The sequence below is a fragment of the Euleptes europaea genome, chromosome 19, assembly GCF_029931775.1.
Source record: "Euleptes europaea isolate rEulEur1 chromosome 19, rEulEur1.hap1, whole genome shotgun sequence".
Classification (NCBI taxonomy): Eukaryota; Metazoa; Chordata; class Lepidosauria; order Squamata; family Sphaerodactylidae; genus Euleptes; species Euleptes europaea.
The window spans coordinates 598862-735284 of record NC_079330.1 but is presented as its reverse complement, the minus strand read 5'-3'; the positions used below and the strand labels follow the sequence as shown (position 1 = coordinate 735284).

At 54.2% G+C, this 136423-nt stretch overlaps 6 protein-coding genes across 6 annotated transcripts in view; 2 read left to right on the top strand and 4 right to left on the bottom strand.

The window, feature by feature from the left end:
• The window catches only part of LOC130491809 (proproteinase E-like), a 6046-nt gene extending 507 nt beyond the window's left edge, over positions 1-5539 (bottom strand). The window contains exons 1-7 of the mRNA XM_056865603.1: positions 5500-5539; positions 4493-4578; positions 2975-3072; positions 2426-2560; positions 1873-2009; positions 995-1140; positions 661-813 (exon numbers count right to left, since the gene is read on the bottom strand). Coding sequence (XP_056721581.1) covers positions 661-813; positions 995-1140; positions 1873-2009; positions 2426-2560; positions 2975-3072; positions 4493-4578; positions 5500-5539 — 795 coding nt within the window. The remainder of the gene's footprint in view (positions 1-660; positions 814-994; positions 1141-1872; positions 2010-2425; positions 2561-2974; positions 3073-4492; positions 4579-5499) is intronic.
• Positions 5540-9934: 4395 nt separating this feature from the next.
• Positions 9935-15342, bottom strand: CELA3B (chymotrypsin like elastase 3B). Its single transcript, XM_056865604.1, has 8 exons — positions 15303-15342; positions 14415-14500; positions 13812-13909; positions 12830-12964; positions 11879-12015; positions 11074-11216; positions 10467-10619; positions 9935-9952 (listed from the first exon to the last, which is right to left on the bottom strand). The coding sequence occupies exons 1-8, from the start codon at positions 15340-15342 to the stop codon at positions 9935-9937; spliced, it is 810 nt and encodes a 269-aa protein (XP_056721582.1).
• An 11207-nt stretch (positions 15343-26549) lies between these two features.
• On the bottom strand, positions 26550-28428 carry LOC130491683 (translation initiation factor IF-2-like). Its single transcript, XM_056865469.1, has 3 exons — positions 28268-28428; positions 27302-28182; positions 26550-26707 (listed from the first exon to the last, which is right to left on the bottom strand). Exons 1-3 carry the CDS (start codon positions 28426-28428, stop codon positions 26550-26552), a joined length of 1200 nt encoding a protein of 399 aa, XP_056721447.1.
• Positions 28429-47611: 19183 nt separating this feature from the next.
• Positions 47612-116103, top strand: HSPG2 (heparan sulfate proteoglycan 2). Its single transcript, XM_056865468.1, has 93 exons — positions 47612-47737; positions 50475-50626; positions 56704-56845; positions 57126-57184; positions 57638-57798; positions 59412-59537; positions 60320-60556; positions 60904-61023; positions 61713-61844; positions 62444-62588; positions 62666-62817; positions 63375-63521; positions 63759-63922; positions 64065-64244; positions 64851-65047; positions 67598-67745; positions 68192-68319; positions 68627-68713; positions 68864-68922; positions 69311-69378; positions 70006-70146; positions 70330-70512; positions 70632-70811; positions 71044-71162; positions 71383-71494; positions 71640-71753; positions 72355-72482; positions 72579-72665; positions 72995-73044; positions 73434-73513; positions 73829-73969; positions 74061-74252; positions 79482-79574; positions 80015-80095; positions 80514-80744; positions 80920-81033; positions 81156-81283; positions 81361-81447; positions 81822-81880; positions 82189-82362; positions 82817-82927; positions 83238-83338; positions 83927-84107; positions 84835-84894; positions 85299-85421; positions 85888-86040; positions 86568-86710; positions 88673-88808; positions 88992-89143; positions 89471-89609; positions 89760-89902; positions 90003-90135; positions 90540-90691; positions 91079-91208; positions 91306-91457; positions 91898-92036; positions 92512-92663; positions 93037-93175; positions 93865-94016; positions 94358-94496; positions 95183-95334; positions 95623-95761; positions 95877-96022; positions 96218-96356; positions 96434-96574; positions 96941-97075; positions 97943-98124; positions 98890-99082; positions 99266-99445; positions 99943-100203; positions 101162-101336; positions 101637-101734; positions 102436-102702; positions 102789-102901; positions 103147-103294; positions 103619-103735; positions 104671-104755; positions 108988-109132; positions 109691-109790; positions 110472-110581; positions 110723-110831; positions 111475-111573; positions 111659-111880; positions 112095-112339; positions 112551-112722; positions 112944-113066; positions 113231-113287; positions 113586-113661; positions 113898-113976; positions 114906-114973; positions 115074-115157; positions 115402-115505; positions 115906-116103. Exons 1-93 carry the CDS (start codon positions 47612-47614, stop codon positions 116076-116078), a joined length of 12591 nt encoding a protein of 4196 aa, XP_056721446.1. The 3' UTR covers positions 116079-116103.
• A 2470-nt stretch (positions 116104-118573) lies between these two features.
• LDLRAD2 (low density lipoprotein receptor class A domain containing 2) lies at positions 118574-120227 on the bottom strand. Its single transcript, XM_056865602.1, has 4 exons — positions 119669-120227; positions 119440-119589; positions 118894-119010; positions 118574-118797 (listed from the first exon to the last, which is right to left on the bottom strand). The coding sequence occupies exons 1-4, from the start codon at positions 120225-120227 to the stop codon at positions 118574-118576; spliced, it is 1050 nt and encodes a 349-aa protein (XP_056721580.1).
• A 6101-nt stretch (positions 120228-126328) lies between these two features.
• USP48 (ubiquitin specific peptidase 48) overlaps positions 126329-136423 on the top strand; it is a 20782-nt gene continuing 10687 nt past the window's right edge. The window contains exons 1-14 of the mRNA XM_056865607.1: positions 126329-126470; positions 126843-126963; positions 127673-127829; positions 128314-128441; positions 128797-128921; positions 129033-129141; positions 129767-129900; positions 130286-130368; positions 130683-130862; positions 133472-133594; positions 134062-134211; positions 134963-135163; positions 136017-136131; positions 136238-136368. Of these exons, the coding sequence (XP_056721585.1) occupies positions 126337-126470; positions 126843-126963; positions 127673-127829; positions 128314-128441; positions 128797-128921; positions 129033-129141; positions 129767-129900; positions 130286-130368; positions 130683-130862; positions 133472-133594; positions 134062-134211; positions 134963-135163; positions 136017-136131; positions 136238-136368 (1891 nt within the window). The 5' untranslated portion in view covers positions 126329-126336. The remainder of the gene's footprint in view (positions 126471-126842; positions 126964-127672; positions 127830-128313; positions 128442-128796; positions 128922-129032; positions 129142-129766; positions 129901-130285; positions 130369-130682; positions 130863-133471; positions 133595-134061; positions 134212-134962; positions 135164-136016; positions 136132-136237; positions 136369-136423) is intronic.

Below are 136423 nucleotides of genomic sequence, written 5' to 3'. Positions count from 1 at the left end.
CATAATAAATATATAACCAGGGGATCATCTTCTCAACCACCATATATATGATCAAAGCTTGCATATGCATCTAACCAAGCGACCTCTGGCTCACAAAATTTGTTAGCCGTTAAGATGCCACAAGATGCTTTCGTTCTTTTGGCTGCAGTGGATGAGTATGTCTATTCTGGGGGCTTCCTTCTGGATCTCCACTGGGTCAAGGGCTGCAGCCTGAACAAATTCTAACCTGAGCTACACTCCCTATTTCCTTTCCTTTCCATTAAATGCATTTTTTTGGTCTTCCAAACCAGCCACTTCAGGCTTTTATAGCGTCTTACAACTTTTTAAAAAACCCACAAATTGTCACAGTAAAATATTAAACTTTTCTCACAAACTGTTAGTCAAGAGGAGAAAGATTTCTGTGGCCTGAAATCAGACTGGACCAAGGACCAGAACTGACTCTAAGCTCAGGCTGAAATCTACCAAGCCTCACCTGGCAACGCAGCCCACCAGGGTCGGATGTCTCAGCACAGGGCAGGTACACAGCTCCGCTTCATTCAGAGTGGGGTTCTGATTACTATTCAGGTGTTGCCATTCCACTAAGCTGCCTTCTGCTCTACCTCACCCCCCCATTACTTTCTCATGAGTCACTCCACTGACTGGGTACCAAAGACAACTCACTTCCTGGATCCAGCCATCGAATGCCGAGACTCGGGTGAAGACGGTGGGTTTCTTCAAGGCATTGCATCCCAATCCAGAGACAAAGCTGGCGATGCCGTGGACCTGCCATCTTCCATCTGCAGCCTGGCAATTGAGGGGGCCGCCCGAGTCACCCTGCAGATGAGACAACCCCCACCCCCAGAGGTCAGACGTCTGATGGGCAGGCCTTCGCTCCCTGGCCTGCACGCCAAGGTTTCCCTCCCAGGGCACCATTCAGGGTCTTCAGAGCAGAAGGTGCGGCTGAGACGGTGGCCTCCAGAGCCCAGAGCCCCACCCTCGCCAGTCCCCCACTCACGTTGCAGCCTGCCCGGATGTCTCCGCCGGCGCACACCATGGTTTCCCGGATCGCCAGGGCTCCCCACCAGTCAGGCTGGGTGCAGTGCACGTGGTCCACCACCGGAAGCACCGCCTGCTGCAGTCTGGAGGGGAGGGGGCCGCCGGCTGCAAAGAAAGGTCACGCTGGTGGAGTGGGGGGCATTCAAGGGCCAGGGCAAGGCGGGAGTCCCTTGCCAGGGCAGGCACCAAGGGGCTCCCTCCTGCAAGGACCCCACTGAAACCAGTGGGAAGGGCTGAGCTGGTTCAGAGACCAGGGCTTGGAGAACAAAGGTGCAAAAATCAGGTGGCTGATGGTGGGGGAGGGGGAGATGAGGTATCTATGAGCCACCTCTTAGAGAGCAAGAGCCAAGCAGCTGCCTGCCTGTCCACCACCAGACTGAGTCCAGCCAGCATCAGGGAGGAGGTGTCCAGAGGGGAAACTGGACCAAAGCTGGATACAATTTTTGCATTCGATGGCTCCGTGGGTCCTCTGAGGATGAGGGTGAATCTCCCCAGAGACAAAGCCCATCTCCAGGGCATTTGGGCTGCTAAGGAAATCCACATTCACACAATGGGCGCAGACACCTGTGGCCCTTACGGGTGTCTGAATGAATGTCTGAGGCTTGTCATTCTCTTAGATCGTTTTGAGTTGAAAGGAGGCATCACTCCACACCTCCTGCTTGAGGTACATGCAGGTGTAATTTGCACTAAGGAGAGGGATGCCCCATGCCTACCTAAGGACTTGGGGGTTCGTGTGTGCACAGGGGTACGCATACTGAGACACGCTCTCTCCCACGGACGGCAGTGTCTCCCTCCCTCCCCCGTCAGCAGAATAGTCACAAGGATGAAGTCACGCACTGTAGAGGCGTCCCCAGCCGCTGATGTAGCAGGGGTATTTGTTGGGCAGGACCTCCCCTGCGGGCGGGAGGCAGGCCAGCTTCACCTTGTCATTCAGCTCGGCACTGCGGGACAACTTCAGCAAGGCGATGTCGTTGCTGGGGTTGAAAGAGATCTCCATGAGTCTGGCTGCCTTGCCTGGGGTGTCCTCAGCAAGTGACTCTTACCCTGGATTCTGTCACTGCCTTGCTAATCTTCCCACCCCCGGGAAGGGTCAAGTTCTCAAGCACGAGGTGCCTCAATACACATGCACGCCCTGCCATGGAAACACCTCTTCTCCCCTGTCCTAGTGAGGGCTAGTTAGGGTTACTCAAGGGAGAGGGAAAACACTCTGTGCCTGCTCAGAGGTGCTGTGGTCTTTTATTACAACTTCAGATTTCAATGCTGCAGCACTGAGAGTAAGTTCTGGGGCTAAACTCAAGGGGATCTCTGCTCTGGAAACAGGACCCTGCTCTGTCTTGGAAGCCTCCCCTGCCCAGGGGCACCCAGGGGACACATGCCACACATTGCTTACCCACAGGCCGCGCAGAAGGATATCCATTTTGGGTGCACAAAAATGTCATCAGCGTTCACAGGGATGTGCTGCTCCGAACCCTCCTCCTGCTCCATGTCATATTCTCCCAGCACCACCTCATAGCGCCGGGACTTGCTGTAAGGAGAACCCATCAAAGCGGTCATGTTGAGGAGGCAGAGCTCACGGTGGAAAGACCACCAACTCATGGAGTCATCCAGTGACTCGTCAGCTGGGGGAAGGAACCCCCTTGCTTCCCTCCCTGGGAAGCTGGAGCAATGTCACCCCGCTTACCTAACAGGAGCCAGGGTGGCCAGCAGCCTTGGTAGGGTAGAGCTGCTAGACAAGCAGGGAGCCAAAGGCCAAATAACATCCCCACCCTCTGCTGTGAAGAGTGCCAGCTCCCCTGCAAAAGGGGCTTGTGGGCTACTTTGGACACCACCAGGGAGAAATCCTCACTGGCAACATGCTCCTACCCTCAAGCAAGCAGCTGCTTCTGCTGATACCACCCCCAAAAGATGCCCACCCCATGCTGCAAGAGAGGGAACTTACGAGATGCAGTGTGCGGCTGTCATGACCCAGTTGGGGGCAATAAGACTCCCCCCGCAGGTGTGACGGAATACCCCATCCTTCTCATACTGCAGGGAGATCTGCGGGGGCGCAATAGAGAGGGGTAGTTCTTAGACCCTCCCTTGGGCAGCAGCCCCCCTCCCTGAGGTGAGGTTCCACATTAAGACAGGAGAGTCTCTGGCTGCAGGTACGGCTGCCTTGATCTCTCAGACATTGTTTGCTCACCAAATGCCCTGCCAGTAGAGGGGCTGATGCTCAAAGGAGTGAAGGTCGACAGAGCCCCCATTAAAAATGGACATTCACAGCCCCCATCTGAGGCGTGCTGGAGATTTGGGAAGGAGCCCCATTGGCCATGGAATTTTAGCCTTGGAGGGACACCCCAGGGGGGGCCTCTTTGGGTGTTCCCATCAGGCAGAAGAACCTAAAGGAGGACAGATCTTCTGCTCTGCAGGTCATCAGGGCCACCATAAGAGATGGAAAATGGTGGAAGATTAGGGTTGCTCACCTCCAGGTGGAGGCTGGAGATCTCCCAGCGTTACAACAGATCTCCAGGCAACAGAGATCCGTTCCCCTGGAAGAAGTGGATGACTTGGAGAGTAGACTGTATGGCATTATACCCTGCTGAGGTCCCCTTCACAAAACCCACCCTCCCCAGGCTCTATCCCCAAATTTCCAGGAATTTCCCAGCCCTGGAGGAGATAAGTGACTGCCTCACTCGCTTCTTCTCAGAGGCCCAACATCAACACCCACCCATTGGCACTGGAGCTTCTGTGACTGCCAGGACCCCTCCAGGGCTGGACCCTGGAACAAGCTCCTTCTTTGAGGCAGAACTGGAGACCCCTAACGCAGCCAGAGAGATTCTCCTGATGCCTCAGCAGTTCCTGCCTCAGAAGCTCCCCCAGCCCAGTTCTCAAGATGCTTTTCCAGCCCAAGGCCAGCTGTTCCCCAGCCCCCCAGGGTCAGGTCTTGAACCAGCCACCCCCTGGGTCTTAGGCGATGAGAAGCTGTGATTGTCTGGCATGCTACACTGCTTTCCTCACATTTACATCTCCTTGCAGGAGCATGGCCCCAGTAAGTCCTTGCAAGATGAGGTCCCAGCAACATCACTAAGGCCAGGCAGGGCCACTTTCCCTGGGGCGGGGACACTTAAGCCTCCATCCTCACTGGTTCAACTGCTTGCCAATGTTATGGAGCCAGTACACCACACAGGGTTGCCAGCTTTGGGCCAGGAGGGCAGTGATGAGGGAGGAGGGAGGTCTGCAAGTATGTGATGCCATAGATTGCACTCTCCAAAACTGCCATTTTCCCCCCAAGGCAACCGCTCTCTGTAGTCGGGAGATCTGTTGTGATTCTAGGAGGACTCCAGGCCCCACCTGGAGCTTGGCAACCCCAGTGCCCCCCTGGCAGGGAGGAAATGGTGAAGGGCTTTTATTGCGGCCAGGTTTTCTTGCCGCTATGGCACAGACCTTGTGGAGCCAGAAGGACAGTTCTGTGGCTCACCTGCCAGGGCCAGCTGAAGGGGTTGGCATCCTCACCGTTGACCACTCTTGCGTTGGGAGCGTAGACGGGCTCTCCACACCCGGAGGCTGCGGGGGAGAGCAAAGAGCAGTTTCTGTGTCCAGCAGAGAGGAAGGCGAGGGAGAGAGGTTTGAAGAGAAGGGCATCCATCCCCATTCCCCTTAGAGCTGCTGTGGCTCAGGGGAAGACGGCCTGTTTCTCAAGCAGAAAATTCTGAGTTCAATCCCTGGCCTTTCCAGTTGCAGGAGCTGGGTTACTGAGGGAGGCTTTCTCTGCCCCAGACTCTGGAGAGCCTGCTGCCAGTCAGAGCGGGCAATACTGAGCTAGAAGGTCCAAGGGCCAGAGTTGGTAGAAAACAACTTCATAAGTTCAGCTCTGCCTGGGTGCCTGGAAGGCCAGCTGTGACCAAGGGAGGCATCTGGGTGCTGATGACCTTTCCCCCTTCCCCTAACCTGGCCCAGACGCTCCTCTCCTGCATACCTGGCTATCTGTCTTCTGAAGGAGTGCAATTCAGTATAGCTGAAGCAGGGGAAAGGGCCCTTCATTCTCCCAGGATGGAGGCAGAAGATTGCAGAGCGGACCTTGTTCTAGCCCTAGCTGAGCAGGAGCAGAGAGACCCAGAGGCTGCATTCAGACATTGAGACCAAGTGGGGCTTGTTTAAGCCCTGGTTTATACAGTAGTCTGGCAAGTCTGTTGGGTACAGGTAACAACGCCCAGTTTCCCTTTCTTGCTGCCTCTCTGCCTCCCAGGAGGGAGACCCCCCCTTCCTGTCTTGCTGTGCTGGTAGCCAAGCAAGCCACACTGGGCACGTATGGATACTCCCTAAAGTGTGGTCTGTGAAGTCAGGAGTCAGGGCAAACCACAATCAGCACAAAATGTGCTCGACCGACCAGCTTCTACCCCTAGTTTGGAATCCTGCTTTGCTGAACCTTCTGCATTCAGAAGGTCTGAATGCAGCCTTGAGAGGGAGATGCTGATTATTTCTTACCACCCGCCACCAGCCAAAGGGGAATCAGCAGCACCAGCATCTTGTCAAGGCTGACTCGTTGGGATACGGAGCCTTTCATACTCCTCTTTATCAAGCGGTGTGGGTGGGACTCAGTGGTCCTGGCACTTGTGGACATGGGTGGCGTGTTATCCTATTGTGCAGCAGCCAAGGCCACTCTGGGGCCGTTTCCTGATTAGACTTGGGCTAGTGCCAGGCAGCGGAAGTGCCAAAGGCATCAGCCAGGGGTGGATGCAGGTGCCCAGATAAGTTGCGCAGCCTTGGGAAGGAAGGAAAGAGGGGCAGCTGTTATTTTCCTGGTGCCTGAAGGGAAGGCCTGGAGGCGCCAGGCAGAGTTTGGCCCAAGGAGAGTGGCTCGGCCCGATGTCTGCAATAGGGGAGCTGGCCATGCTTCCAATCAGTGACTGAAATGCTCTGTGGCTTTGGAGTGCTTCATCAGCTCTCGGGCTGAATCCTGGCACCAGAAGTTCCAGGGATAAGACGAATCCCTGCATCTTAAATCTAGGGTGCAGGAAGCAGGTGGTTACTTTCCCAGGTTCTCAGAGTTGGGAGATTGCAGGGCCTGGTGCTGACTGGCATCTCCCCTGGGAATTGGAGCAGGTGGAGGGGGGGGGAGCTGTTAACAATTAACAAGTAATCTTGCTCGAAAGGGGGCTAATTTTGGACAAGGATATACTACCCCACCCCCCAATCACATACAGAGAGATGATTGCTTGAGGTGAAGGACAGTAAGACCAGCTAGCTTTATCCTGAGTGGGGAAATGCACATTTGACCTACAGAGCTATGGAAACGCCTTCCTTACCATGTTGGAAAACAGATGTGCATCTCGAAGGCTTGGCGTTCCAGAATTCTTCAGAGCAGGGTGCCATCTAGTGGAGCCATTGAAAGCATTCCCCCCCCCACAATTTGTTATGGCACAAAGAAGGAAGAGAAGTAGTTCACTGGCGTGATGCATACATGGGCATGCATAATGTTGAGGTCAAATGTTGCTTTTTGCCAGGGGGTACGTGTCCCTGATAAATCATAGTACCTGTTTTGCCTTTTCAGGGAGATTATATTTATTAAGAATATGAAGAACACCTTTTTAAAAAAACTCTTAATGTGGTGCATGCATCGTGCTGGAGCTTTTGAGGCTTTTACCCTCTCTCAGATCTTCTCTTGAATTACTGAATTGGTGGGGGAAGGATGCCTCTAAACTCAAGTGTAAATGAGTCACATGCAAGCACAGAGTTTCCATTCTATTCCCTTTCTCACCCAGGTAGTAAATCCTGCTAAGGGTCCCTGTTTTCATCCATGAAAAGCTTAAGATATGCTGTATAATCTCTCTCCCGACATAATGAAGTATATCTGATCCCTCTCTCTTTCTCTCTCTCCCCCCTCTCTCTATAAGTACCTGAAATGAAAATGACCCTGATTGTGACCAAAATATTATTTAAATGATTTATTTCCCATGTTGTAAATAACATTTTCAAGTGTTTTCGGTGTGAAGTGGTAGAGGTATCATTCTTCAGGATTTAGCTCCCTCCTGTCCCAGGGTCTTTAGCAGTTAAATCTGAGCAGGTAGTGCTGAGCGAGCCCCGCCTGTAGGGTGCATGCATGCTTATGTCTGCACAACCATGTTCAAGGCAACACGCAGCACACCACTGTCATTCTAACACTGCAGATGGTGTGGGGTTTGGTTCATGATGATGATCTAACAGCTGTGCAGGATGCGGCCACATTGCTAAGGCTATGCCTGGTCAGTATCTGCAGGGGAATCTGATGATATCCCTAAAAAAAGACCACAAGAGCCCTGCTGGATCAAACCAGTGAGGGTCCATCTAGTCCAGCATCCTGTCTCACACGGTGGCCAACCAGTTCCTCAGGGGGCCAACAACAGGGCACAGAGGCTGAGGCCTTCCCCTGAGGTTGCTTCCTGGCACTGGGATTCCAAGGTGGATTGCCTCTGAATGTGGAGGTTCTTTTTAGTCACCATGACTAGTAGCCAATGATAGACCTCTTCTCCATGAATCTAACCCCCTTGTAAAGCTGTCTATCCCTATGGCCTTTACTACATCATCCGGCAGCAAATTCCACATTTTAATTACTCCTTGACTAAAAATGTATTTCCTTTCATCCATCCTGAATTGACTGCTGCGGCGCAGGTACATCACCCACACCTTTCAGACTAGAGTGAACATTTTTGGGGGGCGGATAGTCACAGCCAACTCATGGCCACCAGACAGGGTTTTCAGGGCAAGAGATGCACAGAGGTTTTGCCATTGCCGGCCTCTGCAGAGCAACCCTGGACTTCCTCGGTGGCCTCCCATTCTGAGACTAACCAGGGCCCACCGTTAGCTTCACTGCCATCTCCCCGCCTTCCTTTAGCAAGACTTTTATTCCTCTATTAAGCTTTTTATTCATTACCAATGCTGATTTCTCCATGCCTACTACCCCTCTGCATGTGTGTGTGTGTTAAGTGCCATGGTGACCCTATGAGTCAAACTCCTCCAAAATGTCCTATCTTTGACAGCCTTGCTCAGATCTTGCAAACGGAGGGCTGTGGCTTCCTTGATTGAGTCCATCCATCTCTTGTTGGGTCTTCCTCTTTTCCTGCTGCCCTCAACTTTTCCTAGCATGACCGTCTTTTCCAGTGACTCTTGTCTTCTCAGAACGTGACCAAAGTACGATAGCCTCAGTTTAGTCATTTTAGCTTCTAGGTTTAGGCTTGATTTGATCTATAACCCACTGATTTGTTGTTGTTTTTTGGCAGTCCAGGGTATCCATACCCCTCTCCTCCAACACATTTAAAAGGAGTCTACTTTCTTCCTATCCACTTTCTTCAATGTCCAGCTTTCACACCCGAATCCAATCATGCCTGCTAATGTCATTTTACTTGCTTTTGACATTTATATTGCCATTGTGTGTCTAATTCACTCGTCTCTACTTAAGGATAGGTGGAATCACATTCTGGCAGTGGCTCACGGAAGCTGACACCCTGCCAGAAATTTGGTTAGTCTTTAAGGTGCTACCGGACTCTGGCTATTTTCTACTTTTATTCCTTGGTCATCCAAAGGCCCAATCCCTTCTCTGGCTGGTTTCCTGCTCTGGATATACATATATATTTTTAAAAGCACCCCTCACGCACACACCCTCCCCCCTGCTCCTCAACCTCCTTCGCCTGAGACTAAACGCTTCCCAGACTGCGCGTGCGCCCTACGCCAGCCGACAAGGGTGGGGGCGAGTCAGAGCCTGGGCGCTTGCTGCGCGTGCGTCACTAGCCGGCGGCGGAGAGCCGGCTAGGGCCACGTGACGGTGAGGGGGGCGGGGCGCAGCGAGGGCGCGAAATTCGTTTCTGAGGGGTGGGCGAGGGGAGCCCTGAGGGGATAATGGCGGGGCAGAAGAGAGGCAAGGGGGGCGGGACGCCGCCAAATGGATTAGGAAGAGGGAGGAGGGGGGGTCAAGTGGCTGGAGAAGGAAAGGCTGAGGGAAATTTCTCTGAGGGGAGAAGGCTGAGGGGAAAGAGCACGAAGCTGAGGGGGGAATAAGGCTGAAGGAAACAACTGAAGTCGGGATGGGGGAGAACAGGCTGAGGAGGAAAAACACGGTCCTGGCTGCAGCAGAAAAGACGCTGAGGCGGAGGAGGGCAGGCTGAGGCGGGGAATAAAAGGCGCCAAAACGACAAGCAGGGAAATGACTGGCGGGTGGAGGGACAGCGATGGCAGAAGAAGTCGGGCTGAGGGGCGAAAAGAAAGGAAAGCTGAGGTGAAAAATACGATAAAAGGAACCTGACAGTGGGAGGGTTGAGCAGAGAAGTGAAGGAGAAACTACAGGTGAAAAGTTGAAGGGGGAGAATGGGACTGTGTGTGGAAGACAAAAAGAAGGGAAAATGAGAGGAAGGACCATAGAGATGGTGAAGAACAAGAAGTGACAGGGGGAAAGCCTGAAGGGGAAAAAATAAAAGGCAGAAAGTGAAAGAAAAAGAAGAGGCCTCTGAGGGGAAAGTAGTCAGTGAATAAGCTGGAGAACAAATGTAGAAACAGAAGGAAGCTGAAGAGAGGATTTTATACACAGCTCTAGAAATTAAGAGGCTCGTTCAGTCCCTGAATTGTTCTTCCATGTACAATATAAGTCCTGATGCTATTGGGGGAAATGTCCATTTATTCAGACTTTTCTTCCTCACAGTTGGGTTTCATTTCACCCCCTTTCCCAAAGAGCAAGCACTGGGGAAAGTGACAGGGATGGCAGCGTTTGGGGGTATTTTGGGCTGGATGAAGGAAGACCAAATGCTTTTGGTATATTCACTGTTTGGCAACCTCAGAAAAATAAGAGGGACGCAAGAAAAGGAACTAGTGCAAGACACAAACATATTAGTCAAGAAGTATTTTATTCTTAACAGGCAGAATCCAATGTGGGACGGGGTGCTGCTGCTTGCAATCAATTGTTGGCAATCGTCTGCAAAGCAAAACCAGAGCTGCATTATGAGTAAAAGTACACGGACAGTAGTAACATGCAATCTGAATTTTGCCCCGTGCTCCAACCCTAAGTGCAGAAATCTGACCCTGAGAGTCTGCTGTGGGCCTTGCTAGCAGTTGTGGCCTTTTTCATGCAAGTGGGACAGAACCCAGTTGGGCCACTTCAGGACGAGCTAAAATGCCCAATAAACTAGATGGTTCTCCAGACAAAGTGCTGCATTTTATCCATGAGTTCCAAGGCAACCCCTGCCTCCTTCAGTCAACCTTTCACGTTACTTCTTTGCCTCCTGGAAACTGAGTGGGATATTCTGTATGTGAGAATGGGCTGGGGAACGCTGTCCTTCCTACTAGGTAACTCCATGCCATCCCGTATTGACAGGGGAGATCCCATCAGCAAGAGGGACTATGCAGCACCCAGCTATGGAGGAAAGAGTCCCATAGGCATCTGGCCAGCATGCTCTTTCCCCATCCCCCAATATAGGCAAGGACAATACCTCTTCAAGCCAGGAGTTGAAAGCGGAGACCCGGGTGAAGACAGTGGGTTTCCTCAAGGTGTTGCACCCCCAGGCAGACACAAAGCTAGTAACACCATGGACATACCATCTCCCATCAGCAGCCTGGCAGTTGAGGGGGCCACCAGAGTCACCCTGAAAATGAATAAACTTTGAAAGCTTTGTGTTGTACAATGAAGAAAACTTTATTCTACGCGAGCATCTGATGAGTAGGCTTCAGTTAACAAAAGCTTCTGCTGTAAAACTTACTTAAACCACAAGGCTCTGTGGTATCTTTTAGTGCTACTCAGGCCACATACGTATCTGCTGATATAATTCCCATGTGATTAAATACAGTCCAATGCCTGAGGCACAAGAGGTCAGCCTCCAAAGCCTCAGCAGCACTTATTTTCATTTTGTTGTTGCTGTCACATCAGTTAAGTTGAAGTTTGTTAACTGGCTGGATTGGGAAGTGCACTGCCTGCTTTCTATTGTCCCACTCAAGAAATAGTCCCCTAGGATCTAAAGATACAAACACCTCCATGGCAACATCATTACAATCCCACCCCACCTCACAGTTGAAGTCTCCTGTTTGCCATTCATTACTCACATTGCAGCCAGCACGTATGTCCCCTCCGGCACAAACCATGGTCTTCTTGACAGTGGTTCCCCACCAAGTAGGCTGCGAGCAGTGCGCATGGTCCACTGCTGGGAGCAATGCCTGCTGCAGTTTGGAGGGGAGAGGTCCACCAGCTGTAGGAGGAGAGTCCAAAGAGGGATCAGGATGCTGTGATGGCCACCGTCATTCTGACGGGACTTTGTTGGCTGCTATCATTCAATGGCTGTGTGTTTATTCATGATTAAACTCTTGAGCACAATGCTTGAAAGAGTTTATTTCCCACATTTGTGTTAAATAGATTATTGGCATATTCCTTTAAATACATATACACCTGAAATTGCTCATTGGCTAACACTGAGATTGACTTCACAGCATCTCTACAGCAAAGAACAGTGTGGCCAGGGCATGGCTGCCTTAGAGGGGAATGTTTGTGTTGCCAGCAGTTTCCCTCCATGGGGAGTGAAATGGGGCATTTTGTTTTGTTTTTAAAGTTGGTCACTATGCCACATACATTTGGACTTGTGGGTCACTATAGCAAAAAGGTTGGGAACCACTGCTGTAAGCAGTGGGGACCGTATTCTGTTGCCTGCAATGGTGCTGAATGGTGGGAGGGGGGAGCATGGTCCTTTTGAGTATGGTAGATTTCCATCAATGGCCTCTGAACGTCCATGAGGCTGAGCATACAGATAGGAACTGGCAGCCATTCCCACTGCCTTCGAGCTGAACATTTGTAACCTCCCCACTCTTCCTGAGCTCTCCATCCCCACCTCTCCATTGGCAGGATAGAATCACGTACTGTAGAGGCGACCCCAGCCACTGATGAAGCAAGGGTAGTCATTGGGAAGCAGGTCTCCCGGGGGTGGGAGGCATCCTAGCTGCACTTTATCATTGAGTACTGCATCACGCGACAGCTTGAGCAGGGCAACATCATCCCTGAAAGAGTAGGAAAGGGGTTACTCATAGAAGTAAGCAGAAGTTGATGGGAACATCCTGAAATCTTTTATCTGGCAATCAATTTTGTTGGCTCTGTGCCAAAGGATTAATTAATCATGTATTGAGGGTCTTTGCTGCTCCAAAGGTGGATAATTTGCTCTTAAGGCAACGTTCCAAATAGGAGGGGAGATAAACTCAATCCCATATCAAACCATGTCCTCTAATCCCAGTTGTGTGGGAGTTAGCTGTGGGCGCTCTGCACATTCAACTGCTTCCTCCAGGCTTCGCAAATACATTCTGGAGCTAAATCCTGGCTCAAATTAAGTCCTTGAATCTTTGTAGTTCTGTGAATCTCATTCCATTCTCCAGAAAGTAGACCCAGGAATATCAGACATCTTTCTAAGTGCTAGAGAGCTCGTCTCAATCAAAACTTCTCAATCTAAAGTTTAGAATCAAGATAAAGAACATTACTGACCAGCCACAATCAGCCCTTAATTTGATGTGAATCCTCTACAAGCCGTCTGCCTGCAAATAATTTAGTCGCTGCTGGCACAAAAGAAGGGAATAAGCAGCCCCAGAAAATGTGGAGAGTCAGGTCCCACAGCACTGGTTTTAGTCCTCCCTTTACTCTTCCTTCTGGCCCAAACAAAACCATCTACAGTTGCCTGTCCAGCTTGTGTGGAATCTAGATCTCCTTCTTGGTTTGGGTGCATCACAGTTTTTACATGAACTTTCTCTTCGACCTCTCTAACAGAGGTGCCGGATAGCATCGTCCCTCAGATGGCACACCCTTTCCCACAGATGTTATACTTACCCACAAGATACACAGTTGTTGTTCCAGCCAGGATGTACAAAGATGTCCTCTGAGTTTACAAGGATGTGCTGCTCAGAGCCCTCTTCATTGCTCCTGTCGTACTCACCCAGCACAACTTTGTACCGGAGGGATGAGCTGAAAGGGAAGGACAAGGGTCATGCAGAGAAAGAGAATGCGGGCAGGACTCAGTGCTGGGTGACGATTTCCTGAGAGGTGCTGGGGCTCGTCCTCTCTCATCTTGAACCACTGCTCCTTCATTCTGAATGAGGACTACTTGTGGTTGCTCGGGCATTAGGGCAAGACACTCTGTATATGTACAAAGGCAGTATTGTCTGTATTATTAAGTCATATATTGTAGGACAGAGTATTGGCAGCGGAAGCTAGTTCCAGTGCTCAAACCCAAGGAACCCTGGCACAAACAAAACCCATCCTGACTATCAAGAAATAGGTGGGCAATCTATAGGAAACAAAGGGAAGCCAGCTTGATTTGGAAACAGATGGTAGAAAATATGCAGGCAACCTTCCCTCGCCCTTTGTTCCTTGTCTCAGTGCTCATGAAGTTGATAACCTCATGTAAGACTTTGCAAGCAGAAGGATCTGGGTTCAGTCCCTAGCACCTTCAGTTTAAAGGATCTCAGATGAGGCAAATCTCCTCTGACTGAGTATCTGAAGAGCTACTGCCTGTCAGAATAGACTGTGCTGGGCTACCTGGAGCAGGGGAACTGATTCACTATAAGGCGGCTATGTTTATATTCCCTTCTGACATCTATCCCCAAATGCTCCATAGTCTCATTGTTGAAATGTGTGATACCCAAAGGAATCTAGAGGGCCAGCCTGCCCCAGAAGTCTCCCAGTGTCTTCCTATTACCAGACAGAGACCAGCTATTCAGGCTCAAGCAAGTCATCCTCACACCTCAGGAACTCTTGTTCCCTCAGACCCCAACCAGGGCTTAAACCCAGCCTGTGCAGTGATAGAACTTACGAGATGCAGTGTCCAGCAGTCATGACCCAGTTGGGGGCAATAAGGCTTCCTCCACAAGTGTGGTAGAACTCTCCGTTGCTCTCATACTGCAGGGAGATCTGTGGAAAGCATGGGGGGGGGCAATTACGTACCCATAAAGCTCTCCCTCCTCCCTCACTCCATGTCCACCGCTAGCTTGTTACCATTCAGTTCCACGGCGTCAAGTGCATGAATCGGGGACTCCCTAAACACCAGAAAGCTGAAGGTGGTTCCTGGCACCCAGCTCCTTATTCATCAAGGAGATCTGTTGTGGACAATGGTGTATTTTAGGGCACAAAACCCCAATATCACCAAATGTTGGCCTGGGGGAATCGGGGTGCAAAAATGAAGCTTTGGGCAGGATACAGTGCTGGGGTACCTTAAAGGGAATGGAATTCCAGTAATAGGAGGATATTATTTGGGGCACCCCAAAGCTTATTTCAGGGTGCAGAACTTCAGTTCTTTCTTCAGCCTACAGCTCTGCATGGAACAAGGAAGCAGCAACTTATTTCCACCTTGCCTACATAACTGGTCCACTCACTGGGGCCCCCATATTTTTACAAAGTCTAAAGTAGCCAAACTCACCTGCCAGGGCCAACTATAAGGCACAGCATCCTGACCATTCACTACTCTTCCCAGGGGGGCATAGGTGGGCTCTCCACAACCATGAGCTAAGGAGAGAATAGATTCAGTGAGACAATGATTATGCACATGCCAATGCCCCCATGATTCCTTCTCTTAGGGAAGGGTCTGTGGAATGCAGATAGCATTCATTTCACAGCATCCTACAGGAGAGAGACTGAGGCATTGGTCATGCCCACTCTCTCCAGGATTGCCCACCAGATGGTCTCTATAGAAAAAGCTAGAGAATAAATCAAGCCAATAAATAGTGCACTCAGCAGTACCCGGGGCGGCTTTCTCTTCGGCTATCTGCCAGGTCTCACAACCTACCTTCCAGCTTCCTTCACAAAGGAGAACCATCTTCCCTCAACACTCACTATTGACTCAAACCTCCCAGGTTTCAACTGAAGTTTAGGTAAGCTGCATGGCCTAAACATGAGTTTATACATTTATAGCTTTGTCTTCTACTAAGAATAATTCTTGCAAAATCCCATCACCACTCAGCATCCAGAGTCCTAAAAGACCTGTTGAAATTAGAGTATCTCATGGAAGGCTGGCATGGTCTGACTTTGTAGGTGTCAGGGAATTGTCATTGGAAGGGGCACAGTCCTTCCCCATGGTCCTTCCCCAAAGTCCTTTCCCAAGGCCAGCCAGGAAACATTCAAGGCAGCCAAGATACAGGAAAATCAACATTTGGGGCAGGGAAGCAACTCCTTCTGTTCTTACAGCCACAACCCACTGAGACAGAAGAAAAGGACCTTGTAAGGAAGATCACTTGGGCTGTGGTGGGTTCAGAAGCGCTGCGGTAGACTAGTGGTGCAGAAGAGCGTGCGCCTGGAATCTGCGCTTTACCTCCAACTGCCAGCAGGAGTGTGATGAAGAACCTCCACATAGTGGTGTGAATGATCGTCTGTGAGAGTGAGAATGAGCAGCAGGGCGTTTTTAATATCCTCCACCCCACCCCCAGTAGGCGGATTCACAGCTGCAGGTACGGCCAGCCCTATCTCTGCATGACCCAAGGCCACACCTGAGATATGCACAGTCCACTATGAGTATTTCTTGTCTCAAGAGTCACATTTGCCCTGCTGGACGGAAGTGTGAAACCTGAGCTAAACCTGTTTACGGAGTACTTTTCTTGCAGAAACCATCGATCCTAAGATCCTTTAAAGCCTCATTTGAACCAGGGCTGACCTGAATTCATCCCTAGCAGATGTGAACTGATGGTATCTCTGAGCATCCGTTGCCACCACAGCAAGACACTGGATTAGCCAGAGGGTGCTTCTTGGTAGGCTTATTCACCGCCACCTCTCATTTTAGAAACAAAGCACTGGTGGACCATCTCCCTTTTATAATATTCATGGCCATTCATGGTAATGTGTGATGCTGAAATTCTCCTGCCATGCAAAGCTGGTCTACTGAGCAATAGTTACTAACTTTTGTGCAGATCCCTGGTGAGATAAACAACCATGAACTAAAGTGGCATATATGAACATCGGGGGGCCTTGGAAAAAATCTTGCTGTGCCTCAGATGTGTGTTCTTCTCTTTTGTCCAGGCTCTAGGGGAGGGGTGGCCACTCAGAGTGTATCAGCTGATTGTGATCAGATGCACTCTCCACAGCTTCTCAGTGAGTTTTCGGTTTCCCCTGAATGCAACAGGGGGTGAGATCACTGGATCACGGCACTGCCCTTGAGCTCCATAGGAACTGACCTTGTCCCTTCTAGATCTTCTCCTAGTCCCACTTCCATATAGCCAGCCTGTGTCTTTTCCCTGGGACCCACAACAGGTGTCTGGGAACAGAGTGACAAATAATTAACCTGCAGTTAAGCTGGGAAGGTTACACTGTAGGCACCTGGAGAACTAAGAAGAGGTGGAGGGGCCTAGGGGAGGGGGGATGCCAAGACATCCAGGACCTGGAGGTGGCAGCAGGGGACGTGTCATGTTTCAGGGGTGAGAAGGAAGGGGGCAAAGCAGTGGTGGCTTCTGAAAAGAGCCAGAATAGGCAGGATGTCACCCCAACCCGGTACAGCAGGAGCCCCTCAGTGGCAGATGTGTTGTGTGCTGTCAAGCCACTCCTTACTTACGGTGACCCTATGAATGAATGACCTCCCAAACACCCTGTCCTTAACAGTCTTCCTCAGGTCTTGCAAACTGAAGGCCATGGCTTCCTTGATGGAGTCAATCCATCTCATGCTGGGTCTTCCTCTTTTCCTGCTGCCTTCAACGTTTCCTAGCATTGTTGTCTTTTCCAGTGTCTTTTTATAATGTGACCAAGGTACAATAGCCTCAGTTTAGTCATTCTAGCTTCTAGGGAGAATTCAGGCTTGATTTCATCTAGAACCCACTTATTTGTCTTTTCCATGGTCTATGGTATTTGTAAAACTCTCCTCCAATACCACATTTCAAATTAATCTACTTGCTTCCTGTAAGCTTTCTTCATTGTCCAACATTCACACTCATGCATAATAATGGGGAACACTATGGCATGGATTATCTTGATCTTGGTGGCCAGCAACACATCCTTACACTTAAGTATCATTTCTAGCTCCCAGTCTCAAATCTCCATCTGATTTCTTGCTTGCAGTCTTCTTTTTGGTTGATGATGGAGCCAAGGAATAGAAAATTTTGAACAATTTCAGTTTCTTCATTGTAAACCATAATGTTGTGTAATTCCCCAGTAGTCATTACTTGATGTTCGGCTATAATCCTGCTGTGGGATGTGTAAGATTTTAATTAATTTAATTCTAGCATATTAGAAAAATGTTATTTTTCTATTATATTTGTAAGCTGTGGTTATTTATATAAGTCAGTAGAAAATAGTCCTGTCTAACTTAAACTGAACAAAGCAGGTAATCTTTCGTATCTGGTACAGGATATCACCAAATAACAGATGAGATCATATCCATGTGACCACAAAATGAGATCAGAGTTAGGGTGGATTTGAGAGGAGGAGATATTCAAATCCTCTTAGAACAAAGAACTCTGGAAAAGTATAAATATGAGAACTAGGCGGAGTCTGTTAGGAGACTTTCACTTTTGAACCCGAAAAGGGCTGAAATGTCTTCCTCTTTTGCCTGGCAAAATAAAAAAAGCTTTTTTCTCCCTTTGCTTCTTAAACCTGGCGTCGTCTCTACTTTGTGATAATAAATCTGGTCACAGAGGAGAGTGTATATTTACATCCAACAGATTTATGGCACCCCAGGGGACATCTGGTTGTCAATTGCTCACAGATGACGGGTGTCGAAGTTTTGTAGGACAGGTGCACCCGGCGATTTCGCTGGTCCTCAAGCTTGGCAGACACAGCATCTGGGGGTGAGTGCAATTGCAGAGTCCCACTTTTAAACCGACCCAGGAGAAGCAACGGGCTGGAGGTAAGGAACCGCGGAAAGGAATTACGGGACCTTAATGGTGGGGCAGATCTTAGAGGTAAGCCCTTCTAAGAGGAGAAGGCAGAAGCAACGCCACCATGGATAAGGGGCTCAGTGGGACGCCACTGAGTTGGAATGGTAACGGGGGCTGTAACAGAGGGTTCAGCCAATGGTATTTTATTGTCAGTGTGAAAAGCAAGAGCAGGGATTGTGGAATCCTGTGCTGATCCGAAATTTTTCCAGTTGCCTCCAGGGCACTGGAGGAGGTGAATGCCTGGAAGAGGGAACGTAGTGTCTTGTCTTGTCCAGCGTGATTTATGTTCCCTCTTTCTGTGAAGTATTTTATAAAGGGTTATGTGATTATTTGACAAATGTTAACGTGTTTATTTTTTATGGGGCCAGCCTGAGATACTGGACGGCGTCAGCCAAAAAAAATTTCCCTCCTCCCTTCAAACTGTGTTGCCGAAAAAAAATCAAATTGTTTGAGTAGTCTGGTTTTGTTGTGTGTGTTGTTGTTGTTTTCTGTTGAAAATCTGTTCTTTGCTGGGAGAAAAGTAATCTGGTTGTCTTCTTTCTGAGGAAGAGACTGGAAGAAAAAAAAAAATCCCCCATGCCCCTCCTTTCTCCGCTTTAAAGTGTTTCTTTAAACCTTCTTGCTTCTCTGTTCTTTTTTTCTCTAGGTTTTTTTAACAGACTGGTCGTAAATCAAGGCAGCAATGCTGTTTTGTTAACAGAAGATCCTTTCTTTCTCTGAAGTTTAAAATGTGAAACAAAATTTAAAAAAAATGGAATTTTAAGTTAACTCTGACTGAACCAGCCCTCTTGCTGAACGCAGGAGGAGGGTCAAGTCAAAAGTGTTTGGAATTTGGAAAGCAGAGTCTTGTGAACTGTATAAAACTTTATAAGAAAAGAAACAGACTGGAAATGCTTACAAGGTGGAAAGGCAATGTGTATTAATATAAGGGAATAAGTAAGTTATGAGAAAGTTAGAGCATGTTTTGAGTGTGTTGTGAAGGGGCAAGTGTTGTGGCTTAAGAGGGCTGAAGAAAGGTGTTATGTATGGTTGGGAAAGACTTTACGAGAGGAAAGCAGAAGGGTTTATAAAGAGAGAGGATAGTTATGGTTATTCAATGAGATGGATATTGGTGATGCTAGGTGCCTGTTTTCTCCAGGGACGGAGAAATCATGTTAATATATTAAGTGTTTTAAAACACAGTCAAATTAAAGCCAGGGTATTATTAAAGGCTTTCACGGTCAAAGTTAATTGGTTCTCATAGGTTATCTGGGCGGTGTAACCGTGGTCTTGGAATTTTCTTTCCTGATGTTTCGCCAGCGGCTGTGGCGGGCATCTTTAAAGAAGTAACACTGAAGGACAGTGTCTTTTTATTTTATGTTTTTCTGTTTTTATGTTGTTATAACATAAAGGTGGCATCATTAAAAAAAAAAATTATATATTATTTGTAAACGAATGCTGTAAGTGCAAGATGACAATGCAGGCCAGTTGAACATTTCACCCATACAGGTAACCTTTGACTGGGAGCGTAAATGCCAGTTAAAATTACCAGTAGTACAGCAGTTGCTGACAAATGGGAGACAACCACCCTATTCTGGCCTTGCCAAAGCCAGGTAGAAAAGGAAAGAGAAGAGGATGGAGATTAGTTGAGGATTTAAAGGAAATTAATGAGATTGTTCAACATGGGCATCCAATGGTGTCAGATCCTCACACTTTCCTGTACATCCCATCAGGACACCATGTATGGTTTAGTGTGACAAATTTGAAAAATGCCTTTTTAGCATTCCACTGGATGCCAACTCTAAGGACCTGTTTCTCCTGAGGTGAAAGAATCCAGATAATCTCTGCAAAAACAGGGAAGCTGGTGTTAAAGGGAAAGATCTCATTGCTGAATTTCTTAAGACAGAAAGAATATAGGGTCTCAAAAGAAAAACTCCAAGTAGCCCAAAGGGAAGTAATTTATTTGGGACACAAAATAACACAGGGAAGACTATTTATCGCATGCCACTCCCTCAAACTAAGAAACAGCTAAGGTCCTTCTTGGAAATATTGAAATTTTGTCGTGAGTGGATAAAAGAGTATAGTAAACTAACCAGAGACTTTATAAAAATATGCCATGATGAGGAACCAAAAGTATTGTAGTGGGAACCTGAAAATGCACATAAGTAAAAAGAGCTGAAGCAAGCTTTGATGACAGCACCAGCTCTGGGTATCCCTGACCTGCAAAAAAGAGGGTTGCATGGCGGGGGTCCTTACACAAACTTGTGGGCTAACTGAAAGACCTGTAGCTTATTTATCAAAACAGCTGGATCCAGTGGCACAAGAGTGGCCTCCATGCTTGAGGGCAGTAGCTGCAACTGCCCTTGCTGTGAAGGAAGCAAAGGAATTGACTATTGAACATCCAATCAGAGTGTTTTGCCCTCATGCAGTGACTATTTTGTTACAACGGAAAGGAGCCAAATAACTTACAAAAATCCTGCTAGTCTGCTGCCTGTAACAACTGACTGTCTACAGACTGTAGATATGTGCACCATGGCACGGGTAAATGAGCCTATCCACAACGCAGATCTCGAAATTTGGATTGATGGATCTTCTCGAGTGGTGAGTGGAAAAAGGCAGAGTGGATACAGCCTAGTGACTGAGTGCGAAGTGCTTGAAGCAAAGCCATTACCAGCGTCATTTTCAGCACAAGCAGCCGAATTATATGCATTGAACCAGGCCTTATTTAAAGCAGCAGGTAAGACTGTGAACATTTATACTGACAGCAAAGATGCTTTTGGAGTTGTACAAGCATATAAATACATCTGAAAAGAACAAAGAGTCCTGACAGCTAGTGGGGAGCTGTAAAGCATGGAAATTTGATTTTACAGGTTTTGGACAATATTTAGTTACAGGTGACAATAACATCAAACTGGACATACCAAGGAGGCCAAAGGAAATTGCAGAGCTGATGAAATGGCAAAAGTGACTACAGCAAAATCAACATCCTGTGATATGGTAATGACTTTAACCCCAGTTTTTACACTACCACCTACAGGGCCCTGCACTGAAGAAGAAAAGGAACTGGATGGCAAAAGTAGGGACTACAGAAACAAGAGGGGGGTGGTTGAAAAAAGCCTAAGGGTACACATCACACACATCCTCACACAATTACACTAGAATAGTCATCTGGGGAACAGGGTTAACAGAAATATTCTTGCAATCATACAATGGAAAGGGCATCTATCAGAAAACAAAACACATAGCAAAAGCATGTAACATATCAAAGGGGTTATTTGTAGACAGAGGGGGTTATTTGTTAGGGAAGTTATAGAACATTTAAAAAAAATGAAAATAAAATATAGTTTTTACATGGCTTGGCGATCCCAGTTACCAGGGACAGTAAAAAAAATGAATCAGACCCTAAAAAGAAATGTTAATTAAAATTTGTGTAAAAAAAACTAATTTAAAATGGTCAGATGTATTGCCTATCACACTGACACGCATCCGTATATTAGCCCAAGGGCCACACAAGTTGTTGCCCTTTGAGGCTCTGTATGAATGTCTCTTTTAGCATTTTTAAAATCAGGGAACACCCAATAAAGAGGTTGAAAACAGATATATGAAAAAAACTATATAAAAACTTTAAGTGCAGCTTTGAAGGAAACCCAAAAACTGGCTTGTGTTGTACAACCTCTCCCCCTAAACTCTGTTGTCCATTTTTTTTTTAATAGGAGACTGGGTGTTTGTAAATTCTTAAAAGCATACTACTCTCCAGCTCAGGTAGACGGGTCCGTTCCAAATTCTTTTCACCACAGATGTCGCAGTGAAGGTAAATGGAAAGGAAGGCTGGGTCCATTAATCCAGATGCAAGAAAGTGCTACCACCGTGTGAGGCCGAGATCAGAAGGGCAGTAGATGACGTCGTGGCAGCCAACGCCACTGCAACTGGAGAGAGAGCTCAAGTGCAAGAGGCTCGAAGTGGTTGGTCGAACCTGCAGGCGAACTTAATTTTTATTCAAAAAATAAACAAGACTTATGATTGAAAACTTGGAAACCAGAGCACAATTGTTAGCTAAAGAACAAGAGTAGATGTTTGAAACTCTTTTAGAAAGCCATTTTGATGTATTATTTGGTCCTTTGGGTTAGAAAAAGTGGCTAGGGAAACATTGTATCTACATTATTGTTTTAAAATTGCAAGTTAATATAATAGAATGATCAAGATTCAAAATAATTTTGATTTTGATCATGAGGGGGGACTGTGGGATGTGTAAGATTTTAATTAATTTAATTCTAGCATATTAGAAAAATGTTATTTTTCTATTATATTTGTAAGCTGTGGTTATTTATATAAGTCAGTAGAAAATAGTCCTGTCTAACTTAAACTGAACAAAGCAGGTAATCTTTCGTATCTGGTACAGGATATCACCAAATAACAGATGAGATCATATCCATGTGACCACAAAATGAGATCAGAGTTAGGGTGGATTTGAGAGGAGGAGATATTCAAATCCTCTTAGAACAAAGAACTCTGGAAAAGTATAAATATGAGAACTAGGCGGAGTCTGTTAGGAGACTTTCACTTTTGAACCCGAAAAGGGCTGAAATGTCTTCCTCTTTTGCCTGGCAAAATAAAAAAAGCTTTTTTCTCCCTTTGCTTCTTAAACCTGGCGTCGTCTCTACTTTGTGATAATAAATCTGGTCACAGAGGGGAGTGTATATTTACATCCAACACTGCTTTGGCACTTTCTGCTTTAATCCTCAGCAGTATCCATTCCAAGTCTTCACTATTTTCTGCCGGTAATGTGGTGCCAGGAGCCCAGTGGCGCAGAGTGGTAAGCTGCAGTACTGCAGTCCAAGCTCTGCTCACGATCTGAGTTCGATCCCTACGGAAGTTGGTTTCAGGTAGCCGGCTCAAGGTTGACTCAGCCTTCCATCCTTCCGAGGCTGGTAAAATGAGTACCCAGCTTGTTGGGGGTAAATAGAAGATGACTGGGGAAGTCACTGGCAAACCACCCCGTAAACATAGTCTGCCTAGAAAACGTTGGGATGTGACATCACCCCATGGGTCAGGAATGACTCAGTGCTTGCACAGGGAACCTTTACCTTTAATGTGGTGCCATCAGCATATCTCAAACTGTTAATGCTCCTTCCATCAATTTTCACTCCCCTTTCATCTATATCTAATCCAGGTTTCCCTATATGTTCTGCATATGGATTAAAGAGATAGGGAGATAAAGTACATCCTTGTCTGACACCTTTGACAATTGGAAACCATTTCCCAATGGTTCCTAACAAAGTGGAGCAAGTCCTGCTTCTCTCTTGGGGCCTCTCTCTGTGTCCTCAGGGCCTGCTGGATCATCAACACTGACATTCATGGCTTTTGTGAACTGCTGAAATTAAAAGTATTTAAAATGTATGGCCATATCTTCTTCTAGCTACAGAATGATCCTAAGGCTACCATAATGCATATCAAGATGTGTTTTTTTTCATCCATTAAGAGATATGTCTCCTTTTTTTCTCTTCCATTTCCAAATGAAGACACAGTCATTCTCAGCCCTTGTCCCTCTAATTCACCTGCCTTCTGCCCTTCCAGCTTTGGCTAACAAGGCCTGGGCATTTTATTCTGCATGTGGCAAGATGAGGGGTACTGGTTCCAAAGACCCGTGGCCCCTTTTTGCCGTGGGCACAGAGACCTCTAAGGGCAAGGCCTTAATCTATAAGCTCTCTGAGGCTTCTGCATCACATCTGGAACGGTCACGCATTCCAGGCACGGCCCACTCTCTCCCTTCTGACAAGAGCCAGAATTCCTGCCCATGCCTTCCTCTTACAGGCCCCCTTTCAGAAGTTCTTTGCTGAGCAGCCCCTTTTTCCATGGGGCTCTGAACTTTACAGTCAGTCCTGCCAGCTACCTTTGACCCTACATTTAATCCTCCTGGGAATGAAGGCGCTGAGGTGAATGGTGGAGCAGTTTAGCAGAAAATGATTGACCAGGCCCCTGGACCCCTGTGTTTTATCACAATAAAAAACTCCGGGGCAGGACAAAGAGCCACAGATTCCTGTTCCCAGACAGACAGACAGCTATCACCTGGAGCCAAAGCCCCTCGGTCTTCCACACCAGCATATTCCACCAGTCTTGGTCATCTAACTTCACTGTGATCAATGATTTCCAAATGGAAAGTTACAAAACCAGGTGACGATGTTGTGACACAAGCTGGACTTATAGTGGCACCACCTCTAAGGTGACGGTGCCATGACATAATGTGGGATGCTAAAGAAAGTTGTACGGGCCTAGGAGCTTTTGATCTTTATTTGATATGCTGTGCTTTAAAAACTGGAGAACCCCCAAGCATGCCTTCAAAACACAGAGCACAGACAGAGAGGCAGAGAGATTTGTAGTGGAGAGCTCCGGGCAGAATCGGAGGCTGTCCTGGCTATAATCTGGAGACCCAGCTTCGATTCCCCACTCCTCCACATGAAGCCTGCTGGGTGACCTTGGGCTAGTCACAGTTCTCTCCGAACTCTCTCAGCCCACACAGAGGCAAGCAATGGCAAACCACCTCTGAACATCTCTTGCCTTGAAAACCCTATGGGGCCGCCATAAGTCAGTTGTTACTTGATCACACACACACACCTGGCCATCTGTCCCATGGTGCAAACTCATATGCTGCTGCCACCTCTCCCTATGGCAGCTCCAGCCACAACGGACCAGCCAGCCTTTCAGATCCTGCAGGACTTTCCTCGCCCCTGCCCCCTCTTCATGCTGCCACAGATGACCACAGAACCCAGAGATGGCTGGAACCACTTTGGTGGCTCGGACAGAGGACCAAGATGGTACGTCTTCCCATAGTGATGACAATATCACAGCAAGCTTTAAGGAATGGCAATTTTCTGCCCCCCCCCCCAAATCTCACTAACAGTAGGGCTGGCCTCAATGGCTGCTTTTTTGGGATTTGTGTTTGTGTTGGCTGCAGCTGATGAGGGGCTCCTAGGAGCAGTTTGAATGATTTGCCTCAACTCTACAGGGCAAGGAACTGTAGCAGAGGGTCCCTAATTCCAGTCTTTGGAGCGGCAGGCAAATACCAGGGAAATCTTAAACTCTTCTCTGCCAGGAGAGGGCAGCAAAAGAGATCCCTTCAGCGGCAGTTTTCTTGTATCCCATACATGGCTCCAACCAGGGGCCTTATCAGCATCTAGAGAAGTGGAAAGTGTTTCTGAGCATGAAGAGGACAGCTGGGTGTTGGCTTAATGGGGGGAGGGAGCAGTGCTGCTCCCAAGGAGAGGCTGGTGGGGCTGCCCTAGAGCTCTGTGGATGGACATCCCTCAGGGCAGGACTCTTGGCCCTCCCAAGACTCTCCACGCAAGAATTGCCATCCCACCTGAATCCATTTGCTTGCTACAGCAGGAGGACGTCACACTCGTTCTACCAGGGACTGCGGAGTTAATCATTAATGGTGCGTGTCTGCCTGCAGCTTGCTTGGTGTTTTACAGAGTAAGGGAGGGAGACCCCTCCTTTGACCCCCTCCTACAGCCAGAAGGAGCAGGCAAGCAGAACGAAGATAACTAGACAAACAGGCAAGACACTCTGCCCAGGAATTCTCCTTGTCCTCTGCTTGGCCTCTCGCTTCATACTCTGCTCGTTGCCACACAAAATGGGATGGAGTGGGAAGATGCCACCAGGAACAGGCCTGGCTGGTGCTTCGCTGACCCATATGCACTGGCAGGGGTGGGGGGCATTCTCTGCTTAGAGGCCGGGCCTTGGATCTGAGGAGCCCCACCCCTGCACGGGCACCTCCTGGTGGAGCCTTGAGTGCATCTTGCAACCCCTCCACCTCAGGTGGTTGTTTGTGGTTTTTTGCTGGGATCGGGTGGGGTGCAAATAAAAGCCCACTGGAAAACTCATTGGGCATCTCACCCCATCTCAGCTCTCCTTGAGGGCTTAACCTCCTTCCTTGAAAGGCCGGCCATCCCTTTCCTGCTCTGTCATCTGTCTTTGCCTTGTAAGGTCCTGCTTGTGCAACAGCAGTGTGTGTGTGCATCTGTGTGACCCATGGAGGGTTCTGCCTTTCTGGAACTCTGCCCCATAATCCAGTATATGTGGGGGTGCGGTTTCTCTTAGAAAGCTTCTTTCTTGTTGATTCACATTTTCCAAGGAAGGCCGGACATGCAAAATAAGTTCCAGAGTGGGGGGAGGGAGGGGTGCATGCACACTCATTCATGCTTCTTAAAATGAAGTCGGCTTTAGTGATACAAACTGAAGTTATTGTACTGAAACAGTTTGGATTTTCTCCCTTTTTTGGAGATGTTGCAGGATGGATATGGCAGTTGCAATTTACATTTCATAAATAATAATTCATTATTTAGGCTGTAATAAGAGGGTTTAGATCTCCTTTATTGTTATGGATCAACGTTGTGTTTTTCTTCTTAAATTTTGGACTGGATTTGTGCTAAAGCACTGCGTTCTTTCCTCAGTTGTTTTGTGCTTCGTACATGACTGGGAATTGTGTTTGGACGTGTTCAGTGGCTGCTGTTTGTGTAGCTGGTGTGCGCATCTGTGTGTACTAGATATCGTGGCCTGCGCCCAACCGGGCCTCTCCCACCCAGAGGATTTTTCTGGGTCACAGAGAAGCAGCGGCAGGAGCCTGTTTGCGGCCTGGGGAGGGCAGGGGCTCCTCTTGCCGGTGTTCCCTGGTCCAGGATCCTCTCTTCCAAAAGCGGCCGCCTCCTGAAGCCCAGGGCTTGTCAGTGCTGCTGTTTGGAGCTTTGCCTGAGGTTGGGTGGCAGCCAGGAGACGGAGTCCGAGGCTGTGGTGCCTGACGGGGGCTTGCTCAGAAAGACCACGGGGTCTGTGTGGTTGGCTGACTGGCCACAGGGCTTGTAGGGACAAGGGATGAGGTGGGCTACAAGAGGGGTGGGGGAGCATGCACTCTGCCGAGGCCTGGAGCCACAGCTCCCTTCCAGGTGCGCAGAGCCCCACTTCATCCCACGCAGTCCTCTCAGCAGATTGCCAGGCAGAATCCTTCCCAGGGAGATTTGTCTGCCCCCCTCCACCAGCGAAGACTTGTTGTTTTCTTTTGCCTGGTATTCCCTCAGGGACCCCTCCTTCCTGCCTTGTGTTTTAATTTGCTGCCTTTTGTTGTTTTTTTGGCTGGTTTTTTTTTTGCTTGGCTTTAGGGTGTATTTTTTATGATGCTGTTTTAATTGTTAGCTGCCTAGTGACTCCGAGGGGGCAGAAAGGAGGGATACAAATGCTGTAAATAAATAAAACAGATGGCAGAGCTGAGACCTTGGAGAGTTGCTGCTAGCGGAGACATTGGCCAACTCTGGAGAAGGCCATTGGACTGACCGTCCCAAATGTGGGGGCTGCCAAAGATAAGACGGGGGTGGGTGGGGGCTTTTGCCGTTCTGCCTGCCCCTGGGGAGACAGGCTTTTAAGGACACGCTAGAGGAGGCTTTCCCCGGAGAAGGCCGCGCTCAAGAGGAGGACTACGGACCCCTGCGAGAGCCTTGCGTGCCGGACGCAGCCCGGGCGCTGGAAGAATCCGCCTCGCTCCGGCCGCCCCTGCAAGCCGTCTGCCCCCCCCCCCCCCGGGGCCGGCGTCGGGTTTCCACACTGCCGCTGGGGAGCCCTCGCCTTTCGCCCACTCTCGCGCCGGCCTGGCTGGCCGCGCTCCGGCTCCCCCCTCCTTCCCGGCCGTGGCGGGCGGGGGTACGCGAGGTCTGGGGCGGCGGGGCGCTCCGCCCCCTCCCCGCTCCACTCTCCCCGGCGCGTCCCATCCCGGACTCCAGGCCAGGTTTGCAGAGGCGCCAGGAGGCGAGTGGCGGAGCGGAGATTTCGGGCGGCGCTGGCGGGGAGGGAGACGCGAGGAAAAGTTTGCTGGGGCCGGAGCGGGCTGCCCTTTGCGCTCGGCCAGCGTGAGGTCCCGGCGGCGCGGCCCGCACCTCATGAGCGGCAGCATCCCGCAGCAAGCCGAGGGGGCGTCCGGCTAGCGCGCAGGAGTGGCCCGCTCGCCCGCCCGACGCCGCAGGCAGGACTTGAACCCGCGCCCCCCGGGGGGATCCGCCCCTGCAGATGGGAGACGCCGAGGCTCGGAGGGCCCCCGGCGGCAGCGGGACGGGGCGCTGCCGCCGCCGTTGCCTGGCGCTGGTCATCGCCGCCGCCGCCGCCGCGCTTTTTGGCGTAAGTGGGGCCGCGGCGCGCGGCCGGCGACGGGAGCGGAGGGGGCAGGGCTGCTGGCGCGCCCCCGGGGGCCAGCTCGGGGCGTCGGGCTCTTCGCAGGGGGACCGTGGGGACGGCCTCTTCCTCCTCCTCCCCACGGCCAGCGCCCGGGCGGCTCGGCGGGGCTGGGGCGCAGGGCTGTTCGGCTCAGGGCGTCTAATTTTAAACGTGGGACTTAGAGGCTATTCATGGCGCGGCTGGCGTCGGCGGGCTGCCTGCCCGAGGTCTGCCAGCTGGGCACGGCTTAGCCACGTCCAGGGTGGAGCTGGAACCGTCGCCTGGGCTGCAGAGTGGGCCGGTCCAGGGTGGGTCTCCCCCGGCCAGGCTTGGAGCAGGAGTGTGGCGCGGCGATCCCCGGGCGCCCCGTCTGCGCTCTGGCGTTGTCCGAGCCTCTCTCCCCATCGTGGCCGGCTAAATTTAAAAGCGGACGGCAACCCACCTGCACCAGGACCGGGAGGGCCTCGTAAAAAATAGCTGCCCTGGAAGGAAAGAAAGAGCCTGGCGCCGTGGCTGGCACCCGAGTGCCAGGAGGAGAGTTCGGGGCGAAGCTGGCCTCTGGGAGCTGCGCCCTGCCCTGGCAGAGCTGCGCCTGGCCGGGGGGGGGCTGGCCGCGGGCCAGTCGGGAGGATTGCCTGCAGGCGCGGTGTCATTCGCTAGCAGCCCGGGGAAACTCCTCTGGGTGAACTGGACGTGCTGGTGCGAGGAAGCCCGTGTAGCGGGGCGGGGGGGGGGATGCCTGCGCTTCCAGGTGGAACCTGGAGGCTGCTGGCGAGACCAAGAAAGAAGGGGGAGAGAAAGAAGTCTGATTGTGTTCTATTGCTGGGGGTGTTTGAGGTGGCCCTCACCTGGGAGAGTCTCAGGGGGCTGGTTTGGGCTACATTCGGCAGACCCTTATTTTAATCTGGTGTTGGTGACTTTGGTGGTTTTGCTTCTTCTGCTGGGAACACCTGGCTTTCCTGGCTGGGGATGGCTGTAGGTATCCCATGGGGGCTCTGGCGGCAACTTGGCAATGCAGATGTCAAATAAAAAGAGACAGGCTGCCTTGGGGGCTCTTGCAGGGGCCCTGGAAGACTTCGGCACCAGAGTGCTGCATAAACCTCTGTTCTCTGAGGCAGGCTAGTACAGCCAGCATCCCTCAGCCCTTCCCTCTGTGTGGTGTCAGGATTCTGCTGAATCTGGCCTGTGGCCTCCTGGCTCCCCAAACATGTGACCCCACCTCCCTCAGTCCTGACTTACGCCCACCCCTTACTGTAAGGGCATCAACCAGTGAGCCGGCGCTCCCTCTGCCTGGCTTTCCACCCACACGGTTAGCTCTCCACACTGTGCGCCTGTAACAATGGGCAGCTTTGTGCCTGAATTTCCAAGGGTTCTGGGGGAAAGAAGAAGGAAAAAAGGCCTAGCAGTCGCTCCAGAGCCAGGCCCTTTCCTCGAGGGCGCATTCCTGGAGGCCTCCTGCAGCACAGCCACACCCTTGGCAGGCTGGCAACAGGAGCTGTGCTCAGTGCCCCTGCCTGTCCAAGGAAGCCTAGTTGGGGGGATATGTGTACGTTCTTGGAAGGTAGCGAAGCTGAGAACATGGCAGAGGAGCTTCAGGTTGGCACTGGCTTGCTGGGCGCAGACTGCAGTGTGACCTTCCCCCCTTAGGCCTGTTTGTGGGAAACCCCTTCACTTTTGTGTCTGTGGCCGGGGTTTCACTTGCCCCCTCCTCAGTTCGCAGAGGGGTCTGAGATGTGAGCCTCCTATAGAGACACAACAGGACTGCAGTGGTCCTCAGGGCTGACTGGACACCCCCCCACACACACACACACGCACACTTTCCAGGGAGTTCTTTGGCTGCGCCTGGTGAGGACTGTCTGGCCCCGCCTGGCATGTCTGTGCTGGCAGTGAGGCCTCTGGGATCTGGAGCACGCTCCTTGCCCCTTGGCAAAGCCTAAGCGTCTCTGTCTGTCCTAGGATTTGCAGAGAAGGGATTGCAGTTGTGGTCATCTTTGTTCTATATGGCCAGAGGATAGGCATGCATTGCCAGAGTTGGGAAAGACAAAGATGCCCTCCCCGAAACTGCCTTTCCTGAAAGGAGCTTTCTTTTGGATGCCATAACTGGGCAGCATTTCCACTCTGGAAGTAGTGACGAGAGAGCCCTGTGACAGAGCCCTGCATTTGTACAATTGTATGGAAGCTGTAGAATCATGTGGCCTTGGGCTGGGTTAATTTCAAGTTATGTGGGGTGGGGTTGCAAGGGGGTCACTGCAGAGGACAAGTGGGGTTGTCATAGTCTGTCCTGGTCTCAGCCATCCCCTGATGCCGGTGTCTAGAGCCTGACCTCACAGTCAGAGCTGATCTTTGTCCTCCGTAGAATACGAAGGGAAAGAGGTGCTGCTGCCTGCTGCACACACACCCTGACCCCCAGGTGGGCTCTCTGTGGCCCACCCCATCCCTGCCAGGATGGTGGCACCAACTCTTTCACCCTCACTTTGTGTGGGGCCTGAGCAGCATATGCTGGATGGGGGTCTCTGCCAGGCCTGGAGGGAAAAGATTTACACTGAACAGTGAAGGAAGGGGTGGGCCGCAGGGTTTGCAGCCTCGGCCAGGGAGAGGCTTACATTCTAGTCAGCAGCTGAAGGGGATGGATGCATCTTCCTGATAGTTGCTTCCTAATAGTGCGTACCCTTGCCCCAGCTTGTTCTCTGCATGGAGCCTGGCTGGCCTGCAAGCCACCCTCCTGCGGATTCTGGGGGAGGTTTTGGAATCCCCTTTCCAGGGTGGGAAAAGGAAATGTGAGGTGTGGCAGAAATGTAAACATGGTGCTAAAAATAGCCCCTGCAAGGCCAGGCCCTCCTCCGGGGCAGGGCTTGTCTTGGGATGTCACTCTAGGCAACCTCACACACCCCCTTGCAATACTGGCCCCCTTGCAATACTGGGGACCCAGAACGTGTGGGGGGATGAGGATGTTGCATTTGCTGGCTGGAGTGGCACGACTCCAAAGCATGGGCAGAGTGCCTTTCCTCTGAGAGACTATCGCTAAATCTAACCTTTGGGGTCAGGGCACACAGCTTTTACAAAGTCCCCTGGGGAGGGGGAGGAGTTGGGTTGACTGCCTCCTGGGGTTGGCGAGCAAAGGCAGAGAAGGTAGGCATTGCCCCTTCCCTGTGTGCCCTCCTCCCTACTTCTAAGGAAGACAAATCCAGCGCAGGAGGTACTGGGAAGGCGTTTTCCAAATGAGGCTGATTTTCTGTTCACTCAGCTTGTAAGTGTGAAAGACTGAGACGGGCAGGAGTGGCAAAGTCAGCAGGAATATGGTGGGAAACCTGGCCTGGCATCCCTGCCAGTCTGGCAGCTGGTTTGCTGTGCCGGAGTGAGCCCAGTGGTCCCACGACTCTGGAAGACTGTGGCGTGCTGCCTAGGCCTTGTTTCTGTGTCAGGAAGTGAAGGTGCCCTGAGCCACGAAGGCAAGACATGGAAACAAACCGACTGGTACGAAGAAGCACCTTTCGGTCTCCCTTGCTGGCGCTTGCCCTGGGGATGGGAGCCCTGTGGCAGAACTGGTCACTCTGGGTCGACTGCTGCAACGCAAGATGGGGCAAAATGGGCTTTGGTTCACCTGGAAGTCAGGTCCCAGTCTGTGTTGTTCACTAGTGAGGGAAGGTCCTCTGCCCATGCTCAGAAGCTCCCACATACTTAAAATTACTTCATGTCTTCTAGAAGCTGGTGCTGGGGTTCAAAGTGTGTTTGGGGGCTGACCCTCCCTCCCTCCCTCCCTCCCTCCCTCCCTCAAACTAATCCTTCTTGTGGGCCTTCCATGGTTGCCAGCTGTTGTCACACCGGCTGCTTGGTGCCGTTGAGGCTTTGAACCCTCCCTTGGTCCAGGCTGCTTGGCAGCCCCTCCTCCACCTGCCCTGTTCCATGCCTGCCTGTCCCTCCAGCTGATCTCATCTCCTCATTCAGGGTTGCTGACAGACCCACTAGCTCAGCAGTGGGCAGAAGGCAAATCATGACCGGCCACCGGTCAAGGTCTGGAGGACCACCCAGCTCCTTCTGGATACCTTGTAAAGGACGTAGGATTTGTTGGATCGTGGCCTGATCTGGAAAGAATGAAGACTCAGGAACCCTGAGCCCAGTTTACTTATGCCTTACGGATCCTGAGACTACCTTCAGTGGTCCACAAAGAGACCAGTTTTTAAAAAGTGAGGAAGGAATAGTCCATGCAAGGCTGCCCAGCCGTGCATTAGAGAATGCATCTGGGGATGCTGCCTTTTGGCATCCGCTTCAGAGCTTTCGGGGCACAGCTTCCTCGTGCATGGGGCCAGCTTTCTCTTTGGGGCTCTTTTTCACATATATATTTTTTTGGGGGGGAGGGATGTGCTTAACTTCAACAGGGAGAGCCACCCTTCCCTTCCCCCATGGAGAAGAGCTACATTTGAGGTTCTGTGCAGAGATCCACGTGGAAATTCAGAGTGTGCTCCATGCTTGGAATGAGTTTCTTTAGGGTGTGGCTGATGAAGGGAATGTGGAGGTGCTTCCCGTCTCAGTGATACACTCTTGTGTGGTTTTTCTGCACGTTCCTCAGGGCACCGGCGGCAGCAGAGGTCTCTGTGTGTGTGAAGAGTGATGAGTGACTTCTGGCCTTTATCCCACTCACCATTCTGGGCATGCAACAGTGGCCACATTTTGCAACACGAAGGGTTAAAACCCCAAACCCTTCCTTCCCCCCTCTTTCTCCTTTTTTCCTGGCTGGCTGAGCAAGAGGGTGAGGGAGGCCGGCAGGAATGCCTGATAAGCAAGCAGGGCCTGCAGGAACTCCCCTCAAAGGCTCCTTGGGAGTCCCTGCTTGGGTGTGACCTGTGCTTGAGGGGGAAAGTGGTTGAAATCAGATCAGACCTGGGGGGGGGGAGGAGTCTCAGTCCACCGGCCTGGCCGTGGAATCCACGCCTGAGCAAGAGGAATGGATGGCATTTCTTCTGTTCCCTGGCACCAGGGCAGCCGACTGCCGTGCGTAGACAGGCATGGCCGGCAGGATGGGGGGCATTTGTGCAGAGGGCTGCTGGGATTTCATTACCAGATGGGATTGTGCAGTCATGAATAGCTAACTGTTGCTTAACAAACCCTTTCTCCTTGCTGTCTGTAACAGCCCTGAAGCGGGACGGGGAATACTGCTGCTGCTGCCCCCTCACTGGGTAAAGCTGGGCCAGCCCCCCGATGCCTCTTGGCAGGCAGGATCCACCCTGCCCTCTGGGTCACTTTTGCAAAGGGTGCTCTCTTTCTCCAGAGCCAGTTCTTTGCTGGAGTCTGCCAAGCTGGTGAAGAATCCCCCCACCCCCATCCGACATCTGTCCAGAGGGGATGGTGATAGTCTCACAGTGGGAGTAGGATCCCTTGCCCAAATCCCCAGTTTTCCCAATGGTTTATGCTGATGCTGTTTGGGATCCCCCCTCCCACCCTCAATCTGTCCTTGCAGCGGCTGCTATTTTGAGTGTGCAGTGAAGGTTTCTGTGGATAAATTAGGCAACTCAGAGAGGAATGTGCCCAGCATTGGACCGGGGCCTGAGCAGAGTGTAGTGAGGATGTGTAAAACTAGGCAGGGTAGGACAGAGGGAAGAGGAGGTGGGAACTGGAGCCTGCCAAGGAAACCGAGGCCCTAGTCACGGTGGCCCAAATGGCAGCCAGAGGACAAGGCCTGCTCTCGGGCTCTTAGCATGTGCAGAATGTGTTTCCTTCTCTAAGAAACCCCTGCTACTCCTGTCTGCTCTTGGATTAGATGGGAGAAAGGTTGGCCTTCTCTGCAGGCTCTTGCTTCTCAGTTCTTAGCATCAGCCTCGGCCTGTGTGGACACCTCTCTGGCCCCAAGGTCAGAAGCACCATTTCTCTTCAGGCTTTTCTGGAGAGTCGGCTCTGAGATCCACAGGCTGAGCTGAATGGACCAGCAGTCAGCGTGCTCCTGTGTGAGGTCAGTTCGCAGCTGGCAGTCTGGGTGCTTCCATCTCTATCCTCTGGCAACCTGCTTTCCCCCTCCTCTGTCCATGGGCACCATTGGCAAAAGCCAGTTTCTTTTCTGTTGTTGTCCTCTGCTCAAGTCAGGCCTGCCAGGTGGTTGAAGAAGCCCTTTCTGGCCCTCCCCTGATTCAGTAGCCCACCCGCTGTGCTCTTTTGTCGGAGGATGCATGTTTTGCCTTTGCCGCTCAGCTGGTGATGTCGGCCTTTTCTTCACCCAGGCACTGGAGAGGTTAGCTCCCCATTCTGGGACCCCCCAAGCTATACTCACCTAGCCCTACCCGACACACTTTCCCACTCCTGCTGTTAGCAGAGTTACCCACTTGTTATCCTGAGCAGGCAGGCAGATTAGGGCTTGTTGTGACTGGGGTCAATGGGCATGCTGCCTGATGCCTGAGCACTGGCATCTGGGTGCCAAGTTATGTGCCGCCTGCTCTTGGCTAAACCTCGCTTTGGCACCTTGCCCAAGAGAAAATGACATGGCTGGGTTGGCATTCCCTGGTAAGTGGAGATGGTATAATACCTTGGCTGCCTCAAGCTGATGCCCTGAGCCACAGGGGCCCAATTCTGCTGTTGGTCTTGTTGCCTTTTGTCACTGTACAGTGTTTGGGGCTGGTATGAAGGAGGGCAGGAAACACCTTGACGTTGCTGATGTCATCCGACCTTGGAGTTCAGGAAGTAACTGGGATTGCTATTAATAGTCCCCTCCCTGCTTTGAGAGTCCACTGTTGCTACTTGCTCTGGTTGTCTAAGGATCCGATGGTGCCGTGCAGCTCCTCCTGCCAGGCATGGGTTTTGGTCCAGCTGGCACCGTCTGAGGGGGGCTTTTTGTGCCTGGAGCGGATACAGCAGCCCAACCAAGGCTCGGGCATTCTTTGCTTTAGCGGAATAGGCCTTGAGATTACTTTCTCCCTGTTTCATCCAAGAGATCTTTTACTCCAAGGCTGACATGTAACATTAGCCACTCCTGGCCCAGAGGAAGCAACTGGAACCCTCCCCCCCCCAGCCACGGTGTAGGATGCCTTTTGCTCAAGCCTCAGCCCTTGAAGTTGTGCTCTTTCAAAACACCAGATCTGTTGCCTTCCTGCTGGGGGAGGCGGCTGGATAGGCTTATCCTTGTGCCCCAGAACTGGTTGTAATATAAAGCCAGCCCATGACGCTGCGTATCCAGGCTGGCCAGAGTTTTGAGGCTCAGAAACAACAGTCCTGTTACTGCAATCAGGGCTCTGATTTGTCCGTCTTTCATCTGGGACATTTGTTTGTAGCCAAGGAGAAGCAGGAAATGTGGCCTTTGGCAGAGCGGAGGGGTAGTTGGATAATAAAGGTTCCTTTTCATCCTTACTGTTCATCTTACTGATTCTGTTCATCCTTCCTGTGTGTTTAAGGTGGTATTTCTAGAAAGGCCAGTATTGGATGGGGTTTTGAGCCAAAATGCCGCGTTTTCATAGATTTCATTGCATGCCTGAGGAAGTCACTCCCTCCTGGCCTCTGTTTTCCCCATATGAAAATGAGCTCAGCAGGGACTCACCTAAACTCACGCAAGGGATTGTGATCTTGAACACGATGAAGGTTTCTAAGTGCTATGTATAGTGTCTTCTAGATGCTTCGTAAGAATACTCCTCATCCTGAAACATCAGGGGCCCCATATTTTCCAAATATGCTCTCAAGTCCCTAGTTTTTCATGGAACAAATGCCTGGGATGGGGGTAGACGACCTCTCTCTCAGTATTCTTGGGCTCTTTGTACCACCTGCTGAATCAGAACGCATGTGGGACACTTTTACAAAATCAGACTCTCCCTTCCGTTCTCATTTCCCCAGTTTTACAGCAAAGGCGAAGCTTTAGTGGTTTTCTGAACAGAGGCGGTGTACTGCATGCAACAATGTTCATATTACAGACCCAGAGCTGAGTCAGGCACTGGGAAAAAGGCAAGAAGCTCTGTTGCTAATGGGAAATCACCCAATTTCAGTTCCATTGCTAAGCAAAAATAAGAGAGACTCATCTGGACTTTATTAGTGGCCATCTTGAAAATGTGAGCAAGTCCAGCGGGAGCATCAAAAGCTTTTGGAGGAAGCCCAGAAGGGTGATCAGTGATGTTCCAGTCGTACTTGGCAGGAGTCAGGCGCTGCCTTGCACAAAAAGACAGGATCTTCGCAGAGAAGAGTCCAGCCGCTAGGCGGCCTTTGTGAGGGCTTTGCTTTAGCCTTCCACTGACTGTGCCTTGTTGCTCCTGGGGGTGGGGGTGCGATTTGCTGGCCCCTGCAGGGGCTTGGCTGGGACAGGTGAATCTGTGTGTAGGAACTGCCTCTGATGAAAAGAATGCTCTTCCTCTCTCTCTCCCCCCCCCCCAGCTGCCTCCTTCCGAGAGAGCTGGGGGTCTTTTCTAATTCTGACCAGTCCAAACACAGTCTCTTCTTTCTTGCCCCAGTGATCCCCAAGTTCTGTCAAGGGCTGCCCAGCACCTCTTCACTTGATGGGTGGCTGTTGCACAGAAGTCCACCCCCCACCCCCAGCCAAGTACTCCCTGCCCATGCTGGTGACATGCCCTGTCTGATGGGGCTCTAGCCAACCATTCTGAGTCCATCCCAAAGCTGTTGGGTCTTGTTTGTGCCCACGGTGTGGCTCTCTGGGGGAGTTCTGCACGCCCCAGACTGCAATCGCGAAGAGGTCCAGCCCGTTGTGCTACAGGCCTGTAAGGCTGCTTTTGGACAGGATGTTCTTTGGCCAGTGGCACGAGATTCCAGAGAGGAGGCGACAGGCGGACAGTTAGAGAAATGTGCCATTTCCGGTAACTTGAGTCTGCTCTCAGTAGCAGCTCTTGCCCTGAAAGGCCTGCTCACCCCCTCCACTCAGCCCCCTGTGACGGCTGACAGGTGCAGGAAGGCAGCTTGCAGCTCTCTGCAGCACCCACAGTCAGACATTGGAGCAGGACCCCGGTCTCCCTTGGCTCCAGTGAAGGTTGCATGCTTTTTGGGATTGGGTGGGGAGAGCGTGCCAAGCAGTTGCATGAAATCGGGCAGGATGAGGCCTCAATATTAGTCAGTGGGGATGTTTACTTATGTATTTTTAATTCAAATATTTATATGCTTGCTGACCACAGCAATGCAACTTGATGTGCAGGCAGCAAAAAGTTCAGACCAAAGAATGGGGGGGAAACAGCTTTCCCTTGAGGCAGTACTTGCCTTATAGAGTTAACTGCCAAAGCCCTGCCTGAAAAGCACAGCTGTGCATTTTGCACCGAAGGCCGGCTGCAGAGGGGTCCCTTGCACCTTCTCAGGGACAGCAGTGCCCCACAATGCCAGAGTTCCCACAGAAAAGGACCAGGCCTGCATAGTGGCTGAGGTCTCCACCAGGAAGAAGAAGAGTTGGTTTTTATAAGCTGACTTTTTCTACCACTTAAGGCAGAATCAAACCGGCTTGCAATCACCTTCCCTTCTCCTCCCCACAACAGACACCCTGTGAGGTAGGTGGGGCTGAGAGAGTGTGACTAGCCCAAGGTCACACAGCTGGCTTCATGTGTAGGAGTGGGGAAACCAACCCAGTTCACCAGATTAGCCTCCGCCACTCATGTGGAGGAGTGGGGGAATCAAACCCGGTTCTCCAGATCAGACTCCACCGCTCCAAACCACCGCTCTTAACCACTACGCCATGATGGCCTCCGGCTACCCCCACCACCACTCCCAGTCAAGGCCTCACCGCTTGGCATAAAGGGAGCAGCAAACAGGGAGGGTCTCACGGAGGCCTGTTAGGGCACCGACCCCTTTCCCTGCATCGATCCCTGCTGCATGTGCAGAGCTGCTGGACCAGGAGCGGAGAGGCTGGGGAAGATGTTTGAGTCTTAGAGATGGCATCAGCGCCCAAGGCATCAGTCACATGACAGAAAGTTTTCCAGGGTCAGCCTCAAAGATTTAGGCCCCTGCTGTGGCTTGGTTGAATAGCGGTTTCAGCGTGGGCATCTTGCTTCCCAGTTGAGGGCGACCTCTCTTTTTTGCCGCTCCTGGCTCTTCTTCATTTCTAGGGGCTCCTCAGGTTGTGCTTGTGGATCAGAGAACTAATGGGACAAAAAAACAGCAGACAAATAGGTGACCCAAGGTAGAGGCAGACACTCCAGCCCTTCCGCCCAGGGCACAACAGCAGTTAGGGAAAGTGAGGAGAGAGCAGGCAGGGGAGGGGGGTGTTTGGTAGGGGCATTTCTGCTTCTGAGTTTGTGGTAGCCCAGGGGACTGAGGCCATGCGCTGCATGTGTGCCACGTGGGGGGTGGGAGGAGTGTGTGATAGGCAGGGACTGTTGCCCATCACCCTTCCCAGCGTGGGGCCATGCTTGCGGGTTCACAGGCGTCGCCATCTCGGCTGCCGCCTGCCTGGGGGTATTTTTGGCCACTTGACTCTATTTTGGGGAGGCTTCTGGTCGATCTGTTTTCGTCAGCTGCGATTTTTGCCCCTTATCGTCTGGCATGTCCATGTTCTTTAAAAAGAGCATCTCTCGATTGGCTTCATCCATTTGATTTCCATTCTGTTATGGAAAGTCGATCGATTCTATTCTGATTTAGCGGGACAGCTGTGTTTCATCCACTTGATGACTCAACTGAAAATATTTTGCGTACATCATAGAACAACAAAGTCTGCCCTTTAGTTTTTCCTCATATGCAAATTTATGCAGATTCAACTGGTCAATTGAAACCAACCGAGAGTTCTTTTGGCAACAGCCTTACTTTTTAACAGTTGCGATACGTCTTCCATTTCTGTTGACTTTGGGGGTGTTAAATCTTCTCCGTCATATGCTTAGTTCAGTACGGCCTACCCTTCGCCCACTGCCCTGACAACTGCTCGTCTTCTCCTGTGGGATTTTGGGAGGGCCACATTGGCTAACCCTACTCTGAGCTTTCTCCCTGAGATGGGAACGATACCCACTGGAACGCAACTGGCACCAAGGGCTTGGGGTTCTTCCCTTGGCACCTGGAGGAGCTATTCTTGTTCCTCATTGCCACAGGGGTGTCCACCCCCTCCCCAGTGTGAGAATCTGGCCATGCAAGGTGGGGGATCCCATGGGAAGTAAAGATGTCGTCATATCTGGTGGAAAGTGATAAACCCAGTGGAAACAATGGCGGGGTCAGCCGAACTGGCGGTGAGGAAGTAGTGCAAGAGATAGAGGAGAAGCAGAGGCAGGGCTGGGGGAGGCTGAAGGGTGGGGCGGAGCGGAGGAGATGGAGAGACACATGGTGCCGGCCGGCCTGTGGCTCTGAGAAGCATGGGGTGGAGGGTCAGGATGTAGCAAGTTCCCCCAGCGGAAAGTTTTCTTTGTCTGTTTGTTTTAGCAACCTTTGCAACTGCAATCTGTGCCCTGGAAGTGCAGAGATTTATTCTGGAGGCTGAGCATAATGTTTGTGCAATGACTGATGGAAACCTGACTTTCAGGAGGCACATAATTAGAGAGGAGCCTTTTCCAAGGGGGAGATTCTCCCCCTCCCCCAAGTGGTGGCTTTTCTTTGCCCCTACTCACTGCTTTGGAACCGAGAAGGCTGTATTTAAAAATCCCCCCATCCACCCATTCTGCAATCTGAATTAATCCAGTTAGACTAACTTTAATGTATTCAGAAAATGTGTAGACATGTCTAGGATGTGTTGTGGCTGTGAAATGAGATTTCTGCAGGATTTGGATTGTTTTAAATCAACTTTTTTTGGTTTTTTGTTAGTTTGTTTTGCTGTCTGTAGAGTACAGAAAGTTGGGGTGTCATTAGTACATTCTAGGAGTGGAGAAGCTAGGATCTGTGGGGAGAAAGACAGCATATGTTAAAGCCCTGGCAAGGAAAGCATTCTCTCCCTCCTCTACAGAAAACACAAACTTAAGCACATTTTAAAAATCCCAATAGAGATCCCTTTTGATGCCCAGACTGTGTGCCAAAATTGTACATGCTCTATGAAGTACAGTCTTCTTGCGTGGCCATCAGTCGATTCAGAAAGCCGGCAGTGAGCATGACTATGGCAGCAGAAAGGCTGAGAAGCTCTGCTCGAGAGGATGCAATCCGGCCAGGGGACTAGACAACCTCCAGGCTGGTTCTGTCTCCTGCAGTTCAGTGTCCTTTTCTGTTCTCCACCCTGTAATTCTGAAGTCTGGTTTCCTTTCCTTCATCATTTCCATTCTGTCGATCATGCGATGGCTGTCTTGAAATGAAAGAAGCCAGGTTGGGATTCTGTGACGTTATGGAGAGCGGGAACCGCTCCTTCTTGCATGGCGGAGGCTGTCGGTGGTTTGCTTTGGGGCATTGGGGCTGGGGAGGTGGTTTCGGAACAAGCCTGGCCCCAAGATTCAAGCCCCGAACTGTGGATGTTCCCTTTGTCCCCACTCTGTGGCGCTTCTTTTTATGCAGCGGTGGCTGGGTGTGATCTCTTGGTGAGCCAGATGAAGGGGTGCCCCCATGGCAGCGTGTCCAACTGAGGTCAGCCTGGGCTTTTTGCAACAGCTTCCTTGCCAAGGTCCCATCTTCCCCCCTCCCTCCCTCCCTTTGTGGAGCAAGGGGCACTGCTTCCCTTTGGACCTCCCTCCCTCTTTCTTTCTCCCTGATTAAAGTCTCCGTGTTGACTCTGGGGCCAGAGGAAGATGGATGGAGCCGCCAGCCATTCATTTCCTCGCCTTCCTGTGTGGGATCTGTGTAAGTGTTGCCGAAGGAAGCACATTGTTGTCACTCAGCAGCCTTAAGTGGTTGTCCACAATGTTTTCTGGAGGAGAGTCAAGTACCAAGGAGCACGTCTGACCCCGGAGGAGCAGGAAGCCTGCAAGTGAACAGGCAGGACTGCTAAGCTGAAGCAAAAAGGACTTCAAAAGCAGGAAGCTGCCTTTGTTCCGCACCTTGAGGGCTGGAGAGCTTCCTTTTAAGGTGCCCAGTGCTGTTTATACCCAGCTTATTCTCTGGAGCTCACTGGCAGAGAGACTGGAGGGATGTAGCCCAGAGGGGGGGGGCACTGGTAGCCAGCGGCAAGCTGAGCCAAGCAGTCCCTGCAGTACTGCCAGCCTGGTGGGGGCTGCTCAGTGAAGCTGGCTGCTGGGGCTTGTTTATCCTCAGGGCTTAAGGAGGTTTTTTGACAAGATGGTGACCATATGTCATTGGAAGGGCTCTCACTCAAGAGGCGCACATTCTTCCCCCTGTTTCTGTTTGGGTGAAATAGCTTGTGTGTGTGAAAAATGGAGTTAGCATCAAAGACAACTCTCTGGTGTTAAATTGTGCAGACAGAATGTGTGAACTGGACCTTTATTCCAAGCAATCCACCAGGAATGGGTCTGGAGAGGGAGGATCTGCCCTAAGGAGGGAACCACCTGGGCACACGTGCAGGTGGATGAGAAAGCAGACTTGGTTCTGGCTGCAGCTTCTTGAAGAGATGCTCAAAGGTTCTCCTGACCCTTAGACCTCAACCTGGGGGGGCTTTTTGTGGGGGAGAAGTGTTGGATGGGGAGGGGTGGAGTTGTAGCTGAGGGATTTCCTCTTGAGCAGTGCTGGCTTCCGCACTACCATGTCAGGAAGTGGATCAGATCCATGGGGTGGGGGAGGAGGCCTTGAAATAGCCAAGACGTGACTGGTAGAAGCAGCAGCCATTGTTCTGCAGGGCAGCTGGTTTTCTGCTTGGAGTGGAGGAGGGTGGGGAGCAGGCCCTGGGAGGGTGGTCTGCACGTGGTGGTGGGATCGGGATTCTGCATCGTCCTGACTCTATGCAAAACCCCATCTGCAACTGAACAAACCTTCTGTTGGGGAACCTTTGGGTGCTTTTTTGCCCCGTGGCAAAATTTTGGTCTCTGTGGAAGATATTTTTAAAAAGAGAGCGACATCTTCTGTGTGACGGTCTCTTTGAAAGGAAGTTGTGAAATACCAGCTCTTCAGGTTGCTCAGAGATCCTAACATAAAAATTGGTGCCCCCCATGGGGGAATGCTTTGCACATGTTTCCAGTGGCGCACACATGCCTTTTCTGACCCCGGGGGCCCGGTTCCTGCAAAGTGGGTGGGGGCACGACAGCAGAAGCCACTTCTGACGTGGACCCAGATCCCCAAGCTCCGCTCCAGGCCGGCTATCTGAGGCGATTCCCTTCCCGGATGCACCAAATGTTAAACACCGGCCAGAAATCAGGAGTGAAGTAAATGTTTCCTGGCTGCAGGGAAGGAGAGAGGAAGCTAGCTGCTGCACTAGTCAAGGAAGAGGGGGTGGGGTGCAGCGGGGGGGGGGGGGGAGCCCCAGCATAGGATGTGAAATGCTGCCTGCCAGGGGAGATGGGTCTTACCTTACCTGCTCCCCCTCTCCGCCAGCCCCTGTCTCTGCCAGGGAAAACTGCCTCCTTCGCCCGCTCCTTCCTTTGTAGCGAGTGCCAAACGAGGCAGCTTCCTCGGCTTCAACTTGGCATTCTTTTCTTGGCACCTCAGGGCAGGAATTTCCAACGTTTAGACAGCAATTTACCTGCCTCCCTTGCGGCCCAGAACGGCACATTCTCTCTCAAGAGCCTTGTCTTTGAGGATTATTTATGGCCTGGGTGCTGGAAATCCCTGTGTTGGGGAGCTGCACAGAGCAGCCAAGATCCAGCCCCCACCCCCCAGCCCATCAGCATTTACAGTCTCAGGAAACAAAACCATAACGTATGATGGGAGGGGGAGGCATGGATCACGTGCGGGAGCCAGCAAAGTCTTGTTCTCTACTTGCTCCTGCTTCGTGAAAAGGAACATTTTGTCTTAGCAAGAAGATGAGGACATGGTGCTCCCCCATCCCCCCCCATATTTGTGGATGCCCCCCAGGTGGGCTTTGGGAAACAAGCCAAATTTGGAAATTGGATTTGCCTTCTGCATCCAAACATTGTGACCAGGTTGATAGGGTTTAAATGGGTCTGGACCTCTGCCCTGGACAAACATACAAAAATACAAAGTAAGAACAAAGAAAAAGATTCCACTGAACATGAACAGAGTGCCTTTTCCTTGGAGGAACAGTGGGACAAAAATGTAACTACAAATTTTCATGGGTGTAGATGACTTCAAGCCCCAGAACCTCTCCTCTTAGGAGTGTGATGCAACTACGTAAACAAATAAATAGTGATGCAAACAAGAACATCACAGGGGCCGTTCACTTGCAGGGCCTGACCGGGGGCCACTTGTCTCCTCCCTGTCCTCATCTATAGTGTTTCTCTGCTGTCTGCTTGGCAGGTAGAAGAGCGAAACCTGCAGAATTAGTGTCATTACCTACACAGAGCTGCAAAGGGGGAAAGGGGATTTTTTTAGTCCTGGAGAGCTGATTTCAGGTTGCAGGAAGGTGTGAAGGGAATGCAGAGGGAAGCCAGGCAGCTTGTGTCACGTTGCACTTGGTCATGAAGTAGGTGGGGGCAACTGCCAAAGCCCCTGCATAGCTGCTTCCCTCACACACAGAACAAGAATGCAGCCCACCTCCATGGCCACTGGATCTCAGGAATGGGCCCTGGGAAGCGTTGCACCCCCTCTAAGGTCAATACAACCGAGCAGTGGCCCATTCTGTCTTAACAGCTGGGCTAGATCCATCCCATCTGCACAGCCAGGGCAACATGTACTGATGGCCAGCTTTGCTCTGCGTGTGGGGGCCATGAGTGATGGCCACCCATACCCTTTCTTCTTAACCTGGGGAGGCATAATGCAGCTTGTGCAGCAGAGAAACTGTAGGAAGTCACTGTGGTCCGTGGCCGGCTCCCCTGGAAGGTTCCTGGCAAGCGTGCCGGCTGCTCCCTCCCCAGACTATTTTTTCCTGTTGCTCTTTGGCTGCATGATCTCATTCTTTGTCTCAAATAGCCCCTGATCTCTTCACTGCCCACCCCCTTCTCCTCAGGCGACAGGTGCAAGGGGCTGCGTGGGGGGGGGGGAGGCGAGGTTGTCTTTCCCTGCTTCCCAGGCCTGGCTGGGTTTGGAGGGACTGGGCAGAAGCCACCCTGCCATGGCCTTGCTCTTCCCCTGTGCGGGAGACCAAATGCCACTCTGTCTAGGGGGAGGTCAAGATGCCGCCTCCTTGGAGGGAGGTTCCAGGCCCACCGAACACACTTGTTTGCTTTGATTTCATCAGTAGCAGTTGGAAAGGTTTTTTTCTTTTACTGGGGGGTATGGGAGCTGCTGCTCTGCAGGCTTTCCTACCTTGAGCATTGTAGGAAACCTTTGAACTGCTGCTACGCAAGAGCCAGTTCCCACCTCTGACTGTTGCAAAGGCCACTGGCAGCAGCTGAAATGCCCAGCTCCACTGGGCCGGTGGAAGCAGAGGAGCCTTGTCTTGCATAGAAATGAGCGAGCCAGAACAGAGGAGCAGTCCTGAATGGGAGCTCTTCCCGAAAGGGGTGGCCAGGGATGGAGGCTTCCCTGAGGCTTCATGGCTGTGCTGGAGAAGGACTGCCAGCCAGGGCCACCTCTGAGTGGTCAGCACATTGGGGACCCTAATCACATGGCGCCAGCCAGCCAGCTCTGCAGCCCCTGACTGCCAATGGCTGGTGTTCCCAGACACACCTTTCAGAGGAACAGCCTCTGGCCCTTGGGCCCGTCTGCTGAAAAGACTCTTGGCGGCAGTGGTACCGGCATGAAGTGCTTGCCAGCAGGTGGCAGGAGTCCCTTCCCATCACTGGCTGGCTGCAGTCAGGGTTCCGATTACCAGCACGGCTCCCTTACCACAAGGCACCCAGCCGCCTCCCCGTGATCCCTGCCCAGGGCAGCGTCCCTCCTGTGGCTTCCGAGAGTGTGCTCCCTCCTGCCTGCCTCCCTCTCGCCATGCTCCACCACATATTCCTCTTCTCCTGCAGGGTCACAGGATGGCCTTGGTGCCTTTTTGGTTCTTGCACCGCAGTGGGTGGCAGGCCTTGTGCCAGGAATCCTCTGGCTGGCACCAAAGGCAGTTGCTGCCTGGCTTGGATGCATCTCAGGCTGGCACCGGCCATGAGAGCTGGCTGTGATGGACACCCCACTGTGGAAGCCTGGTGCTCTGGAGTGTACTTGGAGGCTGGCACGGTGCCCCACTGGCATTTGCAGTCAGCATGGCTCGCCGGCTCCTGTTTCCCCTCTGCCTTTTCACGCCCTTTCAGGCACCCCAGAGTGATTAAATCCCCTTTCATGTCTCCAGCCTGGCCCTTTGTCCCAGGCCCAACCAGCCTGCAATAATGCGGCCCTCGGTGTTTGCTCTGGAAAGTGCTGCCGCGTCGAATTCCTGCTCTGCTCTGTCTACCGTGGTCTGTTGCATTAGGCAGCTCTGCTGCCAAGGGGAGGGGGGGTCAGGCTGCTTCTTCCACCTGAGCAGGGGGCATCAGTGGGGGCACAAGGCTGGCGGAATCAGGTGGGCCGTGGCCCAGGTGGAGGCAGGTCCAGCCAGACCATTGTGCCACCTAGCAGCTCTCCAGGGTCTCAGGCAGAGAAAGACTTGCCCCAAGACCAGGTACCCAGCACCCTTCATGGGGAGGCACTGCCAGGGGCTCAACTTGGACTTTGTGCCTGCAAGTGAGGGACTCTGACGCTGCACTGCCGACATTAATGGTGTCAAATGGCCCTATACTAAGGCTGTCCACTGGGCTGGAGCTCCATGTTGTCTACTCAGGCTGGCAGTGGCTCTCCAGCGCCCTTCCCAGCACGTGCTCCAAAGCCTTCTGCTTGCAAGGGCCCCTTGCAATGTGACTCCTCCGGTGAGGAGTGGGTCTTTCCTGAGCAGTGGCAGGAACTGAGCCCTGCTGTCTTTTCCATGCATGAGCAGTCTGTCCTTTACCACTGAGCCACGGGCAGCCCCTCCCTCCCCCAGGGGCCCTGGAAGGCCACCCGGAAGGAGGAGCCCCACCCCCCACCGTTAGCAGGCACACATACTCTCACCTTGCTTTGCAGACAGAACGGGTGCTGGGGCTCAAGCCCCACCCGGAAGAGCTTACAGCTAGTCCCCGACTTGTACAGTTGTGATTACTTAGAGGTGAGAGAAAAGCATTCTGTGCATGCTAGGAGACACTCTCATTTTTATTATTTGTGTCCTATAGCTGAGCCCAGCGCAGATCCCAGGGAAGCCCCCCCCCTCCAGATATGATGAACCAGTTCCTTGCAGCCGAAGGCCTCGGAGTTTGAGGTGGTGGGGAGTTGCCTCACAGAGCAGCAGCAGCAGCCCCTACTCCCTGGCAGCCCCTACCAGGGCAGAGTCCAGTGGGTGGAGGAAGCTTCTGGGGAGAGGGAAGACCGGGGCCCTTCCCCCACTCCCCAGCCTCGTGGCTCTCTGGCTGAGGAAGCCTTTCATCCACTGGGGGACAGACCCCCAAAGTGTTCCCTCACGCGCTGCGCCCCAGCCATGCCGGGGCATGGGAGCGCTTCTGCCGGCTGAGCCTTGGCCTAGCGTGGGGATGGATGCTTGGCTTTCATCCCAGTAAGACGAGCCTGTATGGTCTCAACCCGTGTCCAAACAGGCATCCAGCCCCAGGCAGGAGGGGAGGTGCTGCCAGCTGCGCTGGGAGCCGAAGCAGGCCTCGCCTGGGAACCTCCCTTGCTGGTTGGAAGCAACGTCCAGCCCACCTCTCCCTCTCCCTCCCCAGCAGGGCCTGGGTCACATTTCCCCCTCCTCGGTCTGGTGCACGGGTGGCTTGCAGGTCAGATGAAGGGTCTGGAGCCGTGCACGACTTGAGGAGGGGCCACTGGAGTCGAGCGGTGCAGCAAACAGAGGCTGCAGAGAGGCCAGCGTGGTGTAGTGGTTAAGAGTGGTGGTTTGGAGCAGTGGACTCTGATCTGGAGAACTGGGTTTGATTCCCCACTCCTCCACGTGAGCAGCGGGGGCTAATCTGGTGAACTGGGTTGGTTTCCCCACTCCCACATATGAGGCCAGCTGGGTGACCTTGGGCTAGTCACAGCTCTCTCAGCCCCACCTACCTCACAGGGTGTCTGTTGTGGGGAGGGGAAGGGAAGGTGATTGTAAGCTTGTTTGATTCTCCCTTAAGTGGTAGAGAAAGTCGGCATATAAAAACCAACTCTTCTTCTATCCTCCCTACCAACTGCCTTGGCCTTCTGGCTTGTAGGTTCCTTCCCTCAGATTCCCTGGTGCTGGACATGACCCAGAGGTATTTTGCTTTCTAGAATGCAAAGGAATTGAGGGAGGAAATGGGGCTATGTGCCTATGCTGGCTTTGGCGGAAGGTGCCCCTCCCAAGGGTTTCTCTGATTTCTGCAAATCTAGAGCCCCCCCCCCCCCGGGGCACAGGTTCTGGGCCTTGTAGGCCTATTCATGGGGTCTGCTGGCAGCAGCTCAGAGCCAGGGATCTCCCGGATATGAAGCCTGTGGGCCTGGGCTGCTCCACTTCACCAGACTTCCTCTACACAATCGCTCATTGCAAGCGCAAATGGCCTGTCCTCCCAGCATGCCTGAAGTGGGGCAAGATGCAACATGAAAGGTGAACACTGGGGTCAGTGGTGACTGGGCGAGGGCACAGCTGCTTTGGCTCCATCCTCTGCCCAGGCTGAGAACGAGGAGACCCCATCACACACACACCCCCGCATAGTGTGAAGCATCCCTAGAGCAGAAACCGTGCATCGAGAGGGTGGCTGTATGGGAGGAAGGGCCTCTGTCTGTAAAACAACCCAAATAAAAGATGATCAGTAAGTGATTCAGGAGGGCAGCCATGCTCGGCAAGAGGGGTAGCCTGGCCGTGGGGATTGGCTGGAGCGGTGGCCCGGGCCCTGCCATGGAGAACCAGCAGCTGCAGCCTGACTGTCTGTCTGCCTTCAAGCCTGTCCTCTGGTCCTTGGTCGCTTGAGAACTGGGACAGTGGATTGCCTTGGCTGGTGTCTCGTTTCTCTTTCCCTGGGCTGATCAGTCCTCTTCCATCCCTGGAATTCTGTGGGATGAAGCCCCATCTCTGCAGAGCCAGTGGTCAGTCACAAACTCCTTGCCAGGCCCTGGACAATGCCGTGGAGAACGGCTGGCCTTTCCTTCCTTCCTGGCCAGAGGGTTAGTAAGCCCTTTCCTACCACAGGGCTTCTCTGAGTGGATCACAGCCGTGGGAGGCTGGCTAGGGATGAGCTCACTGCCCCCTTCTCCCCTCTTCTCCTCCGGGTCAGAAAATGACTCTGTTTCTCAGCAATGTCTGTGAGGTGCTTGCCAGGAGGTTTTTGCAGCTGCAAGACAAGGGGGGTGGCTGTGACCGGAGGTGGGGGCTCTCCTGTGTGCAGTGGACTGCAGCCAGTTGGCCGTGAGACCCTCCTGTGGCCATGGCTGCAGAAAGGCTTATTGGTGGGCCCAGTTTGGCGTGTGCTTGGCGTGAACTTGGTGACCTCCCTTAGCTGCACTGCAGATGCACAACACATCCTTGTGTAATCACCCAGTGCACGTTCACACACGCCATCGGATGTCGGGGGACCCATGGCCCGCAGCGGGGTTCATCATTTGGCTTTCCTGGCCAGGGGTTGGATTCTGAGGCCAAGTGAAGCTGTGCTGACAGCCGTCAGCTAAGGCAGCCGGCTGGAGCCCCGAAGCAAGAGCCTTGCTTCACTGGGGTGTTGCAGCCCCATTTGGTGCGTGGTGTTGTCCAGATGGCCGTTGCTCTGCCTCCTAAAGTCAGGGCTGTTTTTCGTCTCCCCTAAAGTACCTTGAATTCTGTGCCAGCAACAACAACGCTCCCTGGCCAGTTTTATTCATGCAATCCGTTTTGCATACTTGATCCTGCTTGTATAATTCAGAGGCTCTTCACCTCTCACCCTTTTCTGCCTTTTCTCCCACTCTTACTGGATAATACCCAGGCATCCTCAGGCTCACGATAGCCCCAGGAACTATAAACTAGTGTTGTAAAAAAGGAAGCAGACTGTGAGGGAATCCTATACAGAATTATACTTTGGTATCCTTCAGTCAGACCTGTCTCATTCAGCAAAAGACAAATACTGGCTTCCCGTTGCAAGTATTTCAGTGGATGTAAAATTAACTGCCTTGGGAGTTCTGTTTGCCTTTTATCTGTGTCTGTTAAATGGGAAATGCCCTTTATAAAAGAATCTCTGCCCACTGCAGTGACCCATCAGACTAGACCCCAAACTCCAACTAGGAAAGGGACTCCATTAGTCATTTGGACGGACACAGACTGTTGTGCTAGGAGTGTGGGAAATCAGCGAGCATCTTCTGCCTCCGGAAATGTCAATGGATGATTTGCACTGAGCTCTCCAGGGGGAGAATCTGGGCTTGCTTTGCCGTGTGTCTCATCCCAGGCCCTTTGCTGTCTTTGAAAAGAAGACGGGTGTAAGCTTGTATCTTGTCATTTTAGATTCAGAAAATGTCACAGGCCTGTTGTGTCCGCAGCTTGTTGGAACCAGCATGGAAGTTATATTTGCTCTACCAGCTTTGGGGAGAATTTAGTCGAGGAGCTCAGGAAACTGGGGTCTGGGATGTGTGCTGAGAGGTGTGCTGTTTTGTGTGGGAAGTGGCTGCAGGAAGGAAAAAGAGGTTAGATAGGAGAGTAGGGGCTCATCTGGAAAAAGGAAAGGGACCCTGTCTGGATCAAAGCAAAGACTAGGGCATCCATACCACACAAGGGGCATGCAGCCTGCCGGGGAAAGAGGGTGACCCAAGGAACGATGTTCATGTCTGGCTCCTGAAGGACCCTGCTTGGACCAAGCCCTGCTGCTGGTAGCCCTCGGACCACACTACTGTTCCCCAGGATGAACCCCCCCTGCTAAGAAGGGCTGCTTTGCCCCATACTGGACACATGAAGCTGCCTTCTACTGAATCAGACCCTGGGTCCATCAAAGTCAGTATTGTCTACTCAGACTGGCAGCGGCTCTCCAGGGTCTCAGGCAGAGAAAGGTCTTTCACATCGCCTGCTTGCCCAGTCCCTTTAACTGGAGATGCCGGGGATTGACCCTGGGACCTTCTGCATGCCAAGCAGATGCCCTATCACTAGCCATGGCCCCTCCCCTATTTGATTTCAAGCCCCGTATCGAAACCACTTCGAAAGGGTTTGGCAGTTCCTGAGTTCCTGGCCCCACAGCAGCTTGAGGGGGTCCTCGGTGTGACTACTCGACTTGAAGAATCTTCTGTGCAGTTCACAACAAATGTTCTGATGTCTGCCATATTCTCACTTCCTTTCATCTTTCATGCTTTTGTTAAGACCCCCTCTGCACTGCATACTTCCGAACAGAGACGTGGGACCGCACATTTTGCCTGAGTGGCACTGTTGGGGGGCACCTGTCAGCCGCTGCACCAGAACTGGAATTCTGCACTGGGAGCTTTAAGCAACCGACTCTCCTTCTTCTTGCATCTCACTGGAGGAGGAGGAGGAGGAATGTGCTGGACAGCTTGTCTCAGGACGCCAGCGCTGGGGATGGGATCTGAAAGGACTTTGGTAGGGGATGGTGGATTTGGGAAAGGACCACGGAACATGTTCTGGAGGGTCTGGGGACTGGGAGGAGCATCTTGGCGAGCCGTCTGTCTGGGAAGTGGGAGGAAGAACAAGGAGGAATTCTGCTCCCAATGGCCTTCCTTCTTGTCTTTTGCTGCAGGTGGCCCATGCTTCCAAAGGCCGGGAGGAGGCCTCGTTCCCAGAAGACACAGAATCGGAGGCCCTGAGTCGGCGCTGGAGAAACTACGCTGATCTTTCTGATGATGAGGACTTGCTGGCGGATGAGGCGTCTGGAGGTATGGGGCAGTGTGGGTTGAGTGCTTCTCTTACAGCTGCATCTCTTCCCCGTCTCTGGGCGGTGCAGGAGACTCTCCAGTCCTCCGAGGGACTGGGGGACCCTTGCCCAGGAAGCAGTCTGGCATCCCTGGCTTTCCTGCAGGCCGGGTCTCCTGGGTATGTGCTGAGGGGGCTCCAGAGGGAGCCATCTCTGCTGCTCCTCGGGAGGCGCTTCCATGTAATAGAAAGACAGTCGCTTGGCAGACTGCAGGCGAGGCCTGGCCTGTTGCTTCCTGTTCCGGGGGCGGATGCTCACGGCCCCTGTCACTTTCCCTTGCAGATGGGAATGGCAGCGGGGAGAATGGCAGTGGCATCCTCTTCCCCGACTCTCGCCCCCTGGCCACCGCCCACCCCTTCACCCCCACAGGTAAGGAGCAAGCCGGGCCTTGGCCCAGGCCAAAGAGGAGGGCTGCAGGGGCTGTCCCAGGAACACCATCGGAAGGGACTCCTGCTGGGCACAGTGCCAGGGCCAAGGCAGCCTGGAGAGAGTGTGCACTGTGATCATCGGTGGGCCTGGAGCGGGAGTGCTGTTTCCTGGGTCGCTTTCTTGGCACATCTGCCTGAGTGCCAGGAGTGCTGGAGGTTTGGTGTGGCTCACTGTGCCCACTCATGCGGATATCAGACGGCATTGTCTCTGGAGAGGCCAGCTGCAGGCGCTGGGTGGGAGAGCTTCTCCTTTCCTTGTAATGGCAGCAGATAGTCTGTGGTGTGGGGGATCGTATCGCTGAGGGTGGGTGGTCCTTGGTCTTTCTGAGGGAGGAGCAGGATGCCTGGAGAATGTTGCAGAACCTCCAGCCCCGGCCAGGCAGGTCAGACAGTCTGCAGCCCTTCTTTTGGAGCATGGCCACATCAGAGGGGCTGGTTCAGAGGGCTGGCCCTGGGCTGGTTCATATTACTTTGGCGCACCGACCAAGGTGCATTTACTGATTTACTGCATTGCCATTGGTTGAGTATGAACCAGGTGACTCAATTCAGGCCTGGCTGGTCGCAGTGGCAGTCCAGGTGGCAGTCCAGGTGGCAATGCCCGTCTCCTCTCCTGCTGCCGATAGCCAGGAGTGAGCTAAACCTCTGCCTTGTGGCAGCCTACCCAGTCACTTGGGGGTCTTGACCAGAGAAATGGCTCTGGCTGGAGATGCTAAAGAGCTGCAGAGATGTCCAGTCTGGCTGGCTGCCAGGGCCACCAGATGTGCCTCTGCTTATTTTTGGCCTGGGGATTCACTGCCCGGGGATGTAGTGGTGGCCATGAGCATAGGTGGCTTTCAAAGGGAGTTAGGCTCATGGAGGAGAGGTCCATCAGTGGCTACCAGCTATAATGATTTATGGGAACCTCCACATCCCAGGGCAGTCAGCCTGAAAACATCAGTGCTAGGAAACAACATCAGGAGGTGGCCTCGGCCTCTATGCCCTGTTTGTTGGCCTTGTAGGATGCAGGACCAGCAGGGGCCTCTTCTTGTGAGGGGTTACTTTAGCTAATCTCTTCTGTTTTTTTTTTTTTTTTTTTAAGGAAAGATCTTGGTAATTGTTGTCCTTTGAGTATCCTGGAATTTCAACATTAGAGAATTTCAGTTTCTTTGGGGGTGAAAGCAATGTGCAGTCGGATTATTAGGCAGGTCAGCGTTTCAACCAGTGGGCACCAGGATCAGCTCTGTTTGACAGCTGCTGAATCAGGATCTGCCTTGCCCCGCAGACCTTTTTCCTTCCATGGTTGTCCCTGTACTCTCTTGTCCTCCGCCGTTCATTTTCTCATTCATTCCCCAAAGTGCGTGTTTCTCCATTCTCCGTGTGGGTTGGGTGTCCATTTGCTGTGATTCAGGGCTGTCCCACCTTGTTGCCTCTTAAAAAATGTCCCTTTTGCACACCTATCAAGCTCCAGGGAGCAACCCTAAGGTGTGACTGGTCCATAGCCCCAACCCCTTCACATTGTGGCACAGGCTGCTTGGCACCCAAGGAATCTCTGTTCTCCAGGGCTGTCTTTTTGTGGGGGTGTGGGGAGGGAGTTGCTGGTATAAGGCTTGAATTGGCAGGATGAAGCTGCCTGCCCCCCAGACATAAACGTGGCCCAGTAAGAGCACACCATGTAAGTGGTGTTTATTTTGGGAAACTCCATTCCTTCATGTTGAAATTTTGGTTGGGATGCTCCAGACCACTTTGCTGCCACAAGACATTCCAGAGCGAGGCGGGTGCTGCTGGGCGAGTCCCGTCATTCAGGCTTCACAGCTGAGATGCCTTGTGGGTTATCCTCGCACCGGGGTGCTCCCATGGCCCAAAGGGGTAGCAGGAGGGGAGGCGGGAATCTCCCCCCCCCCCGGAGACTCCTTCAGCTCTTCCTTCAGGCTCGGGAGCCACCTGGGGCGTCCTAGACCTAACTCCCTTCCCTGTAGCTAACTGTCCAGCCAACCCTCTCCTGGGGGGCACTTGTGGGGATGCAAATGGCCTGCAGGGAATTGAGGCCTTCTCTCCCACAGCTGGCAGAGAGAAGCCACTTGCAGCAGGGGGTCTCTAGTATCAGGGGAAGCTTGCTGGTGGAGCTGAAGGGCGTTGCTGATCAGCCTCTCCACAGTGACCCCCTGAGGCCATGGCAGTTGGAGGGTGCTGATGAAGGACATGTTGCATTCAGTGTTGCAGGAGGAGCCAGGGGCTGTTGGGGTTGCCAGGGCAGCAGGGAGGGCAGTGTGGTCCTTCTCTACTCTGTCTTCTTCCTTCCTTCCTTCCTTCCTTCCTTCCTTCCTTCCTTCCTTCCTTCCTTCCTTCCTTCCTTCCTTCCTTCCTTCCTTCCTTCCTTCCTTCCTTCCTTCCTTCCTTCCTTCCTTCCTTCCTTCCTTCCTTCCTTCCTTCCTTCCTCTCCTGCTCATGCATGTGGTTCTGCCCAGCACCTGCCTCAAATCAAGACTGAACCTTGTTCTGCTTAACTTCCTTTTCTCCTCCACCTCCTCCCCTTCTCAGCAGCACTTCTGCCTCCTCCTGTGGGGCTCTCTCCTCCGGCGAGCATGACTGCCTCTGAGCCAGATGATGACTCTTTGCTCAGTAAGTGCCCGGGCCCGCATGCAGGCTGTGCTGGTAGACCCTGACAGTGCATCCTTGCTTGCCATGAGCCCTCCCCTCTGCTTGAGGATGGTGCCTTGTCCTTGACAGCTGGCTCTGGAGCTCTCTGTGCTGGGTGGCTGGGGGCTCATGGGGAGGCTCTGAGCTGACCTGTCCAAACTGCATGAGTAGAGGCAGTCTGCAGTGCCCGAGATGTGGATTGGCATCCTGCTTCATTCTGCAGCCAGGCAGCCTGGCTCCCCCCGCCCCAGCAAGCCAGGGCAGCAACTGGCCCCTTGCAAGGAAAGCAGAAATGCATGCGGAAATGAAGTTTCAGCTTCCTGGGGGCCTCTCGACCTGCCTCCAACTGCAGCTGTTGTCAGCACAGAACTTGTTGTGCACCCAAGAGGTGAGGGTCATGGGAGGCGGGGCGGCAGTATTTCCTGAAATGCAAGCTGCACGCCTTGCCTTGAGAGAGTGCATTTCTTACACCACCCCCCAGCAGTGTGTGAGGAGAAAGGCTGGAGGGAAGGAGGCAGAGGGCTTTGCTCATTGCTCTGCCGGAGGCCCAAAGTGATTTTCCAGCTCTCTCCTCCCGGGGAAGAGCAGCAGCGCATACAAGAGCAGCCCATGCAGAGCCAGGGCTCCTTAAAAGGAGGTGAAGGGAGAGCGTGGGTTTCGGCACTGCTGGAGCAGTCATCTCTGCCTCCAAGCAGCCCACGGATGGGGTGGGGCAGACGGCGGGCCAGAGACTCCTTCTCCTTGCTGCAGGCACAGCAGTCTGCCTGGCCAGGGCTCGTTTGGCTGAGCCCCCTGCCCCCCTTCTCTCTCTTCCCTGCTCCATCAGGGCCTCCCTTTTCCTGGGTCTTTTGCTCAGTGCTGTGGCAGGGGTGTGCATGTGTGGCTGTGCAGTGTGTGCTGTCTCTTTGCATGGCCTGTGGCAGAGGTGGTGTCTCCTCCAAAGTTTGTCAGTCCACATCTGGCACTCCAGATGTGCTCTGAGTCCTCTTCTACACCAGGCAAGCTGGGCTGTGGCAGGATCCGCCTCCAACAGAACGCAGGAGAGCTCCTGAGTGGGGGTGGACCATCCGCCTGCCCCTTGCCTTTCTTGGAGGGGTTCAGGCAGACCATAATTCCATGCCTGTCATTTCACTGATTCCAGGTGTGTCAAGGCTCATCAGTGCAGAAGGAATGATGCTTTGCACATGGTCAGAGGCAATGCTCTCCTTCTCTCTGGCTGTAACGGTTGGGGCTAAATCAGCCCCCATGGTCAGGATGGACCGCAGAAGGACCCCAAAGTGGCTCCCTCCAAAGCACAGAGAGCAGCGGCAGAATCCGAGGCCAGTGGCTTGTACAGAGCCGCAGAAGCTGTCCGTGTTCCCTGTAGGCAGAAAGTGATGCGCATGGGGGGGGGGGGCTTTTTTGTGACTGGAGAACAGCCCCTCCCTGCTCCTTCCACTTGCTCCACCTCCACAGCCTAGCCATTGAAAAGAGCAATTTTACCAGAGGGGTGGGGCACATTCTTTGGGGATGACTCTACAGACATGGGGGGGTGTGTGTGGAGGCACAGCTTTGCTGGGTCACAGGGCTCCAGAGGCCCAGGGGGCGTCTGAATGGGACCTTTGTGTTGGTCGGACAAGGAGCTCCCCTGTGCCAACAGGGTGGGCACCCTGGAATCTCAGCCTTGGGTTGTGAATGCAGAACGTAGGGGGGAAGAGGTTTAGGCAGATGCCCCTTGGAGGCATTCATGGTGCTTCTCAACCTAAATAATCCAGGGCAGGTGTGGGAGTGGGTGGGCAGGTATTCTGCCAAAGGAGGTGCCCATGCCCACTTGTCAAGAAAGTGACTCGGAGGTTCCTGGGTCCTGGAAGAGGCAACTTTCCGTTGCAGATACATTTCTGCTTTTCTCTTTTCCACCTCTTGGGACTTGGGGGGGGTGTCTGTCCAAAGGGTCCACAGTGAGGCTGGGGGGCTGCCGTCTGGGGAGCAGCCCTTTTGGCCTGGGTGCCTTCTCTCTCTCTCTCTCTCTCTCTCTCTCTCTCTCTCTCTCTCTCTCTCTCTCTCACTCACTCACTCATCTGTAAACTGGGGGTAATTGTGTCTTCGCAAGGCCATTGAGAACTCAGAACATGAGAGCAATTAGAGAGTGCTCTTCTGAATTAAAAGTTTCATAAATTATTGAAAGGCAATAAATTATTGAGCAGAGCCGTTCTAAGCAACAGCTGGCAGCTGGACCGGCACATGAGCAGAGCGGCTGCTCCCCCCCTCCCGTTCCAGATCCAAGCCATTCGGGGCCTGACTCAGGACCTGCTCAGGGCTTCCTTCCAGTGGAGGCACCCGGAGCACAGCAAGTCCTGGCCCCCTTCGGCCGTCTGTCCGGCTGGCCTTGCAGCTGGGCTGGGAGCTGCCTCTGGCCCCAGGTCCTGGCTTCCTGCCTGTGTGAAACCTGGGGGTGGGGGAACAAGAATGTGGTGCCGGCTGCATCCTCCCGCCCCATCCTGAGAGGGGAGGGCCTTATAGGGCAAGGTTTTGCTGCCACTTGCAGCAGTGGAGGGGGCTGCAGTCAATTCCCTCCAGACCCCTGCCTTCATTCCTGCTTTGCTGGAACCCCAGTTTTGCAGGGAGGGTCTGGCGTCTGGGTCGATGTGTGTGAGGGAGGTGCATGCCTCATTAAAGCTATCCCTCAGCCTCAGTTCAGCCCCCCCAATCTGTTATGGGGTGACCCCTCCCTTGGAGTCAAAACAGCATGCCTTACAGCTTCTGTTTGCAATCCTACCCCCACCCCATGCATTTGGTTTGTGTTGCATGTGTGGGACTTGGGTGGGAAAGACAGTTCTTGTGGAAAGTTCTCGTGTCGGTCTGAGCAGAACAAGTGCCAGCCTGTGAAGGGTGCGCTGGCACTCCTTGCATGCTCCTAGTTGTGGGCAGTTGGGTGACCCTCTTTCCCCTCTTGTAACCCCTGCTTGTGTTAGAAGCTGAACCCATATCTATGGGTGATACTTTTCCTGGTTGAGGGGTGGGAAGGATCTGAGCTCTGGCCCTGATCCTCTCCTCTCTTCTTCAGTCTATTTCCGGGCCTTGGTGAATTTCACAAAGTCCGTCGACTATACCCCACGCCTGGACGATGTCAACTCGGAGGAGTTTCAGGATGTCTCCAAAGCGGTAGTGGATACGGTGAGTGGGACCAGCAGAGCCCAGAGTTCTGGCTCAGTTTCCCTCCCCCGGTAACTGTGAGCCATTTCTTATGGGATTGGAGACCTTGGGAAACTGCCTGTGTCCACAAGCAGCATAGTGGAGTGTTTCCTGCTGCCCCAGGAGGGTCAGAGTCACATAGGTGACCAGCTGAGTCCTATGGACATGAGTGCCTGAGAGAGAGTGAGATGGGGGGGGGGGTTCTTGCTGGGGGGGGGGCCTGCCAGGGCCACACTCTGATGCCTCTCCTCTCCCTCCTCAGCTGGAGTCTGAATACTACAAGATCCCTGGAGAGCAGATGGTCAGCGTGGTCTTCATCAAGTGAGTTGTGTGGCCAGGTCCTGCACAGGGGGGCTGAGCTCTCTGCGGGGTCCACACTGGCTGTCTTCATCCCTAAGGCCATTTTGGCAGAGGGATGGTTAGAGGTGGGGCATGGGAGAGAAGGAGGGAAGGGTGTGTGGGTGTTCCCACCATGCCTGGGCAATTGGCAGGCTATAAACATTTTAAATAAATGAATAAAATGAGACACCCTGGCCAGAGCCCCTCCCCCTGGCTTCTCTCAGCTCTTAGAGGAGATGGTCCCGGTGTTTTCCTCACTGGCAGCCATGAGAACCGGAAGGGTGCCGTTGTTTAAAAAGCAGGTGACACGCTATAGCATCCTGAGCACGCCAAAGGAGTGGGAGTGGGGGGCCCTCTGGCCACACAGGGGTTTGAGCTCCTGGGGTGTGATTGTGCCTCCTTTCACGGATCAGCACCATTTCCTATCCTTCACAGGGAGATCAACGGCTACATCTTTGTGGAGCTGGACGTGGGCTCTGAGGGGAATGTGGATGAAGATCAGATCCGCGAGGTGCTTTACTCGGTCATTGAGAGCGGCTCCATTGCTTCCTATGTCACCTCAACGTGGGGCTTCCAATTCCGCCGCCTGGGAGCAGGTGAACCAGCAGTGCCGGCGTTTCTCTCTGTGTGTTTGTGTCAGGGGGAGTCATTCTGGGACTGTGAGTTGCCCCCCTGGTTAATTCTCTTTTTGGTTGCAGCCCAAACCCCACCTCCCCCCATTGCAGCAGAGCCTCCAGGTGAGTGTGCAGGTAGACACACGCAGCAGGACCCAGAGGTTTCCTTCCACCTGGGAAGGGAGAGATGGCCAGATTGGGATCAGTGGGGAGGGGAAGCATCTCGTTTCTGGTCTGGTCAAGGGGTACTGGGTCTGTGTGTAGCACACAAGGAGGCTCCCCTCCTTGACCCTGGCTGCCTCGAATTAAACCTGGGCAAGTTTGGGGGGGCTGGGTCTTGCTGGCCCCACTCCTGGCTGTGGACCGCTGGAGCTCAGAGGTTGACACCAGGAGGTCTCGGCTCTGTGCAGCCAAGGCACGACATCCTCTGCCCTTGGGTGGATTTCAGGGGTCTAGTCCTCTCAAACAGACCGGGGGGGGGGGGGTTCAGTGTTTATTGCCTTGTGTTCCATGTGTGCCACCCCTCACAGGAGGGGAAGCCCTGGGTCTCTTTGTGCTGAATTGCTTGTTGCTGTGCTCTGTGTGTGTGTGAGAGAGAGAGCATTTGCACCTACTGTAACTGCTCCGGGGCTCCTGGAATGCGCTGGGTGGGAGGGAGTCTTTCCCCCCAGCTGGGCATTGCTGTGTGTGTTCCAGCCCAGCATGGCTGCCTTGACAGCCCCCCCTCCCCCGGCCGTGCTATGTGTGCAGTACTTCTGCCTGTGCTTGCAAACGTGTGGAGTGACATTGCCGAGCCGTTTGCAGTGGGGCAGCCCCTGAGGACTGAGGGCTTTTGGCCCTTCGTGCTCAGCAGCTGGGGGTGGCTGGCAGGTGGTCTCCCCTTGGCAGGGGAGCAGGTACTGCCCTGCATTTGGAGCCAGCGTGTGGGGTTGGCCCCAGCCCAGCAGAGGCGAAGGCACAGCCCAGTCTCCTCAGGAAGACATTTGCTGAGGACGGAAAGGTCTTGGGAGTGTCAAGAAGGCCCCAGACCCTCTGCTTGCTGGCCAGCTACGCCAGGCTGGTTTTGGGGATGGGGGCTGCTTATTTTTCTCTACTGGGCAGGCTTCTCCTCTCTCTCTCCCTGGGGTTCTGTCCTCTCTCGTTTATTTCCCCTCTGCCTGGACCCTCCTTGGGGTTTCCTCCTGATCATGTATCACTGAGCAATAATTGAAAGCAAAACCTGATCTGTGGTGGAGAGGGAGGGGAGGCCTTGGCTAAGTGGCCAAAAGGAAGCTTGGCTTGGGAGGCCCCACTCACTCCGCTGCAGCCCTGACCTGTGTAGCTTCATGTGTCCGGTGGCGCAGAGGTATCTGTTTTCCCACTTGCTAGTACTGTCTGGGCCCCTGTACTGTGGGGCTGGAGGTGGGGGTTTCTTCACCAGGCAGAGGTGAAGGTTGCTACCTGCAGGGCAGGAGCTGGTGCAAGGCCCTAATGGCTTTGGTGGGGGCGGGGGCAAGGAAAGGTTTGCTCCAGAAACCTGGGAGTGAGGTTGGGGAGGTCCAAATAATACATGAGCAGCAGTCTTCTTGCCCCCTGACTCTTACCTCTGCTTGCAGTGACCCCCGTTGTGCGCGCCTGCACTGCCGAGGAGTTTGCTTGCCGCAGTGGAGAGTGTGTGGCCAGAGAGTTCCTCTGTGACCGCCGCCCAGATTGTCGGGACATGTCGGATGAGCTGGACTGCGGTGAGCATTTGGGGTGGGATTATTTGGGGCACTGCAGAGACAGCAGCAACCTGGCCCCACTAACGCCTCTCCACCCCACCCCGCACAGTCTCTACAGTTGGGCTGGTGGGGGTTGTATCTGTGGCTCAGTTTCCCTTGTGCCCTCCCCCCTCCCGTTCCACAGCTCATCTGACACCGGTAGAATGTGCGCATGACGAGTTCACCTGTGACAGCGGGGAATGCGTGCGCCTGGCATCCCACTGTGATGGGCATCCTGACTGTGGGGACGCCTCTGACGAGGATGGCTGTGGTGAGGAAGAAGGGGAGGGGACTCACGGGCCAGATGGCGCTGCTGTCTGAAGTGCAGAGGGGGCCACTCTGGCCGGGGATCCCTTCGGGAACACCTCTCAGGCCAGGGAGCAGCAGCTGAGGTGGCAACAGGAGGGGCCGTGGCTCAGTGGCAGAACCTCTGCTTGGCATGCAGAAAAAAACCCAGGTTCAATCCCCGGCAGCATCTCCAGTTAAAGGGACTAGGCAGGTAGGTGATGTGAAAGACCTCTGCCTGAGACCCCGGAGAGCCACTGCCGGTCAGAGTAGACAATACTGACTTTGATGGACTGAGGGTCTGATTCAGTATAAGGCAGTTTCATGTGTTCAACTGCCCGTGCCCCCCAGCTCCTCCCTTGACAGGCGGATGCCCCAGAGCGCCCCTCCCCCTTGGCTTTCTGTGTCTTCCGCCTCTGTCTGCCCCTGCCATTAACCCTCTCTGGGTCTGCTCTCAGTTATAACCCCTACGGCGGCAGTCACTCCCCCACGGCCAGCCACCACTCGGACTCCGGCCACCATGTTGCCAGTCACGTCCCGCCGGCCACCGGCCACCACCCCTGCTCGCGTTGTCACCTCCAAGCCTCTGCTGACCCCGGAGGTGCGCCCTTGCCGGAAGGACGAGGCCATCTGCGCCAACAAGCAGTGCATCTCGCGAGACTACCTGTGCGACGGCGAGAGAGACTGCCAGGACGGCAGCGACGAGCTGAACTGTGGTGGGTGCTCTGTGTGGAGGGGAGGGGAGGGTTAGGCCGCCCCTCCCTGTTGAGCTGGGATGGACTCCTTGGAGGAGCCGGGGCTGGATTGGGTCAGGGGAAGGTCTCTGCAGGGGAGTCAGCATGCTAATCCGCTGAATTTCTTCTGAATTTCTGTGGCTCAGTGGTAGAGCCTCTGCTTGGCATGCAGAAGGTCCCAGGTTCAGTCCCCAGCATCTCCAGTTAAAGGGCAAGTAGGGCAAGTAGGTGATGGGAAAGACCTTTGCCTGAGGTCTTTCCCTGACTTAGATGGATGGAGGGTCCGATTCACTATAAGGCAGCGTCATGTGTTCATGTGTTCCCTGCAGGCACCCCCATTCCTTGTGAGCCCAATGAGTTCAAGTGCCGCAACGGGCATTGCGCCCTCAAGCTGTGGCGGTGTGACGGAGATAACGACTGCGGGGACGGCTCCGATGAGCTGAACTGCCGTAAGATTTCGGAGCACTGGGGGGGAGGGGGGTTGAGGCGGGGACAGGCTGCTCGGTATGTCTAGACATTAGGAAGAATTTTCTAACAGTTAAGAGCAGTTCCTCAGTGGAACATGCTTCCTCGGGAGGTGGTGGGCTCTCCTTCCCTGGAGGTTTTTAAGCAGAGGCTAGGTGGCCATCTGTCAGCAATGCTGATTCTGTGACCTTAGGCAGTTCATGAGAGGGAGGGCACCTTGGCCATCTTTTGGGCATGGAGTAGGGATCACTGGGTGTGTGTGTGGGGGGAGGCAGTTGTGAATTTCCAGCATTGTGCAGGGGTTGGACTAGATGACCCTGGTGGCCCCTTCCAGCTCTATGTTTCTGTGTTAGAGAGGGCATTCCCAGCCGCCTCCTGGCCTGCAAGCCCCTCCCCCCAGCACACTATCTCAGTTTGGATTTAGAATGGCCGTGTTGCCAGTTGCTGTGGGGGAGCAGTCCTAATTTAACAGTGTGCCTGAGGCTGTGTACCCCACACACACACACCAGAGAAAGAGGCACTTTAGGGAGAGGAGGAAGAAGGCAGTGGAATGCTGCGGCCCCTCCTTTGGGTGGAGGGGGCCTCCCCCACACGCTGAGGCGGTCCGTTGGGCCTGCCTGAGCCCCATCTCCCTGTGCCTTGCCTGCTGCTTATGCTCCTGTCTGCCCCACAGCCACAAAGGGGCCTAGTGACACCTGTGGCCCTGACCAGTTCGTCTGCGAGTCCAGCCACACCTGCATCCCCGCCAGCTACCAATGCGACGAGGAGCATGACTGCTCAGACCACTCCGACGAGATTGGCTGCAGTGAGTGTAATGGGCAGGGTGGGGGCAGAGGTCAGTGCTGAGGCACGCCCCCTCCCTAAAAGCAACAGGCATTGAAAATAATTGCTGCAGGTGCGGGTGTGAAAGTGTGCATGCAGAGCACGTGAGAGAGGGGCTGCCGGAGAGGGGAGGGAAATCTGCCTCTCTATAGCAGCCCCCCCTGCAGAGACCCTTGCTGGGCCGGGCAAGCATCTTGTTTCCCTCAGTAGCCACTAAGATGCCCACAAGCGAAGTATGTAAACAATGGTTTTCATTTATTCAATTAGATATTTATACTGTGGCCCTAGAACCACATGTGTTTTGTCCCTCCCACGAAACCAAGGCCCAGCTGGGACAATATCCGCCCCCCCCGCCCCCGGCCACCCCATCCAGTGAATCAGGCTGGTTCCTGGAGGCATCCAAAGGCTTCTCCTTATCCTCTGAAAAAGCCACTTGCGGTAAAGGCTCCCACAATATCCAGTGGCAATGAATTCCACAGGAAAACAGTGTGCCAAGTCTGCACTCTTTCACCAGCTGCCCTCTGTGCTTAGAGTGGCAGGACTCTTTTCCCTTCTCATCTCATTCCTGTCCCTCTCCTGCAGCCCCTCCTCAGGTCATCACGCTCCCTGAGGAGTCCATCCAGGCTGCCCCCGGGGAGACCGTCCGTTTCACCTGCGTGGCTGTCGGTGTGCCCACCCCAATCATCACCTGGAGGCTCAACTGGGGTCACATCCCCACCAGTCGTAGGTAGGTCTGTGCTCTGGGTGCCCCCATCCCATTCCCAGGAGGGCTTTGCGGTGCTGACCCTCTCGCTCTGCTCGCAGGGTGTCCATCACCAGTGAGAACGGCCACGGGACCCTGGTCATCCGGGACGTCAAGGAGGCCGACCAGGGCGCCTACACCTGTGAGGCAATCAACGCCCGTGGGATGGTGTTCGGCATCCCCGATGGCGTACTGAGCCTCACACCTGGGCAAGGTGAGTGGCGGGGGGATGGGGCAGAGCCCTGGAGCTGCATTTTGGGAGGTACCTGGCCTGGCTCTTATTTCTGTTCTGTCCTTTCCCCAAGAATACCAAGGCGATGTATGCACATTTCCTTATTGCATTCTCATAACAATCCTGTGAGGGAGGTCAGGCTGGGCGGAGTCTCCCCAGGAACATCACAGCGGGATGTGGATTTGATTTCCGGCCTTCCCGGAAGAAGCCAGAGCCAGCCCTGAGCCATGCCCAGGGCTTCATTGAGAGTGGCCAGAAGACGGCCCCCAGAGTCAGGCCTCAGCACCAGCCAGGTTAGGGAGGTCCCGTGGTCAGGCTCGAGCTCTGCATGCAGAACATCCACTTCAAGACTCTGCTGTTCAGAAGCAGCTCCATAATGGAGCACAAGGCCCAGCGGGTCAGGGAGTGATTGGTGTGCTTGTGCCTCTGAGCATGTGCAGAGGGCACATTTGGCTCCGTCCTGAGAAACCACATCGAGCTCACTTTGAGTCCGAGGGTGGAGCTTTGGGAGCTCTTCTCATCTACCCCCCCCCATCCAGGGCCTTGTCCCGAAGGACACTTCCATATCGAAGGGACCTCCCAGTGCCTGTCCTGCTTCTGTTTTGGCATCACCAAAGCCTGCCACAGCACCAGCCGCCACCGCAGCCAGATTCGCCTGCGCTTCGACGTGCCTGATGACTTCAAAGGTAAGGCAGGAGAGCGGGGGAGTCAGGGGAGGGGCCTGGGCAAAAGAGTTGTGGGGGGGCTCAGCCTTGTCCCGGTAGCCAAGATTTCTCTTTAGGGTCAAGGGGATGTCTGGCCGGGCAGAGCCCTTGTTGATGTTCAGACGTGGCAGAAAAGAAACACGTTTGAGCATGTGCGGAGTGCTGTATCGCTGCACCATTCTTTGAGAGGAACTCACCAAGCCCCTCTCTTCCTCCCAGGGGTTAACGTGACGACGCCGTCTCAGCCTGGCACGCCCCCCCTCTCCTCCACGCAGCTGCAGATCGACCCCAGCTTACAGGAGTTCCAGCTGGTCGACCTCTCGCGTCGCTTCCTGGCACAGGACTCTTTCTGGACACTCCCCAGCCAATTCTTGGGGAACAAGGTGAGGGGCAACTGCAGGGGTCAGGCTGCACCCATGCCCGGCTGTCAGCCCTTCCTCCCTTCTGGGGGATCCTGGCTCTGGGCAGCTTGCTGGCCCTTGCATTGTGCCTGGACAGCTCTCGTCTCCTCTGAATGGCTTGCAGGTGGATTCCTACGGTGGCTACCTCAGCTACAAGGTGCGCTACGGCCTGGCCCGCGGCCAGTCGGAGCCAGTGCACAAGCCCAACGTCATCATTGTGGGCAATGGGCAGAAACTCATCTACCGGGTGCAGGTGCCCATGCTGCCATTGATGGTGAACCAGCGCCAGGTCCAGTTCATTGAGGTGGGTCAACCAGAAGAGGCATGCTGTGTTTCTGGCAGGTGCTGGTGTTCAGAGGTAGAGAGCCTCTGAGCTGGAGGCTCCATTGTGGCTGTCAGGGCTGCCAGGAAGCTGCTGATTTGGGTGGGGTCCTAGAGGCATGTGTGGATCCCTGATCACACAGTGCTCCCCGCAGGGATTGGGTTCTCTCTTCATAGAAAGGGGTCTGTGCACCAAGAACCTGCAGGTGGCTCAAGCAAGTGAGCCAAGTCTCACATACACACACTCTCTTCCCCGACTTCTGAGGTGCACCATCTGTAGCTCTGCAGGTGTGCAAAGAACCCCCAATGCATTGACATCAGGCACAAAGCCAAGCCCCGCCTCTCATGATGCCACCCAGCGTCTTCCCTGCTCTACTGGGCAGATGGGTACCCTGAGGGTCCTTTCTCCTCTGAGGATGTCATCTTGATTCTCAATCAAGATGACCTTTCCTCAGAGGGAGAATGGACATGGTGATAACCTTCCCTCCTGGCACGCTGCAGAGCACATCCGAGGAGCTGGAACAGGGGCATTTGTTCAACGCCGCTTTACCCCCTCTGCATCTCTCTTGCGTTGTGGATGTGTCCACAGGAGAACTGGCAGAAGGAGTCAGGTGCCCCGGTGAGCCGCGAAGAATTGCTCCTCGCCCTGCAGAACCTGGAGGCCATCATGATCCAGACCATCTACGATAACCGGATGGCCAGTGTGGGCCTGAGCGACATTGTGATGGACACCACCACCACGGAGACCACGGGCCTCGGCGTGGCACATGCCGTCGAACAGTGCAGGTGCTCACACGCGGAGATGATGGAGGACAGCCCTTGCCAGTCTTGGGGGCAGCTCTAGGCAGGGTGGGCCAAAACCTGGATAGTGCCAGTGGGGGTGGGGGTGGTGATGCTTTTGCTTGTTGCATATAGTTGGTCCAACAAATCTGGGCCTCCATTGGCCCTTCCCAGAGGGAAAGAGTTCTACAGAAGAGTCGTCTGCAGAGAAAACAGGCCTCAGGTCCCGTACAAGGGAGCCCAAGTGGGGCCCATAGGGAGAGCCATAAATACATTGCTTCTTTCTTTCTGTCTACCCCATCTGATCTCCTCAGACCCAAAGTGGCTAACAAAGTAATCACCATTATAATCATCATCATCATTAATCATAGTCTGCCTTTGCCACTGTAACCCAAACTGGTTTACAAGTATGATAAAAATCTTTCAGTCAATCAAGGCGGATTGGAGAAGGGCCGTAGCTCAGTGGTAGAGCATCTGCTTGGCATGCAGGAGGTCCCAGGTTCAATCTCTGGCATCTCCAGTTAAAGGGACTAGGCAAGTAGGTGACGTGAAAGACCCCTGCCTGAGGCCCTGGAGAGCTGCTGCCGGTCTGAGTAGACAGTATTGACTTTGATGGACCAAGGGTCTGATTATCAGACCAAGGGTCTGATAAGGCAGCTTCATGTGTTCATCATGAGAGGGAGGGCATCTTGGCCATCTTCTGGGCATGGAGTAGGGGGGAGGTAGTTGTGAATTTCCTGCATTGTGCAGGGGGTTGGACTAGATGACCCTGGTGGTCCCTTCCAACTCTATGATTCTATAATAAGCAGATTCCAAAAGATAACATTAGGCAATCACTTAGTGGATTACAAGATATAATAATGTTTGAATCTAACTGCAATGATCACAAGTAAGAAAAATAATGCAGTTGGCTGTGATTATAGAACAAGGGAGGGGGGAAAATAAACCACAATAAAGCTTACAAACCTCTCTGTTTAAGGCAACAAGACATAAACATCCAGCAACAAGTTAAAACCAGTACACAATTGAAACAGACACTTGAAAACCAATACATCCAGCTAAAAACCATTTACCCTCCATCAAATGCCCTTGTGACAAAGTGTTTTATTTACACCCAGTCTAAAGATCTACACTGAATTCAGCTCTTGGGGAGTTAAGCCTCATTAGCTGAACACAGCACAAAAACACTCCAATTAGGTCTGCTTTAAGTCAAACTGCTCAGAGAGAGGTTTGCCTCTGACAGCACAGTGAAGTATGTCAGCTAGACGTCAGATCCCTTTCCAGAAAACCAACAGAGAGCTTTTCTTGAGTGGTTTTTTTGTTTGGTTTCAAATTAACATAACTCTTTTTATTAATCAAGAAACTAAAAAAAATAGACGGATGCAAATACTTCCAGAGAAAACGTGATTAAAATCAAATCTGCTGACATTCTAAACTTGAGAGTAATGCCTAATGATCACAGTTTTTTTTTAAGAATAAGGAGAATCAGATGTTGATGTATAAGTTGGGAAGCCCCGCACACCAAAACACACAGCCTCTTTTGATTAGAAGTCACCAGAAGGCAGCGTGATCAGACGGTGAGGACTAGGAGCAAGAGATAAATCTTTTTAACTTTGATAACCTGCTTGTCCTCTTAAGTAAAATAATTGAAACCTAAAGCTAATTATTTTAATGAACAATAATGATGAGTCCTAGAATACATCTTGATAATCACTGATTAAAATCTCTCAAGGAAAGATTTCCAGGTGAGAAGTAGAAACTGTCCTTGTTAATGAGGTGTAAATCTGTTATCACATCATCTGTTTTAATAAGCTTATAAAGAACAACCTTGAATTTCTGTTGCAATGCTTGAACAGCAGTTACAGGTTTAAAACAGCTTCATGAGAATACGTAGATTAATCTACTGAATGGTGGCTTATACTAGGGTTATGTCTGGAATAGAATGGTCTTATACGCCTTCCTTAGAGGCAGCGAGTGAACATTCATGCCACACCCACTCCTGTGTGCCATTCCAGCGGGGATGAAGCTGCCACAGAGGAAGCCTGTGTGACCCACCTCTTGCTCAGCAGGCCGTCCTGGGTGGGGTTAGTGTTAAACACTAAAGACTCAGACCCCGACCTTTGCAGCCCAACCATTTGGCAATTGCTTAAACAACACAAGGGTTTAGCTGGAGACCACAAAGGGTAGAAGGGGTGGGGATTTCTTAAGCAGTTGACAGGTGAGCCCATTGCTTTGCTTAGCCCTGTGGGGCAAAAAACTTCCTGCTTCAATGCAGGACTGAAATGAGCAGAGCTGCAGCAACCTCTGCAGGGAGAGAGGAACTCCTCTGCCTGCAGCCCCTCTTTGCTGCACCCATTTTCGAAAGACTGAACAAACACTTAGCAGGAAGGGGGGCGTTCGGGCACCACGTTTGGCTCACAGAATTGATTGTGAGACCACGGACAATGAGAGGAGCGGGTGTTAAGCGGGTAGATGCACCAAACAGGAGTGCCAGAACAGGCTGCCCCCTCCTTGCCACGGATGCCGCTGCCTTCAGCTCCTCTTTGTCTGCTTCAGGTGCCCCATTGGCTACTTGGGCCTGTCGTGCGAGCAGTGTGATGTCCAGTTCAAGCGTGTGCCCGGCAGGCGCTACTTGGGCACCTGTTCTGGCTGCAGCTGCCATGGCCACTCCACCTCCTGCGACCCGGTCTATGGGCATTGCCTGGTAAGATGTGGGGGCAGGGCGGGGTGGAGATGAGGGCTCTGGGGAGACATGAGGCAGCCCCACGGGCCGCTGGCAATCCCTCCCCAAACACACAGATGGATTGGGAATTCAGGCTGCTAGGCCCCCAGGATGTATACTTGAAAAGGGACACTCCTCATCACAGTTCCTTTGAATCCCTCTCCCTAGAAATCTGTCCCCTGTCACTACCCACTTCTCCTTCAAGAACTGCCCTCTAAGGGCTGGAAGTCTGGCTGCCCTGGGGTTCGACTGAGAGGGAAGGCCGGCTCAAGTGTAGCTTCAGCGAGGAATCCCTTTTGCTGTGGGGGCTCCAGGGTACCAGGTGGGGGGGTCTCCAGATGAGATCCAGGGCCTACAGCCCTTGAAGGTGTTAGAGCAATACAGCCTTTCTCTTTCACAACCCCTTTCCTTCCTCTTCCTCCACACAGAACTGCCAGCACAACACAGAAGGGCCTCAGTGTAACCAATGCAAACCAGGCTTCTTTGGTGATGCCACCAAGGGCACCCCCACTGCCTGCCGTCCGTGCCCCTGCCCCTACACTGAAGCCCCCCGCAGGTAAGTGCCAGGCTCCCAAGGGCAGCAGAAGCCAGTCTTAACCTTGGGAAGGAGTTGAGAGGTCCGATTTGCGGCAACTTGGGGAGGGGACCACTCTCCCTTACCTTAGCGCTGCTGGGTGGAATGATGGCTGAACAAGGCCAGATTTGTAGGTGCACCTCCAGCCCCACACAAAGCCATTTTGGGGAAGCATTCTGCACATGAGTTGCGTTGGTGCTCTTGGTAGCAGCCGTGCCCATGGGCCGAGCGTGTGCTGGAGAATGGAGGTACCACGGCAGAGGATGACTCTCGGATCTCCTCCTTGCAGGTTTTCCAGCACCTGCTTCCTGGACACAGACGGGCAGGCCACCTGCGACGCCTGTGCCCCTGGCTACATGGGCCGCCGCTGTGAAAGGTGAGAGGGCTGGGTAGGGGGAGTTGGGGGCAGGCGCCTGATCTCCTCGTACACCACTTCCTCACAGCCTATTCCTTACAAGGTCGTATGTGTGCCAGGAATTCCCATGTGGGGAGCTGTGGTTCTTGATCTTGTCCTCTGTTCTTCCAGGTGTGCTCCTGGGTATGAAGGGAACCCCATCCAGCCAGGCGGGGCGTGCATCAGGATTGGTGAGTGAAACCCTGCAGGGGACCCCCAAATGCTGGTGGGTAATTCAAACTCATGTCCAATGTGATTTAGTGTTGGTTGAAGGGGGGAACATTACTTTTGTGGGAGGGAGCCTTCGATAGGAGGGTCTGGGCCACTTCAGCGGAAAGGGGCCGTGCCCTGTGTTTGGAACAGCAGTCCCCAGTTTCCCTTTCTGACTGGAAACACTGAAGGCTGCTCCGCTGTGTCCATCTCGTGTGGCTGGTGGGTGAGATCGTCTTGTCAGAACATCCCAGAGCGTCTTGTCCTGCTCTCCTCACTGCACAGCGGTTCTCTTGCCCCCCCTTTGACCTCCTGAGGGCCTCATCAGTCACCTGCCAACCTGCCAACCTCTCCGTTCTCCTCATACAGGGCAGGAGATAGTCAGGTGCGATGAACGAGGGAGCCGAGAGGCTTCTGAAGGCGCCTGCCGGTGCAAGGTAGGTTGGGGCAGAGCAGCCAGGGCTGCCTGGCTGGCTAGGCCTCGTGGGTCTGTGGGGAAATGGGTTCAGGATTCCCTCCCCCCCCCCCCAGTCAATCAATGGGGTGAAACTTGGATGCCTCAAAGGTGTGGCGGGCGGGGGGGGGGGGGCTGAACTCCAGTTGTACAAGCCAAAAGCAAACTTCCCCATTTGTCCACTTTTTGATCCTCAGGAGTCACTCTTTGGATGTTTGCTTTGTGTGTGTGAGTGTAAGTGTGGAGGGGGGATATTGGGGGAGAGCCAGTGTGGTGTAGTGGTTAAGAGTGGTGGTTTGGAGTGGTGGAGTCTGATCTGGAGAACAGGGTTCAATTCCCCGCTCCTCCACATGAGTGGTGGAGGCTAATCTGGTGAACTGGATTTGTTTCCCCACTCCTACACCTGAAGCCAGCTGGGTGACCTTGGGCTAGTCACACTCTCTCAGCCCCACCTCCCTCACAGGGTGTCTGTTGTGGGGAGGGGAAGGGAAAGTGTTTGTAAGCCGCTTTGATTCTGCCTTAAGTGGTAGAGAAAGTCGGCATATAAAAACCAACTCTTCTTCTTCACCTGCCCTGTTCGTTCTGCTTGGGTGCTGTCTCTTTCCTGCAGCCCAACGTCATGGGCCGCCTCTGTAACGAGTGTGCCAGTGGGACTTTCCACCTCAGCCAGAAGAATCCTGAGGGGTGCCTGAAGTGCTTCTGCATGGGGGTCTCACGCCAGTGTGCCAGCTCCTCCTGGCACAGGGACCAGGTACTGCCCTCTGTGCCCGTCTCCTCCCTGCTGCCAGCCCGTGGAAGGAGGGGTGTGGCCTCATTGGTGTCCAGGACAGGCCTTGGAGGAAAGACCCTTGGCTCGGGCTGTAGTTGCCAGTGCCCCCCCCCCCAGCGCCTGAGTCCCTCTCCCTTCCCTGCTGATGGTGCTTTCTGGTCCCAGGTGCGAGTGACGTACGAGGATGCTGATACTGGGCAGTTCACTCTCTCCAATTTGGCCAACACCCGGACGGTCAGCGAGGGGATCCGCTTCATCGGGCTTTCGGAACTGACTTTCTCCTCCTTCCACGCCCTGCCACGTGACGTGTACTACTGGGTGCTCCCTGAGCGCTTCAAGAGGGACAAGGTGCGTCTCTGGGCAGACTGCTGGTTCGGGACAGTGTTTCCCCAAGGGTTGGAGGGGGCTCTGGATGCCAGCCTCATGACTGCAAGTGACGCCATCTCGGATGCTGCCTCCCGCTGCAGGTCACCTCGTATGGGGGAGAGCTGCGCTACACCATCCTGCACACGGCCTCTCCTGGCGCCCCGCTGCTGCGTGGACAACCAGATGTGCTTCTCCAGGGGAACGGCATCTTCCTGGAGCATGTGGGGAAAGCAACCCCCCTGTCTGGAACGCCCACCTCCTTCACAGTGCCCTTCCGGGAGGTGAGTCCTGGCCCAGGGCTTCCAGGGGCAGGGCAGGCAAGTTCTACACACAGCCAAGAGAAGTGGGAGCTCTTGGCTCTGAGCAGGCCTGGCCTGGCCTCGGAGGCCCGTTAACTCGAGCCTTATTTGTGGAGAAAAGTTGTGGGAGCTTCTCTGACTGTTCCCTGGTGTGGTTTCCTGTGCCATGCCCGGAAGAGGAAGGATATGCCGTTTTCTTTGCTATCTCCTTTAGCAAGCCTGGCGTCGTGCTGATGGGCAGAATGCCACACGTGAACACCTCCTCATGGCGCTGGCAGACATAGATGTTTTCATGATTCGGGCCTCCTACTCTGAGTGGCCAACAGAGAGCAGGTAATGGGGGGTTGGGTGGAGATTGTGTGGCCGGGTGACACTCTCCTTTACATCACAGGTGGCCCTGGGATGTGGAAGTCTCTCCTAGTGGTGCTGGCAGGCCAGCCTTGGACTTGCCACCGTAGCATGAGCTGGGAGGACTCAGCCTTTGTGGGGCTTCTCACGTGGCAAAGCATCCTCACTGCCGGTTGTGTTGCCAGTCATGGTCTTCTTCCTGCAGGATCTCAGGCATCCACCTGGACGTAGCTGTGCCCCATTCCACAGGGCTGGACACGGCTGTGGAGGTTGAGGATTGCACCTGCCCACCAGGCTACCGAGGCCCTTCGTGCCAGGTAAGCTTCCTACAGTCAAGCTACCTCATCTTGTTGTACTGGCTGGGGGCCAGTCAGCGGGCTCAAGGGGAAGGGAGGAACCCAGCAGACCCCTCGTGGCACAGGGAGCTCCCGTTGCTGAGCCCCGCTGTGCTGTGTCTCTCAGGATTGTGACGTCGGCTACACACGCACCACCAGTGGCCTTTATCTGGGCACATGTGAGCCCTGCGACTGCAGTGGGCATGCGACGGAGTGTGACGCCCAGACTGGAGACTGCCAGGTGAGCCTCCCTGGGACAGGCTGGCTGGGGTGGCAGGAGAGGAGCCCACTAGTGACTGTGCCAGCCCCCCCCCCCCGATGCCCAGGTGGCCTCCTTCTGTTGCAGGCCGTCTGCTGATTTTGAGGAGGGTGGGTGCAGGGGGGGAAAGTAACAGTATCATTAGAAGGGCTGGGGGAGAGAAAAGGGCGGGAGATACTGCCCACCAAACTCAGCTGGGGGTGGGAAATTGGGGTGGGAACATTTCGTCAAATTAATGGGTGAGATTAAATGATCAAAAACATTGCAATTTATTAAAAAAGTGATTCTGATGCTGGCAAATTTTTACATTTTTAAAATGGGAGTACTTTTTAAAATAATACAGGGGCTGAGTACCATCCTAGAGAAGATACCCTATATGTGTGGGGAATGGCAGTGTGTCTCTTCTGCTATGATGAGTCATCTAAAAACAAAGCAAAAGTGATTTTTTTTCCTGCCAAACTATTATCTGGGCAAGCTAATTTAATGGATGTATTTGCTCAAGCTCATACAATTTGTCAAAAAAGATTCCTCTGATTTGTGACAGCCCTCTTAGAAATGCCTTTCTCCCCCCGCCCCTTTTCAGAACTGCCTGCACAACACGGAGGGCCCCCGGTGTGAACGCTGCCAGCCAGGCTTTTATGGTGACACCAGGCGTGGGAGCCCTGAAGACTGTCAGCCGTGCCCGTGCCACGGACCTTACTCTGCCAGCCAGTAGGTGCTGCCTTCCTTCCAGCCTCACCCACCGTCCTCCTCACCCCTTGAGGGGCAGATTGCATTGCTCTAACCCCCACTTTTCCCCTCTCCCAGGGCCACCAAAACATGCTTCCTGGACACAGACGGGCAGCCCACATGTGACTCCTGCCACCCTGGCTATTTTGGCCGTCAGTGTGAAAGGTAGGCTGGCCAGGGTGACTGTGCCATGCATACCCATGGCATCTCCCTCTGGCGGGCTAAATGCCATGTTGAGCTGGCTGATCCAGCTCCCGCCTCACCCTGGCACAGTTTTTCCCTCTTGTGTGGAGCCAGCCTAGAGACACGCACTGCCCTGAAGCAGTGTGGCCTCTTCTGCAGTCTCGGCCTTGCTCTTGGGAGATGGGGTGGGGCTGGCAGCTGGACACTGGGCTGCCTGCTCTGAGCTTTTCCTTCCCAGCGACTCTACAGTGGGCAAAAAGCCTTGGAGGGGATCTTGTGTGTCATTAACGAAGCCTCTTCTCTTGGGCCAGGTGTGCTGCTGGCTACCTGGGCAATCCGGTCTTGGGCCAGCCCTGCAGAGGTGAGCTCCATATTTGAGCATGGGGGAGTGTAGAAGTCCAGGTTCAGAGGCCAGGTAGATTCTCTCTGTTTCTGGAACTCCATGGGACGAACCCCCCGGGATAGGTGAAGGATTTGCTTGCAGCAGGCGTGGGGTGGGGGCCACTCTGCTTATTTTCAATGCCATTTTCAACTTACAACAACGAGGAGTGTGTTCCTAATCATGTACGAAGTGCCCTGTGGTTTCACCAGCTGACTTTGCAGAGGTAGCTGACTTTGCTCCCCAAAGCTTTGTGGGGGGGATATAACTATGGGGAGAAGGCAGAAGTATTCCTGCTAGATCTATGGGGTGAAGGTGCCCTGGGAAACCTGCCTCAGCTTCCTACCCCTCTTCTGCAGAACCAGGTGCAGAACCAGGTGCCCAATGCCAGTGTGACCCATTGGGCAGCCTCAGCAGCCAGTGTGATTCCAGTGGGCAGTGCCAGTGTAAGGTGAGTCAACTTCCTGCTCTCGATGTGGGGGAGACAAGAGGGAGAGGGAGGGTGAGTAGGGGGGCTTGCCCCCGCCTCCAAAGTACCCACTAGTTGTGGTCCCTGCGCTCCCCATCAGCTGCTTTCTGCTCTGCTGTATCTTTCCCATCAGACCCCTCTTTTCCCCTGCCAGAGGGGCTTTCACTCCTGCCCCTCCATCTGCCACATGAGCCCCCCTCGGGTCCCATCATCCCGAGGTCCATGTACACTGGTGGTGGAGCCGTCGCCCACCTGTGCCGGAAGCTCTGCCCGCTCCATCTCTGCCTTTTGTCGCAGGCCCACGTGGAAGGGCCCTCCTGTAGCAGCTGCCGGGCCCACCACTTCCACCTGAACGCGGAGAGCCGGGATGGCTGCTTGCCCTGCTTCTGCATGGGAGTCACCCAGCAGTGCACCAGCTCCTCCTACTACCGGGACCTGGTAAGCGGCTGCGTCTTTCTCACCTGGGCTCGGCGGCCCACCTTCCGGCCAGTAGGGCTTGCTAATGATCCACCTCCGCTCTTCCTCTCAGGTCACCAGCCCCTTCCTTCCTGGGAACACCCAGGGATTTTCCCTGGTCAACCGTCAGCACAACATCCGCATTCAGACAGGCTTCACCGTGGAGATGTCGGCCGAGGGTCCTCAGCTCTCCTACGGCCGTTTTGGGCAGCTGAGGCAGGAATCCTACTACTGGCAACTGCCAGAAATCTACCTGGGAGACAAGGTAAGCCCTGAGTTGCAGGAGGATGGGGGCCAAGGCCGTGGGCGCAGGCGAGAGCAATCAACATACGAATGAGCATTTGAAGGCTGCTTATGCCAGCTCAGATCTTTGGTCCACGCAGCCCACCCACGGCCTGCTCAGACTGGCAGAGGGGCTTTCTCAGCTAGGGTTGCCAGGTCCTCCCTGGCCACCGGCAGAGAGTGGGAGGGTGAGGGTAGGGCTGCCAGATCTAGCTTGAGAAACACCTAGAGATTTTGGGATGGAGCCTGGGGAGGACAGGGATCTCAGTGGGGCACAATGCCATAGAGTCCCCCCCCCTCCAAAGCATCCATTTTCTCCAAGGGAACTGATCTCTGTAGTCTGGAGATTCCAGGGGTTCCCCAGGTCCCAGCTGGAGGCTGGCACCCCTGCTCTCAGCCCTGACTCCCGAGGTCTCTTGAACTGGAGGTTGAACTGGGGACGCCCTGCAAGCAAAGCAGGTGCTTCTGCCACACAGCCGACATTTAAGTTTCTCAGTTTCACTGTTCCTGCTACTTTCCAGGAAATTCGAGAGTGTGGAGTTCTTTAAAGATGACTTTAAAGTGTGCATTCTTCTTTGCCCTTCTTAGGCTCCTTTTTTTTGGGGGGGGGAGCCCTAGCAATTAAAGGAGTCACACTGCAACTCACAGGACCCACGCATACACACCCCACACAATAATATGCAAGGCAAGAAAGCCAACCCACTCTTTTGCCAAGAGAATGGAAGATGTCTCCCAGGAGTGGGGCAGATTCTGGCTGCACCCCCTGTCGTTTCCTGCCTCACTGAAAGCCTGAGTCAAAGCAGAGGGCCCCAGAGTCTAGTGCAAACCGGGTGCTAGAGAGAGAGGAGGGCTACCACAGACTCTCTCAACCCCTTTGGGAGATGGCGGGGGGAGGAGAGGAGAGACGAGCCACAGCGGCACTTCCTGGCCTAGGTATGAGACTTCTGGCAGCATTGTCTGTGCAGACTGGAGGGCAGGCAGGCACAAGCAGGTCCTGATGGAGGTGTCCCCCCACCCCGTTCTTTATTAAAATGTTTTTATTCTGCTTTTTCTTCTTGGAAAGGGCTCAGAGCGGCTATGTTTGTCTCCTGGCCTCTCGTAAGATTGAACAACCAGGGTTTATTCCTAGATATCATGAGGCTCTTAGTAATTGATTTGCTCGTCTCCGTGGGAGGGTCAAACCCTTCTGTTCCCAAGCCATCTGTTCCAGTGGCCATGAAAACTTCTAGTGGCAGGGAGTTCTGGAGGTTAATTGGAATGATGCTGCATGAAGATGCTTTGCCTTTTGCAGTGTCCAGAGTGGGCTTAGATTCCAGTCCTGCAGATATCTAAGGATTAGGGAGGGCATGCTGGTCAGAGATCTGGGGAAGTAGATATGGGATCAGTGAAAGTATTTTGTCACTTTCCCCATAGAAGATCTTTCCTCCTCTTTTTCAAATGATCCTTCCCAAAATCATCAACTTTTATTATTTTATTTTATTATTTTAACCTAACTTTGATTTTTCATCAGAGCTGATACTGTATCGGAATAAAACTTGATTGATTGATTGATTTTGTCACATGGTTCACTTATGGAATTCACTGCCACAGGACTTATTGATGATCAGTTTTTGCTGATTTTAATAGGGGGCTGAGCCATCTCAAGGAGGGTGGGTGTGGCGTGGTGGCTAAATGAATTTTCATCTTCAGAGGCCGTGGACTACTGAATGCTGGTTGCTGCTGGGCAGCAACTTGGGGAGGCTGCTGTCTTTATTTCCTGCTTGTGCATCTTTTGAGGCACGCCTGTTTGGCTGCTCTGAGAAGCAGGATGCTGGAGCAGTAGGACCCTTGCTCTGTTTCAGCGGAGGAGTTCTTAGGAGACTCCATGGGGACCCTGGAGGGTGTTTCCCACTTTGCCAGCCCCCAAAGGGACTGACAGTGCCTTCAAAGTCCTGTTCCAAGTTTGGGGGGGGGGGGCTGAAATGGATGTGGCAAGAACAGCAACCGGCAGGAGCCTTCCAACATCTGGATAGGAAGATGGAGGGATGGAGACCTGCCCCCCTCCAGTGTCCTGTGGGAGGCGTCAGGTGGACCCTCGCCCTCCTCACTCCTTTCCTCTCTGTCTTTCCTCCTTTCCGCCTTCCTGTTCTTCTGCCTAAATCAATGGGCAGAGGGAAACCTATTTTGCTCGGATGCGTCGTGCCCACAAGGTACACAGGCAAGAGGCTGTGGTGGAGTGAAGCATGGCGCTTTGAGGGGTGCTTCTTCTGTGATTCCAATTTGGGGTGTGGGGTGGGGCTACACCTTCTAAGGTAGCCAGACTCTCGGCCTGGGGGCAGCAGGGGCCAGGGAGGCATGCTGGGTTTCAGAGTCGGAGGAAGATGTCCGTGAGCTGCAGGGGAGGGGGCCAGGGAGGAAGGAGGGGAGAGGCTTTTGGGGGGGGGGCAGCTGCCTGCTCATTTGCATGTTGCCAAAATCATGCGGCTGTTTGGCCTGTTGGGGCCTGGGCATCTGTGGCCTGAGGCATGTAGCCTGGTGTGCCGCCTGATGGCTTGTGTCATGTTGAGCAAGCACAAAAGATCCAGGTGGGATTTGCTTCCCCCTGAACCTGGCTGGGGCAAGAGCTGGCTGGCTTTCAAGCCCCCTCATGTCAAACCCCAGCAGAACTTCCTGTCCCTCACGGAGGAGCAGCTGAGAAGGGATGTGGCGGCCGGCCGAATCCTCAGTTCTGCGGGTGCCACAAGCAGGGCCAAGCGAGCCACTGAGGTAAAGGGAGGGAGGGTCTGGAGCACATGGCTCTGATGGAGAGGAGAGGCTGCGACCTTTGCCCCGTGACTGTGGCCACGCATGGTATGGGGCTGGCAGGTGGCTGCTCTGAGCTCGGAAGAGCAGCTGCTCTAGAGGGGAGGGGTCTCCCCCCCATTACCCCTCGTCTGTCCCAACGGGGTCCTTCTTCTCCACCTGTCCCCTTCCTCTCCCTCTCTTGCTTCCTCTCTCTCTCTTTCTCTCCTTCTTTTCTCTGACTCCCAGGCCCAGGACGCACAGCAGAGACGCGATGCTGAGATCTGGGAGATGTTGTCTCGCTTTGCCACGGGGCAGGCGGCCTCCTCCAGGGCAACCGTCCCTCCTAAGGGAAGGGACACCTCCAGGCTCCCTCCTGCAGAATTGCAGCCCCCCTCTGCTGCTCAGGCAGCTCCTTCTCAGCCCCTTCCTGTTGCCCCCCCTCGTTCCGTGGCCTCCTTCGCGAGGGCTCCTCTGCTCCCACCTTCTTTAGCGGCTGCTCCTGGCTCCCACCCTCAGGTATGGCCCGGCCTTTTCCTGGCATGCCCGGAAAGGCCCCTTGGGGTCTCCTGGCTTTCTGAAATGATTGCCCTCTCCAAGTGTGCTTTGCTGGTCATTCCTCTGGTTAATGTCCCCCCCCCCAAACACACACACACACAGGGACTGGGCTAAGAGACTGTCAGGGGGGGTCGGTCTTGTCCCACCTTTCTGGGATCCTTTCCTCTGAGCTCCTGTGGGAGAACGCTCTTTCTTCTTGCCCATTCTTGTTTTTCTTGCATGCTGGTGGGCCCTGGAGCTGCCGGCAGGCCCTCCAGCCTTCTGTCTCCTTCCCTCTCACTGCGTCCTCTTGCGTTTTCTGCTGACCTCAAGTCCCAGGGAGAAGAACCTCCCCATGGCCAGGCTCCAGACTTCACCAACCTGCTGTTCTCCTCGCAATACCACTCCAGGGTAGCTGAGGCCACAAAGGTACCACCTGCAAGACAGGCATGTTTGTGGCCTGGCCTGGGATCCTGGGAGCATGCAGCATGTGTGAGTCAGGGCAGGGTGCACATGCTTCATCAAGCCCTGACTGGTGGGCTTTTGCTGTCCCACTGCTAGGAAGAGAGGAGGGGTGTTCCAAAACCTTGCGAATGAAATGTGTTGGGGGGAGTGCAAACCTTCTTGTCATTGCTCGGACTGTTGATATGTTTCTCTCTGCATCTGGGCTCAGAAGGGGTGCACAAGATTGGCTTGCCTTGGCATTGTTGGCTAAGCTGGCACCAGTCCAGCTAATGGTTGCAGAACGGCAGTTTGAAAACAAATCTCCTTCAGCACCTCTCCTGGGAGAGGAAGGATTTCACAGATCAGTTTCTCTTTCAAACATTATTCTTGACCAGATGTTGTGGGGGGGGGGGCATCTATCAGTTTTCCCCAGAAGGTTTCTGTTTCCAGTTAACAAGAAAAAGAATGGAGGGTGCCTGGTTCCACAGTTATTAATTATTCCACCAGTGTAAATCAGTAATGCCTGCAGCCAGTGGCATAGCAATTGAACTAGGCAGTGTGCCATTCTGTGCCCCAGTAAGGGGCGTGATTCTTACCTGTTTTCCTTGTACCCCTGGATGTGGCTTCCTTGTAATGGCTTTTGGGGAAGAGGAGGTGTCTGAAGAACTGCTCAGAATGGAGCAGGGGTAATCAGAGCCCTGGCGTTGCTTGTCTCTTGGCTTGGAGTTTATGGGCTCTCTGCAGCCTCTGCCTGTGTTTGCTTGGGATTGCTGAGCTTTTCTCGTTGTGCCAGCTGGATTTTCTCTTCTCACTGTCCTCCCTCTGTCTCAGTATTTGCTGCTCTACAAAGGTTTCTCTCTGCTTCCTGAAATCCCCTTCTACTGGGAACTACCGAAGGCCTTCCTGGGGGACAAGGTAATTTCCCCACTGGGGGAGGGCAGAGGGACACAGTAGCTCAGGAAGCCCCTCCCCGGAGGAGGGGCACAAAAGGCTCGAAGGAAGGGGGATGACAGGGAAGACGGTGGTGTGTGATGGGACCTTCAGCTCCCTCCTCCTGTACCGAGGAGCCTCAAATCCTGCAAGTGACGTTGGGCTTTATATGCCTCCTGCTTCACAAACCTCTGGGCTAGCAAAGGATGGTGGTGGACAGACTTTATGGAGGGAGAGCCATGAAGCACTTGGAAACACCACCGAGGGATCCTTCTTTCTTTAGGGGGTGCCTCTGAAAGAGTCCTGGACTTTGGAACTATGAAAGATCATAACAGTATAGTATAATTTCATGGCCCTGCCAGAACATCTGTCGTGTGTAAACCCTGTTTTGATCATTAGCTACACGAGGTGCGGCTAGAAAGAAGCCGGATGCTTATCTCCAGTTCTAAGGCTGCCATGTTCAATATTTGAGCCAGCAGCAGCCTCATCTCAGCCCAGCGTAGGTGGAAATCCCACGGCACTTCTCTTCTGCTTCCTGCAGGTCGGCTCCTATGGGGGACGCCTTCGCTACACCCTTTCCTATGACGCTGGAGGGAGAGGCTCCTCACTGCCGGATCCAAACGTGCAGATCACTGTAAGGAAGAAAGGCTGGGGGTGGGCTGGTCAGTTGAAGGCTCTCGTATCTGGGCCAAGAGGAAGAGTTGAGACCTCTATGTTTTGTCCCCAAATGTCTCTGGGCATCCTTGGCTGGAGTTGCCAGCCACAGTTAAAAGTGTGTGTGGGGGGGTGCAACCGGCAGAGACAAGGAAGAGAGTGGCACAGTGGACAAAATGAGCTACAATCAGATTAGGCTCAGAGCCACGGTCTCGCCCAATGATCCTGGCCAAGTCACTCTCTCAACTTCAGGTCCCCCTATGCACACTGGTTAAGGGGTGGGGAAGAGAGATTAAAAGTTAACGTTGCACATTCAGTTCCCAAAGAGTCAAGGCAGCAAGTGTGTGCTGCAATCCATGCAGCAGGCTTGACCACGTGAGTTTATGACCAACAGGCCTCTCTCTGACGGTGTCTTTTCAGGGCAACGATATCACGCTGGTAGCCTACCTGCCTGACCTGCAGCCCCGTGAACTCAAGAGCTTTGAGGTTGTCTTCCAGGAGGTAGGGGGCTGTTATGTCACCTGTGCCCCACTCACATTAAAACCGGCCTCTTGCGACATATCGGCTGTTTGCTGGAGTGCCTTGCTTACTTGCAGCGGGGATGCTGGGTGGACAAGCGGCAGTTCTGCCCAGCAGACAGCTGCTCATGGCTGTTGGGAGGTGGGAGGAGGCAGGCTTGTGGCCAGGATTACACCTCCCTCCTGCTTGCCTTTGGGTGCTTGTTCGTTCCTCTACTGGGCTGCTCCCTGTCTTCAGGACTGCCTAGTTGTGTCTCCCCCACCCCCATCTTCGAGGGACATGGAAGCCAACAGCACCAGCAGCTGTTGCCGCCCCTGTTCCCAAAGCCTCTTTTGCTGGAGCTCCCTGGGTGAAGCTGCCTCCCTCCCTGGTGCCACTTTGTCCTCCCCTTTCTCCCTAGCAACACTGGAAGCGGCCAGATGGGCAGCCGGCCACCCGCGAGCACCTGATGATGGCTCTGGCTGACCTGGATGAGATCCTCATCCGCACCACCTACTCCACAGACATGGTGTCAGCCAGCATCACTGGCGTCAGCATGGAGACTGCCGTGCCCACCTACACCAACTTGCCACGGGCACTGGAGGTGGAAGAGTGCCGCTGCCCACCAGGATACCAGGGCCTCTCCTGCCAGGTGAGACAACCGGCTGATTGAGACCGGCCTTGAAGGTTCGTGGGCACTGTGGGCTAACCCCCCCCCATTTCTCTCTCTCTCTCTCTCTCTCTCTCTCTCTCTCTCTCTCTCTCTCTCTCTCTCTCTCTCTCTCTCTCTCTCTCTCTCTCTCTCTCTCTCTCTCTCTCTCTCGCAGGACTGTGCAGCCGGTTACACTCGCACCGGGGGTGGGCTGTACCTGGGCCACTGTGCATTGTGTGAGTGCAACGGACACTCAGACACCTGCCATCCAGAGACGGGTGCCTGCTCAGTAAGCACACCTCCTTGGATCATCGCCCTCCCAGAGCTGGGGCCAGAATGAGCCCTGGCTCCTTGACTGTTACTATCAGTCACTGACTCCCCCACCCTGTCCCTCTTTCCTTCTCTCCCCAGAGCTGCCTCCACAATGCTGATGGAGAGGTCTGCGAGCAGTGTGCCCCCGGCTTCTACGGAGATGCCACTGCCGGCACCCCTGAAGACTGCCAGCCGTGCGCCTGTCCATTGCTCAATCCTGAGAACCAGTGTGTATCGGCTGGGGGGGGGCAGGCGAGGGGGCAAACAGAGGCAGAGTTCATGGCCGTGTCCTTTTCTCTCGCAGATTCTCACGGACGTGTGAGAGCCTGGAGGCCGGAGGCTACCGCTGCACCGCCTGTGAGCCTGGCTACGCTGGCCAGTACTGCGAACAGTGAGTGCCCCCTTTAACCTCCCTTCCCCAAGGGTCCCCTGGGGGCTTCTGGAGTTTTGCCTGGGGTTGTCCTCACTCCCACATCATTCAGCCCTACAGATCTTCTCACGAGAAATGCCGTTGCCTCAGTGGCCCCGATCGGGCAGGAAGGCAGGATACAAAGGCTGTGAATAAGTAAAATAAATAATGCTGCCACGCTGCTCCCGTTGATGCAGCTGTAAGGTCTCCCTCCTTCATTGGCCATGCCAAGCATAGGAAAGCCTCCTTGTGCAGACTTTCCAACCACACCAGTCTGCTAGAGTTTCTTGCCAAGACTGCTGGCCAGTCAGCTGCCTAGGCACGTGGTCTCACCTCCGTGTCTCACTCCTTCTTAGGTGTGCCCCAGGCTACGTAGGGAACCCCAACATCCGTGGCCAGAAGTGTGTTCATCAGGGTGAGTGAGAATCCCCCCCTCGCTGTGCATCACAGCATCAGCTGGAGGTTGAAGTGACCCCTGTCAGGGTGCTGCAGAGAAGCTCGGTGGCTTCTTGTCCTCCATTTCGGAGTGACTCCTGAGCACAGGAGTTGGGGCAGAGCCTTCTTGCTTTCTCAGCTAGGATACCTGTTGGGGTGGCTACGAATTAACAGCAGGGAGCCCAGTGGTAGAGGGCAGCCCATTCCCAGGCTGCAGCTGCCAGCCTCATCCTCCTCTGTGTGTGTGTGTTTGCAGGGGGTGCTAACCCCTTCCTCATTTCTCTTCAGGTGGTCCAGACCAGCCTCCGCTCATTGTTCAAGTGCACCCCCCGCAGACCGCGGTGTCACAGGGTAGTGAGGTCACGCTCTATTGCCAGGTCAGCGGTCGCCCCCCTCATTATTTCTACTGGTCCCGGGAAGACGGGCGCCCCGTGTCAGGCACTGCCCAGCGCAGGCGGCAAGGTAAGTGCTGCCAGTGAGCAGGGTTTTTTTCTCCTCCTGGCTGTGCCTCCACCACCATCTGGACTGAGTACCCCATCCGATGCCACAACGAGACCCATTGCCCAGTATAAGAACGCAGCCAGGAGGTGTTTCCTGAAGGGGGGGATTTTTGGTCTTCCTGCAGAGCAGGAAGTAGAGACGGTGCCAACAGGGGGACTGCCGCTTAGAATCCTGCCCAAGCCAGGTAGATCCTTCACCTCTCCACAAAATGTGTGGTGCGTCTCATTTGCCCCCCGTGCCCCAGGACAGGAGGCCAGAGTGCCTCTTGGGCAAGGTGGTCATTCCAGGCCTGCCTCTTTGGTTTGGGATTCATGAAGCCTTCAGCCCTGGAGGGGCCCTTTCTTGGCCTCCAAAGCCCTCCTGGCCAGGGCGCGGTGCTGCCTTTGAGACTGGCATGTTCCTTCCTCCGATCCAGGCGAGGAGCTTCACTTCCCCAGCATCCAGCCCTCCGAAGCCGGGGTCTACATTTGCACCTGCCGCAACCCACAGTACAGCAACACAAGCCGGGCTGAAGTCATTGTTACAGGTGAGAAGGCAGGTGGGGCAGGAAGTGCCTGCTTCACAAGTGATGCTGGACTCACACCCCACAACTGCTCTCCTTCAAAGCAAAGAGGATGTCGCTCGGGGCCCTGGAGTGGGGGGAGGGGGGAGCTGGCATAGGCTGAGCTGGCGTGAGTGGGAACCAAGACTGGGATGTGGAGGCACCGCAGGGCAAGAGGAGCAAGAGTTTCTTGGCCAGTCCTCAGAACAAGCGGGGGTCCTTCTCAGCCAGTCGAGCAGGATGGGAAGGGGTGGAGGGGGAACAGAAAGGCAGAGCTCATCTCTTCCTTCCACAGAAGCACCCAGCAAGCCCATCATGGTGACGGTCGAGGAGAAGAAGGTGCAGACTGTCCAGCCAGGGAGTGACGTCACCTTCGTCTGCACGGCCAAGAGCAAGGTGAGGGGCTCCCCCAGGGAACACGAGGAGGGGCTGGAGCCACACTCCGCCTTGCGGGGGACTCTGCAAGTGGGTGAGGGGCAGGAGAGCATGGGTCAGCCCTGTCTGTGTCAGGAGGCGCTTCCGGGTGCCAAAAAGAACTGTCCATGACAAGATGGAGACCAGTGGCTGTGCAGCAGAAGACCTGGGGCACCCTCTGCCATCTTGGCTGGCCCAGCAGCCATTTCTCTGCCAGCTCCCACCCACCCTGAGCAGCCTGAATTTGTGTCCTTAGTTGGAATCCCCTGGACAAGGTTCTAGGCAGAAAAATGGGAAGGGAGGGAGGCACCTGCTGAATTAGGAACCGGGCAGCATTTCTCAGTGTTTCTGTGGGGGCTCCACCTCCGCACGCTTTGCAAGGGCCCAGCAAGATGCACCAGTATTATTCCCCCCACGCACACACCGCAGCGGTGCGCCTGCCCCACAGGGGTTTTTGGGGCTGACTCTGAGCACCACCTGGCTGGCTAGTCCCCAGCCTCCACATGGCGGTCTTGTGGGCCGTGGAGCTGGGAGTGTGGCTGCTAGTTCTCCTTCTTGCCATCTCCGCAGTCTCCCGCCTATACACTGGTGTGGACACGGCAGAATCACGGCAAGCTGCCCAGCCGGGCCATGGACTTCAACGGCATCCTCACCATCCGCAACGTGCAGCCCCAGGATGCTGGCATATACATCTGCACCGGCTCCAACATGTTTGATATGGACGAGGGAGTCGCCACCCTCCATGTGTCAGGTGGGTGCCTGGGGTATCCCGTGCTCATGCCTGGACAGCCCGCAGGGGCTGTGCACCACCCCCGTCACCCTGTGCTGTCCACTTCAGGCTTCTGTGCAGGCACGCAGAGAAAGAGGTCAGGAGGGGGAAGGGGTGCCCGCTCCGCACACTGCCCTGGTCTGATGCCGAGGGAGATGTCTTTTAGATGGCCCGCATCCTACTCCCTCTGCCGCGTGGGCAAAAGGAGCAGGTGGCTGCTGGAGTGGCTTTGATGATGCTGGCGTGGCACCCGTGGCACTCAAACAGCCGCCTCTCGGACCAGCGCTAAACATCCAGGACCTTGCACGGTTGCTCGGTTCTTGCCGATCGTCACGCATGAGGCCTCTTTTCCTTGCTGGAGACTCTCTGATGCTGATGGGACTGTTAATTGTGCTGCCCCAAGACAGCCCACCGCTGCTGAGCTTGTGACGGAGGGGCACAGAACAAATTAACCGGGAGGCGGGGGGTTTTCAAGACACCTCAGCCTGCCCTCTGCCCATTCCCCATTTAGTGGCCCTGTACTGTGTGCTGCCCTGCAGCCCCCCTCCGGTCTCCAAAGGGGAAGCCTGCCACTCGACCGCTTGACCCACCCCTGCCTGCCCGCCCCACGGCACCTCATTCAAGAGAGAGGCGGCTTGGGGAGCTGTAAGGCACAGGGCCTGCGTGGCTTCCCGGTGGGCCAGCGTCCGATGTTGTCCCTTGTTTGCAGCTCCGTCCAAGACGCAGATGTTCTATGGGCCCGTAGAGGTGCTGGAAGGCCACAGACCCTGTAAGTCGGCTTGGGCGGCCCCTGTGTGCCCCGAGGCTGGCCCTGCAGGCACGGATGCCTCTGGAGGTCTTCCCCTCCCCTGCTCTTTGTGGGGCTCTCTGGCATGAAGACCCCCCCACCCCAACACACAAGCATGTGCCAAGGCCACTGTGGGGCAGGGAGCTGAGTGGGCCAGGGGGGAGTCTCCTTTGACTGCCTCCTGCCCCACACGTTAGACAGAATCGGGGCTTCTCTTGTGCATGTTTCACTTTCCTGAGGGCCGGTTTGCAACCACATGGCATGGCCTCTTTCCTGGACCTGGGAGCCGAAGGATGGAGCCTGGTCTTGTGCTCCCCACATGCCCCAGCCAAACCGCGGGCCTGGATTTTCCTCCCTCAAGCCTGCCTCCTCCCTTCCTGCTGTAGCTGGGTCCGCCGTCCCCCCTATGGCCACCATCCAGCCCTCGCAGCTGAGCGTCCAGCCAGGCCAGCCTGCTGAGTTCCGCTGCGTCGCTTCAGGAAGCCCCCAGCCCACGGTGGAATGGATCGGTAAGCACCACTCCGGCCAGCTGAAGCCACAACCCTCCCTCTTCCATCAGAGGGGAAGACCCCTTTCAGAGTGGCAGGTGGCCTTAGTCCCCGGAGGTGGGGGGCCGTGCAAGCAGCCGAGCCTGCCCTCCAGCGAGGCCCCGCCCCACATACCTGCAGGGGGCTCTTCTGCTCCCTCTGGTGGGAGCTCTGTGAATGTGAGCCTTCAAGGTTGCAACCTTCGAAACGCATTTGTGTAAAGGACACCACATGGATACATGACCTATTGAGTGCACTGGCCAGCCGCATTCCCATGGGGTGCTGCAGGCAACCTGCAGAGCCACCTCCCCTAGGAGACCCTTGCTTTGCAGAGGAAAGGCCCACGCCAGGGCCCTGCCTGTTTCTTTTGGCCAGAGCTGGGGGGAGGGGGTTGATGGTCACTAGTGGGGCCCGGGCTCCACCACTGAAGCTTATTTCTCTGCTGTAGGTGGGCCAGGGGGTGTGATTTCCCCCAAGGCACTGATCCAGGGAGGGATCCTGCGCTTCCCGGCAGTGGAGCCTTCCGATGAGTCGCAATACTTGTGCCGTGTGCAGAACAGTGCTGGGCAGCACATGGCCCGGGCCTTCTTACAAGTGCAGAGTAAGTGGTGGCAGTGGGGGCGGGGGAGGACTGGGCAGCAGGTGGTCTGCCTTTCCTGGCACACCCGGAGAGCCAAACGTGGCACAGGATGTCCCAAAGTGTGGGGGGATGAGAGCCGGCTCTTCCTAAGACTGACTGCCCAACGTTGCCCTTCTTTGTTGCCGGGCTCTGTGCAGAAAAGCAGAAATAGAGTGAGAAGGGAAAGCTGAGTGGCATCCCGGCTGATTCTCCTCATGCCCCCCACCTGTCTGTTATCCAGCACCACTTTTCCTTGCGAAAAGACATGCTGCCTGCCTCCCCAGGAGGGGTTCGGGGACACAGGAGGCTGACTGATCTGCTGCTGCTTCCCCGAGGGACAGCGGTGCTCTGGACCCTGCCGTCCATTCCTTCCTCCCCCACACCACATGGTCGTCCCAGCAGCTCTGATGGACTCACTCCCCCTTTAGGCCCCCATCCAGGATTCTGGAAAGAGGTTGGGGGGAGGAGGAGGAGGAGGTCTTACCAGCTGCCGCTTTGCTGTGTGGCAGGTGCCAGCGTGCCTCAGGTGCAGGTGAGCCCGGAGCGTACAGAGGTGCAGGAGGGCAGCACGGTGCGGCTGTACTGCCGGGCTGCTGGATCCCCCGCGGCCACCATCACCTGGGAGAAGCAAGGGGGCAGTCTGCCGCCACAGGTAAAGTCGGGGGAGGAGGAGGGAGAGCTGTCTGCATGGGGGGAGCTCCCAAGTATCTAAGGGCCAGGTGGAGGGGGGAGCCCATGGTGTTCTTTGGGGGGGACAATGTTAGTGGGGAGTAATTCCCTCTCTTTATTCCTGTACTTCATCTATACCTCTCCTTTCTCCACAATGTGCTTGCTTTGTTCTCCTCTCATCCATTTTATCCTCACTGACAACCCTGTGAGGTAGTTCAGGCTGAGACAGTGTGACTGGTCCAGGGTCCCCGAGCGAGCTTCCATGGCAAAGTGGTGGCTTGAACCCGGGTCTTTCAGATCCTAGTTTGGCACTCTCACCACTACACCACACTGCTCCAAGAACAGTGCCCTTATTTGAGGTCTGTGCTTACTCAGTGGTGAGGCAAATGCACTCTGTGCATGCCCATAGGCACTGTCTTCTTTATTATTTTTTCCTTCAGTGTTAAAAAAAATAGGTATTGGGGCTGATTTGCTCAGGACATGGTAGAGGGAGGTAAAGTCAGGGAGATAAAATGAAGCCTTTCCTTTGGAGGTGTCACGATTGGGCCTCCTCTGCCGCGGCACGGTTTGTTCTTCCATACTTCTCTCACTTCCTGGGAGGGGAACTGGGGCTTCAGATCTTCTCAGCTCTCAGGGCTGCAGCAATAGCCATGGGATTTCTACCCTTTTGCCCCAGAACGACTGGGAGTGAAGGGCTTGCTCCTGGCTGGGACCCCTGGGCTGGCAGCAGGATGGTGCGGTTTCCCCCCCCCCCAAATGGGGCTATTTTCACCAAGCACAGATTCAGAGTGCATCTATGGCCAACTCCCCCCCCCCTCTAGATCAGCCCCCAGGAAGCACAGATGGAACTGGAGAGGCCAGGAGCTGATTTCCCCAGGTGGCTCAAGCAAGCAAACCAAGCCACTCACAGCAGGGAGAATGGAAGAAGCCAATGCTGGCCTGGGGCCAGTCTGCTCTGTGGAGACAGGACCTTCCTGACCTTGGAGGGAATGGCCAGCGAGGCCCAGAGCAGGCTTAACATGGCCTCTCTCTCACCCAAGTGCCCCTGACTGTGTCGTGGCCATTCCTGGTGCCCCAGAGCGCACCCCAAGTTCTGTCTCCTGGAGCAGCATCTCACCAAAGACCATGACCCTGGGCCAGGTTCAGGTGAAGGCCTGTGCCACCCCAGCTCAGTGACTCAACAGAGCAGTTTCTTTAACGCTTGCCTTTCTTCACTCTCTGTTGCCTCTCTGGCCACCCTCCTTGTCTCTCTCTCCTTGGCTAGGCTGTTGCCGTCTTTGGCTTCTTCCACTTTCAAGGTGGCAGCCTGAAAGTTCTCCGGCAGCGGATCCAGGAACTCCAGCAGGTAGCCACACACCTTTGCCCCCCCCCCCCCGCACCAGCATGAGCTGGTCCCAGCTGCTCTGTGTCTGCTGCCTCCTGCCTTCCTTGCTGGTCTCTCTCTGTCTCGCTTCCTGTCTGATTCTCCAGTGAAAAGTCGGGTGGGGGGGGAGATATTCTTTCATCCTGCTTCTTGAACTCTGGTCTCACCTTTACAACCTCACAGAAGTGATCTTGAATGTCCAAGGTCCACAGGGCGGGAGGGGGCTCAGCCTGTCCCCCCCACTCCACTCCATTGGGAGCTTCTGGATCGCCTCCTTAACCCTGCCCCTGATTTACTCTCTGCCTCCTTTTTTCAACCAAACACCCTGATCCACACATATTGTCTTGATTTGGTTTAACAGTCACGGTTTTAGTCTCATCCACTGACCGTTTGTTGGGGGCACCTTTTTTGCAGTTCTAGCCTGTGTGCCCTTCCCTTCCCTTCCCTTCCCTTCCCTTCCCTTCCCTTCCCTTCCCTTCCCTTCCCTTCCCTTCCCTTCCCCCCTTCCCTTCCCTGTTTGTGGGAGTTGTGTGTTCAGTCAAGATGCTGTGAGTGCCCAACGGTTCTCCTTCCTGCTTGCAGTCCCGTGCAGAGAGGACGGACATCGGCACCCTGGTCATCCCCTCCATTACTGCCGCTGACAGTGGAGTATACCTTTGTGTGGGGAGCAGCACAGCAGGAGTTGGCCAAGCACGGATCGAGGTGGAGGTCACCCGAGGTGAGGGGTCTTTTGCTTCCTTCAGCTGCATGCAAAGCCCCTGTCTTGGGGGTCTGACAGAAAGGGCAGTCCCTTTCATACATGGGATGGAGAGGAAGGCCACCCAGTCAACCTTCTCTGGGTTTTCTGGAGTATCCTGAATGCATTCCAGGTTTCTAACTTTCTCCCTGCTGGTTCCAGCAGCTGCAGGTGCTCCTCCTGCGGTGAGAATTGAGTCGTCTTCATCATTGGTTGTCGAAGGTCAGACGCTGGATCTGAACTGCGTCGTTGCGGGCCAAGCATCTGGGGCTGTGATGTGGTATAGGCGAGGAGGGTCCCTGCCAGCCAGCCACCAGGTAACCACACACGCACACACAGAGGGCCAAACCCCAGCCAGAGGAAAGCACCACAAGAAAGCGGCCCGCTGCCCTCTCTGCTGCTGCTGGGCATGGAGAGCTCTGGGCATTTGGCCTCTACACAGGACATGCTGTTGGGCATCCCTGTGATGGCAGAACCTGGCGGCAGGTTGTGCTGCCTCTGCCATGGAAGGGGAAGCGCAGAAGGAGAGCCAAGAGGCTGGACTGATAAGAGTGGAAGGGAGGAAGGCGGTTTGCTCCCAGTGCTGGGGCCTGGTAAATCAGGGGCCTCAGTGGGCAAGAGCTTCTTTCAAATCTCCTTCCCAGGTCTATGGGCCACAACTGCGGATCCTGCGCATTTCCGCTGCCGACTCTGGTGAATACGTCTGCCGGGTTAGCAATGGCGCTGGCCCCAAGGAAGCCTCCATCACTGTGACTGTCCAGCAGGGCTCCAGCACCTCCCAGGGTAAGGCTCCCCCAGGACAGACTGCTGGTTCTGGATGGTGCTCTCTCTCTCTCTCTCTCTCTCTCTCTCTCTCTCTCTCTCCCCCCCCCCCCGCCGGGTGGGGATTCCATCCTGCCATCTCTTCTCATACCATGTCTCCTGCCTCGCCAGAGGTCTCTCCAGTCCGCATCGACTCTCCGTCGTCCTCCATCCCCGAGGGACAGGCTGTGGACCTGAACTGCCTTGTCGCTGGACAGTCACAGCCCAGAGTGACATGGTACAAGCGAGAGGGGGTGCTCCCTGCCAATCACAAGGTATGGCTATGATGGGCAGGAGCCGCTGTGCCTCCCTGCACTCTTGCCTCGGGCTGCCGCTCGCCCCCTTGGCTCACCCCTCACCCGCTCGCCCTTTCAGATTTCCGGCTCCCACCTGCGGATTCTTCAGGCCTCAGCAGCAGATTCTGGCGAATACGTGTGCCGTGTGAGCAGCAGTGGCAGCACCGTCCAGGAGGCCTCTGTCGTGGTCACCATCTACAGCACCTCCCAAAGTGAGCTAAAAAATTGAATCTCACTCCGTGGCTGGCACTTTTGGGGTCTAGTCTGCTGGTCCTGGGTCAAGTCTTGGTGCTCAGGGCCTCACATGATTGAAGGAAGGATGGTGCTCTTTAAGGGAAACCACAGGATCCTGTGAGGGGCGGGCAGGGGAGAGGCACGCCACGTAGCTGGCCACGAGTCCTCGAGGGATGCTGAGGGCTGGTGTGAGGCTCGGGGCCTCCCTGTCCTCTTCATGCTCTGGACGGAAAAAGAGAGGCTGAAATGGCAACCACGGCTGACCCAGGCTGTCCTCGTGGAGCGCCTGGTGTTCAGTGTCAGGCATTGGATTGCCCCCTCTCTCTCCCAGTCGTGAGAGGCAGTCTGGGGTCTGTTCTAACTCCCCCATCCGCCTCTCCAGCCTCAGGCATCACCCCGCCTGTGAGGATCGAGTCTTCGTCCCCCACTCTTGTGGAAGGACAGACCCTGGATCTTCACTGTGTCGTCGCTGGCCAGACGGGTGCCACTGTCACCTGGTACAAGCGAGGCGGGTCCCTGCCAGCCAATCACCAGGTACGGAGGTGGCCTATTCTGGGGAACTGAGGTGTGGGTAATTTAGGGATTCCCCCTCCCCCCTTGTTGGCTTCTTGGTCCCTGGGATGGAAACGCTGAGGTTTCTCCCTCAGACACAAGCAGCGGTTTGAGAGTCACCCTGCAAAATTAACTCCTTTCCGTTCCAGGAGATTTGCCCCCACTGTCTCTGCTGTCACTTTGCCCAGCTGGGCCAGTGTGTGTGTGTGTGTGGGGGGGGGAGTTCCCCACCCTGGGATCTCCAGATTTACTTCTGGTATTTCTCTGCTTCTGCCGTAAGACAGAGAAGTCAAGGGGTGACATCACCTCCCCCCCATGCCAGGGCTGCTTTAACTTATGGAGTGCATTCTGCTTTCCCCCCTTCCCCAGGTCTCTGGCTCCCACCTGCGCATCCCCCAGGCCTCCCCAGCAGACTCTGGGGAGTATGTCTGCCACGTCAACTTGGACTCTGTCATCAGAGAAGCCTCTGTCATCGTAGGCAGGACCAGCTCCTCCTCTGGTAAGTGGACATCAGAGGGTGCAGAGGCCTGTGCCGGGGCCGGGGCCGTCCTCGCTCACCTGCTCCTCACGCTGCTGTCTTGCCCCACTTCCTCCAGCCTTAGGAATCACACCCTCCATGAAGATTGAGGCTTCCACACCTCACGTTGCTGAAGGACAAACCCTGGAGCTGGACTGTACGGCTGCCCACCAGGAGCAGGCCACGGTGACGTGGTACAAGCGTGGCGGGTCCCTGCCAGCCAACCACCAGGTGCGGGAGCACCACCCAGGGCTTATCCAGAATGCCGGTCATGGAAACAGGTCCACTTCTGGGGAAGCCCCCCCCCCCCCGGGCTCTGCCAGAATTATCCAGGCTCAGTGTATTCCATATTCTATTTAAGTTGCATGATAAGCTACCAAATTTGGGCTTCTGTCTTGGAGAAACAGAAAGGAGGTTGAAATTGAGGGTCTGCTGCTCTGATCCCCCTGTTGCAGATGGCAGGGTGAGACCTGGGGTCACCCAGAGTGTTCAGGGTGGGGCAAGATTCAAACTGGAGACTTCCTGAATGGTCGCTCAGTCTCTCTTAGCCAAAGTGGGCGACCCCAACTTTGGGGTGGCTTTTGCAATGCCAGGTGCAGCCGGCCACCTGGTCTCTGGTTCCAGCCGCTGGGTTTCCTTCCTTTACCTTCTCATGGCTTTCTCCCTTCCAGGCCTTTGGATCCCGCCTGCGGCTGGTGCAGGTCTCCCCAGCTGATTCTGGCGAGTACATTTGCCGCATCAGCCATGGCTCCACCATCCAAGAAGCCTCTGTCTTTGTCAGCATCCGGCAGGGCAGCATCGACTCTATCCGTAAGTCTGAGTGTCCCATGGCCAGCCTGCCCTCCACCCCTGTGGGGACAGCAGTTGCCCTTGCCCCCCCTGGCTGGCCATGCCAGGGCCCCACCTTGGTCTGAGCCAGCGTGGTGCAGTGGTTAGGAACGGTGGACTATAATCTGGAGAACTGAGTTTGATTCCCCACTCCTCCACATGAGCAGCAGACTCTAATCTGGAGAACCGGGTTGGTTTCCCCACTCGTCCTCATGAAGCCAGCTGGGTGACCTTGGGCTAGTCATAGCTCTTGTAGAGCTCCCTCAGCCCCACCTACCTCACAGGGTGTCTGTTGTGGGGAGGGGAAGGGAAGGAGATTGTAAACCAGTTTGATTCTTCCTTAAGTGGTAGAGAAAGTCGGCATATAAAAACCAGCTCTTCTTCTTCTCGTTCTCTTCCTCCTCCTCCTCTGCTGAGGTTCTTACGTCTGCCCTCTCTGGCTGTGTGTCTCTTGCAGCCTCTGGCGTGATTCCTCCGGTGCGAATTGAGTCATCCTCCACCTCCCCTGCTGAGGGACACACGCTTGACCTGACATGCATCGCAGCAAACCCCTCGCAGGCCAGAGTGACATGGTACAAGCGAGGAGGGCCCCTCCCCCCCAACCACCAGGTACAGAGCCATTGGGCACCTGAGGCTGGGCCAAGCCTCTCCCCTGATCTGGGGTGGTGGTGTGTGTGTGCACCCACTCCGGCTCAGGTTACAGGGAGTGTGGCAGTGTAATGCAGGTCACGAAAGGATGGAGGTGTTAGGGGGCAACGGGTCACCTCTCTAGAACACCCCTGTTGCCCCAGTGACCTTTGCTGAGAGCTGCTGGTGGGGGGGGGATGGAGAGGGGGTGGGCATCAGATTCAAGTCCCACATTGGGTTCTGTTTTTCCTCTTCCTTTCCACATGGTTTGTGGCTCCAGCAACTAAGCTGGGGATGAATCAGCACCCTGGGGCCCTTCCCTGGTGCAGCTGACTCTGTTTGCCTCTCCCAACAGGTCTCCGGTTCCCTCCTGCGCATCCCCCAGGCCTCGACAGCTGACTCCGGGGAGTACGTCTGCCGCGTCAGCAATGGCACGGCAGTTCACGAGGCCTCCCTCATTGTCACCATCCAGGGGGGCCAAGGCTCCTCCTACTGTAAGTTGGGGTGCTCACCTCCAAAATGCTGCCCCAGCCAAAGGGCTCAGGCTGGGAGGGAAAGGCTGGCTGGTCACTGGGTTGCAGAAGGACAAGTGGGAGCTGATTAAATGGTTTCCCTGCCTGCTGGGCACCAGCCCAACCACTCTCTCTTCAGGTGTCCTTCCTGCTGCTGATTAAGTGATGCAGCCACAGCCCCCATTCCATTCCCCCTTCCCCACGAGGGCCTTTTCCATACAGGTTGTCTGCCCTGGGCTCAGTACTGATGTGAAGCAGAAGGCTTTTTAAAAATATTGATAATTTACATATTATTTTAGCTTTATTATGTCAATCACCAATTTTTAAAAACCCAAGACAGCCCTCTGGTGGTGCCGGGGAGGACTGCGGCTGTGGGGAGTTGAGGGGGGAAACAGCACCGATGTGGGCAGGAAAGACCTGAACTGTCTTGTTCTTGTGGCCTCCGTCCCAGCATTAATGTGATCTTTCTAAAAACATGGGGAAGCAGGTTTAGGCAGGATTGCAGAGAAGTTGGGAGAAAGCCAGAAAGTGCACAAAAGCACCACAACATTGGGGGTGGGGTGGGGGGAGAGAAATAAACTCTTCATTTTGGCAGCAAAGCTGGACCAACATGCCTTCGTGGAAGACACTGGGGTCCCCATTCCAACCCTTTTTTTCTCTGGCTTTTCCAGCTGTGGGTGTCACCCCCCCAATACGGATTGAGACGTCCTCATCCTCTGTAGTTGAGGGACAGACAGTGGATCTGAATTGCTTGGTTGCGGGTCATTCTCAGCCCCAAGTATTGTGGTACAAGCGAGGCGGTGCCCTGCCGGTCAACAGCCAGGTAAGGAAGGCTGGAGGAGAGGAGAGGAGAAGCAGGTGGAAGACCGAAAGCCATTGGCGTGGCCTTTGAGGGGTCTCGGGGGAAGAATAGTGGAGTCCTTTCAGACTAAGGAATGTGTGTGGTGGGGGGACTGGGCTGGAGGGCTCCTCCCTTGCTGCGTAGAATGGCCAGAAATATGGTCAAATTTAAAGAAAGCCAAGCAAGCTGGGAAAGGCAAGGGCTTGCGGGGGGGGGGGGGGAGGCAGGCCGGTCCTTTCAAGGGCTGCACCAGAGCCCCCTTCACGCCAGGCTTGCTGAGAGGGACTGGCATGTCCCCCTCCCCATTATCTCTCTGCAACCAGATCCTTGGATCACGTCTAAGAATCCTGCAGGCCTCAGTGAGCGACTCAGGAGAGTACGTTTGCTACGTGAATGATGGCACTAGCCCCCTGGAGGCCTCGGTCATCGTCTCCATCCCCAGCAGCGCTGCCTCCACTTACCGTACGTGTCCATCGGGGCTCCCTCATGGGTCTCAGGGCTATGCGCTGTTGGCCTGAGTGGGTGGGAGACCCTTTCTGTGACCCTTTGGGGCAATGACTGCTCTGGTCTTCTGTGGGTCTGAGAGTTCTTGGTGGGGAGGTCCTCCCAAGGACAGGGGCTGGAGGAGATGAAAGATGCCGGAGTAGAAGATGCCTGGGCTCTCTGAAATTTACACACTAATGGTGCTTAATTTCTGCAGCAATTGGTGCAGGGGTCCAAGGTTTCCATGGAAAACACAGCCCCTGGTCTGGAAAACATTCCCCCAAAGCCAGAATTCTGGTGGAGACTGTGATCTCACAAACGAATTCTGGTGGAGACTGTGATCTCACAAGCCCCATCCCCACCTGTCTGGCAAGGTGACCCTGTCTCTTACTCCCAGGAGCATCCTCTTCTCTCTGGGTGGTGACTGCTGCCACCAACAGATCGGTGCATGCTCAGGGATTCCCCCTGCTGGTCTTTGGCTTGAGCTCTGACAAGACGGGTGCTGGAACGTAGCTCCCCTCAGCAAATGTGCGGGGAGTGTAATGTAGAGGAAGAGTTTTAAAGCAGCTTTAAGGGAGTGGGCAGATGCTGAGCAGGGCTGGGGGGAGGGGGAGGGTCTTCATTTCGCCACCCCTCCACACAAGATCTTCTGTCTCATTTGGCAGCTTCTGGCGTTGTGCCGCCAGTGAGGATTGAATCTTCATCCTCGTCTCTCGTTGAGGGACAGACATTGGAGCTGAACTGCCTTGTTGCCGGTCAGGCGCAGCCCAAAGTCACGTGGTTCAAGAGGGGGGGTGCCCTCCCAGCCAACCACCAGGTATGGAGATGTACCCAGCCTTCCCCACATGGGCAGGGCTTTTCCGGGCAATGCCCTTTTGCTCGCGTGGGCACCAGAAGACCCCGTGAGTCTCCCTCTGTGCAGCTTACTGGTGGTTGGTTCCCCTGGCTGCAGAATTCTTTGGGGGGGGGGTGTTTGCAGCCTGCAACAGTTCCTGTGACCCCTGAGGATGCAGAGGCTGGTCTGTGGGAAATGAGGCCTCCTCCCTTCCCCCCCCCCCCCGCTCCAGATACACAGGCAATAATATTACCCTTGCCTCTCGGATAGGTCGTGGGCACCCGCCTGCGCATCCCACAGGTCTCCTCAGCCAATTCTGGAGAGTATGTCTGTCACGTCAGCAGTGCTGCCGTCACCCAGGAGGCTGTGCTGGTGGTCACGATCCAAGACAGCGATGGCCCCTCACGTCGTGAGTCTTGGCGCCCTGGCCCAGTCCCCTCTGGTCAGCATGGGTGGCTGTGGTGTGGATCTTTACTGGTGGGGCACAGCAGCTGACCTTCTCGCTTTCCCCTTTGCCGCTTCAGCCGCTGCTCGTCCCCTGAGGATCGAACCTTCATCGCCCTCCGTTGTTCAAGGACAGACCTTGGATCTGACCTGTATTGCCCCAGGCCAGCCACACGCCACATTCACGTGGCATCGCCGAGGGGGCGCTCTGCCCGCCAGTCACCAGGTGTGGAGATGGTCGTGGGGATCGGTGGCGAAATGCCAGGAGCTCTGTGGGGCATGGAAGGAGGGGGCATAATTGCTGTTCCTGAGGTGTGGCATGCTAGGAAGGCAGCACATGCCCAGAACAGATGCCCCACAATGTGTGGGCAGAGGATCACTCTCCTCCAGCCCTCACCCCCTCCCTCTCCTGCCCACACAGGTCTCCAATTCTCACCTGAGGCTGGTCGGCCTCAGCCTGGCTGACTCTGGCGAATACGTGTGCCGCGAGCATGGCGTTGCCGTCCCCCGAGAGGCTTCCTTGGTGGTCTCCGTGTCAGCCGGCACCAGCGCCGCTTCCCGTATGTCTTGAGGTTCCTGTGGGGGTAGCGGAGGGGAGGGCGGCACCCGTGGCCTCACCGTGTCTCTCTCTCGGCAGGTCTTCAGAGCCCCATAATCTCCATTGAGCCCCACAGCACTGCGGTGCGCCAAGGGGAGGACATAGCCTTCAAGTGCCGGATCCATGACGGCGCCCAGCCCATCGAGATCACCTGGAAGCTGCCTAACAACCAGCTGCAAGGTAGGCCGTTCCTCCCAGACCACCCTGGCACAGACAGATGGCCAGGAAGCAGGGTGCATCGTTTCCCAAATGAGCAACTGTGCCAGGCTCAAGCCGGCCGGGAGGGCCTCACTCTGTGCCCCGGGGGAGCCTTTCCTCTCAATTCCAGGACTGTGGAGGCTGGTGGTAGTCCCCATCTGAGGAAGAAAACCCGGAGGGCTGGCGCAGCTGGAGCCCTGGCCAGTTGGATCCCTCCAGGCAGCCTGGAATGGTCCAACCACCACTTCTGGGGCCCTGTCCTCCTGCCAGAGACTGCTCTGAGGCCTGGGGGTGTGAGCCAAAGTGCCCCCTGGCTGACCACTTGCCTCCTCTTGCCCTGCAATGCAGATAATGTGAAGATCAGCCCCAACGGCTCTGTGGTCTCTGTCACTAATGCACGCCCCCAAAACCAGGGGACATACCGCTGCGTGGCCTCCAACCGCTTTGGGCTAGCCAACAGTGTGGTCAACCTTCTGGTGCAAGGTGAGTGCGGAAGGGGGCCACTGGGCAGCTCCGTTCTTCCCTCTCTGCTGGGGAGAGCAGCTGGGGCAGAAGCAGCAGCCCTGCAAGGCTGAAGGTGCCCGCTCAGAGGCCAGCGACTGATCCAGGTGGGCACAGGCAAAGCGGGCACAAGGGCACACAACTGCCAGAAGCCCCTCTGCTCCCTGTTGTAGCCACTCGGGATCCTGTGCGCCCTGTGTGGCCACTGTTCTGCAGCACCTGGTCATGGCTGTCCTTAGGAGGGAGCTCAGGTGTAAGAGAGCCTCCCAGTAAGAAGGCAGGGGGCTAAGAGAGCCTCTTCCTCCTGGTCCGGGGATTTTCTCTCTCCCCCACTCCACACTAGGCCTTGTGTCTTTTTCTGTTCCCAAAAGAAGGCTGACATTTTACCATTTGGTCTCCCCAAGCTTTGTGTCTTCAATGTGACTCTTCTGTCCTTTGTTCTTTCCTGGCTGGGCTGGATGGCCCTTGTGCTGGGAGATTAGTTATACCAACCCTGCTTTTCCCTTGTGTACCAGCTAGCCTGTAAAAGGCACTTTGCACTCTCTGAGCATGTACTGAGAGCAGACCCAGTTGTTATCACTTTGAAATAATTTCTGGGGTGTAAGACATTTTACCACACAACCCCTCTGCCTTTCTCCCTCATAAGAATGCACAAATGGGCTGTACACAGATGCATCCTTTGTTCACCTTGGCCTCCATCTTCCTCCTCCCCACCCACCCCCATGTCAAACTTTGGGTTTGTAAACTTCTCAGGGCAGGGGCCTGTCTTTCTTGCCATTGCTCTGTAAAGCGTCATGTGTGTTGAGGGCACTACACGGGCATGGAAGAAATCCTCTCCTCTCCTCCCAGGACAGCCTACCGTCTCGGTGGTGCCCAAGGGCCCCATCCAGGTGAAGGTGGGGAAACCCTTCAGTGTGGACTGCCAGGGCACAGGGGAGCCTCGCCCGCTGGTGCGCTGGAGCAAGCTGGGCGTCCGGCACAAGTTGGACAATCAGAAGCCGGTGCCTCTGGAGAGCCGAACACTTTTGAAGGTGGGTCAGGGACATGTTGCATGCAGGGGGTGGCGGCAGAAGCTCTAAGCCGTGCTGTGGGTGTCCTGAGAACTTATAACTCCCCTTTTGGAGTCCATCTTCCTCTGGGGTCAGTCCCAAGAAGAAGAAACACCCTCTGGCTTTCTGACTTTGCCTGCCTCTGTCTTTCAGGGGACTCTCTGGCAGAGGGGGATCTTCTGGATCACTCCAGCCAGACCCCTCTGCATCTCTGAGCACTGGAGTGCTTTGTGTTGAGGGTGGGGGGGTGGATGATTCACCCCTGGCTCCTTTCCTTCTGTAACAGCTATGAATGTGCTGCCAGGCCTCAGTACTGAGACAGTGCTGAGCGCAGTCCCAACCACTGGAATATAAATGTGAACTCCAGGGAGGAAGGTGTTCCTCCACATGCGGATATCTCTCTTTTCCTCCACTGTGGTATTTGTGGTGGGATTCCCAGGAAGATGGAGGGGGTGTTAGGGAGGGTCTCTCGTCCAGGCACCGACCAGACCCGGCTCTGTTCGGCTTCAGCAAGGGGGGCTGCACTGGGTGCCCTCCACTGAGTCCTTCACTTGCAGCTTCTAACAGGATAGAGGGGTTATCCCTTGCAGCAGAGCCAATTCCACTGCTGGGTGCTTCCAATCCCCCAGGACGCAACCACTCTCTCCCCCCCCCCACCAGGGTATGTGCCTGGTGCCTGGCCCTGCTCTCCTACAGCCAGTGGCCACCCTACTGCATAACTTTACTCCCACCCTCCCTGCCCCACAGGTCTCATCTGCGCAGCTGGGGGACGCCGGGACTTACGTGTGCCTGGCTCAGAATGCCCTCGGGATGGCGGAGGCTCAGGTGGAAGTGAGCGTGGAGAGTGTCCACGGGAGACCTGGGGCACCTGAGGTCAGCGTGAGCCCCTCCCTGACAGTGGTCACTGGACAGACTGCTAGGCTCCGCTGCTCTGCAACAGGTGTGTGGGGAGGGGGAGGCGGGGGGAGGACGTGGCATGACACGGGCGTGTCAGCCTGCCACAGAGAGCTACTCCCTTGTTCAGGGCTGTGGCGGGACCCCTCCAGAGGGGCTGCTCTGAGCTCTTGGCCTCGGCCTGGTGTTGGGGTCTGGCCCCCAACCCGCTGTGTCCTCTTTCTGCCAGGGCACCCCGTTCCTACCATCCAGTGGTCCAAGCTGAGGGCTCCCCTGCCCTGGCAGCACCAGGTGGTGAACAACACCCTCATCATCCCCCGGGTGGCTCAGCAGGATTCCGGGCAGTACATTTGCAATGCCAGCAACACCGCCGGGTTCACGGAGGCCTCCGTTATGCTGGACGTGGAGTGTGAGTGGGGGATGGGCAGGCAGGCCATGGCTGAGGCTGGGGAGGAAGAGAGGTGCAACTGGAGCAGGAAGGGATGCCCGTGTGGTGTGGATGGAAATAGGGAGGGGGCTTCTGCTGCATGTGCACAGTAAGGCATTGGGGTGGTCCACGTGTTCTGGACTGCAAAGGGCCAGGAAGCCCACCCCTTGCTCAGAGCAAGACTTGCAGGCTAAGTATGCAGGAAAGTCAGCTGCTACCTCCTCGCGAGCCAGACTGCTGGGGTCACCTGCTCAGCCTGGCTCCCTCTGCGTGGCCGTCGCCCTCCAGCATCCGAGGCAGGGAAAGGCCTTTCTTGGCATCCACAGTCCTCGGGACCACCTGAGCTCCTTCTGTGTGTGAAGCTGCTGAGCTGCTGGCTGGAGCAAGTTCCCTTACAGGTGGCCTCAGTTCTTTCCCTCGGACTGCTGCTGAGCCCACAGTGCACAGCCCCAGCTGACCTCTCTCCTCTCTGTCCCCAGCACCACCGTATGCCACCAGCCTGCCAGATGTGGCGTCTGTGCGGGCAGGCGAAGTGGTGCAGTTCCAGTGCCTGGCCCACGGCACCCCGCCGCTGCGCTACGAGTGGTCCAAGGTGAACAGCAGCCTCCCTGGCCATGCTGCGGTGCACGAGGCTGTTCTGCACATCAGTCCTGCCACGCCCCAGGATTCGGGAACCTACCGCTGCCTGGTCAGCAATCGGGTGGGCTCCGCTGAGGCTCTGGCGCAGGTCTGGGTGCAAGGTGAGCGGAGCTGAAGGCACGGGAGAGGGGAAGCGGATGCTGCGCCTCCAGGCTGAAGCCAGTGTAGTGCAGGGGTTATAGAGTGCTGAACATGCTGCCTTGAACACTCTGGAGGAAAAGTGGGCTAAAAATGTACTAGAGAGGATAAAATGGGTGGGTAGGTGGGCCAGCAGAGGCAGAACATTCTGAACAGACCCGCAGCTGGGGTCACAAACCTCCTCTTGGCGTTGGGGAGGCAGCGCATGCTCAGTCTTTTGAGGGATGCTCCTGTGGTGCCCCTACTCATCTTTTGCCTGTCATGGGGGGTGGGAAATTTTCCCTCATTTTTTAATTGTTTAATAAAACGGGTGAGAGGCCTTAGGAGGATTCACAATTTAAAAATTACAATTGTGTCAATTAAAATGGAATAGTTCAGAAATGGGGGGAAAATTTGAAAGATGCAGAATAGTTAAAGGCGAGTCATCAGGTAGCCTGAAGAGACTACCAGGAAAGCTGTTTCCGGAGCTGTGGTGCCAACCCAGAGGAGACCCCGCCCTGGCCCTCCTGGATGCTACCTTGCACCGATTATAGTTATTTATTTATTTGCTTCATTTATACCCTGCCTTTCTCTACAATGGGAAACCAGCTTACATCTTTCTCCCCTCTTTTATTGTATCCTCACAACAACCCTGTGCGGTAGGTTAGGCTGACAGTATGTGACTAGAAAAGAGCAAGAGTCCAGTAGCACCTCAAAGACTAACAAAATTTCTGGCAGGGTGTGAGCTTTCGTGAGCCACAGCTCGCTTTTTCAGATACCTGAGACCAGTATGTAACTGGTGCAAGGTCACCCAGCCAGCTTCCATGGAAGAGCGGGGATTCAAACCTGGGTCTCCCAGATCCTAGTCCAACACTCTAACCCCTACACCACACTGGCTCTCAAAGGCTGGGAAGGCTCAGTCTATTGTCCCTCCCTGTTCAGGCCCAGTTGTAGGCCCCCCCTCGGTCCAGATCTCACCCCAGAGTGAGACGAAGCCTCCGGGTGGCGTGGTGGAGTTCACGTGCTCAGCTGCCGGAGACCCCCAGGCACGGATCGAGTGGTTTAAAGAGGATGCAGAGCTGCCCCCCCACCACAGCATCAGGAACGGAGTGCTTCGGTAGGGAGGGGCTGGGGGGGATTCCACAGCAGGGGATTTGGCGTGGTGGGGAGGACTGGACGGAGGGGGAAAACCAGAGAATACCGTTCCCTCCTGCTCGTGGGCCTCCTTGCAGGCTGTCTCCTGATGGAGAGCAGAGCAGAGAGGATCCCTCTTCTGTGAGCCTTTGCAGGGAGAAGAGATGCCAGTGGGGTGGGGGACCTGCCAGGCACAGTAGGCATGGCAAACATTGGGAGGGCAGAGGGGAGTGGAGCAGCCTGGCTCCCTGGGGCCCACCAGGTCTTTGTTGTTTTGCTGCAGGATTGAGAAGCTGGACCGGGGGTGCCAAGGCATGTACATCTGCCGGGTCAGCAGCCCCCAGGGCCAGGCTGAGGGCAGGGCCAGGCTGATTGTCCAGGGTAAGTGGGGCTGGGCATGCAGAAGGGTCGAGGAGAGCCGGGCTGCAGAGCAGGTGGTCCTGGCTGGAACTCCCAGGCCTTCTGGGGGGGTCCTGCTCAGATGCATCCATTCAGCTGGCTCAGTTGCCCTCTTTCCCAGGCTGTGTTCCATGGAACTGCCCAGGAAGACATTCAAATGAGGTGCTCGGGGGTGAAGCTTGGGTTCCGCTTGGGCCATGGGCGTTTGCATGCCTGAGCTTTGAAGTGCTCAGGGGTTGGGATGGGATGACTCGTCCGCTGGCACCTTTCCTTTTTGACAGCTCTCTTCTTGCAGCTGGGCGCTGGTTCATAAAGAGAGCGGAGTCCCAACCTTGGAAATATCAACATGATTTGCAGGGTGGAGCATACTTCTCCATCCGCCCTAAAACCACAGCCTCCTAGAAGTGGAATCCCAACTGAAACGGCAGGCTGTAAAGCTCTGGAATAAATCTGGCCCCTGTCTATTCAGTGGACTCTGAAAGGGTCACCCCAAGAACAGCAGCCAGGCCTAGACGGTGGGGGTCTCACCAGGGGAGGACTTCCCACCCTTGATCAGCCAACCCAACTGCCTTGTCCTGAGCAGAAGCCGCACCTCCACCACACATGGGAAAGATCCTCCCTTTGGCCACCCTGGGGGAGCCAGTCCTGCCCCCTAAACTCATGGCTTCTCCTTCCGTTCTCAGCACTGCCCAAAGTGATGATCAATATCCGGACGTCGGTGCAGACAGTGCTCGCTGGCAACGCGGTGGAGTTTGAGTGCCTGGCCTTCGGGGACCCCAAACCGCATGTCACCTGGAGCAAGGTGGGCAGCCAGATGCGGCCAGAGGTGCTGGTGAGCGGCGGCACGGTGAAGATTGAGCGGGTGGAACAAGCTGACGCCGGGCAGTATCGCTGCAGCGCCACCAACGATGTTGGCACGGTCCAGTCCCACGTCGTCCTTCACGTCCAGTGTAAGTTCAGACTTGCCGAGCCCAGGCCTCTCCTCCCTTGACGGACGCTCCCTCCACTCACAAGCCGATGCTTCTTTGCCCTCCAGCCGTCCCCCAGATAGCCGCCCAGCCAGAGGTGAAGGAAATCACGGCCGGCTCCAAGGTGGCCTTCCCCTGCCTAGCCTCCGGCTTCCCGGTCCCTGACGTCTCATGGACCAAGGTAGCTCTGGGGTCAGCCTCTGGGAAGGCAGACTGGGAAAGTACACGGACCCTCCTGGGCTTGGGGGGGGCGGGTTGTGAGGGGAGAGCAGCAGCCAACGCGGCCTGCTGTGGGATTGTAGCGAGAGGCCTCCGTCCATGAGGCTGCTTCGTGCATAGTCAGTTGAAGGGGGAAACGCTGGCGGCCTGCTGGCCGGGGCAGGGCAGCCTCTCTGAGGAATGCCCTGGTGTCATGCTCTGTTCCAGCTAGAAGGAAACCTCCCCAAGGATGTCCATACAGAGGGAAACATCCTGACCATCCCGGCAGCCCGGCTAGAAGACACGGGCGTCTATGTCTGTACAGCATCCAACCGACAAGGGAAAGTGACTGCTTTCTCCATGCTGAAAGTGCGAGGTGAGAGTGCTGCGGCTGCATGGGGCCCCTGGAACCGACCCTCTTCATCCCCCTGGGAAGCAGACGTGTGGCAGCTGCTGATCTCCAGGGGCTGTGGGGGCTTCTGCTGAAGGCCTCCCCTGGAGCTGAGGATGGAGATTACCGGGCTGAGTCTTCTCGGGTGGAGTCGCGCTATGCCTGAGACTGTGCCGTGGGACGGTTCTCTAGAGATGGGTGGGAAGCCGGCTTTACCTTCTCCAGAGGGGTGTGTGTGTGAAGGGCCAAGGACCCTGGTGGTGTATCTGGTGTCTAATCCCGCCCTCAGCCCCCTTGCTTTGATTGCAGAGCGGGTAGTGCCATATTTTACCCAGAATCCACAGTCCTACCTCGTCCTGCCGACCATGAAAGATGCCTATAAGACATTCGCCATTGAGATCACCTTCCGGCCGGACACTCCTGACGGTAAGAAGAGGTGCTGGGCAGCTGAGGGGAAGGTGCGCCGGGTTTCCTCACGAGTCAGAGGGCCCCGATTCTGTAAACTACCTTTCTCAGAGTCCTTTCTTTGGATGTCTGTCACTCAACACTCTGTCTTCCTTCTTACTCCCCCCTCCGCCTCTTTCTGTCCTGTCTCTGTTGTCCCCCCTTCCCCTCTGGGGGTCTCTCCTGCCCCTCCCCACCAATCCAGCTCTCATGCTTTACTCAGGTAAGTTCCCTCCGCTGGGCTGGCTGCCACTTCCTTCCCAGCCAGTCCGACGTGCCTCTGTTAACCCTTTCGGCAGCGGAGCCTTGCGTGTGTGTGTGTGAGCCGAGTGTGTCCTGCTCCCCAGGCAGTCCTTCACAAACTAACCCCGTTCTGGGGGGAGCTGCAGCAGGCGCAGCCAAAGCTCAGAAGCTGCCCCCCGCCCCCACCCCCCAGTTTGCCTAACTGTTAGTAGTGGATTTTGGCCAAGCTTAACCTCCCCATGGGCAGCTCCCGTCCAAGGGATGTCGTTTCCTCCTGCCTTGGCAAGGCTGGGTACGAGGTGCCCGGCGAGATCCTGGGTTCCCCTATTGCCCTGTGGTGCCAGCTCTTGTGCCCATGGGGTGGGGCGTGAGCTGCAGCCTGGCCAGAAAATGCACTCGAGCACAGTAGGAATGATGAGTGGGCCCCGCTGTGCCATGTCCCCAGTTGGCGCACCTCCTGCTTTGGATGATGAAGGGCACAGCAGGAGCTCTCTGTGAGGAATTCCCCCCCCCTCTGGACCCTGACCTCTGCATGGAGCTGAGCCTGCAGCGGTGCCCTCCTCTCTCTCAGGCCTTGGTTGCTGTGAACTAGCTTGGCTGAAAATCGGCCGGTGCCCTGGCTGGGAGTTGGCACGTGCCAAGAGCTTGCTGACCTCTCTCCTGTGCCTTTGCAGGGATGCTGGTGTACAACGGCCAGAAGAAAAACACGGGCACCGACTTTGTGTCCTTTGGCCTGGTGGGGGGCCGTCCAGAGCTCAGGTGAGATTGGCTGGCCTCCTCCAGCTTGGGCAAGTCCTGGAGATGGGGGGGGGGTGCCTAGGGAGGGCAGAGTTTGGGGAGGGGAGGGACGTCAGCTTGCGTATAATTGTGCTGGCCAATGGCGGTAACAATAAATGTAATGTAATCCATCCTCCCCAGTGGCTTTTTTTCCCAGGGAAACTGGTCTCTGTAGTCTGGAGGTCAGCTGTAATTCCAGGGGAACTCCAGCCCCCACCTCATGGTTATAGCAAACAAACGTTAGCGTGCTGTAAAGTTAATTGAGCAAACTAAACCAGCAACTGTTGTAGAAAACAATTGAATAAAATATGTATATATATTTCTTCTTTCAATAGTGTTATTCAAATATATACACTATGTACAATAAGTCTAGGTTAGCAAACTTAACCATAAGTTGCAAAGAACACAAAAATATAGGTACAATGTCCTTTTCAGTCTTTTTTTAGCTGTATAAAGTATCTTGTCGTTCAAGAGGTAAGATGGTCAGTTCTCCATTCAAACAGAAGTCCGGTAGTCTTTCTGTTTCGGCTTAGCAAGAGCCTTCCTCAGCGACCACTAAACAAAAATAACAGCAATATATACAACACAATTTGGCATATAAATAACAGGAATCAAAATGTAGGAACCAGCAAGAGCAAGAAAAAGAAGATTATACTTACACGCGAGCTGTTAGTAACTAGCTTTTGTGTTGGCAATGTAGCCCTGAGTATGTAAAGTATTTAAAGGTTCTAGTCACATGGTACAAAGGGGTCATGTGAGGAGTATTTAAAGTCATAGAACCCTTTATTGTGAATAAATATTCCTGATTATAGATAACATGCTAAGTCTAACGATGAATTGAGTCCTTTAGGATGTAAGGAGTCAAACATATGTATATACTTTGACTCCTGACATTTAAGTATCAGTTCAGTGTCAGTTTTCTCATGTTTGTTTGTGTTAGTATAACGCCATAATACAAATTTCTCTTTCAATTTCAAAAGTCGAACAAACCTGAAAACATCAATTTTTGTTTGTAACGGAGAGTATAGAGGGGTGGGTACATAAGAAAATGCATAGGAGAAATAATATGTCTAAGGACGAATGGAACACATTATTTAAATTAGCAGCCCAACCCGACATAGTGATTAAACCCGCTGATAAGGGCGGAGCAATTGTGGTGTTATCACAAGTAGATTACCACAATGAAATAAAACGACAACTTAATAATACGCAATTTTATAAACGCTTGACTCATGATCCTACAGAGGAAGTACAACTAATCATTCGGACGGAGGTTAATGAAGCACTAGCTGCTGACCACATATCCAAAACGACTGCTGAATATATAATGAGTATCCCAAAGTACCTAAGTTTTATGTTATCCCAAAAATCCATAAACAGACTCGTCCACCACCGGGTAGACCCATCGTAGCAAGCATTTCATCTGTTCTAGAACCCTTAGCTAAATACTTAGAATTTTTCCTTCATGAGTTTACTTTAAAAACTCCAGCATATGTCAAAGACGCTAAACATTTCATTACATGTATAGAACAACTAACTGTACCACTGACTGCGGTGCTTTGCACCCTAGATGTTAACGCTTTATACACAAACGTTCCCACGGACGCAGTACGTGCTATAATTGCTAACTTATTGGATTCACGTACAAATTTACAACCACCTACCCAGTTTCTACTTAACTTACTGGATATTGTCATGGAAAAGAACTACTTCGTATATGATGAGGAATTTTATTTGCAGATACATGGGGTTGCCATGGGGGGCGCATGCGCGCCTTCGATAGCAAATATCTATATGGTCGCATTTGAGCATGCGTATATCCTGGCAAATAACCCTTTCAGCAATTTGATGTTCTTTTATTTTAGATACATAGATGATGTTTGTTTGGCTATGCAGGATGCACATAGTTTTGCCCAATTTAACCAATGGATTAATGAACAAGACCCACATATTCAATTGAGTGGGGAATGCAGCTTAGAAGAAATTTCTTTTCTAGATGTGACCGTCTATAAAAAATTTGACGGCCAATTAGGCGTTCACCCCTATAAAAAACCGATGGCAAGGAATGCTTTACTGCATTGTGATTCTTTTCATCCACCCCATTTAAAAGACAATATCCCATATGGCCAACTGCTCCGTTTAAAACGTAATTCGACTGAACAGTCTGACTTTTTACAAGCAGCACAGAATTTGAACACAGATCTCCTACAACGGGGATATCCTAAACACGTCATCCAAAAGGCTATGCTTCAGACTAAGAGTAAACCTAGGGATCTATTAACTACAGACTGTACTACTCAGGAATCTACGCGACTTACATGCGTGATGCAATATACTTCCATGTCATTTCTAATTAGTCAAATTATCCGCAAACATTGGCACCTGGTTCAACATTTACCCGGTTGTGAAGTACCCCCACGGATTGCGTATAAACGCACAAGATCTTTCAGAGACATTCTGGTAAATACAATACCACGTCCCATATTAACATCTAATTTACCCACAGGGAATTTCAAGTGTGGATCCTGTCAGAGTTGTAAATACATGCTGACAGTTCGGGAAATCACAAATCCCACAACAGGTCGCATTTTTTAAATTGACAGTTTTAATAACTGTGACTCACGACACCTGATCTATGTGGTCAGATGCGCATGTCCTCTTTGGTATATTGGACAGACCCAAAGACCCATAAAATATCGGATCAGTGAGCATAGATCCAGGGTCAGGAATCGTGTCCTGGAGGCTCCCTTAACTCCACATTTTTTAGAAAAAAGCCATACTGATGAGGAACTTTCCTTTTTTGTATTATGGCGTTATACTAACACAAACAAACATGAGAAAACTGACATTGAACTGATACTTAAACGTCAGGAGTCAAAGTATATACATATGTTTGACTCCTTACATCCTAAAGGACTCAATTCATCGTTAGACTTAGCATGTTATCTATAATCAGGAATATTTATTCACAATAAAGGGTTCTATGACTAAATACTCCTCACATGACCCCTTTGTACCATGTGACTAGAACCTTTAAATACTTTACATACTCAGGGCTACATTGCCAACACAAAAGCTAGTTACTAACAGCTCGCGTGTAAGTATAATCTTCTTTTTCTTGCTCTTGCTGGTTCCTACATTTTGATTCCTGTTATTTATATGCCAAATTGTGTTGTATATATTGCTGTTATTTTTGTTTAGTGGTCGCTGAGGAAGGCTCTTGCTAAGCCGAAACAGAAAGACTATCGGACTTCTGTTTGAATGGAGAACTGACCATCTTACCTCTTGAACAACAAGATACTTTATACAGCTAAAAAAAGACTGAAAAGGACATTGTACCTATATTTTTGTGTTCTTTGCAACTTATGGTTAAGTTTGCTAACCTAGACTTATTGTACATAGTGTATATGATATTTGAATAACACTATTGAAAGAAGAAATATATATACATATTTTATTCAATTGTTTTCTACAACAGTTGCTGGTTTAGTTTGCCCATCTGATGGTTGGCAACCCCAAGTGAGATGCTGTGGCATACAGGGGCACCCTCCCACCGCGTCCATGGACAGACCTGCTCCCTGGCCTGGCGAGAGCAGTGCCTCTGGAGCCTGGCATCTCACCCATATGAACACATGAAGCCGCCTTGTACTGAATTGGACCCTTGGTCCATCAAAGTCAGTATTGTCTACTCAGACCAGTAGGTCTCAGGCAGAGAGGTCTTTTGCATCACCTACTTGCCTAGTCCCTTTAACTGGAGATGCCGGGGATTGAACCTGGGACCTTCTGCATGCCAAGCAGATGCTCTGCCACTGAGCCACGGCCCCTCCCTGCTAAATGTGTGCGTGCGTGGGGGGTGAGGTGCCAGTAAATGAGCAGGCCTTTCCCTCAGCGCCAAGGGCTTCATGGCCACCTGGCCCACGAGCAGCCTCTGGCTCTTTGGAGAGCTGCAATATGGCATCACCCCAGTCCCTAGAATGCTTCTCAGGGACGCAGACAGTCGTTCCCCGGCCTTGAAACTCCCAGTTGCTTTTGGCAGTCATTCATAACCAGTTTGTTCTGATTAGAGTTGTGGATTGTGGCAGCTGGGGGGGATTACCTTGTTCTGGTGATGGTGCCTTAGAAACCCACCGGGACTTTTCAGAGTGCCAGAGCTTGCCAGGGAAGAGGGGGGAGCTGCTGGTGCTTCTGCTCCTTTGAGCTGTCTGGAATTACAGGTTTGATGCTGGTTCCGGCATGGCCACCATTCGCCACCCCTCCATCATCAAGCTCGGAGAGTTCCATACAATCCGACTCTACCGCAATCTCACCCAGGGCTCCCTGGTGCTGGACCATCACCCCCCTGTGAACGGCACATCTCAGGTGAGCAGCTCTGCCAGCATCACCTTCAGGGAGAGACCCTGGAAGCATCCCTTCTCAGTAGAGAGGAGCTCTAGTCCTCGGGCAGAGCTGGCAAGAGGCATAGGGGCTTCTCAGGGCTGGGTGTGCCTGCAGGAACTGCTAGGCTGGTTGGCTAAGGGTACCTCGCCGGCGTTCTCCTCCAAAAGGGACGTTGCTTAGGGCCCCTCTCTGTGGTTTGTCCCCCCTTCTGCTGCCAAGGGAAGTGGGAGATCCGCTGGCATCTCCCTTCAGCAGCCATCCAGCACCAAGCAATCTCTGCACCCCATCCCAAGACAGAAGAGACGCTCAAACCAAACACGCAGCCTTGTGTAGTCAGAATCCCTGGCCCTGAGGTTGCAGCTGGCTGAAGGAAGTGCTGCAGTTTCCAAGAGCAAGTAGACCCATCAGGGAAGCTCCTCCCACTGACACTGAGCCCCGTGCCAATCAGCACAGCCCCCTAGCAAATGGAAAGGGGCAAGAGGGAGCCATGGGGCAGCCCACTCTGCTGGGTTTGCATGCCGCCCTTTTGTGTCTCCCCAGGGCAAATTCCAAGGTCTGGACCTAAACGAGGGGCTGTACTTGGGCGGATATCCCAACTACGCTGCCGTCTCCAAGACTGGCCTCAGCAGCGGCTTCATTGGTGAGAGGAGCACGGTGACCATCATGCACGTGTGGTCAGTGGCAGAGCCGGGGGGTGGTGGCTTGGGCAGCTGCCAGGCTTGTCCCAGGAAGTAAAGTGGCCGAGGGGTACCTGTGCCTTCCTTGAGACCTTCTGTGGAGATGGCAGAGGTCACCTTCCTCCTTGCCGTCTTGCGTTAGGAAAAGACACGGCGGGTGGAATTTGTCGCCCTTCACCCCCCTCAGAGCCCTCGTTGCCTGACCTTGTGGAGATGACCTGTGTGATTCCACCCCGGGAGCTTGCAGGCTAAGCACGGCACAGGGCGGAGGAACAGAGAAGGTTCCTGGTGCCCCTTCTCACCTCTGCCGTGAACTCGCTTGGTGGGCTCAAGAGCCACGCTCTCTGAGCCTCACCCAGCCATCTTCAGTACGGGGTTGATAATGTGGGCCTACTCTGCAAGGCGGTTCTTGAGGACTGCAACAAAAAAGTCCGAAGTGGTTTGGCCGCTTGAAAGCATCCTGCCAATGCTCGGGGCTGTTGCCGATATTCTTGGGACTGGCCCACACAGTGGCTCTGCCAATCAGCTGCTGCTTTGTCGCGCCCCCCTTCTCAATGGCTTCGATTCCCTCCCTCCTCCCACACACACACCCATAGACCTCGCAGTTGCTGCCTGCCCCTCACTCCCACTTTGCTCCCTCTTAGGGTGCGTCCGACAGCTCCTTATCCAGGGGAAGGAGGTGATCTTCAAAGACTTTGACTTGCAAGCCCACGGCGTGTCGAACTGCCCCACGTGCCAGGACCGGCCGTGCCAGGTAGCTGCCTGCAGGGGTGGCAGAGGGCAACACTGCTTGCCCCCCCAGAGGTTCTGGGCTTTGGGGTGTGAGGGTCCCAAGTGGGTCCTGTGGCTGTGACCTTAACACCCCCCCACACCTGCCCTTCCCTCCCTCGGCCAGAACGGAGGTGTCTGCAGAGACTCAGAGAGCAGCAGTTATGTGTGCGAGTGTCCCGAGGGATTTGTCGGCAGCAACTGCGAGCACTCCCAAGCCCTGCGCTGTCACCCAGGTAAGGCGCTGGTGCCTCCTGTGAAGGTGTGGAGCCAGGGTCAGGGTGCCTGCCGCCAGTGGCAGCTAGCAAGCTCCAGGGAAACGGTTGTGGATGGACCGTGTGCCCTGCTGAATCACTGGGGAGGGGGAAGGGGGAGTGTCTGCTCTTCCAGAGGGACTGGGCATGCATATGTGGCTTCTACATGTCAAGCAGCCACTCCCCTTCTGATTTGGGGGAGGGGGGATGGAACTGGCTTAAAATGGTTTGTGGCCGGGCTGAAAACACCTGACTCTAGTCAAATACTTAACCCAGGCAGCATAAGCCGGGTAGCGTAGTTCAGCAGGAGAGCGCCTGTTCAACATGCAGAAAGTCGTAGGCCGAATCCCTGGTGTCACCCCCAGTTAAAGGGTCTTGCATAGCAGGGCTCTCTCTGCCTGCAGGAGCTGCTGCCAGTTGGAGCAGACGGCTGGGATACACAGAGGCCTGGTCTGACTTAGCAGGAGGACGCTTCCCTCACCCGCCTTTCCCAACTTGGTTTCCCAGGTGCAGGCTAGATTTGTGCCAAGCCCCTCAGAGATCCATGATGAACCAGAAAGCTCTTGGGTGCCCTTGTGCCATGGCTCTGTGCCACTTGACTCTCTCTCTGTCTCTCCCCTGACAGAAGCCTGTGGTCCAGATGCCACCTGTGTTAACAAGCCCGGTGGCCGAGGCTACAGCTGCCAGTGTCTCCTGGGCAGGCACGGGGAGAAGTGCATGGCAGGCGAGTGTGGGCAGAGGGCCGGGCTCAGGGGGGGAAGTGGCAGGGTGGCGGCCTGGCTGACCCCACCCCCTGCTCTGTGCCACAGGCGCCACGGTGACCACGCCATACTTCCACGGGGGGGAGGCCTTTGTTTCCTACCCGCCCCTTACCAACATCCACTACGAGCTGCGTGTGGACATCGAGATCAAGCCCCTCTCCTCTGGTGGCCTCATCTTCTTCAGCGGGGGCAACGGAGCCCCAGTGGCAGACTTTGTCTCACTCAGCATGGCCGACCGGCACATGGAGTTCCGCTATGAGCTGGGGTCAGGTAAAAGATCTCCTCTGCAGAGTTCACCCCTCCCTGAAGGCCTGCCACAAGCAGCAGTCATTGTCTCTCTGTGCAGGAGTACCAGGTGTGGGGGTGGGGTTTCTCCTGCCATCCTCCAGTGGGCTCACTGCCCAAAGAAATGCCTTCCTGTTTGGAAATGAAACACTGGCCAAAGGAAGGCCCGTTCCCAGCCCTCGCTCCATTCCGCTTGCAGGCACCGCCCTTCTCCGGAGCGCAAAGCCCCTCGAGCTGGGCCAGTGGCACAAGATCACGGCGGAGCGCTTAAACAAAGATGGCTCCCTGCAGGTGGATGAGGAGAGGCCCGTGAAAAGGTCCTCGCCTGGCAAAAGCCAGGGCCTGAACCTGCGCACACCCATGTACCTGGGTGGCGTGGATGATACTATCCAGCTGCCGGCAGCTGCCAACATCAGCAGCCACTTCTACGGCTGCATCGGGGAGGTCAGTCTCAGGGCAGCGGGGAGAGAGGGGAGGGCTGGGTTGGCTTGGGCCTGGACTCCCAAAGGGGGTTGTGGTCTGGCAGGGCTGAGCAGCCAGAGGGCCATGGCAGACGGCTTGGAGACGGACGGGGAGCCCCGAGTGGACTCTCCAAAAGTCTGCTTCCCCAAAGGAAGTGGGCAGCTGTGGCTGATTCACACCCTTCCCCCTGCAGGTTTCAATCAATGGGAAGAAGGTGGACATCTCATACAGCTTCCTGGAGAGCCGCAGCATCTCCCAGTGCTATGACAGCTCCCCCTGCGACCGCAGACCGTGCCAGCATGGGGGCAAATGCCTGCCCACTGGCGAGTACGAATTCCAGTGCCTGTGCCGGGAGGGCTACAAGGGTGAGCAGCCTGGGAGGCAGGGAGGGAGCAGTGTGCGGGGTTGCACGTGCGCAAGTGAGGGGGGGATAGAGATAATCCCTTGAGGCCGGTGCTTCGGTGTCTCTCCCTGTCCCTTCAGAGCCTGGCCAAGGGGCCACCTGTGCATGGCTCGTGCAAGTTCACCGCAGACCCTTTGTGGTATGTCTTTAGGGCAGTGTGTTTGTGTGGTCCTCTTTCTGCAGGGGAGCGCTGTGAAGAGTCGGAGGTCCATTGCCGGCTCCCACATCCCTGCCTCAATGGGGGCACATGCGAGGATGCAACGTGTGTGTGCCCCCCGGGATTCCTGGGCTCATACTGTGAACTTGGTGAGTCACAGGCTGGCTGGAGCAGGGGCCGGGAAGAGGGGTCTCTTGGGGCAAACACTCTTTTACAAATGGGGCTTTGCCGCCCTGACTGGTAGAAGTCTCCCCCCCACCCCCGTGTCTCTCAAGAGGTTCCATAACACTCCTGTCCATCTTTTGGCACACAGATGCAACGCAGCACCAGCTGAATGTCGAGTGGACACTGGAAGGCAGCGGGGGAAACGGTATGTTGAGGGATCCGCCAGCCTTCCTGTCATGTTCTGAGAGGGCGTTGTGGTCCTGATCCTCTGGCAGGGAGGCATGGGGGCGCCCCCTTTCTCTGGGCTGGAGCTGCTGGAGCTAGCGCATCTACTGGCAGGGCAACATTTACACACACACCCTTCCAGTGCCTGTGGCCAACCCCGAGGTTGGTTTGGCTTCCCCAGCACCCCCCTCCCCAATCCAATAAGACTTCCGGTGCCCCCTTCCCTTGGGCTGCTGTGGGCTGGGAACATTTTGCAGCTCTGATTTTCCCTCCCCCAGATGCCCCAGGACAGTATGGTGCCTACTTCCATGATAGCAGCTACGTGGCACTACCACGGCATGCCTTCCCCAGGAGGTGAGTGGGGGCACACAAGACTCACCCTGCGTGGCACTCGAAGAATGGCGCCAGCAACACCGGAGGGAGAGGGGAGGCAGCATGGCTCTTGGTTTCGAGGGGGCCAGAGGGACCTCCTCCGCTTCTGGATGTGGAACAGTTACACTGCAGCTGCCCCAGGCAGGAGAAGCCTCCTCCCCCATCTCCCAGCGGGGCTTGTGAGGAGAGCCTCCACCTCTGGGTCTCTTATTTTTCAGCCTCCCCGACTCCCCAGAGACGATAGAGATGGAAGTGCGCACCAACTCTCCAAGTGGGCTGCTCCTCTGGCAGGGTGTGGTGAGTGAGACTGGCCCTTGAAATCCTGAAGGCAGTCGGACGCACCTGCAGGGTGGAAGGGGGTGCCCTCTGAAGTGGTAGAAGGGGGTGAAGAGCTGTTGGAGCTGGTGAACCAGCCTGGCAGGGGTGGGGGGAGTTGAGTCTTGGAGAGACCAGGCAGGTGGGGCCCTTTGTGACAGCAACAGAAGTGGAGTGGCTTGTGTTGAGCCCCTCCCCACCCCAGCAGCACCATCTTGGCTGCAGCAGCTGGACTGAAGGGAAGCTCTGCTCCAGTGGTGCTGGGGGGCAGCAACTGCTGGTGTGGAGCACAGGAGAGAGGAGGCAGCGTTTGCCGTACTGGCAAGGAAGTCCACTGCATGGGATAGCCCCGCTTGAGAAACAATGGGAAGCACCTGCCTGTCGCATGGCTGCTTGCTGCAAGAGGTGGGACCCCTCCTTCCCATTGCCTGTGCCTGCCTTCAACAGACTGGGCTGCAGCCAGCTTCGCTTGGCCCCGCAGGGCTTTGCACGCCACCCACCGGCTAGCCCCTGTGGCCACTGCTGCTTCTCCTGTCCCCAGCCAGGGTGTGTTCTGGCTGCCAGGCATGCGCTTCGCTAACGGTTGCACTTCCCCTGCGTGGCACTGGCCAGGTCTCTCTCTCTCTCCCTCCAGGCAACCAGGGAGGCAGGTCTTGAGCCGCATGTTGCTAATGAGGTATTTGCTGTGAAAAGCATGCTTAAGCACATGGCGGGGGAGGGGCATGTGGGGGGGATAGCCTTCCTATGCTAGGGCCTGGAAGAACTCAGGGTGAGTTGCTCAGGGTGAGTGATGCATGAGCTGGGGGGGGGGCAGTTGGAACTCAGGCTGTTGGAGCGTGGCCATCAAGAGCCAGGGGTAGATAGCTGCCTGGGGCAGCCCTCATCCCATGCTTTGGTCTCTGCTGTAGGAGGAAGGGCAAAGCGGGAAGGCGAAGGACTTCATCAGCCTTGGGCTGAAAGAGGGACACCTGGTGTTCAGGTGAGTGAGGTGCCGCTTTCCCCTTCGGCCACCCTTCTCTCGTGTTGCATTTGACCACAGAACTGTCTGTTCCCGGAGCCTGACCACCTGTCTTCCGTAGCTTTCAGCTCGGCAGTGGGGAAGCCAACATCCTGTCCGAAGACCCCGTGGATGACGGCGAGTGGCACAAGGTGACGGCCATTCGGTGAGCAGAGTGGCAGAGGCGAGGGTGGGAGTCGCGGTCTGGCCATCCAGCAGTTCGCAAGAGAAAGGCAGAGGCGGAGAAATGATGCAGGCGGGAAGGAGAGCTCCGTGCGAGCCAGGGAGGCAGTTCTACCCCACCCAATTGCCCTCCGGGTCTCTCCTCTTGCTGGACCCAAATGTCTCTCCCCCCATTGCTTATTCTCTCACCAAATTTCAGTTGTTGGATCTTTCTGTTCCTCCTTCAGGGAAGGGAGACGAGGCTTCCTTCAGGTTGACGGTGAGGAAATGGTATCCGGGGAGTCTCCTGGCAAGAACGTCATGGTGAATGCTAAAGGTCGAGTTTACATAGGTAAGCCCTGTTTTGTCTCAAGAAATCTGGACTGGCTGATAAAGCGGGTCACAGCCCCACCAGGGCTCCGTGGACTACAAACACCACGGCAGATGTGGGCATGAGGGTGGCGGCGCCTGTTGACCTGCCTGGCCCAGACGTGAAAACTGGCAGCCACTTGGGGATTTCCCAAAGCCCTTTCAGCTGAAGGCTCCCGAGGTCATTCCCGAAAATAGCTCCAAGGAGGGAGGGCTGCTAAGTGCTGATGCCAGGAGGCCTGGCCTTGGGGCAGGGCCCTGCTCCTGAAGCCTCGAGGACCCTCCGGCTGCGACACCTGGCCTGATTCCGGGGAGAGGGAGAGCAGATCCCTTGGTGCTACATTCTGACCGGCGGTTCCTTCTCCTTCTTACCCCCACCCCAGGAGGAGCACCTGATATCCAAACCTTGACCACAGGCAAGTACATCTCAGGACTCACAGGGTGTGTTAAGAACGTGGTGCTGCTGAACGAGAGGCCGGGCGAGCACCCCCCGCCCCCGGTGGACCTGCAGCACCACTCCGAGGCCAGCCTGAACATCCAGGAATGCCCCTCATAGGCCAGGCCAGCCTCTTCCGCACTCCTCGCTGTTTTCTTGTCATCAGGCCAATCCAGAGACACCTCTCGTTGTTGTTATTATTATTATTATTTTATTATGATTTTTTTAAGAAACAAAAACGGTGCTTTGCTGCTACCAAAAAGTGTGTGTGGGGGAGTTGGTTTGTGTTTGTGTAAGTGACAGACCAACCGGCCAGCCGGGCCTCCCCCCCCCCCCCCAGGACAGAGACAGCCCAGCAGCGGACGCCAAGGAACAGAGCTGCGCTGGTGGGCGAAGAACCAGGACGGCGGCTGCTCATGCGCCTCTGGGACTACCGGAGAGGCCAGCTCAGAGGACTCACGGCGGGGGGCAGGTGCAGCCTCCCCTTGGGGCCTGGGGCCCCAGGGCTTCTCCGCTTCAGCTGCTGGGCTGGGCCAGGCGGGTCGCGACCAAAGATTTCCCCCTTCTCTACGGAGAAGGGATGCTTCTGCCCCCTGGGAAAGGAAAGAGCTCTCATTCCTGATTCTCTGCAGCATCTGCCATCTTGTCAAGTCAGGCCAGGCTTGCTGAAAGCGGTGGGGAAATGGAGTGACGCCTGTTACCCCCCCCCAGCACTCCTGCAGCGTCTCCGCTTGGGGGCCAGCTCTGGAGCTTTCTGTGTTTGTCACAACGTCCCTCCCCTGCCCCACATGACCTGGGAGTGCAGATAAGGGCTGGGAGACAGACAGCCCTCCTCCCTGGGCATTCCTTCAGTGACACAGAGAAGGCCAAGCAAGTCATGCACTGCGTGTGGGATTGCCCTGGGCTTCACCCCATGAGCCCCACCCACTGGGGAGGGCCTCATGGCTGTGTCCAAAGGCCACATGTCAGAGGCCTTCCTTTCCCCACCGAACCACGGCCCTCAGATTGCTTTGGTGCCCTGCTCTGTATGGGGCCCGCCTGTCACTTTGACGTGAACAGACCCCTCATTACAGCCTGCCCCACAGGATCCCCCAGCTTTGGAAGGCTTAGGCAGGGGACTCGGACCTGGCTGGCCACGGGGCCGGTGCCCCCTTATCAGCGGCCGGCACCTTCCCTTTGGTGGGCTCGGATGGGATGGGGCAGGGCGCTGGGTCAGCTGCTTAGGTGGGAGCTGGAAGCGGGGGGGCCTCCCCACCGCCGCTGCTGCTCCTGCCTGCTCTCTCTGATGTGAGCTAATGGGTAGAGGTCCCCCTCCAGGGAGGGGAGCTCTCTGTGCGGTGATAAAGAGGTGGAAGGAGCCCTTCACAACTGAGAACCCCGGGGTTTCTGCCACAGGGGCCCCCTGAGATCTTGCAGTAACCGAGGGAGGCAAACCGGAGCAGAGCACAGGCTTTGACCAAAATGACCCACCCGGCCCTCTCTGAGCGCCTTGGGTTTTGTTCTCACGCCTGCTGGTGGCCACAAGCAGACCTGCGTTCCGTTCTCCATGTGGCCTACGTTGGCCTGGGGGATGTGCTTTTCCAGCCAGCCCCGACTCCTCGGCCCTGCCCACCTTCTCCAAGAATCAGAACACTGTCTGGGAGACCCGGCCACACTCAGGTCGTCCTGGAACGCATTCCTGTCTTTGCTGCCCACGTTTGTTCTTTTTTCTTTCTTAAATAAATGGTGCTGAACCCCATGAGACTGGTGAATGTGCGGCTCGCGTTCTGGACAGCCCTCAGCTGAGACGGTGGTACACCAGCTGGCCCTCGGAGAAGGGGTGAACACAGAAGATGGGGAGGGTGGGAGAGAAATGCTGGGGTGGGGTGGGGGTGCTGCCGAGCCAGAGGCTCCATGGCACAGCTGGGAGCAGGCTGAGCAAAAAACTCCGCGGCTATCTCTTGCCAGAGACCAACTTTCCGTTTGTGGGGAAGGAGGGGGGAGAGTGATAATCTAACACTGCTGGTGTCAAGGAGGGATTCTGCGGCCTGCGGCTGATCATTAGTGTTGCCGGGTCCCTCTGCCACCAGCGGGAGGAGTTTGGGGTGGGACTTCAATGCCACAATCCCATTGCCAAAGCTGCCATTTTCTCCAGGTGATCTGATCTCTATAGGCTGGAGATCTCCAGCTATTACCGGGAGGTTCGCAACCCTACTGATCACGCCCTGGCATCTCAAATGCCCGCACTTTGAAGCTGGTCCTGCCCCCCTGCAGAAAGCCCCCACCCTCTGTCCCTCAAGTAAGAGGTCTCGCTTCTTAATAGGCTATAGGGAGCAGCAGCCATGGCTCTCCCTGCCCTGCTCAAACCTCAGCCCGACCATGGGAGGCAGGTGTGGCTGTTCCACGGTCCCCTGGCAAAGCTTGGTGGCTGCGCCTGTGTCCAGCACACTCATCGCTGCACCACACTGTAAGCTGCTTCCTTGCCTCAGGGCCTGGAGGGAGGGAGAGGCCCGGGAGCCAGGGCCTGGTGTGGCATTTTCCTGCCCTCATGGGTGGCTACAGAGTAGCCAGTTCCACTGGCCGGCCAGTTGCTTAACCCCATCCCCTGGGCCACATTCTGCAAGCAAGGGCCAAGGTCACACCGGCAATTGGGCGCCAGCCTCCGGGGTCACTTGGATGGGCTTCCTGTGGGCACAGCTCTGCATGAAAAGATGGCAGGCAGCACAGGCAGCGTTGCAACCAGGCAGGAACCGGCAAGCGCCGACTCTCCAAAGGAAGAAGCCGGGGTTCCAGCAGCACCAGTACAGGAGAGCTGCTCCGACGGCAGCAGCCAGCGGGGCAAAGAAGGTCCGGTGCTTGTCTGCAGGGGAAGGAGAAGGAGGATGCCAGTGAGTGAGGGCAGCTGGTCTGAACCAGTCTTGCCCCCCACTGTTGAGTCTGCCCAGGAGACGTTTACCTGCTTTGTCCCAGGCGGCAGCACCTGCAGGCGGCAGCAGGCTCTCCTGGAGTCCTGCACGGGTCACCCGCCTTGGCAGAGCACTGACCATGGCGGAGGCCTGGACCGGCAGAGGGTCTGGATGTGCGGGAGAGCCTGGGGTGAGGGATGGGCGAAAGCGAGACCATATCCAGGGAGGAAAGAGGAAGAGTCCAGTAGCAGCTTAAAGACTAACAAAATGTGTGGCAGGGTGGGAGCTTTCATATCCAGGGAGAGCGCACACCCACCTCCCTTCCCCTCATTCTCCAGCACCCCTTCCCTTAGCGAGTGTTGCCTCAGGGGTGTGCTCTATACAGCCGGCCTCCCCCAGCCCCACTGCCCTGCTGCTTTGCAGCTCCCCCCTGGCTCCTTCCCTCCCTCAACACCTAAAGTTGGATTTGCCCTGTGCATCCAGCAGCTCCAAATTCTGGCAACGTGGAGCTCTGAACAAGCAACTAAATCCCTTCTGGGAATCCGGTGATCAGAAAGGGGCTCTCGGTCTCACTTTCCCCCTGTCGTCACACTGACCTTTGCAGCAGGCCGGGGGCTGGCCGGCTTGGTCTGTGCCATCCCCGCAGTTGTCGACATTGCTGCGGTCACACACCAAGCTGCAGGGGATGCACTTGCCGTTGCGGCAGGGAAAGTACCGTTCTCTGCTGCAGGCAGAGGCGTTTAACCCTGCAACGGCAACGTGGGAATGAAGTAGGGCAGCCCCAACAGACCCAGCTCGGCTCGACCCTCATTGCTCCCGGCTTACCGGTTCGGAGGGACGTGAAGTCACCCACAAAGTCCACACGGGGTTGCTGGCCACGGGTCACAAGCCGCAAGGTCAGGAAGCTGCCAGTGGACAGGACAGGCCTGGGGATGTTCTTGCCGCAAAGCGGGGTTCCCAACGGCTGGGCAGTGCGGTCCCTGCCGTCGTACAGTTGCACGTAGGAACCTGCGGCACAAGGCTCTGAAGTCTCTTGCTCCCTTCTGGCCTTTGGGGGTCCTGGGGGGAGGGGCTCTTTGTGGGCACTGAGCGGAGTGCTGGGCAGCTCCGGCCACATGCTGTACACCAGGAAGAAGCGGAACTGGAACTGCACCTGGTCTTGAGGGGAGGCGGCCTGCAGGGTGAGCTCACAGTCAGTGCCTGTGGCCACAAAGTAGTAACGGCGGGAATCTCGGTGGGAAGTCAACACCATCCCGTCCCCTTGGAGGGTCTGGCCACAAACGTCTACCACGCTCACTGTTGGGGAAGAAAGACCAAGCGCATCAGGAGCGAAGCCGCCCACAGGACTTCCCTGCCTTGGGAAATCAGGCCCAAGGGGCTCCATTTCACCCAACACCATCCAGGCACAGAGGGAAAGAAAACGAGGGACGAGACGAGTCTGATGGTGGGACCCATCGGCGTGGGCACAGGGTGTTTTGGTATTTCAAGTGCTACCAGGTTTATTATTAGTAAGCAAGCAAATGTGATTAACATATTTCTGACTTTCTCTCCCACCTTTCTGAAAAGCAGTATCTATAACTACTAAAAACAATCTTAACGGAGAAACTTTGCACCCTCTTGAACTTCCCAAAGGTGATTTTAGTGGAGGTGAATACAGCACGGCTGTCCCCGACTGGCCACCACCATCTCTCATGGGTGAGGGGCCCAGCTGCTGGATGGCTGGCTGAGCAAGACATCTGCTGTCCTGGAGGTAGTCTTGCAGTAGGTAGCCCCATCCGGTGAGAGGAAAGCAGAGCTGGGCAGCAGGCCTTCTGTACCGAAAGGCCACGCAGGGATCCCGCACCCACTAGCTCCTACTGGCCTTTCCACTCCAGCTCCCCCCACCCCACCCCTTTCATCTTCAACAGTTTCAGCTTTCTATGCGGAAGAAATACGGAAAAAAATCAAGTTCGTAAGACAAAAAAACTTTGCACAAGCAAATAAAACAGGCAAATATCTTGCAGCACTGATCAACAAAGAAAAACAGAAGAGGAAAATGTCAAAAAAGATGGACAGATAACACAAAGAAGAAGAAATCTTGAAGTGCTTCTCAAACTATTTCAAAGAGCTTTACAAGAAAAACAAACAAAACGAACGACTGGAAGAGATAACTATATTGCACAAAATCAGTTGAACCATCTATCTACTGAGGAAAAAATATGCTGAACCAGGATATATCATTGGAGGAAGTATTACAAGCAATCAACAAATTAAAAGTAGGAAAGACACCAGGACCAGAGGGGCTAGCTGCAAAATATTATAAATTCTTTATAGATGAATTGGCTCCAATGCTCACGAATGTAATGAATGAAATCAATAAGAAATCTGTGATCCCCGATACCTGGAGAGAAGCACACATTACTCTCATCTTTAAAGAAGGCAATGACCCAGCATTACCCTCCTCTTACAGACCTATATCTCTTCTCAACACAGATTACAAAATATTCTCTTCAATCATTTCGCAGAGACTACTAACAAACGTCGATAAACTGATCAACAATACCAAACGGGATTCATACCGAAACGCTATATGGTTGATAACATTAGATTCTTAATTAATGCATGAGAGTTTGTAAAACACAAGAAGGAAAAGTGTGCTTTCATTTTTGTCGACGCGGAAAAAGCGTTTGATAACATCTCATGGCAATTTATTCTTAGGGTAATACAAAGCATAAGTGATGAAGGTAACCTAACTACATGGATCTCTAGCATTTACTCAGACAAAGCGCCAAACTGTTAATAAATGGGAAACTCACATCTAACATTGACGTTGAGAAAGGCACTAGACAAGGGTGTCCCCTATCCCCACTCTTATTTAACTTTGGAGATCTTGGCAAACAAAATCAGGTCAAATCCAGCAATACTTGGATTACAGATGCAAGGAGAAGAATTTAAAATCGGGGATATGCGGATGATGTCCTTCTGACAATTGCACAACCGCAAGTAGGAATAGCAGAATTAATGAGTAACATACAAACCTACGGAGACCTGGCTGGATATAAGCTCAATAAATCGAAGACAAAGATCTTTTTGGAAAATGTAACTAAGGAAGAAGAAACGGATATAGCTGAACGCATTGGGTGCACAATAGCTACAAAACCGATAGAGTATATAGGGATACTTATACCAAAAAAGAGCACAGATATCTATAAATACAACTACCTGCCAGTTTGGAACAAAATAGAGAAAGACCTGCAGGTATGGATTAAATTAAGGATATCATGGCTGGGCAAGATTGCTACTATAAAAATGAATGTCCTTCCTAGATTGAACTTCTTATTCCAAATGATCCCAATCAAAATCGAAGATAAAATACTCACGAATTGGCAGCAGAAACTAAGCAAGTTTATATGGGAGGGGAAGCGCCCATGAATTAAATTTAAAATAATGGAGGACAATAAAAGAAGAGGGGGATTGGTGCTCCCGAACTTAAAAATATACCATCAAGCTGCTTCCCTAGTAAGGATAAAGGACTGGATAATGCACCCAAGTGATAAAAATATCATATTAGAACCTGCAGACCTCCAATGTGGACCACATTACATACTTTGGGGGGAAAACCCCTCAAAGTACATGGAGCATAGAATACAGAGCATAGAATATGATCCTAAACTATTCCTTCTAAGTAAAACACCAGACAAAGTGAATAACAATCAGCAGTATGTATTAAAATATCTCGTGACGGCGGCAAGAGTAGTGGTGGCGTCTATATGGAAAACAAAATAAGTCCCAGAAGTTCAATTATGGATAGACAAATCGTTGGAGTACATATCAATGGCGCAACTAACGGACTGGCTGAAAGATAACACATTAGAACAACATCAAGAGATTTTGCAATTATGTTTTATTTAAAAATCATTTTATAATATTTTATTGTTTTTATAATGATAACGTTTACCCCTTTCCCTTTTCTCTTCCTGTACCCTCCAATTATATAAATAAAAAAATAAATAAAAAGTTAAAAAAAAAAAAGAACAACATCAAGAGAAATGGAAACTCTTCTACAAATACATTAAAATTAAAAGACAACAATAATTAGACAGTACTGACAACAATATATTTTATTGAGAACTCTTTTTTCTTAATTAGCTAACTCTATTATTTCTTTTGATCTCTTACTTATCGGAAATAATGCATTACAACTAATAGGGGGGTAGAAATGTGATAGATCAAGTGAAAATTAACCAATGTTCCTTCTCCCCCTAACCTTTCTTTTTTTCTGTATACTTATATATGACAAAACAATAAAAACATGTAAATAAAAAAAACAGGTTCAGCTTAGGGGGTAGTTCCAAGACTTGGGCTCCGGATTCCCTAGCAGCCCAGTGAGGAAACGGAAGAGGTCTGTAGAAACGTCACCCTACCTGTCTGCACGGCTGAGGCTGCAACGGCCGCAATATTTAAGAGAAGCAGGCATTTTACCCACACCTGCAAACCTCCTCTCATCTTTGCACGGTCTGTTTGGGAGACTGATGTGCCCCAAACTGCTGCCAAAGAAGAGACAGAACTCTCTAAAATGGTAACAGCTGTGAGAAACAAGAGTGAATATACCCAAAGCTCCCCCGTGAGCAAATCAAACTGGAGATTACGTCTGCAAGGCTTTGACAAGGGAACAAAAGACAAGGCCGGCAAGATTATTGCAAAAGGTCCCATCCTGGTATAAAAACCCCTGTGAGCATAATAGAACCATAGCTTAACTTCTACCCATTTCATTTTATCTTTTGTGACTGTTTGTATGGCTACGTTGCCATGGAAAGAGTGGACCTTTGATGGAGGAACACAAAATATGATCATGTTGAGATCAAACCTTCTGCCCAAAGAAGCAGGAGCTGTCTCGCTTGGCAATGGGCCAGTTCCATCTGCTTTCTGCACAGCCACATGCTGTGAAGAAAGACCTTCTACTCTGGAATCCACCTTGATAGTTTATTCAGTGGGACTACACTATACACATGCCACAGAAGCTGCAATGCTGGTAATAGACCGATAAAAGGAAAACTACAGGATACTTGCTCTTTTGCCCAAGCACAGAGCATTCCCGCTCTTAGTTATGCAAATAGCTCCAGCCAAAGTAACAACAAAATGTTTAATATCACACACTTTATAGAATGCTACTCCTAAAAGGGCCCTGACCTGGATGGCCCAGGCTAGCCTGATCTCATCAGATCTCAGAAGCTAAGCAGGGTCAGCCCTGGTTAGTATTTGGATGGGAGACCATCAAGGAATACCAGGGTTGCTGTGCAGAGGAAGGCACTGGCAAACCACCTCTGTTAGTCTCTTGCCATGAAAACCCCCCAAAAGGGGTTGCCATAAGTCGGCTGCAACTTGGCGGCACTTTACACACACACACACACACTCCTAAAAGGAACAGCCACCCAGCACAGCCAAATAGCCAGATAGTATTTTCTTCTTCTGAGGCAGGAAGATATGAACTGACTCCCAAGTAGAGATTATAAATTCTCAGGACATGAAAAGGAAGCTTGCTTCTCTCTTATCGCTTGGGTTCATCTGTACGCAAGCCATGAAGGACTATGTCCTTGCCTAGGGACTCCTACTTGACCATGTGTCAAGGGACAATGTGAGAAGTCCCAACTAAGGTAATGAGGGACACTCAGATGCCGCAACTTTAAGAATCACTAGCATGTCCTAGTTAATCACTGTTTAGGATACTGAGTGTAGAACGAGAGGAACTACACATTTTCACCTTTTCCTTGTATCTTTGCTCAGCCTGATGTTTGAACAGACTATACACTTTTTATTTTATCTATTATTTTGTTAATTTATTTTATTAAACTTCCTTGTATTTTAAAAGCTCACACCTGATCTCTCTAAACACACCATGCCTAGTGGGTCTTGCTGTTCAAAAAAGGAAAACGGGAAGGGGCAGAGGGTGAGCTTGCTGTAGTGCAATAGCTCCGAATGGCAAAGGTGCGATTAACCACCCCCATGCTAGCTGGTACAAGTGAAACAGGAGATGTGCCAACTAGTTGGAGCCTCTGAACAGCAACACAGATACAGAGTGCTAGAATTACAGATCCATCTAGTGGAGGATACTCTTTAAGATTTGGAGGTGGCGGCGGTTATTAATGGTTTTGATTTTTGGAGGGGGGAAACCCCTTTCCAGTGAGTGATGAAAAGAGGCAGCGTGGCTGAGTGGAGACTTGGAACAGCAGCGAGGTTTTCCAGCCTCCTTGAAATCAAGGAAGCAGAGCTTGCAAGTCCGTTTCTTCACACATGCCATAGGCTGCAGATTTCTACAAGTCTGCTGAACATGAAGACAGAGACTGAGAGATACAGAGGTCTGCAGATCTGCTGTGCCGTTCACTGTGGACAGACAGCATCCAGATTTGGTGAGCCTGTTCAAATGGGGAAAAGCAAATCTCAGTGTGAAGCATCTTGACAAATTAGCAAGTGAATAACTCATTAATTGTGCGCTTGGCAGGCCACAGAATCACTCAGTAAGAGCTGACACACATTTGCAACCCTTGGCGGGTACTTTGCAAATCTGCACACAGCATGGTCAGACATCCCTGGACACCAACACATAAAACAAAATGATAAATAATTTTCTAAAAATCTGCTCCACAAAGCAACTTCAGAAGACACAATATGCGCCTCTTTGCCACAGCACCAAGGGATGCCTCACTACTCGTCATGGGTGCCTTTCTGCTCTTTCCCCTCTATTCACTCTTTTTGTTTTCATAGCTACCTGGTTCTTTTATATTCACTCCTAGAGATGTAAAATTTCTGGAAATGTTGAAGCCCCAGGAAAAAAACTCTTCCCCCACCCAGTTTTGTTTTTTGGGGGGAAACACCAGCGATGTGGGGGGGGGGAACCCTAATATTTGCAATAAAATTTAAGGTGGCATAAAATTGTATTATTTGGGATAGTTATAGAATGTAAAACAATAAATTTCGTCGTTTTTATAAGAAAAAATTCCAGGGCAGTCATGCGGGCCTCACGCCACCTGTTGAATGCAACTGCGCACGCGCGGCAAGTCCCCCCCCCACCTCTCCCCGCCCTTTCCATTCTTCGTCGCCGCCGCACCTGCGTCGCCATTGGCGCTCGCTCTCCTCCCCCTCCGACCCCGGGCCTGAAGCTCCTCCTCCAAAGGCGGGGCTCTGTCCCGGCGGCGTCATCTGCGCGGTCTGATTGGCGAGGAAACTGACAGTGTCACGAGGCGGCCACGCCCTCAGCCTTGCCCCGCCCCTCTCCTTTTCGCTGAGGGTGACGCCAGGACGCGTCGGAAGTGCGCGCGCGTTCGGTGGGCGACGTCACAGCCCCGCGCCCAGAGGCCCGTCGGCGCCTCTCCCTTTCTTCCCGCCTTGCGCCGAGGGGGTCTGAGGGCGCGCCGCGTCGCCGCCCGCGTGACGAGATCCGGGCGCGCCCGCTCCGCCCCTCCTTGCTGGGCCCGGTCGGCCCCCCGGTCCCCTTCCTGGTTCCCCGCCCGCCCGGGATGGCGCCGCGGCTGCAGCTGGAGAAGGCGGCTTGGCGCTGGACCGAGACGGTGCCGCCCGAGGACGTGGCGCAGGAGCACATCGAGGCGGCCTACCGCGTCGGCCTCGAGCCTTGCCAGCGCGGCGCCTGCAGGTGAGAGGCGGCCGCGGGGCTGCGCCGCGGCCCGCCCTGCCCGCCTTCCGGCCTCTGCCGCCCCGACCGGCAACGCCCCCGCCCCACCCCTCCGCCGGTCGGGCAGTAGGAGGGCGGCGGCGGCGGGGCGGCCGGCCTGCTCGGCAGGGCTCTTGTGAAAAGCAAGAGTGTCCGCGAAGCGCTTTGAACACCCGAGGTGCCCTCGGCATAAGTGCGGAGGGGGCAGCTGCAACTCTGCCTGCCCGTTTCCCGCGGGCGGCCTGGGAGGCGAGAGCCCGGCCTCCTCTGGAGTGTGGGGGGAGGGGAGGGGGAGGGGGGGAATCGGGATCTCAAGAATATAGTGGGCTGACCTTGCTGCTCTTGCTTTTGTAGAAGAAACTGTAGAGGAAACCCAAACTGCTTGGTGGGGATCGGGGAGCACGTTTGGCTGGGCGAAATAGATGAGAACAGCTTTCACAATATTGATGATCCAAACTTTGAGAGGAGAAAAAAGGTAAGCTTGTCTGGGCTCCGAGTATAAGCCCCAGGGCTTTCTTGGTGGCTCCATAGCCTCTCCCAGTGGGATTCTCTTTCTAAAAGCCTTCCTAGACTTGATTTTGGTGCACACATCTGAGATCTAAGACCGAAATTGTCTTGACTCTGCTAAGTGCTGGTTCTTGTGCCCAACTAGATAAGATGTTATGTGTTTGTTGGAAGCTTCTATTTCCAGTTCCTGTTAAGGAGGTGTTAAAAAGTGGCAGTTGTGCATTTAGGCAAGGACTGGTAAAGAAATCTGGTCGTTTTGTGAATTTTTCTGAGCGAGGATTAGGATCCCCAATGATGCGAAACCACAACTGAGAATCCTCTGGAATGTTAGAAGTGCTCAAAAAGCTTTTTGCAAACTTGGTATCAGGCGTTCACAGCCTCACTGACTGAGCGTGTGAAGGGTGAAGAGCGTCCCCTCGAGAGCGATGGGGCTGTGGCTCGGCATTAGAGTGCCTACTGCACGTGCAGAAAGTCACGGGTTCCATTGCTGGCGTTTCTCGATCTCAGAGCAGATGTTGTGAACAGACCTGGAAAGCAGGTTATGTCTTACTCGCTGGTCCAGTAGCCTGATTTAGTATGAGGCGGATTCTGATATTCTGCAGTTGTCTCCTTTCCCTCCCTTTCTTTTAGGGGGTGATGCGTTGGGGTCTCTCTGACATTTCCTCTCTTTCTGCCAGAATGCATTTGTGGGCCTTACAAACCTGGGAGCCACCTGCTACGTCAACACTTTTCTACAGATGTGGTTCTTGAACTTGGAGCTCCGGCAGGCACTTTACTTGTGCCCAGTCACCCGCCCTGTGCCTGTGACCGCAGAGGGCACTCCGGCCAAAAAAGGTCAGTAGAGGGTTGACTTCCTCACTCCTTCCCAGTGCTGCATCTGCTGTGGTTTGTAGAGGGCTTCCCTTGCAGGCACTGTTGGGCTTGGGTTGTGTGTTGCCGCATCAACAGCACCGCGTCTGAGAGAGACCCATCGAGGGTCAGTCATGCAGTGGATTCCTGTTAGAGGTGGGGCAGTCTAAACCCAGCTCCAAAGGCCTCTGCCCTGTCCCCTGCGTCTCACTGACTTCTGCTCGATGCTGTTGTATTTAAGCACCAGTTGAGTTGTCATGAAGCCTTAAATTTGGGGTTGTTGGAAATCTAATTTTTATAAACGGTTACTTAGAATTGCACAGTTCATGAATAATGCAGTCATCTGCTCCTGTTTCAGTGGGGTGGTAAAGCAATGCTCTATTAACCAAACTACTTTGCTTGTATTGTTAAAGATGAATTTGTGTTGCAGTAGATTTTCCGCTTGAGGAAGCTTTTTGCCTTTTGATAGATTATGAGCCTCAGACCATTTGTGAACACCTCCAGTACTTGTTCGCTTTGCTGCAGAACAGTAGAAGACGTTACATCGATCCATCGGGGTTTGTTAAAGCACTGGGTTTGGACACAGGTCAGCAACAGGTAACGTTTGGGGGGGTTGCATTTTGTCTGTCTTTGGAAAGCCGGTCAATCAAACAAACGTGGAAAGAACTGCGTATTTGTAGAGCTTGAGTTGGGGTCCACCAAGGAGGAATAGGTCAGTGGGCAGTGAGAGAGCTCCCCTTTTGTGCCTCATGAATCAGAGAGCCAGCCTCCAAAGCCCCCATTGGTGCAGTTGGGAGTGGGTGAAGGTGGGGCTGTGCCCTCTTCTTCCTTAGAACTGCCAAGAAGGGATGAGGGCAGAAGAGGCAAACTTGGATCTGTGCCACTATTTGCACCTCTCTTTCCTGTTTCCGTTAACTTAACCCGGCCTTCGCAACATTTGCTGTTTTCCCAGGATGCCCAAGAATTCTCAAAGTTGTTCATGTCTCTGCTGGAAGATACTTTGTCCTCACAAAAAAACCCGGACGTGCGCAACATAGTTCAGAAGCAGTTTTGTGGAGAGTACGCCTACGTCACCGTGTAGGTCTTTATGTGGAAGTCATCTTCCTCTCCAGTTGTGATTTTTTCTGTTAATGCTTCAAGTAGCAACATTGCCTTTTCCCTCACGTTGGTCTTCTGGCTTTTTTTTAGTTGCAATCAGTGTGGAAGAGAATCCAAACTTATATCCAAATTTTATGAGCTTGAGTTAAACATCCAGGGGCACAAGCAATTGTCGGACTGCATCACAGAATTTTTGAAGGTATTTGCACACCTTTACAGGTTCACACCATCCTCCTTATAGCAGCAAGGGAGTTGCTGGTGTGTTATCAAGAACCCTGCTGAGTGGTCAGGTGGCTCTTTAGGTTCGCTTTTATTTGGCTTTAAAATGATCTCCTGTTTGTTTCTTCTGGTCTGACATCTAGAAGCAGATGATAAATGTTTTAAATCAGACCCTAATTTCTGCACTTGTGGTTGATTCAGAAATTCCCATAAAGTTAAAGAGTGCAGTAAGATGCCGTATTGGTCCTTGAGCTCTTTGTTAAAGCATCTGGCCTTGAGGTGTCAGCTGGTGCTCACCTTTGGCAGGTATGCTTCCCTGTGTTTGGACTGGGGGCACCCTGGAAGCCCCCCGGGACAGCGTCTGAACCAACTGACTTAAGAGTTGGATCTTTGAGCCAATGAGTGGCTTTTTGGGGTATGAGATGTGCTTGAACCTACTATAAAATGGCATCTCTGCCTGAAAACCCTGCATTGGGGACCTGGTTCCTCCCTTGGCAGACTGTGGTGTTTGGGAGAAAGAGACTGTATCCCAGAAGAAACGGAAACTCTCTCCCCAGCCCCCTTGGAGGGCTTGTGCTGACTTGCTTCTCGTCTCTTCCGGCCAGGAGGAGAAACTAGAAGGGGACAACCGCTATTTCTGTGAGACTTGCCAGAGCAAGCAGAACGCCACCCGCAGAATCCGCCTCCTCAGTCTTCCAGGCACACTCAACTTGCAGCTCATGCGCTTCGTCTTTGACAGGCAGGTCCTCTCTCTCACGGCAGTGGGGGTGGGGGGTGGGCAGTGTCGCTGTATCTGCCCTGGCCCCCTGCATGGGGGTCTGAGGGAGCAGGGTGCCCTGTCTCCTCTCCCGCCAGCAGTTTGCCAAGAAGGAAAAGCCTTGCCATGCCCCTTGACTCAGCAAGGCCACAAGCACAGGCTCTTCACCGAGGGCTTGCCTGGTGCACACCGAGCCATGTAAAGTGGTTAAGGAAACAAGCCGCATCTGCTTCAAGGGGGGTGGTGGTGGTGAGGTGAAGTGTTTTCAATCCTGGGTCTGCTGCCTGCGTTGTGCTTCTTCCAAGCTCTGCTGCGTGTTGCCCAATCAAACAGTCCCCCCCTTTTCCCCCCTTGCTTCCTCCATCAGGCAAACTGGCCACAAGAAAAAACTTAACACCTACATAGAGTTTTCAGAACTGCTGGACATGAATCCCTTCATGGAAGACAAAGGTAGGCTGTATGTGACGCAGACCCTTCTCTGTACCAGAGGCACCCAGAGTCTGTCCTGGGAGCAAATGGTACCGCTTGGTGTTGTTTGTGTGTGTGTGTGTGTGTGTGTGTGTGTGTGTACTGTACACTGGCAGGCTCAGTTTTTTCTCCCTGTTCTGGAATTAGGCATTAGATGTGTTGTCATAAAAAACAGTTGTGGGGGCAGCAGGCAAGGGGGGAAAGAGGAGGGGCGTTTTCTGTTTCTGTGGTGACGGACGGCAGGCTGGGAACACACCGCAGGGGCATCTTCCAGCAGACCATCTGTTGTCTTTCAGCTGGGGCCTCTGAATATGAGCTGAGTGCGATTCTCATACACCGAGGGGTCAGTGCTTATTCTGGCCACTACATCGCCCATGTGAAGGACCCCCAGACGGGAGAATGGTACAGATTTAACGATGAGGATATTGAGAAGATGGAGGGCAAGAAGCTGCAACTGGGGGCAGAAGAAGACTTAGGTAAGTCCTTTCCATGGTGTTGGTGTCCCTGCTGTTGTGATGTGGAGCTGTTGTTGGGAGCCTGGGCATCCTGAGTGGAGCATGTGGCTGCTTTTGACCTGCCCTGCTCCAGATGCAGCCCCTGATGGGCCCGGCTCCTCCTCCATCCTGCTGGACACTAATCCTGGCCGTTACCTTGTGCTCTCATAGAACCAAGAGTTGGAAGGGGCCCTACAGGCCATCTAGTCCAACCCCTTTCTTAATGCAGGATCAGCCTAGAGCATCCCCGACAAGTATTTGTCCAGCCTCTGCTTAAACACTGCCAGTGAGGGGGAGAGCTCACCACCGCCAGCATTCCATGGATAGAAATGGGGGGTGGGGGCTGCTTGTGAGATGTCAGTCCTCAGGCCGCCCACTGCATGTTGCTGAAGCCTCTGCTTTGCCAGCCGTGTTCTCTGCCCAGGCTGTCTGCAACAGCCAGCCTTTTAAGCCGACCAAAAAGCCTAGGTGGCGCTAAAGGTATACGAGAACATCTACAGGTCGAAACATATCCAGTGTGCTGTCAGGGTGGGCGATGCACTGCTGGCACCTCTCCCTTCAGGCACGCGAGTTGATGTGCGCTAGAGATGAGATGCCTCCTCTCTTTGATTTCAGATTTCTCTTCCAGAGTCTTTGGGAATGGAGCGCAGGCAGCATTCACTGCACTTTTTAAAACATGGGGTCCCTAGAAATGCACAGAAAGATTTGGTGCGTTGTAGCCGACCTTTCCTCCGGGGAGGTCTGAAAGGGGTGAGGGGGCCTCCCCTCCTCTGTTTTGGCCTCGTAGCCACCTTGTGAAGGAGGTTCAGCTGAGAGAGAGCGGCCGACCCGAGGTTGCCGCCCAGGGAGTTGCCTGGTGGTGTGGAGCTCCAAACTGTAGCCTGACTTTTGAAGCCTTGTTCCTGTGTTGGGATGACTGACGGTGGGGAGGGGATGACCTTGCACATGCGTGGGGGGGGGGCTCATTCAGTTTTTGTTCTGAGGACCTGTGGGGTGCCAGAGACCTCTTGGGAGGGCTGGGTACATCTGGTGCCTTGTGCTCAGCAGAGAGTTGACTACGCAGGTGCTGTTCCCTGAGCATGAAGGTCTCCTCGCAATAGTTATACCCTGAAGAAAAAGCTCCGTCCGTCTATTTATGTGCTTCTGCGGTGCGGAGGGTGTTTGGCCAGGTCTGCGTGTCCAAAAGCAGGGGCTCTGGGCCCAGCAACCTGTGGCTCGCTGCCCCCTTCAGTCTTGGCAGCAGACCAGTGATGTGTTTTTCCCCAGGAAAAGAATTTTAAATGTTAAAAGTTACCAGAATTTAAATAATGTTAGGAAAAGGAGGCAAAGGAATCACTTGCAAGTGCCAGGGTTTGTTTGTGCTTCGTACCCTGCCTTTAGCCCATCTGCGATCACTGATGTTCGGCACAACAGCCCTGATAACTTACAGATAGACTAGCTTTTTCCACAGAAAAATGTGTCCCCACATCACTGCTCTAGCTGTGGAACAGCGAGGCAATATTAATGGCAGAAAGCGGAAACATCCAGGTGCATGGGCAGTACTTTGAGGAAGTGCACGGGTAGGGAAAGGGATGGCATGGGGTCGGGGAGGCACTCTGTTGCTGTAGATCCAGGGTCCCCAACTTCTTTTGAGCCTGTGGGCACCTTTGGAATTCTGCTACAGTGTGGTGGGTGCAGCCACAAAATGGTTTCCGCAAGAGGGAGAGCCAGCCTCGCAACTGACCTTCCACTAAGTGAAGATATTTGAGCTGTGGTGGCAGCTGCTGCCGCCGAATCTGCACAGCCAATCATATGGCCAGTGATCAATAAAGACCTGCCTGGCTCCCTGCTTTCTAAAAAAAGAAAGGCGTCCAGGCACCACGTTGGGGATCCCTGCTGTAGATCATGCCATCATTGGTGCTCAGGCATGGGTGCCCTTGGAGTATTCTGCCAGGCCCTCTGGGGGTGGAGAAGTCCGTTGCGTCTGACCTAGGAATACAGCATTGGAATGGAACTGCTGTCAGGTAGAGGACAGGTGCTGAGAACTTGGGTGCTTGTCACCTGAGTGAATCATACAATCATAAGAGTTGGAAGGGACCACCAGGGTCATCTAGTCCAACCCCCTGAACAATGCAGGAAATTCACAACTACCTCCCCCCCACAAACCCCCAGTGCCCAGAAGATGGCCAAGAGTGGTGCATTTGGCTTCAGCTCCTCCCAGAAGGCAGGTTTAGTCTTGGCATTGTGTAGAGTTGCTCACAGCTCAGTCAAAATAGCAACTCCTTCTGCTGGCTTCTAGTTCTGAAGAACTTTGGGGAGGAGGAATTTTCTGTCATAAAATTAAATGCCAAATAGATCCAAATGACTGCAGGTTCAGCTTTGCTGGGACCCATGCCCATCAGGGATCAAGGAGGGGGGGCCTGCAGTTCCCTGATGTTCCAGCCAGCTCTGCCCTCTCCACTGGGAATGAGCAACGTCAGTGCAGGCTGCCCCTGCCCCAGCAAAGGTGGGATGAGGCAGGAGTGGGGGAAAGCGATTACAGACTCCGCCTTTCTCAACGATGAGAGCAGATTTCCCAGCTCTTTCTTGCTTTGGCTTTTGTTCTCCGCTAGAGCCTTCCAAAGCTCAGACTCGGAAGCCCAAATGTGGGAAGGGGGTTTACCGCTCTCGGAACGCATACATGTTGGTGTACCGGCTGCAAACACGGGAGAAATCACTGACCGTTGAAATTCCAGGTAAGGAGGTTTTTTATGCCCAGGCCTTAGCTTGTTTTCCTCCTTTCCTCTGTGTGTGTGAGAATGGGAGATGAATCCACACGCAGACACATCCACACATATATTGTGGCGCACATTGGGCTATACAGGGTTCTTAAACCCTCAGTGGCAGCTCGGTTTGGTGAAGAGTCCCACAATAGACTTAGTCCAAAGGGGTGGGGGGACTCCATGATGCTGGCAGGAGACTTCTCCAGACGCACAGGGAGTGTTCTGTGCTGGACAGGCAGTTCTTCCAGAAGACATCAAAAGCCTGAAACGAAGGGCATCCTTCCCCAAAAGAAGCCGGGCACCTGACTGCTGGGGGAGTTCTGTGGGCGGTGGTCTCAGCAGTGACGTGTGGCGGTAAGGCTTCCCAGGGGGAGAGTGCCTGCTCGGGCCGTAGATAACAGGGGCTCTGGTGTAATCTTGCGGCTTTCCTTCCCGACCAGCTTTCTTGCAAGAGCTGGTTGAGCAGGATAACTGCAAGTTTGAGGAATGGTGCAGCGAAATGGCGGAGATGCGCAAGCAAAGCGTGGCCCGGGGCAAGGTCAAGCACGAGGAGGTGAAGGAGCTCTACCAGAGGTTACCCGCTAAAGCTGGTCTGTAAGATCTTCCTTTCGTACACATCTTGCAGTAGTGCTTGCTTAAGAAGGGGGCTGTTGTAGAGGAACAGGGGCCCGCCCACGCGCAGCAAGCGGCACCTCCCCAGGGGGGCTCCTCCCAGTGGCCGGGCCGCAGCCTGCCGGCCGAGGAGCATGCAGGGGAGCTTCGCAACCAGCTTCTCCCTCCGTGGCCCGGAAGGGGAAGTGTGTTGCCTGATTCCATTTGCTGGTGGGGAACCACTCTCTGCCCCCGCACACTTCTTGTGCTACATGCCCTGGCAGAGTCTGGTAGGGAGCCCCTGGCAGAGCTGCTCGCCTGGAGCCCCCCTCACTCTTTGCAATCCCACTAGGTTGGGGGAGGGGGGTTCTGCAGAGCTAGGGGTACCCTTACCTGGACCCCAAGAAGATAAGGCTGCCTGCTTGTGTGAACCTGACGGGCCTCACTACAGGCCATCTATAAGCCTTGAGGCTGCTGCCCGGTCTTTGAAGCAGAGAAACCTTTGCGGGGGGGAGCACAGGAGGGGGAGGGGCAGCCTTCGGGGGCAAACTTGTCTTTCATTCAGCTGTTTCATAGTGGTAGGAAAAGCTTCTGCGGCTGGTAATTTGTTTGCCTGACTTTGGGGGTGGTGTGTATGTTTTATGGGGGAGGGTGTTGTACGATCTGACTCCGCCTGGGCCAAGAGCCGGCCGTGGTGGCTGAGTGGGGGGCGCCGGCTCTGACGCTCCTGTCCTGCTGACCTCCTCCTAGGGTGTCCTTACGACTTTGTCTCTCTCGACTGGCTGCAGCAGTGGCTGGACGAGTCCACGCCCCCCAAGCCCATTGATAACACGGCCTGCTTGTGCTCCCACGGCAAGCTGCACCCAGATAAAATCCCGACCGTCAAGAGGGTCTCCGAGTATGTCGCTGACTACTTTTACAAGAGATACGGAGGAGGGCCCCGGCTGACGGGTGAGTGAAGGGCTGCCTCCACGTACCTTCTGATTAGCTGGGCTGGCACTGGGCCTTTCATTCTCGTGCGGGAGGTGGCTGAGGGGGGGGGCAGGCAGCTCTGCACACGGTAAATGGGGCAGCGTGAGATGCTGGTGTGGAAAGCCTTCAGGGGACGCCCCGCTTTCAAAGAGGCGGAATGGGGAAGCGCTGGGTGCGTAGGACTGCCCCCGCCCGAAAGGTCAGTGTGGTGTCGACAGTGTTTTCTCGGCTGCCCAAGGAGCACTTCCCTCTTTGATCGCCCTCCAAGTAGGTAAGAGCCGGGAAAGGGCGCCTGCGCCATATTAATAAATCCTGTGCCACTGGCGCACGGTGCTGTGACGGGCTTCCCCCCCTCGACCAGATCCTCCTCCTCCCCCCCCCCCTTTCACACTTTTACCAGCTCTGTCTGCCAGCTGGCGTTCTCAGGGCTGGCTCTTGAGATGCAAACTGATAACCTGAGAAGTGTTGATTCGCGAAGACGATGCTCCGCAGCATCCCACGCTTCTCTTCCACGCAGTCCTCCTTTCCGCCTTTCTGGGTCTCCCTCCTGAAAGGATGAGGAAGGAGGGCCTGGCTGTTTCCCTGAGTCGGGGGAAGGGGGGGATCAGGAAAAGCACCTTTTTGCTCCCAAGGTGGGGGGAGCAATATAGAAGGGCCTGGGACAAGTTCCCAGAGAAGGTGTTGGGGGGGAGCCTTGAGAGGAAAGTGGTATTGCTTGGGGGGCTACCAGTCTTGCCAATAGCAGTAGTAACTTCAGCGGACAGTCCTGGCTGATGGCAGGCATGCTGTTGGTAATGATCTTTTGCCCCCCCCCTCCACCCCACCCCCCCAGTGAAAGCACTCTGCCGCGAGTGCGTGGTGGAGAGATGCCGGGTGCTGCGGCTGAAGAACCAGCTCAACGAGGACTACAAGGCTGTGGCCAACTTGCTGAAAGGGCCAGTCAAGGGGTACGTGGGCACTTGGAGGAGCCTGGGGGGGGGCAGGGGACGTTTGCATGCCGGGCGCCTTCGGTGCCTCCCGGGCTGTTGAGTGTTGGTCTTCCCCTCTCGGCAGTGACGAAGGCTTCTGGGTCGGCAAATCCTCCTTGCGCAGCTGGCGGCAGCTGGCGCTGGAGCAGCTGGACGACCCGGAGGAGGACGCTGACCAGAGTAACGGCAACATGAATGGCGACGCCAAGAGCAAAGGTAGCCCTCGGCCCTGGCCTTGCACCTCCTGGCTGTGGTTGCCCAGCGTCAGGCT

What these genes read in the sequence shown, in the direction of transcription:
- CELA3B (XM_056865604.1), bottom strand. Translation starts at nt 15,342, where the DNA reads ATGTGGAGGTTCTTCATCACACTCCTGCTGGCAGTTGGAG. An exon ending in CTTATAGTTGGCCCTGGCAG is followed by an intron (nt 13,910 to 14,414) that starts GTGAGTTTGGCT and finishes TGCTTTCCACAG; the next exon opens with ATCTCCCTGCAGTATGAGAG. An exon ending in ACTGCTGGACACTGCATCTC is followed by an intron (nt 12,965 to 13,811) that starts GTAAGTTCTATC and finishes CTTCCCTTTCAG; the next exon opens with CTCATCCCTCCGGTACAAAG.
- HSPG2 (XM_056865468.1), top strand. Translation starts at nt 47,612, where the DNA reads ATGCTCGGCAAGAGGGGTAGCCTGGCCGTGGGGATTGGCTGGAGCGGT. An exon ending in CTTGGGCCAGCCCTGCAGAG is followed by an intron (nt 73,045 to 73,433) that starts GTGAGCTCCATA and finishes AACCAGGTGCAG; the next exon opens with AACCAGGTGCCCAATGCCAG. An exon ending in ACCAGGGCCTCTCCTGCCAG is followed by an intron (nt 80,745 to 80,919) that starts GTGAGACAACCG and finishes TCTCTCTCGCAG; the next exon opens with GACTGTGCAGCCGGTTACAC.
- LDLRAD2 (XM_056865602.1), bottom strand. Translation starts at nt 120,227, where the DNA reads ATGGAGCCCCTTGGGCCTGATTTCCCAAGGCAGGGAAGTCCTGTGGGC. An exon ending in CTTCACGTCCCTCCGAACCG is followed by an intron (nt 119,590 to 119,668) that starts GTAAGCCGGGAG and finishes TTGCCGTTGCAG; the next exon opens with GGTTAAACGCCTCTGCCTGC. An exon ending in TGCCGCCTGGGACAAAGCAG is followed by an intron (nt 118,798 to 118,893) that starts GTAAACGTCTCC and finishes CTTCCCCTGCAG; the next exon opens with ACAAGCACCGGACCTTCTTT.
- LOC130491683 (XM_056865469.1), bottom strand. Translation starts at nt 28,428, where the DNA reads ATGGGGAGAGAGGCTCGGACAACGCCAGAGCGCAGACGGGGCGCCCGG. An exon ending in ACCCTGGACGTGGCTAAGCC is followed by an intron (nt 28,183 to 28,267) that starts GTGCCCAGCTGG and finishes GTTTAAAATTAG; the next exon opens with ACGCCCTGAGCCGAACAGCC. An exon ending in CACGCAAGGCTCTCGCAGGG is followed by an intron (nt 26,708 to 27,301) that starts GTCCGTAGTCCT and finishes CCCCTCTTGTAG; the next exon opens with CCCACCTCATCCCTTGTCCC.